The sequence below is a fragment of the Mixophyes fleayi genome, chromosome 12 (genome assembly GCF_038048845.1).
Source record: "Mixophyes fleayi isolate aMixFle1 chromosome 12, aMixFle1.hap1, whole genome shotgun sequence".
Lineage (NCBI taxonomy): Eukaryota > Metazoa > Chordata > Amphibia > Anura > Limnodynastidae > Mixophyes > Mixophyes fleayi.
In genome coordinates this window covers 49,756,672-49,900,850 of record NC_134413.1, presented here as the reverse complement: position 1 = coordinate 49,900,850, position 144,179 = coordinate 49,756,672, and the positions used below count along the sequence as shown (strand labels likewise).

The 144,179-nt window shown below is 45.2% G+C and overlaps 2 protein-coding genes across 12 annotated transcripts in view; both read right to left on the bottom strand.

Moving 5' to 3' along the window:
• Positions 1–22,407, bottom strand: part of BUB1B (BUB1 mitotic checkpoint serine/threonine kinase B) — a 130,924-nt gene extending 108,517 nt beyond the window's left edge. The window contains exons 1-2 of the mRNA XM_075191908.1: positions 22,257–22,407; positions 20,193–20,345 (exon numbers count right to left, since the gene is read on the bottom strand). Of these exons, the coding sequence (XP_075048009.1) occupies positions 20,193–20,332 (140 nt within the window). The 5' untranslated portion in view covers positions 20,333–20,345; positions 22,257–22,407. The remainder of the gene's footprint in view (positions 1–20,192; positions 20,346–22,256) is intronic.
• Positions 22,408–59,137: 36,730 nt separating this feature from the next.
• LOC142109128 (embryonic protein UVS.2-like) lies at positions 59,138–136,657 on the bottom strand. Of its 11 annotated transcripts, none has more exons than XM_075193184.1 (13): positions 136,530–136,657; positions 135,286–135,585; positions 134,581–134,640; positions 78,697–78,724; positions 74,499–74,558; positions 71,220–71,351; positions 71,010–71,127; positions 69,520–69,698; positions 69,328–69,409; positions 69,062–69,189; positions 63,923–64,038; positions 60,017–60,242; positions 59,138–59,403 (listed from the first exon to the last, which is right to left on the bottom strand). In XM_075193184.1, exons 4-13 carry the CDS (start codon positions 78,707–78,709, stop codon positions 59,399–59,401), a joined length of 1,059 nt encoding a protein of 352 aa, XP_075049285.1. In that variant the 5' UTR covers positions 78,710–78,724; positions 134,581–134,640; positions 135,286–135,585; positions 136,530–136,657; the 3' UTR covers positions 59,138–59,398. The 11 variants fall into 11 exon arrangements, with proteins under 11 accessions (XP_075049285.1, XP_075049277.1, XP_075049279.1 ...); XM_075193176.1 differs by having other exon boundaries at positions 134,549–134,640; positions 135,316–135,585; XM_075193178.1 differs by having other exon boundaries at positions 134,567–134,640; positions 135,316–135,585.
• Between the last annotated feature and the right edge of the window lie 7,522 nt (positions 136,658–144,179).

Genomic DNA, 144,179 nt, shown 5'->3' with positions numbered 1-144,179 from the left:
CCTCCCTGGGTGAACTCATCAGCTCCTTCGGCTTCAGCTACCACCTTTACGCTGACGACACTCAACTATACCTCTCCTCTCCTGATCTCTCTCCCTCCCTCCTCTCTAGGGTGTCCGCCTGCCTCTCTGCCATCTCCTCCTGGATGTCCTCTCGATTCCTCAAACTTAACCTTGCCAAAACTGAGCTCAAAGTTTTTCCTCCCTCTCATACCCCATCCCCTTCTGACCTCTCCATCACTGTCGACAACACCTCTATCTCCCCTGTCCCCCAACTTCGCTGCCTTGGTGTCATCCTCGACTCCTCTCTCTCTCCTTTGGCCCCCACATCCTCTCTCTTGCTAAATCCTGCCGCTTCCAGCTGCGCAACATCGCTCGCATCCGGCCCTTCCTCTCCCAAGATGCCACCAAATGCCTTATCCACTCTCTGATCATCTCCCGCCTGGACTACTGCAACCTCCTCCTCACTGGCCTCCCCCACTCTCATCTCGATCCCCTTCGATCCGTCCTTAACGCTGCAGCTAGGCTTATTTTCCTCTCTCGCCGCTCCTCTTTTGTCTCCCCCCTCTACCTAGCCCTTCACTGGCTCCCATTCCCCTTCAGAATCCTCTTTAAGCTCCTCACACTCACCTACAAGGCCCTCGCCAACTCCACTGCGCCCTACATCTCCACCCTCCTCTCTATTCATGCTCCATCCCGCCCTCTCCGTTCTGCCTCTGACCGTCGCCTCTCTTCCCCCCTTATAACCTCCTCCCACGCGCGTATCCAAGACTTCGCCCGCGCTGCCCCCCTCCACTGGAACAAGCTCCCTCCCTCCATCAGAACTTCCCCTAATCTATCCAGCTTCAAACGGGCCCTAAAAACCCACCTTTTTCTTAAAGCCTTTCTGTCTCCCACTTAACTTCCTACCTTATCTTCTGCCTCTATCCCCCTACTCTCCCTCTCTCCCCTGCGTCTGTCTGTCTGTCCACCCCTCCCCTTAGATTGTACGCTCCTCTGAGCAGGGCCATCTCTCCTCCTGTTTCCACCACTTCTAACTCTGCTCTCCAGCTACTTAGCCCTCCTCCTCAAAGGTCCTCCACCCCACATCCACTTTCGCTCCCTCCTCCCCCCTGGGGGTCTCCCTGTCTTCCACGCCCCCCTTCTTGGGCCCCGTCATTTTCGGATCCTCCCTCCCCCTTCCCCGCCCTCTCTAGCTGTGCATTGAGCGTACTGAGTTGCTGTGTTTACTGTACTGTGCTGTCTCCCATTGTATTGTGATTTTGTTTGTCTCTGTACGGCGCTGCGGATGCCTTGTAGCGCCTTATAAATAAATATTAATTAATAATAAAAACCGCCACTAAGTTTCTGATAAAGAAAATGAGGAAGAGCCATACACACTCTCGCCCCAGATCCCCTACGAGATGGGACATCCAAGAGAACAGCCTGCATTGAGCTAACAACTCAATCCACTCAATGATATACAAAGGATCACCATATACACTGATGCAACAGCTTAAGCCACTCAGAGATATCTAAGGGAGCACTGATACAGTGCTTAAACCATTCAGAGATAAACAAGGAAGCACTCATTTCATGAGCAAACAGCTTAACTAACTCAGCGATATCTGAGGGAGCACTCATATAGAGAGATAACAATGTAAGCAGACATATATACCAGACAGAGCCACGGAAGCTGCACGCTGAAAGAAGAAGGACGTAGACCCCATAGAAGCCAGCTGGTAAAGAAAACTCTTTAAAAGATTCCTGAGTGGGACGTGTGAAATTCTAGAAATTTACACCATCGAATATAATTTCTAGCCCAAAGAAAACAGCTGAGAAAGAATCTCTACCGCTGAATTGAAGGTAGCAACTATAACCTTGTAAGGATTCTCTAGCCGAAAAGGTTAGCCATCCGACGCCACAGCGTCAAACCAGATGAAAACAAAAAGAGCCGAACTACGAGATGAGGCCGCTCTGAAAACGGGAAAAGAGGGACGACAACACAAGTCCCCTAAAACGTACGGCGGACCACCAGACTAGCTGGAATGCGCCCCCTCCTAGAAAATCTTGAACTCCCACGAGTAAATAGGAGCTGTGAATCACCTCCTAAGTTATAGGGAGACCCGACTTGGCTATGGACAAATCCACCTGAGGGTCATTAGATTGAGAGCCGATAGAGAAAACAGGTTAACCTGTGAAAATAAACCCAATGACCTAACCAGGAGAGTACAAAGGTATTACCCTGAGGTGACCCACTCTACCTGTTAAAGGATTGATTGCTAAGGCATTCGGCCCTCAATAACAATAATAATAATAAGTTGGTCTAGCTTGGCCCATAGGATGGCACAAGGAACACCCCTCCGACCATACACAGGTCGACCCCTATCCTGCATTAGGATACGGGAATTGCATGAGTGCTACAAATATGCAACAGCACTGCATTCTGAGACCGAATCTCTACAGGTTTTCTGACCCTCTGTAAAAGAAGAACAACTGACTCACTAATAAAAACAATGTGACTAAGCACCACCCGAAAGGTAAATTAGTGAATTAAGGCAAAGGGGTGCTATGCACGTCCAAAGCCCTAAAATCAGCCTTCCTTGATAAGAATCTCCCTGTTGAGACATGGGAGATGTTACGGACAAGGAGAGCCAAAGATACAAGTAGAAACTTCGTATTCTATTTTGCAAAACAGAAACTCCTGATACTGAAAGGAAATTCTGCAATTTGGAACTGTGTAGAAAAGAGATGAGCGTGTTCTTCGGTAGTAAGCTACTGAAAACCCCGAACTAGAAGATAAGGCATAAGCCAACGCTTATAACGTGGTAGAATAAACGAAGAGCTGGGTAGGCTCAAAGTGATCACCTGTGAACCCAATATTGCAACCCTGCTTCTTGCTGAGAGGCTGCAAATATAATGTTCTGGCTGAAAACGTCTAGCTGAAAGCTAAGCGTTGGATGTAATAAATAACTTCCACCTTCGGGGAATGTCCACAAATCAAAGGATGTTTACCCGATTTCCACAGCACATAAACTATAACCACCCCTGTAAGGCTAAATCTGACTCGGAATGTGGCACCCTGACCTCAAATCAACAGAGAGGATCAACGGATGGAACACGTAAACATCATGGCCTGGTGTCGCTGACATAAAACAAAGAAAGCACATCTACCGCCAGAAGCCTTTGGATACTCATTTGTAATAGTACAAATTGAGAGTTCCGATATTGGAACAAAGTGCTGTAAGCATGTGGCTAACTATAGGTATCATAGCTGAATAGCTGTATGCCTACCAGCTATGATGCTGTTGGCTGAATACAAACCACCCCATTAACCCTTAATGAGAATAAAGGCTAGAGCACTTCTGTCCAAGAGCCGCTAGATAAAACCCGTTACCAGCCCCTGCTCTGCGTAGGAGGACTTCTTTGTCTGCTCCCGCTGGGGACAGCAGAACAAGAGAACAGAGGAGACACCGGATTGTCACCAACAGGGACCTCTCTTGTATTGACTCTGGAGAGTTATGGGAGGTGAAAAACATAGCCAGTCTAATACTGTCTACCTGGTCTTTGACAAAAGACAGACACCGAGTCTAAGATATGAGGAGAAACATTTTTCCCAACTAGGGTGTCACCAAGGCTTAGGTTGAAAATTGAAAACCAAGGATAGACTAAGTCTTGCAAATGCGAAAACTGGGTACAGTTTAAGCTGGGATTATACACCTCGTAAGTGTAATCAGCAAGAACATTCCTCTTGATAGTAAAACAAGATGGAAATAGACATCCTCTGGTGAGGAATGAACAACATTCTTATTCTGACTGTGGCAACAGTGAAAGATAAAATCCTCTCCATCTGTGGAAGTTGGTGAACAACAGCATCTCTGTGAAGATGGTTTTATACCTGAACAGCGTAATGCCGCTTCTGTGTTAGCGGACAGATATAAGCTGTGTGGGTGCTTAACCAGCACAGTATAAACATGTGTAGAAGCATGAAAAAGGGTATACTCATGTACCATTTCAAACTTAAAAATCACCTTAATGTGTTCGGCCACCAGAAGCGACAGTGATTTAGACCAGACCTGTTTCTGCAAAACAGCTGACACCGAAATGGGAGCACCCTGTTTGTAGACCCTAGCCCCGCAGTCTGTGCCGAGGCATTCGGGCTAAGCTGTGGAAAAGATAATTTAAAAATTACATTTCGCACATATATAATGTCACTCCTATTTCCCAGTTGATCCATTAGAAAACATCAGGAAATGGTAGGCAAAGTAACAGGTTATAACATTGTCTAACAATTAAATTGAAGACGCATATATATATATATATATATATATATACACACACAACAGCAAGAAAAAAGACACAGAATAAATCTGTTCTATCTTTTAAACAGGTAATATATATGTGTGCTATTAGGGTTTACGCACACATATACACAATGCAATACAGACCAACCCGCCTACCACGGGATAACACTGTATATTATTTTTGTGCCACATAAATAATGCAGAGAATATAAAACAGCTTGCTTATTACCCCTAAGATAATTCCTCAGACATAACGCATATTTGGAAAACTGTATAAAAGTTAACCACAATACTAGGGAATACAGGCTATACGTAGCAAAAGGGATTGTGTATATACACGGAACTCCCTTTACCAGACTTATGGAAAAAGTCCATCCACAGTCACCATATGGAATATTATACAGATATGTATTCCCATATTAATGTACATCTGCCCAAAAAGCAAAATATGTCACAGGAGGATAGGAAACTACCATATTGTCTAATAGGTAATCCTATAATATATACATCAGTCATAGGGTCCTGAAATAAAGGTCCTGACTGTGTGACAAACAGGCTGACAATCGTTTAAAAACAGAATTAAAAACGATACTACATTACCCAGTGATGAGAGGCAGAAGTCTGGAACAGCATGCACTTGATGTGTGTGCGCTCCGGATCCAAGATGGCCGCCGTTCGCGCCATTAGGGAGAGAGAGAGAGGTAGGTGTACTCCCCTCTCCTAACATGTCCGCCTCTGCTCACCGCCGCTCAGTATATATATATATATATATATATATATATATATATATATATATATATATATATATATATATATATATATATATATATATATATATATATATATATATACACACAAACGAGAAAAAGAAGCGCCAAAACATAGTGTGATATTGCCAAGTTGGAGCAGTGATCAGATTGATTATCAAATTATCCTCGTACCAGATAAATAATAAAATTTCGCTTATCTGAGACAGTATCCCTCTGCGATCTCCATTCATCCTTTTGATAAAGTCTAACAGACGAAACGCGTCAAGGATCTTTTCTGAGGTGCACTCGTTTTTCGGATTCACCAGCTGAGGACGCATTGTCACTTGCCTGAAAAGGGCTGAGGAATCATATCCCCTGTCGGTATATTGATGTCAAGGAGCCAGGATTACCGGTGTTTGGCGAGATCATAACTGGACTGTGGATGATTCTAGTGCACAGATAAGCTTGAATTGATTTTATATAATGTACGGGCAATGAATTTGCTGTTTATGGATACAATTTTATGAATTAAATGATGTTTCACTTTTGTTAAAACGCACTACTCTATTGTTTGCTATTTTCTATCTGAGTTTTAGTCTGGAATACCCTAATCTGCATAAAAAGGATCTGGAGTTCGCAGAGGGATACTGTCTCAGATAAGCGAAATTTTATTATTTATCTGGTACGAGGATAATTTGATAATCAATCTGATCACTACTCCAACTTGGCAATATCACACTATGTTTTGGCGCTTCTTTTTTCTGCAAGCTGATGTATCAAAGGGAAGCAGCCTAATGTATGTGATTTTAAATATTTTGAGCACAGGTTTTTAAACACGTGATCATTGGTGTTTGCACTGAGCGCCGTTGTCTTTTCCACATTTTTTTTAAAAATATATATATATATATATATATATATATATATATATATATATATATATATATATATATATATATATATATATATATATATATTATATGGCTGCAGCTGCTGGAAGTGAGAACCGCCGCTCTGCCATGCCCAGGGTGCGTGCGGTCTCACTGACTTCATCGCCTCTACAGAGCGCGATGCTTGTCCTTCTCCCCCGCTGCTGCTCGTTGTCTAGGGGCGGAGAAGGGGGGGGGGGGAGGCTGCCGGCAAGTCTGCGGGCGGGGAGGAGAGGCAGAGACACCCTCACTCCCGCCCGCCTGTTTAAACGTGGGCGCGGCCGTCTATAAGGCCGTTAACAAACATATGCGCCCCATATAAAGCTGCCTTTAAAGGCATACTTTAAAATAAACAATGGCCCATTTGCTCATTTTTTTCTAGGGGTAGACTGCCGGCAGAGGTGCAAGGGAAGCGTGCTGCTTACCTGCGCTGGAACTCAGGAGTGAAGAAATCCCGGGGACTTTCACTCCTCTGGGTCTTTTCAGTCCAACGCTGCACCTGAAAAAGGAATAAAAATAAAAACAGGAAAACCTACTGCTAAACTAAGTACAGGCAGGAGCCTATACAGAAGTGACCTTTCTCCAGAAGGCACTTACAACAACAGAGGAGGGGCATAGTGGGGGAGGAGTCAGGGGAACAAACAAGTTTATAAGTGCCTAACTCCAGTCCCACCTACTATACCCAAGGTAACGCAGTGTCCCCCAGTGGTAGGACAGAGAAATCCTATTTTCTCTGCTCTTATTGGGGGACACTGCAACACACCGGGGACATTCCAAAGCTGCCCTTTAAGGGGGACTGCTCTGAAAAGGCTGCACGCAAAACCTTGCAGGTCAATCTGATAGTGGAAGTTATCCAACTAGCAAAAGACAGCCTAGAGGCCGGCCATCATTTATGCGCATCATACAGCACAAACAAATCAGAAGTTTTGCGTATTCCTTCAATACAGTCCACATAGTATCAAACAGCCCGGACCACATCCAACAGTAGCAACGACGGATCTGAAACCCACAAACATGGGTTTCAGATACCCCTGGGTTCAAGTCGGGGAGAACCAATCACACCCCGGGCGCACATATCTACCTGGACGGGGCACTACGTCCGGATTCTACCGAACCCGCCCATCCTCTGGGCTATACGGAAAGCAACCACAGGGCAAGTCACAGGGGGCGGTACCTGAACCGAGACCAATAGCCAATTCACCCGAGCCAGTGTCAAATTGTCTTCATCCAAAATAAAAAATATGATATTTGTAAATTGTAGCACAACCTACTTTTGGTTGGTACTAAAATTATTTGTCTGGTCTGTTGGACGACCAGAGTTTTCAGAGATTGAAAATGAGCGCAAGCTTTTTCTTTTGTAAATAAACAATGATATAATTTTATTCTTAAAATAATTCCTTCAGCAAAAGAAACTTTATTACTTTAACACCGGATACAGGAAGAGTGGTACGGCACGCCTTGTGAGTTACAAGTGTATCCACCTTATGGTACCTGTCCCCATTGGGCAATCTCATCCAGCGGAAGGGAAAAGAGGCTAGAAAACCTATGTGGTACAATCAATTTTCTGTCTGGTTGTTTCGATGCTGAATGTCACGATTACCGGTTATAATCATAAGCTTGTAGAACAGGTGAAAGAGGTCTTCGCCTTTAGCAGTCGCTTTTCCCAGGTCCTTGTGACTGTCAATCACAAATGTAAGTAAACCATTGGTCGCTATGAGTTTATAAACCTCTAACCCGTAACAGACAAGTATTTCCCATGACTAAGCCGATAGGGCGAAACGTACGTCGGGTAGCGTGACGTGTTGACGTCACAGACCCGGAACTAGGGAGCCGGTCGGCAGGATTTTCCTGCGGTCGTGCCGTGAACTAAGCTCATTATACTCAATAGGTTCATTCTAATATGCTATAAATCCGTCTAGAGAATAGGGACTATAGGCTATGTGCCGGTTAAACTCTGGCGAATTGTATAGGTAGTTCCGCACAGTATGTGTGTTAATCAGACCCTCCGAAGTCATTGCTTATTACTAACGAAGATCATATACTACTTACCATGTGACAGGGAACTTTTTAGATCAATAGCTATTCCGTTCCAAATTTACATTCTAATTTTGTTTTGACCCTCTTTTTGGCAGAACAATAAAGTATCTGCTTAATAAATTGATAACACATATAAGGGCAATTATATCCTAACTGGAATTTTACACTCTGTTCCACTGACAATAAACCTATCTTTCTTCCTTACTCATTTAAGGATGTAGCAATAAAATATGAATGAACGTTATATATGCACATGTACTGATATCTAGACCTGTAGGAATTGATAATCATCCCCAATTGATACAATAGTATCCACATATACTGTAAGAAATATTTCAATAAGATAAAATGTATGAGCCAATTTGGTCTCACGGTGTAGGATTCTGATAATCAATTAATCAGAAGAGGGTAGCGAGACGTGTTTACGTCACAGACCCGGGACTAGGGATTTGGTCATTCCTTTTGGAGGAATAGGGACGATAGGCTGCGTGCCGGTTATACTCCGGCGAATCTAATAGGTAGTTCCGCATGGTATATATATTACCCCGATCAAGATGGAATTTTCCATCTACATTGAATTTGCTGTAGAGGGATAAGGCTAGCAGCATCTTTTGCTCCAACGGTTTAAACAGCAAGGACATCTTTTCCGTATTACAGTAATTTACAGTTGGTATTCCCTTACATTCAGATTGCAAATCCAGTGTTCACTATTGATGGAGATTATACACTGCGGACACACATTATGTGACAGGGGATTTTCTGGATTTTCTAGAGCAATAGCTATTTAGTCACCAGTTATATTTTAATTCTGTTTTGATTCTTTGTATGACAGAATAATAAAGTATCTGTTTGATGAACTGATAACACACAATAGGGTTATTATACCCCAACTGGAGACTATTTGACAACTTTAATCTGGCACTCTGTCTCACTGATAATAAGCCTATCTCTTCTCTCTATCCAAAGAAGGATGTAGCAATAAAATATGAATGAACGCTATATATGCACATACACTGATATTTAGATTCGTGGGGAGTTGACAGTTATCCCTAACTGATATAATATTTGCATAATTTGGAAAGGAGTATTCCATCGAAATTAAATCTATGAGCTAATCTGGGTTTACGGTGCATTATTCTGACAATTAATAAATTAGAAGAAATCAATTACTATTGACTCAGTTATTTCTCTAGTCAATAAATTAAGTAATTGATTAAATAAATGACATTATGACCGGCTCCTTTTAGGGGTCTATTTTATTTATTTTTGCGCACTATTTTCTAATCTTTTTGCACTTCTATATTCTTTTTTTTTTTGAAAAGATATTTTATTGAGTTTTTCCAAACAGACAAAAAGGGAAACAGGCAATACAGGTGACAGATAGCTGCAACAAAGTTTCCACGAAATATAAACAGTATATTATTAATGATATGAAGAAGCAAAAGTAGATTTAGAGAGGAGAGAAGGGAGGGGAAAGAGAGAAGAAAGAATAGGGGTGAGAGGGACGGGGGGAATCACTAGCCAAAGCAAGGAAAAGTGAAATGAGGAGAAGGTGGAGAACCATGACACGGTTTAGGAATGATAGTAGGGGCTTGAGGGCCTTAAAATGCGAGAGGGGAGGAGGCTCCGTAATACTCAGTCCAAGGACTCCAGACCTTGTTAAATTGAACGGGGGTATGGCGGAGAATGCTAGTCATATACTCCATATGGTAGACCTGCCATGTGCGGTTAATAACCGATGGCAGAGAGGGAGGGCTCGGATTTTTCCAAAATAGAGCAATTTGGCATCTAGCAGCACTGAGTATATGTGTGATGAGTTTCTGAGTTGGTTTTGATATCTTGGGAATAGAGCGCGGAAGTAAGGAATACGACAGAGATGGCGGAAGGGAGATCTGAGTGATATCAAAAATTAACCGATGGACCGACTTCCAGAAAGGAAGTAGTTTTGGACAGTGCCACCATATGTGAGACAGGGTACCTTCCCGACCGCATTGGCGCCAGCATAGCGATGAGGAGTCTGGGTATATCATATGAAGACGGTGAGGGACCAGATACCAGCGGTAAAAGATCTTGTGACTGTTTTCGCTGATCTTGATGCAAATAGAGGTCTTAGAGAGATTCAGGCGAATCTTAACCCATTCTCCGGGAGAGAGTGACTCCCCCATGTCCTCCTCCCACTTGAGCTCATGAGAATCTTTAGGGGGGCAATTATATTTTACCATGAGGCGGTAGAATGTGGAAATCAGGCCCTGAGAAGAGGAGCGAAGGCTGCAGAAAGAGACCAAGGGAGAAGTTAGATGTATATCCGCGACTGTACACCGGATAGAGTTATAGAAATGCCGAAGTTGTAGGTATTGAAAGAAGCAGGACGAAGGGATACGAAATCGCGTTTGAATATCGGTGAAAGATGGAAAGATTGGCAATGGCCTGATGTCGGAGAGGAAGTTGATGCCACAACGCGTCCAGTGAGAAAATTGAATAGGGCGGAGTCCAGGGGGAAAGGCGGGGTTGTTCCAGAGAGGCGTCATGCGCCATGAGTTGGGAGCTAAATTATATGAGGAGACTGTGTGGGTCCAAGAGGTCAGTGAGAATGCTAATGGAGGGGGGAGACGTGAGGAAGGAGGCCGATGTTGGGGTTTAAGCCAAAGAAGCGAGGAGGGCGAGATAGTGTCTGAGAGAGCGGATTCAATGTCGACCCAAACTCGCTGTCCTGGAGGAGAGTGAAGAAGAACACACTGGGTGAGGTGAGTAGCGCGATAATATTTGAGAAAGTGAGGAACGCCCAGGCCCCCATCTTGAATAGATTTGTGGAGAATCTGCATGCGAATTCTAGGCTTCCTAGCAGACCAAATAAATTTGGTGGCCATTTGTTGAAGGAGCTTAAAGGAGTTAGCAGGGATTTTGAGGGGTAAGGTCTGAAACAGGTATAGAAGTCGAGGGAGGATGTTCATTTTAAGGGAATTTATTCTGCCAGTCCAGGAGATAATGAGTTTATCCCACTTTAAAAGGTCAGCCTTAATGGCCGAGAATAAAGAGGGGAAGTTTGCCGCGTACAATTGATCATAGAGTCTAGTAAGATAGATCCCGAGATATTTTAATTTGTGGGGTTGCCATCTAAAATCAAAGCTGGATTTAAGGGTTGATAGAAGAGTAGAGGGGATGTTAAGGTCCAGGATTTCTGATTTGGAGGCATTGATTTTATAATTGGAAAGAGTGCCAAAGAGAGTAATGTCCTTGAGTAGGTTTGGAAGAGATATGATAGGGTTTGTGATTGACAAAAGAATATCGTCCGCATATAGAGATATTTTATGTTCGGAGGGACCCACACGAACACCGGAGATGTCAGGATTAATACGGATTTTACGAGCGAGAGGTTCAATCATAAGTGCGAAGATAAGTGGGGATAATGGGCACCCTTGACGCGTACCATTTCGGATTTCAAAGGGAGAGGACTGAAAGCCATTAGCCAGGACGGAAGCGGTCGGGTTAAAGTACAGGGAGGCAACGCCCCGAAGGAAGGGGCCCTTCAGGCCCATGACCTCGAGGGTCCGCTGCATATAAGGCCAGGCCACCCTATCAAAAGCCTTCTCCGCATCTAAAGCTATAAGTAGGGTGGGGATTTTGCGTGAGTTGGAGACGTAGGTCAGATCAATTGCTCGCCGGGTGTTATCCGATGCCTGGCGGCCCGGAATAAAACCGACCTGATCGGGATGAACGAGAGAGGTGATGACTGAGTTCAGGCGATTAGCGAGGAGTTTTGCAAATAATTTGAGGTCAACATTGAGCAGGGAAATAGGTCTATAATTTCCGCAGAGTTGAGGGTCGCGTCCAGGCTTGGGTATAACCACAATGTCTGCCCGAGTTGTAGCCTGATCAAACTTAGAGCCGAGGAGTATGGCGTTGAAGAGCTCGAGAATCATGGGCATAAGGAAGTTGGAAAAACTTTTATAGTACACGGCCGTGAAGCCGTCGGGGCCGGGGGCTGAAGAGTTTTTGAGTTCTTTGATGGTTTGGGCAATTTCATCGGCAGTAAACGGTTTGTTAAGGAAATCAGATTGTGATGTGGTAAGTGAGGGCAGGGCAATTGAGGATAAAAAGTCATTAATTTTAGAGTGTAAGGATACCGGGTCAGAAATTTGAGAGGGGAGGTTATAGAGAGAAGTGTAAAAATCTCTAAAGGTGTCGGCTATTTGTTTGGGATCATAGGTGAGAACTCCGGATTGGTTCTTGATAGAGTCAATACGGTTGCGGGTGCGCTTATCTCGTAGCTTCTGGGCTAAGAGTCTGTCCGCCCTATCTCCTCTCTCGTAGAACTTCTGATGGAGCCAACCAAGAGTTTTGGCCGCCTTTTTGGAGAGAATTTGTTGTAACTGCCCACGAAGAGCACTCAGCTTGAGTCGGGTCTTACGTTTCGGAAAGCGCTCATGTAGTGCCGTTAGAGCTGCGATTTGTGATTCGAGATCCGCGATGCGAGAGAGTTCAGCTTTGCGGCGTGAGGCGGAAAGCCCAATAAGTGTGCCGCGTATGGAGGCTTTGTGTGCTTCCCAGAGAATGGAAGGCGAAATATCTGGTGAGGAGTTCAGAGAGATAAATTCCTTAATGGATTCGGAAATGGAAGAGATCTGATCGGGTTTTAGAAGTAGGGAGTCATCCAATCGCCATTTTGGGGGAGAAGAGCGCGGACGGGGGAAGGCAATTTCGAGCAGGACCAGAGCATGGTCCGACCAGCTAACCGGAAGGATGTCGGAATCAATAAGTTGCTGGGTGGTAAGGCGATCTATAAGAATGAGGTCAATGCGAGTGTGGATGTTGTGTGGAGCTGAATAGTGAGTGTATTGTCTGCCAGAGGGGTGAGCGAGGCGCCAAGCATCGTAGAAGTCATAAGATTTGAGTAGGGATACCAGAGTTTTAGATTCTCGGTGAGCGGAGGAATAGGAGGAGGAGATAGAGGAGCGGTCCATCCCGGGGACCAGGGTGGAATTGAAGTCGCCACCTACAATTATTTGACCTTGAGATATGGAGCCAAGTTGTTCAAAAAATGCGGGAAAAAAGGCACCCTGCCCCACACTAGGAGCGTATAGGGACACTAATGTGAGCTTGGCGCGACCTAGAGATCCAACCAGAATTAGATATCTGCCTAGAGGGTCAGAGTATTGAGATTCCAGTGAGAAAGGAGTGTTGCGATGTATGAGGATGGCCGTACCTCTTTGTTTACAATCAGAGGATGCATAGTAAGTATGAGGGTATGTCTTGCATGTCAATTGAGGGTGGGGGATCTTGAAGTGTGTTTCCTGTAAGAAAACGAGATCTGCCTTAAGACGTTTAAAGTGCTGAAGGGCCATTGTGCGTTTGGTGGGAGAATTGAGGCCATTAGTATTGAGGGAGATAATTTTGAGGGTCATGGCGGGTCTGGGGGCTTGGAGCGAGTGAGAGGGCTAGTGAATAGGGACAGGAAGGGGATAGAAAAGGAAAGGAGGGAGACCAATTTCCCCGAAGGGAAGCCAGTCCGGATTTGAAACGAGAGGCACAACATAGGTACCGGAAAAGGGGGGCAAGGCATGGACAGCCAAAAATGAACGGAAAAATCGACCGCTAAGAGGTCGTGGGAGCGGGATAGCAGGTCAAATAAGGAGTAGTGAGACTACCCAATGAGAGACAATGAAACATTTTACAAGTAAACCAAACACAAGTAAAATAACAAAAAACTGAGTAATTCTATATTCTTTTAACAAATTTGCCTAGTCTGATATCCGATATTTGCCCAATTTTTAATCACAATTATTAATAAAGTTGATTTTATTGAAATTTAAAAAACTTTTCATGGACAGGAGTGCCCCACATACTACTTTTTTCAGTTGATGTCTACCATCAATTGAATCTTTCTATACGCCTTTCCCAGGTATTCAGATGCCTCCAGGTCTTATGCTCTGTGTAGTACAAGCTTATGGTTTAAACCGTAGTGCGGCAATGAAATGGCATCACAAGGCAAACGAAGTCAGGGACAGGCCGAGGTCAAAGCGCAAGAGCAGGCAGCAAAGTGAGGTCCAGGAAAAAAAAAAAAAAAAAAAAAGAGTCAGGTCCGGCAGAAAGAAAGAAAGTCAGAGTCACAGGCAAAAGTCAGGGTCACCAGCAGAAAAATCATAGTTCAATAAACAAGCCAAAGGTCATACACAAAAAAGTCAATTCAGGAGTACAGGAACACAGAACAGCAGGTCAGCAACCAGGAAACTGAACGCTATAACCGGCAGGGAGGCTAAGCCCTCCCTGCCTTAAATACTGATAATGACCAATCAGGAGCAAGCTCCATAAACAGAGACTGAACCTAGGCAGTGGTATGTCTAAATTGCGCATGCGCCTGAGCAACAGCTTGCCGGGTCGCAGCGCCAACTACACGGGACGCGGGAGGGGCTGGAGAAGCGTCCAACCGTTGCCCTGGCAACGGCCGGGTAGAGGCGGAAGAGATGTCCCGGTCACGATGACGTCAGAGACGAGGGGAAGTGAGAAGCGAGCCGTGGTGGCTCGTAGGGAAGCCGCGGCTCGTGACACTGAATCAATGAGATTTGTCAGCTCTTTAGAAGGAGGGAAGCAGACTCCACACCTATTCTGCCTCTTTCCCACTAGACCTCTGAATCAGAGACCACTAAGAGAGGATGAGTAGACATACCTTTTACGGAAAATTCGTTCTCGTGGCCTCAAGAAATGTATTTAATTTTTCAAGGTTCTGTACAATGAAGTAAACCAAGAAACTTCCACCTGAATTTGACACTGGGAGGACAGAAGAACCCTCCTCTGCAACCTTTGAAGATGTAAGGGCAACAGTCTTAGCAGGCTGCACTGAAACATTTTGAACCAGAGTGATAATCGCATCCACTGTGGGTATCTTGGCAGGATGGGCAAGCAACTGAAATAGTGCCACCACCTACTGTCCCAATGCAGTTACCTACATGGAATCCCCAATCTGAGGGGTGCCCTCGTGCACACCGGCCCTAGCCATCTGCATCACAGTCCACACAAACTCACCCTGGATCCTACTATCCACTGGGTAGTTTGGTTTATACCTTTGTCAGACATGTTTCACAATATTTATGATGCAACAGAAATAGGTAACTTGCAACTCTACATCAATAGTCATCACCATTTATTTATATAGCGCCACTAATTCCGCAGAGCTGTACAGAGAACTCACTCACATCAGTCCCTGCCCCATTGGGGCCTACAGTCTAAATTACCCAACACACACAGACTAGTGGCAATTTGTTAGTAGCCAGTTAACCTACCAGTATGTTCTTTTGAGTGTGGGAGGAAACCCACACAAACACAGGGAGAACATACAAACTCCGCACAGATATGGCATTGGTCAGGAGTTGAACTTATGACCCCAGTGCTGGAAGGCAGAAGTGCTAACCACTTTGCGACTGAGCAGCACAGTGGTTGTTAGACTTATATATATATATATATATATATATATGTAAATGCCTATACTTGGCTATATATAGTGTTTATAGAAATATCCATACATATTATCACACACCGGGTCACAGATTCTACTGTTGGATCCCTTGCTCTCCGACAGTCTCTGGCATGTAGCGCCGCAATTCCCGATCGCCGCCATCTTGAAATCAGATCTGCGCATGCGCAGACCTGTGTTTTGAAGCATTCAATCCACTCTCATTGGTAGATGCCCCCCCAGTGGCCACAGTGTTTAAAACTCCCTTTTCATTCATTCAATTGTCAATTCTTTGTTGTCTCATCCTGAATAGACATGTTTCTTCTGGCTCTCTGCAATCCTACTGCTACCAGTTGCAGTATCCCGATCCCTTGCAGGCAGCTTCCCTGGACCTCAGCATCTACCAGCCACAGACTATTGCACCTTGTACTCTGGTTATTGTACTTCCAGGCATTACCAGAACTATTGTGTACTCTGCATTACAACATTACCAACTTATATTCTTTCCTTTGTTGTTTCTCCACTGGGTTTCACTTAGCACCAACTACAAGAGCCGCGACCTGCAACACATAAACAGCTAAGCCCATATCCCCTTGCGGGGCTCACTGCTGAAAACCTTTTGTGTCATTAGACTCCATGCCTCCCAGTAGGTGGCACCAAACTTGGTAAACTCGCAAAAGGATTCTCTGACCTTTGAAGTGTGGCATCTCCTAACTCTACAGAGATAAGCCCAGAGCTGTACTCCCAAACACAATTTTGTGATTACAGGTATTCCTCACTTAACGACCGACCTATTTAGCGACCATTCGGACTTACGACCCGTTGTTACGTCCGGCTCCGACGCTCAGCAATAGGGGAAATTAATGACCTGTGCCCTTGCGACGGGAAGTAACCACGCCCTTAGTACCCGCATAGTTTCTTTCTGAGCTGAAGAAGACAAGACAAGACGCACCTGATACCCTTGCAGTCTCCATTGTGCGGTAAGTTAGCTCTACAGTACTTGAAACTTGTACAGTATTTTCATCATTCAACTAAGCTGCTGAAACTATTTTAAAATGAAAAGAATTTTTATTATTTTATTAACCAGATACATAGGACACTATTTATACGAGTGCCCCACATCCCCATTATGTGGGTCCCCCAAACAAGACTTGCAATAATTTGCCATACATGTCCTCGCTATTGAAGCATGTGTATGTGCATGTGTAAGTTAGCTCTCATTCACACTCAATTAGTACATACAACATACAGCTGTACATACAGTATTTGGTTTCTAAATTTGAACCCTTGTGTGCACCCATAGATAAAAAATGTCCAAAAAAAGAAAGGCTATTGACCTTGAGATGAAAATGAAGATTATTAAAGACTATGAAGCTGGTAAAAAAGTGAAAGTGATAGCAGAAGATTTGGAGCTGGCACATTCGACCATTTCAACAATTCTGAAGGACAAAGATAGAGTGAAAGAGGCAGTGAAAGCCTCAACGGGATTTAAAGCCATCATAACAAGGCAGCGGAAAGGCCTCATTCATGAAATGGAGAAGTTACTGGCAATCTGGTTTGACGACCAGCTACAAAAAAGAATGCCGATGAGCCTTTTCATAATTCAAGCTAAGGCACGCAGTATCTTTGATACTTTGAAGGAGCGTGAAGGAGAGGAGGAATCAATAGAAACATTTATGGCAAGCCATGGATGGTTTCAACGGTTTTGTCGAAGATTCAATTTGCATAATCGTAGTACCTGTGGTGAGGCAGCAAGCGCTGACTTTGAAGCAGCTAAAAAATTTGTTCACGAATTTGATGAAATCATTGAGAAAGGTGGCTACTGTATGGAACAGATATTTAATGTGGATGAGACCGGACTTTTTTGGAAAAAAATGCCGGAAAGGTCTTACATTCACAAGGAAGCAAAGACAATGCCCGGTTTCAAGGCTTTTAAAGATAGGATCACCCTGTTGTTGGGAGGAAATATCGCCGGGTTCAAGTTAAAGCCTTTCCTCATCTATCGCTCAGAGAACCCACGTGCATTTAAGCAGATTAATAAGCACACATTGCCCGTTTACTACCGTTCAAATAAGAAGGCATGGATGACACAAGCTTTGTTTGAGGATTGGTTCCTCAACTGCTTCATACCCCAAGTCAAGCAATATTGTCAGGGGAAGGGAGTTGTCTTTAAAATTATGCTCCTCCTTGATAATGCCCCAGGCCATGCACACCCGGATGTAAAGGTGGTGTATCTGCCTAAAAACACAACTGCCATTCTTCAGCCAATGGATCAGGGGGCTATAGCCACGTTCAAAGCGCACTATTTGCGCACAACTTTTTCCAAAGCTGTAGCAGAAACTGAAAGTAATGAGGTAACCCTTCGAGATTTTTGGAAGTCGTACAATATTTATCACTGCATACAGAATGTTGATTCATCTTGGAAGGAAGTGTCAGAAAAATGTATGCAAGGCATATGGAAAAAATGCCTAAAAAGATTTGCAAATAATTTTGAAGTATTTGATGTAGACACACAGGTCGATGTCATAAATCAAACATCTGTGCAACTAGCTAGCAATCTTAATTTAGAGGTTGAAGTAGAAGATATTGAAGAACTAGTGGAATATGTTGAGGGAGAGCTGAGCAACGAAGACTTAATGGAGTTGGAAGCTCAGCAACACTTGGAAAATGATGACGAAGAGGAAACAATGGAAGAAGTACAAAAGAAGTTCACTTTAAAAAAGTTAGCTGGTGTGTTTTCAAAAGTGAATGCGGCTATGTTACAACTAGAGGCTATGGACCCAAATGTGGAACGGTTCATGAAAGTGGAGCGGAAAATAAATAATGTTTTACTATGCTATCGTGAAATTTATGAAGAAAAGAAAAAAATTACTAAACAAACAACACTAAAAGAATACTTCCCGAAACCTACACCTAGGACCTCCCCTCATACATCTACAGGTCCTTAGATATCCTTGCTGTGATCTCCCTGGGCCCTCTTTGTTATACAGTACTGTATTGTAATTGTTGCTGTTTGTACAGCTTTACTGTACCAATGTTTCTTTTATGTTATGCAGTTATGCAAAGTAAAGCAAACTTCAAAATACAATTTTCTTTTGTCCATTTCTTTATTCAGAATCAATATAAATGATTACAATACATGTAGGTGTATATTACAGTACTGTACTCACTTAGCGACCAATTCGCTTAACGACCTAGTCGTTGGAACGGAACTCGGTCGTTAAGTGAGGAATACCTGTATAATAAATAAAAAAAAATTATATATATATATATATATATTATATATACACAGAATATTGTTCACAATAAAAATGGATCTCAACAGTAAGACTATCTATGAGAAGGCATTAATAAAAGTATGTAAATAATCTACAGAGATCTATTTGTACAGATATGTGCAAGACAAAATTGATGTAAGGTACTCATCCCTACAGAGCCATGTCTAGGGCAGAGTACCCACAGATAGAAAGCAGGCTGTCATTCACACACAGTATACTGTGATCAGTAGCAGTGTCTGAGGTAAAACTGCTCAGAAGGTTCTTCGACTGTCACTTCTCCTGAACTGGCTCCAAGGAACATATCAATTTGTGAAGGGGAGCAGTCCTATATGAAAATGACATGCTGCTCCTCAGTTTTTAACTACTATATATGTGTAATAGTACTTCTATCTGTCAAGTAAAAATGATGCGTTATTTTGAAGGAAAACAGACAGGCCATAAACAATCACACCACAGAGATAATAGTAGAATCACTTTAGCTTTGACCCTGGCTAATACCTTAAAACAGTATGGAAACTAATCTTTGAATATTAAAATTAATGTCTCAGAATAATTTAACTGAACACTCATGTAAAATACTGACTTTGGAGCCTTCTATAATAAAACGCTAAACTGTGGTTCAAGAGAAAATACATACACATATATACACACGCACACACATACATACATACATACATACATACATATACACACCCCGTTTTCTCTCTATTACAACAAGGAAGTTCGTTAACTAGTTATTTCCCAGTGGGGTACTTCACTGCCAAGGACCAAAGGCCTGTATGAGGATGAAGAGGGAAGGAGCCAGCCACTGTAACTTAATAGCTGATGTCCCCGTCTTCTGTGAGGTGAGCAGTAAACTGTGTGTGTCATTTAGGCGCAAAAATTTCCCGCTCTGGGGAAAACTAACCTTGGGGGGGGGGGGGCGCCTCTCTGCTCTCACTCCCCGCACTGTGCGTTCTCACTTTTCTAGCCGGCGACATCGGTGCTCCGTTTAGTTCTGTGGGTGAAAGTGCTGCTTACAGTACTGAAAACAGCCCAACTCCTTGGGCACTTAAACACTGAGGAGCTTCTGTCAATTACATTAACAGTTTAATTAACTATTTAAGTGCCAACTCCATGGTAGCAGTGTCCCCCAGATTGGATGAAGAAATAAGAATTTCTAACAATCGAACACAAGTGTTTCTACTTTGCATTCTTTCTTATTATATAAGAGACATTAGCTGAAGACCTGTAGATAAAGCATCCTGAACAAATAATGCATTTTTAAGTGTTTAACATATCTATTACCAGAAGAGTTGTAACCAGGGAAGCTGCACAGCAACAACATCATGCAATCAGTCTTAAGCAGGTTAGTGACCTAGGAATCCCTAGAAACTTCCTTGACCAACAAACTGAAGGATTACAGACAGACTAGTCCTGATGTAGAAGATGTGGCATGACTAGTTAGGTCTGAGTGATTTGGCAATTATACTCACTGCTTCTTTTGCTGGATAGCATTATGATTAGTAGCTTCTTGCTGGGAGAGAACCTCCTGAAGAGTAGACATAGCTCTCCCTTGTCGCAGAGGTTGAACATTTTCCTTGCTCAATTCCCATTCATCGCCAGCCTGTGCCATTGCTGTCTACCTGCTGGACACAGACAAAAATAAGTGACTAGCATAGGGTACACATTAGTAACAAGGTAAATGAAATAAAGAATACATAATAGATTGGTTATACTCAACAGATATAAAAAGAAAGCTAAGACCTCATACAATGGGAGCCAAACTGACCCATCCCTGATACCCCACTCCCCATACAGACTAATCCTACACTTTTTGAACACGGCAAACAGTCTTATTGCAGCCCAATGGAAACATGTCTCCCCGTCCTCTATGTCTACTACCATACAAAACATCTGGTCCACTATTCGACTAGAGTATCACGGCCACCCTACACAATACTCCCTCCACCTTTTAAACAGTGGGGAATCTTGTGGACAAACTTTTATAATGCACACTACTTCCTAATCTCATGGGACTGCTATTTCATTTTGTACCTCAACTCCTTAGCGACTTTCCTTTTCTACGCCAACCTTCCATCCCACTCCCTCTTCTAAAACATGTCTGAAATCCTTCTATATATGAGCAGTTTACTTTTCTCCACGGTTTCCCCTTTCTACCCTTTCTTTTGAATATGTTCCCTCCTTTCCCCACCATATTCCAGCATAGGAATATACATTGTTTATAAACATACTTGTAGTAGTATATTTTGCAAATTTGTCTATCTGTACTCATCTGTTCGTTCGTTATCCCTTTGCCTATAAAATGCAATAAAACAGATATGCTCAAAAAAAGAAAAAGAAACTTGCATCTCATTATAATCAATGCTTGTCAGGGGAATGCTGGCAAATTTTAGCAAGACTCAACTCAACAGCCTATTATACAACTTTAACATTGCCACCCCTGCAATACCACAGGTAAACACTGGATATTACCGGAGGACAGAGCGTGCCACCCCGGTAAATTAATGGGTCGACCAGGTTCATACAGAACCCGGGTATGCCCAGGTCTCCATGGCAATGTCACGAGAGGAGCTTTGATTGGCTCCTCTTCTGATTTAGGTTTTTTCTTTGTGTTCAATAGCTTTCGGTGAGACCCAGGTTGAAAACCCAGGATCCCAGCATTCAGACTGGAGGTGACCAGGGAATAGCCCTTCAAAAGACCCAGGTCTAATTCCCAGGTCAGCGACCCAGAAATTAGCAGGGGACCTGATCACACTCAGCCTCGACCCGGGTCAGCAGGACTTGCCTCAGCAATATCCCAGGTTTGAGGTAGTGTGAACAGGGGTACTAAGAACAATTTAAATAAATAAAAAATGCTGGTGAGCCAGTGTTCCTGTCCAAGGTAGCTCATTATGGGACAAAGCCCCAGGGGCAGATGCCTCCCTGTCCCCAACCCAGGCTGTCCCTGACACTTGTACCATCGTTAAGATTAAAATCATTTTGCCTTTATTTACTCATTGCAGAAATGTATATTTTTACCATAATTGTTTTGCTTTTTTAGGATTGCAATGCACACACTAATAAACTGAAATAAATAGAAACAGCTTAAAAACATATCAAGAAACCAGACAACAAAAATAGTAAAAATGTAAACCCAGAGAGAACATGTGATAATGTCAGGCCTTTGTCAAAATGACATATCAACTTTACCCCCAGACAATTAAAAAATAAATACACCCTACTTTAATTTTATCGACTGTACGAATAAACAAAGCCACTCCCTCGTTATATAGAGTTGGTACTTAACTACAGTGCTACTCTCGTCTTTGTGCTGTTGGGGAACTACAAGTCCCAACATGCGCTCCACAACTGAACAACCATAGGCCCGCAGCAGCTCGTGTAACCCACTCCATCTTCAGACTGTGACCGGCAATACCGCCTATTTTAAACTATTGACCGTTCAACGTTTGCACAATTCTATATATAATATGGACACCACCCTTTTGCCGCAAAATATTTTACACGTAGCTGGCAGCCATGGGCCAAATACCACTCACCTCCCGGTCAGCTATTTCCGCCAGATCAGGGAGCTTCAGCTACACAGAGCACATTCAAACTGAAACAACTGCCTGCAGATTGGTCCACTGCGTCTTCTGTCACGTACAACCAATGCCGCTGGAGTCTCCACTTACACTCTGCGTTCATTCGCTGAAACACATCACGGGATTAATCACTGAAGGCTCACGGGGGATGTAGTTTTTTTTCATATTTTTTGTTTTACCTACTGGAGCACGCGAGTAGCAGTTATTGACGTGACATTTGAAAAAAAAAAAAAAAAAAAAAGTCAAATCAGTTTTCCCAATTTGGTTTAATTACTCATGTTATTGTTAAAGCTTGTGATAGGCATACTGATACAGTTTGGGATCCACATGGTGCAGCCCTCTAACCTTAGAAGTGGGTTATATTACCCTGTCTCTCAGTAATATGTTAAAAAATACTACATTTAATCAAAAAAGAACATACTTGGACAACTTCGGGAGATGGGGAAGGGTGTACTGGCGGCGGTGCCCAGCTGAGCGAATAATTTGGCCCCACCCCTAAACATCAATCACATTTTCTGACCAATTGCAGCAGGCCACGATGATGCACGATTCACATCCTAAGTCCTGCCCTTGGCCACTTTACTACTTAGGTGATTAGGAACCGGGAGGTTAACTTGCTCTCCCGTGAGTCTGGGAGAACTCCCAGAAATTCAGAAGACACCTATCTGTAATAACATATCAGCAGGCATTCTAAACAAGTGTTACAAGCACTTAACAAACAAAAAACAATAAAGGAGTAAGAAGTGGCGTATCCAGCAATCCCCCACCCAGGCAGGGGCGGATCTAGACTTTTCTTTTAGGGGGGGCGGTTTATGGATTAATCCTGGCCCCTCCCCCTCTCCAGACCCGACTCCTCCCCCTCTTAAGTCCCGACCCCTACCCCTCTCCAGTCCCGTCTCCAGTATGCCCTACAGCACTTTGTGTATCACAAGTGAATGTATTTTAGGATACAAATCGGTCAGGTTTGTTCTTTGTTTTATTTTAAGTAAAACACTATATAGCTATAAAATCACAACAATGGGCCTGATTCATTAAGGATCTTAACTCAAGAAACTTCTTATTTCAGTCTCCTGGACAAAACCATGTACAATGCAAGGGGTGCAAATTAGTATTCTGTTTTGCACATAAGTTAAATACTGACTGTTTTTTCATGTAGCACACAAATATCAACTTTAAATTTCAGTGTACAAATAAGGGGAAAGTATGCATACTTGAGTGGTAGATAGAGAACGTGAAGGTAGTTTACAAAGCACAAAATGGCAGCTCCATAGCACAAATCCATCTTTGGATCCACTGTGTACCATGATTTGCACCAACTGCATCTATATTTCTGCCAGGGCATATAGGTTTGTTTAGCAAATTGGGCACATTTTTGGAGGAGCAAAATGTATCACACGCAGAGAAGAGGAGTTGAGTGGAGTAGGTATTACAAATGAAGTACAGAAGTGGTGCATGAGAAATGGAAATGAAGCAAAAGAGGAACTTGAAAATTCTAGCACTAGAACTTCGCACCTCTGTGAAATGCTCTGTCCCTTCTCAAAATTTGTTTTGAGCAAATTTGATCGCTATTTAACTCATCTCTAATATTTTGTAGACATGCGCAGCCTTATTTTAATGTGCTAATTTGTTGTAATTTTTTAAAGTTCTCACAGCATAACAACGTCATGTTTTGTAGTAGTAGGTTCTTCTCTGCAACAGGATCTCTGGTATCTCTGGTATTACACAAGTGTTTTCCTAACATAAGAGTGCTGTGTTCAGTAGTTTAATACAATGTAAAATGCAGTTTGCTTCTGATACAAGAGCACTTCTCAGGTCTACGTTCACACTGACCTAAAAACCGGGTATATTGCCGGTACGAGCCCTGACGATCCAGGTCGTGGCTCAGTGTAATCGGGGGTGCCTGCATCTACCCGGCTCTGATGACCCGGGAATTAGTCCTGGGACTTTTGCAGGGTTATTCCCAGGTTCCTTCTGGGTAGACGCCAGTTTGAACGATGCAGTACGGGGTTTTGAACCTGGGTCTCACAGAAAGGAGCCGATTTAAATGACCTCATCTTGGTCACCCAATCAAAGCTCCTCTTGTGATGAGTCACACTTATTCCCAGGTTCAGTATGAATGGGGTCCACCCGGGAATTTCCAGGGTCAAAGGGGCAGTGTGAACAGGATCTGATGAGCTAGGATGCTCTGTGACACGGCAATATCCTGGGTTCAAAAACCGGGGATATTGCCGGGGCGGCAGTGTAAACATGGCCGGATTAACCCTAGGGCTAACTGGGCTACAGTCCAGGGGCCTCGGGCATCCAGGGGGCCCTTGAAAGTGCTCAGCAGCAGTATTGATCGGTTGGGGGGCGCCCCTGGCGCGATCAGTGCTGCTGAGCACTTTCACTGCGGTCCTTCCCCGGCGCGCTGTAGTCTCCTCTCACGAGATCTCCTCAGTAAAGAGCGTGCAGCGCGCCGGAGAAGGAGGTAAGTGCCAGGGGGGCTCGGCTCGAATCATGGGGGGCCCTCATGGGGGAATGGAGGCCCCCTTAGCCCAGGGGCCTCCATTCCCTTAATCCGACCCTGAGTGTGAATGTGGTATTACTGAGAGAACTGAAGTGTTCCAGTATGAGGACTCTGAGAACAGGTAGTTTGCATATAACTTCCTGACAGTATTGCAGTTTATACAAAAGCACAAAGATGGAGGACCGAAGTACTGACTTTCAGTTAGTACTGCAGTGGAAGTACCCTGCGTCTGTCTCCTGTGAAAATAAGTGTGCGCCAAATGTGTATACTGCCACCTTGTAATGCACATCTTCCCCAATACCACTGAAACCAGTGATGGGCAATAGACGGTGTGACAAGATGGACCGCCTATGCCACCTTGTCTGTTGTTGCTGGGAACCGGCTGGGCTTACTTTGCCACCGTTTCCTTTCGTTATCCCAAATGCGTCTTCTTGCTGCAGTAGGAGGGGCTTACATATGCTGCCACCACTGGACTCCTTTACCGGCATCCAGAACCGGGTTTGTTTTGGATAACTGATGCTGCGAGTGTACCCCATTACTGGTGTACATGGGCTGGTACTCCTGACCTATTCCTATAGATCAGGGTTGCTGTGGGTGGATCCCCCCTGGCCTATCACACTGGCCAGATCTGCTGCTTAGCGGGCAGAGCGGTGGTGCTGGGAAGCTGAGTCCAAACCTCAGACAGCCGGGCACGGATTACATTTTGGGTGTAAGCTGTAGGTCACAGGATAGAGAAGTTTCCAAGCAGGTCTTTGAAGCAAGTGGTGTTTATTTGCTCCCACAAGTGGTGTTTATTTGCTCCCACTGGTTGAGGGTACCAGGTCAGATGGAAGAAGAAGAACAATTTTCAATACAAGACAGTGCTTTTTATACAGATTTGAACACAGCCTCACAGGGTAAGCCAGCCCCCTGAGGTCTGAGCTATTTTTGAATCAGGATGCAATTTGTTTACCCAAGCATGGATTTACATGCAATGCAAAGCTAACAATATTTACACTTATCTGTGATATTCTAAAACTTGCTGTGATTTCCTGCATCTTGTTTTAGATGCAGGAAATCTAGTAGCATGTCTAATTATACCTTTCTGTGCCTTCAGGTGTGGAACCCTCACACACCAAAAGGTCTAATTAACATGAGATTAACATGGGTCCTTTCTTAAGACAGTCGCAGAATACACATTCCCCCAAAAAGTTACAAAACCCCAATCAAGTCATTTCCCCACATCACATCACATAAGACTTACTCCACAAAGGCTTATTGTATCAAATATATACCATCAGAAATAATGCATTTCCTCTCGCAAAGTTAAAACGAACAAATTTCTTCCCCTGGTATCAGAAATAAAGATATCTCCTTTACCAACAAACACACAATATCAAAAATAAGTGCATTTGCAATTATATAAATAAGTGCCCTGCGCTATTTCCTTTAAATAAATTTATACCATAAGTTACTTATAAGTGATCCAGTCACAGACGGCCTTCCGAGTTATCCCCTGTCCCCCCTTTTTATTTTTTTAATTCTTTATTTTGAATGGTCAGTCAACAAAAGGTATATACAATACGAAGTCAGAAGTTTATAATGTATACATGGAAGGACATTAACATTGTAATGGCGTCTAAAGAAAACGTCTTTCGACAACTTGAAAGAAATATTGACCATATTTTAATTTTTTTTGCTTTTGTATAAATGTAAGAGACAATGGAAAAAGTAGAATGGGGGGGGGAGGGGTGAAGGAAAATTAGAAGGGTAAGGGAAGGGAGGACCACAAAGATTGATGCATGAGTATAATCGGAAAGAAGGTAAAAATATGAATGTTAGAGGATTAGGAGATGGCGGGACAGGAGCAGAGTCCTGCCCGCCGCACATGGGTCACAACGTGGTCATTAGAGGCCAGAGGGGAACGAGTGTTCTGCGAACTGCCAAGGAGCCCACACTTGGTTGAAAGCGTAACCTCTATCGTGCAAGTAGTAAGTAATTTCTTCCATGGCTGCCACGTGCCAAATTTGCTTTTTAAGGGCAGAGAGAGATGGAGCGGAGCTAGGTTTCCAATTAAGGGCTATAAGGGATTTAGCGGCTGTAAGGATATGTGCAGTCAGTTTTCTAGAAAATTTATCAAGGTCTGGAGGAGTATAACAAAGGAGGAAAATCCGAGGGTCTTTCGCCACAGGAGCCTCAAATAGAGTGCTGATAAAGCCATGGATCGCGTCCCAGAAGGGAGTGATAACTGGACAAGTCCACCAGATGTGTAACATTGATCCCCTGTGGCCACAACCCCGCCAACAGTCAGGGGACGAGGAGGGGAACATTTTATGAAGTCGGGTGGGGGTGTAGTACCAGCGATAATAGATTTTATAGGATGTTTCTTTTAGTTTAGTTCAGAGGTGGGCAAACCAGTCCTCAAGGGCCATCAACAGTTCATGTTTTTAGGATTTCTTTAATCATGCACAGCTGAGTTAATCTATTTGGCTGTGTCAGTAATTATCCCAGCTGTTTCTACATGTTTTTAGGATTTCTGTCTGTAGAAACAGCTGGGATAATTACTGACCCAGCCAAATAGATTAACTCAGCTGTGCATAATTAAAGAAAACCTGAAAACATGAACTGTTGATGGCCCTTGAGAACTGGTTTGCCCACCTCTGGTTTAGTTGATATGGAGCTTTTAGCTATCCCCAGGGCTAGATTTACTAAGCTGCGGGTTTGAAAAAGTGGGGATGTTGCCTATAGCAACCAATCAGATTCTAGCTTTCATTTATTTAGTACATTCTACAAAATGACAGCTAAAATCTGATTGGTTGCTATAGGCAACATCTCCACTTTTTCAAACCCGCAGCTTAGTAAATCTAGCCCCCAGTCTCATGTCCTCCCAAGCCTCCTCATCCGGGATGGGACGGGGGACCTAGATCCCTTTCCCAGTCAGCTTCATGTGAGAGCTGCGGATGAATAGAGGATTCAAGAAAGATATTATAAAGTTGTGATATCATACCCTTATCCATGGGGTGAAATTTGCAAAGGTTTTCGAACGGGGTAAGGGGACGTAGTAAGTATTTGGGTGGTAGGGATCGTAAAAAGTGGGTGATTTGGAAGAACTCGAAAGGGTTAAGCATTCGAGTGGGGGGGCGAGGTTGGATTTCTGCTAGTGGGAGCCACTGGCCTTGTTTCGAGAAATCTGATGGGAATTTGAGGCCAGCTTGAGTCCAAAGGCGGTGTCTCACCTTGGAGAGGCCAGGAGGAAATATAGGATTAAATCAAATGGGAGTCAGGGGGGAGAGGGCAGATGTGAGCTTCAATTTAAAGGAGTGAGAATCCTAAATCTTGATGTCAAATTTAGTGGTAGGAAGTAATTTGGATGGAGGGGGACGGTGTATAGGGGATAGACCCCATAGTGAGGTGGAATCAGGGAGGGCTATGTATGCCGCCTCTAGATCAAGCCACGAGGTGGAACCCGAGGGGGCATATGATGCAACAATTTGTGAGAAATGGGAAGCCAGATAATATAACTTAATATCGGGTAGTCCCCTGCTGCCACTAGAGATGGGTTTTTTGAGAATATTGAGCGAGACCCTTGGAGGCCTGTGGTTCCAAATAAAACGTGTCAAAGCTTTCTGGATATTGGATAGGAAGATGGCAGGGACCGCAACTGGTAGAGTTTGGAAGAGATATAACCATTTGGATATGATATTCATTTTAACTGCTATGATCCTGCCCAGCCATGAGATGATGAGACGGTTCCAGGATGCCAAATCAGATTGTAATTTGGAAAATAAAGGTGGGAAGTTTTCCTGATAAAGGAGGTCGTAACGGGAAGTAAGATAGACTCCCAAATATTTTATTTTCCTGGTCTGCCATTTGAATTTGAAAGAAGACCGTAACATTTTGGCCTCCCGAGGGGGGACATGAACCAGCATGGCCTCTGATTTTGTGTAATTTATTTTGTAACTCGATATCACACTGTAGGTCTGGAGAATCTTATAGAGGTTGGGGAGGGAAATGGCCGGCTGAGAGAGAAATAGCAGGACATCGTCCGCAAAAAGTGAAACTTTAGAGTTGATGTCCCCCACCTGCACACCCCAAACACTAGGATTAGATCGAATTTGGGAGGCCAATGGTTCAATTACTAGAGCGAAAATGAGGGGAGAGAGAGGGCAACCTTGTCTCGTACCGTTTTGGATGGATATCGAATTTGAAGGTGTGCCGTTGATCAGGGCTTTGGCCGAGGGCGAGGAATACAGTGCCAGGACGCCAGTGAGAAAATCACCAGTGAAGCCAAAGGCCTCGAGAGCTGCTCTCATAAAACCCCAGGAGATCCTATCGAATGCTTTTTCAGCATCCAAAGAGGGAAGAATAGTGGGGGATCTCCTGGTGTTTGCAATATGGATGACATCAATGGCTCTCCTAGGGGTAAATGTATCAAAGTGCGAGTTTACCAGCGTGTTAAAATCGCGGCAAATCGCGGGTTTACCCGCGATTTTAGTAAAAAAAACCTGAAATGTACAAAGCTGCGATTTTGACACTGATCTTCAAAATCGCTGGTCATCTCTGGCGATTTGCTGCGATGTAAACACTCCCGAGACTAACTAACTCTCCTGTGTTTGGCAAACTCTCCTGTGTTGTAGCAGTGATTTGTAAACACATCACTGTTACACTGACCTGTCATACAGCTGGGATTCCCTAGGAGGGAGTGGGGTCCGCCGAAAAAAACGAGCGCCCCCCCCCCCCCCCGCCTAGAAAGAAACAGCCCAGTGCTGATAGCACTAGGGCTCCTGGGCTGTGGGTAGTAGGGTAATAACAGCGAAAAAAGAGTAAAAATAATAAACAGACGCCATTTTGTTTTGTGGAACTACAAGTGCCAGCCAGCCAGGTTGCCCAAAATAGTGTGGGCATGCTGCTGCTTGTATAACTACAAGCACCAGCATACCCACGGCAGCCAGGGCATGTTGGCACTTGGAGAACCACAAGTGCCAACATGCCCTGACATCCCTGGCTTGCTGGGACCTGTAGTTCCACAAAAAAAAATGTTAAATAAAAATGTTAAATAAACCACAACACCCTGATCATTACCACATACATTTAATAAAAATAAAAAACCCACAATAAACACAGTAACCACCCTCATGTACACCATAAACATTTATTAAAAATAATACTACCCCAATGGCCTGGACGCCATCTGAGAAAGTTGGAGTTTCTCCGAGCTCCGTTCCATATCCCCTATTAAAGAGCTATCTGGGGTCCATACGGCATTACACCACAGCTGAGCCCTCCAGGCGCGAATTTGGCTCCCTGGACCAGCATAATACAGGCTCCGGACAAGGTTTCCCGCTTACTTCTGGCCAGACAGGCTGTCTTTTGGGACCGACCCGCGCCCGCATCGCGCTTCTGATATTGGACTGCATTAAGAAGTACCTGAGCCTAAGTTAGGTGAGGGAAGTGCTGCAGACCTGTCAGCCGGCTAGCCGCGCCAGTCGCAACCCCGGGTGAGCGGCAATAAATTATTAACATCTGAGAGGTGCTGGGACACTCATTCCGCGGCTGCACCTAAAGCGCTGAATCGGGGAACTTACCAGGAGGACTAGTCCCCTGCTGGGAGTCTCTCTGCTTGGCATGATTTGAGACTTTGATCCGGGGCACGCTGAACCGGAAGTCGTGGGGCGCCATTGCAGGCTTCACTTCCGGTTTGGAGTCTGAAGCAGGGCATCCTGGGAGCAACTTGGAGGCTGATTGACAGCGGAGACCAGTGAAACGACTGCAGCGGGAGATCGGGTCTCACATGGGAACTGTGGCCAGAATTGACTGATCATCTTGCCAGCGCTGTACATCAGGTCAGTCTGGGGCTTTCTGAGAGGGGTCTGAATACAGCTTGACTCCAAGAAACCCCACAGTTGAGAAGCTTGCTGATTGCCTGTATAGTTCTATACAAAACTGGGGGTAAAATTATCCTCCTCAGCCTCCATCAACTACCTGCTGCAGATCCCGACCAGCTAAAATCATCTGCTTTATTCAATTATATCAACACGTGGTCCAACTGAAACAGAGTATTAATTTCTTCAATGCCCTCCTGGCCTAATCACCTCCTGAGCAGCTCAAGAATATACACAGAGCCTGAAGCACAGAACTACAACTGGCCACCCCCTCCTCCTCCACACCTTCCAGTCCTTTGGCCTCTCCGGCCCTGTCCTGTCCTGGTTCACCTCTTACCTTTCTGACTGTTCCTTCTCCGTCACCACCTCTGGGTCTCTCTCCCCCCGTCCACCCTTCCAGTCGGGGTCCCTCAGGGCTCTGTTTTAGGACCCTTACTCTTCTCTCTATACACCTCTTCCCTGGGTGAACTCATCAGCTCCTACGGCCTCAATTACCACCTCTACGCTGATGACACTCAACTTTACCTCTCCTCTCCTGATCTCTCTCCCTCCCTCCTCTCTAGGGTGTCTGCCTGCCTCTCTGCCATCTCCTCCTGGATGTCCTCTCGATTCCTCAAACTTAACCTCGCCAAAACTGAACTCATAGTCTTTCCTCCCCCTCACACCTCCCCCCTTCTGACCTCTCTATCACTGTCGAGAACACCTCTATTCCCCCTGTCCCAAAACTTCGCTGCCTCGGTGTCATCCTCGACTCCTCTCTCACCTTTGGCCCCCACATTCTCTCTCTTGCTAAATCCTGCCGCTTCCAGCTGCGCAACATCGCTCGCATCCGGCCCTTCCTCTCCCAAGATGCCACTAAATGTCTTATTCACTCTCTGATCATCTCCCGCTTGAACTACTGCAACCTCCTCTTTACTGGCCTCCCCCACTCTCATCTCGCTCCCCTTCGATCTGTACTTAACGCAGCCGGTAGGCTCATCTTCCTTTCTCGCTGCTCCTCTTCTGTTTCTCACCTCTACAAATCCCTTCACTGGCTCCCCTTCCCCTACAGAATCCTGTTCAAGCTCCTTATTATTATTATTATTATTATTAATTTTTATTTATAGGGCGCCACAAAGTATCCGTAGCGCCATACAAGGACAAACAATGGCACAGTACAAGGTGAAACAGCACAGTACAAGTAACAGTAAGCACTATAACTCTGGGGGCTCAGGCACAGCATGAAAGAGAGGGAGGGAGGGGAAAAGTGAGTACAGGCAGGTAACTATGGCCCAAGAGGGTGGGCACGAATGACAGGTTGAGAGTCACTGAGGGGAGCGGAGAGAAGCGAGAGGAGACAGAGGGCAGAGGGACTGAGAGGAGGTGAGCTGAGTAGCAGGAGAGCGCAGTTAAAAGTGATGGAAACAGAAGGTAGGAGAGCCCTGCTCAAAGGAGCGAACAATCTAAAGGGAGGGGAAGACAGACAGACACATGGATGAGACGGAGAGACGGGAGGAAGGTGGAGAAGGGAAGAAGGGATGAGAAAGAGAGGTAGCCGACCGGTGGGAGTTTAGGCATGAGACTGGAAGGCTTTAAGGAAAAGGTGGGTTTTTAATGTTCGTTTGAAAGAGGACAGATTAGGGGAAGTTCTGAAGGAGCGGGGGAGCTTGTTCCAATGGAGGGGAGCGGCGCGGGAGAAGTCTTGGATACGTGCGTGAGAGGAGGTAATCAGAGGGGAAGAGAGGCGACGATCGTTGGATGATCGCAGTGAGCGGGAGGGAGTGTGAATAGAGATAAGGTTAGAGATGTAGGGAGCAGTGGAGTTGGCGAGGGCCTTGTAAGTCAGAGTGAGGAGCTTGAAAAGGATTCTGTAGGGGAAGGGGAGCCAGTGAAGGGCTTGGTAGAGTGGGGAAACAGAGGTGGAACGGCGAGAGAGGAAAATAAGCCTAGCAGCGGCGTTAAGTACAGATCTAAGGGGAGCGAGATGAGAGAGGGGGAGGCTGATAAGGAGAAGGTTGCAGTAGTCCAAGCGGGAGATAATCAGAGAGTGGACGAGAGATTTGGTGGCATCCTGGGAGAGGAATGGCCGAATGCGGGCAATGTTGCGAAGCTGGAAACGGCAGGATTTGGCGAGAGAGTGAATGTGAGGGGCAAAGGAGAGAGAGGAGTCGAGGATGACACCTAGGCAGCGGAGTTGGGGAACAGGGGAGATAGATGAGTTGTCAACAGTGATGGAGAGGTCAGAGGGGAAGGAGGTATGAGAGAGAGGAAAGACAATGAGTTCAGTTTTAGCAAGATTGAGTTTAAGAAATCTAGAGGACATCCAGGAGGAGATGGCAGAGAGGCATGCGGATACCCTGGAAAGAAGGGAGGGAGAGAGATCAGGAGAGGAAAGATAGAGTTGAGTGTCATCAGCATAAAGGTGGTACTTGAGGCCGAAGGAGCTGATGAGTGCACCCAGAGAAGAGGTGTATAGTGAGAATAGTAAGGGTCCAAGGACAGAGCCCTGAGGGACCCCGACTGGAAGGTAGGAAGAAGGGGAGAGAGAATCAGAGGTGGAAACAGAGAAGGAACGGTCGGCAAGGTAAGAGGTGAACCAGGAGAGGACGGTACCGGAGAGGCCAATGGACTGAAGGGTGTGAAGCAGGAGGGGGTGGTCAACGGTGTCAAAGGCCGCTGAGAGGTCGAGGAGAATCAGGAGGGAGTAGTGGCCCATGGCTTTAGCCGAGAGGAGATCGTTCGTAACTTGAGCCAGGGCAGTTTCAGTGGAATGGAGGGAGCGGAAGCCTGATTGGAGAGGGTCAAGGAGGGAGTGTTCAGAGAGGTAGGTGGAGAGACGGTTGCAGACAAGTCTCTCGAGTATTTTGGAGGCAAATGGGAGAAGGGAAATGGGGCGGTAATTAGAGAGTGAGGTGGGGTCAAGATTGGGTTTCTTGAGAATGGGTGAGACGAGAGCATGTTTAAAGGCGGAGGGGAAGATGCCGGTGGAGAGGGACAGATTAAAGAGGTGAGCGAGGTGGGAGCAGGTGGAGGTGGAAAGGGAGCGAAGAAGGTGAGAAGGGATGGGGTCCTGGGGGCAGGTAGAAGGGGGGGAAGAAGAAATGAGAGAGTGGACTTCCTCACCCGAGGTGGGGCGGAAGGAGAGAAGGAGTTGGTGGCTGGGGGGAGAGAGGGGGAGAGTGGAGGGGGGAGGAAGGGGCGAGAGGGGGGGTGGCGGAAGAGTGGGTGGAGGAGGAGATTTCAAGTCTGATGGCCGCGATTTTAGAGGAGAAAAAGGAGGTGAAGTCAGTGGCAGATAAGGAGGAAGGGAGGGGGGAGGTGGGGGAGACAGGAGAGTGTTAAAGGTAGCGAAGAGGCGGCGGTAGTTGGAGGACTGGGAGGAGATGAGGGATTTAAAGAAGGATTGCTTAGCGAGCGAGAGGGCAGAGCTGTAGGAGGAGAGGATAAACTTGAAGTGGAGGAAATCAGCCAGGGAGCGAGATTTTCTCCAGTGAAGTTCGGCAGTACGAGAGCATTTTTGGAGGAAACGGGTAAGTTTGGAGTGCCAGGGTTGGGGATTGGAGCAGCGAAGGTGGATGGGCTGGGCAGGGGCAACTGCATCAAGGGCGGAGGAGAGGGTTTGGTTATAGAGGGAGGCCGTCTGATTAGGGCAGGACAGGGTGGAAATGGGAGAGAGGAGAGTTTCGAGAGAAGAGGATAGAATAGCAGGATCAAGGGTGTCGAGATCGCGCCTGGACCGGGTGGATTAGGGTGGGGGGAGGGGTGCAGGAGTAGAGGAGAGAGAGAATGAGAGGCGATGGTGGTCCGAGAGTGGAAAGGGGGAGATAGAGAAGTCGGACAGACTGCAACGGTGGGAGAAGACAAGGTCAAGGGAGTGACCAAGGCAGTGGGTAGAAGAGGAGGTCCATTGGGAGAGGCCAAGGGAGGAAGAAAGGGCAAGGAGTTTGACAGAAGCAGGGTCGGTGGGGTTGTCAATAGGGATATTGAAGTCGCCAAGGATAATGGAGGGGATGTCAGAGGAGAGGTGGTGTGGGAGCCAGGCAGCAAAGTTGTCAAGGAAAAGGGAGGAGGGCCCAGGGGGGCGGTATATGACAGAGACGCGGAGATGGATGGGGTAGAAGAGACGGATAGAGTGGACTTCAAAAGAGGAGAAGGAGAGGGAGGGTTCAGGAGGAATGAGTCTGAAAGTACAGGTGGAGGATAGGAGAATGCCCACTCCTCCGCCTGGGCGGTCTCCAGGTCTGGCGGAGTGGGTGAAGGAGAGGCCGCCATAGGAGAGAGCGGCAGGGGAAGCAGTGTCGGAATCGGTGAGCCAGGTTTCGGTAATGGCAAGAAGGTTAAGAGAGTTAGATAAGAAGAGGTCATGGATAGAGGGGAGTTTGTTGCGGACGGATCTAGCATTCCAGAGGGCACAGGAGAAAGGGAGGGAGGGGAGAGGGGAGATGGGGATAAGGTTGGCAAGGTTAGCGGTGCGCGGGGGAGTGCGGGGACAGGAGCATGAAGTTGGGCGAGGTGAGAGTATGGGTATGGCAAGTGAACAGGGAGGCATGGTGAGGTGAGGGAGGGGTGGGGGAGAAGTGGAAGAAGTAGGGGGGGACCAAAGAATCGTCTGAAGCAGAGGGGTGGGAAAGGAGGACAGGGGGAGTCCTTACTCTTACATACAAGGCCCTCGCCAACTACACTGCACCCTACATCTCCACCCTCCTCTCTATTCATGCTCCATCCCGCCCTCTCCGTTCTGCCAATGACCGTCGCCTCTCTTCCCCCCTGATCACCTCCTCCCACGCGCGTATCCAAGACTTCGCCCGTGCTGCCCCCCTCCACTGGAACAAGCTCCCTCCCTCCATCAGAACTTCCCCTAATCTGTCCAGTTTCAAACGGGCTTTAAAAACCCACCTTTTTCTTAAAGCCTTCTAGTCTCCCACTTAACTTCCTACCTTTTCTTCTGCCTCTTCCTCCCCCCTTATCCTTATCCTCCGTTCCTCCATCTCTCCCCCGTGTCTCTCTGTCTGTCTACCCCATCCCTTAGATTGTACGCTCCTTTAAGCAGGGTATTCTCTCCTCCTGTCTTCACCACTGTTAACTCTGCTCTCCAGCTATTTAGCCCTCCTCCTTGAGGACCCTCTTTTCCGTGTCCCCTCTCGCTCCCTCCTCTCCCCTTGGGGGTTTCTCTGTCATCCATGCCTTCCCTCTTGGACTCCGTCGTTGGCGGACCTTCCCCTCTCCCCTCCTCCGCCCCTTTAGCTGTGCTTTGAGCTCACTGAGTTACTGTGATTATTGTTTACTGTACTGTGCTGTCTCACCTCGTATTGTAATTTCGTTTGTCCCTGTACGGCGCTACGGACACCTAGTGGCGCCCTATAAATAAAAATTAATAATAATAAATACAACTGAAGCTCTGTTTTGATTCTTTCAAGCAGTTCAAAAGCTGAAAGTGAGACTCTGCTGCCACCCTGTGGCATTTCTGTGTCACTACACCTGTAACGTAAAATTAAACTCTCCCCTTTGAGACTACAGTTTGTATGTGCTCCCAAATACATTGACTGACCAGTTGTATCCTCCGAGTGCCCTCTTGGAGTCAATCCCCGTACGAGCAAAACGCTCTCTACCATTACTCTTGCCCGTCACCGGTCGATCATTATTTGAAACCAACCCTTCAAGTGCCTTGATTCGTCTGTACATCATTATACCCACGGCTAGTATGTAAAATTTACTATGCTGCCCGATCCTGGGTAGGACCCCTCTCAACTGAACCGAGTTCGGTGTGCACCCCCCTTTCCATCTCCCCTCTCCCTCTCTTTACCTGACCCTGTTCTTGTAATCCCATCCAGCGGCCAGATCGGCTCGCCTGAGTGCACCATGGCCTCCAAACCAAAGAAAGTGACAGCAGGAACCTCTGCAAATTTCTTTGGATCAAAAGAGAAGCCCTCCTCTCCACAAGCTGATCACCAGGGTGCGTCGGGCTCCTCATCGTCTGAAGTTGAGCTCGACTGTCACACGCCAGGTTCCCGCTGTGTCCCCCCGGGACCCGGCGTGCGCTTCCAGTGTTCTCCTGCCCCGTTCCACGACAAACTTCCTTACCTGATCAGAGGCGGCAGTCCTGTCTCCTCCAGCGCTGTCTTCCCCTGTCTTCCGGTGGTCGGCAGATCTGCGCATGCGCATACTGGAAGCAGCTCCTGTGATTTCTGCTATTCTCCAAGCTTCCAAGCTGCGATCTCTCCGGGAAAACCTCCTCTAAGTGGCTACGCTGCTGAAGTTACCGGTAAAGCACTTCCAAGTGGTGACACTATTGTATTTCTGCAAACCACTCCCAAGTGGCAGCACTGCCGAACATCCCGGCTAATCACCACTATCGAGTGGCAAGACTACTTTCTACCTGATTCTACGCTCCTTCTGTTGTGGTTCGCTGGGAACTTCCCTAGGGGACCACGACCTGCAAGTGGAAGCCACAAAGCCCATATTCCCTTGCGGGAATCACTGGTGAACACCTTTCACTTGTTAGACTCCGTGCCCCTAGCTGAAGTCATGCCAATCTCGGCTAAACTACCAGGATCCATTTAAGCCCTCTCTGGTAACGTGACATCGACCCTCAGATACAAGCGGTAATGGCCAGTCTCTTGGAGGGGGTGAAAACTACTTTCTATCAGGAAATGACAAAAGTGGTCAGCGAGCTCAGAACAGAGCTGAACGAGCTGGGAAACAGGACAGACGCTCTAGAACCAAAAACTGACATCTGCCGATCCAACTCTGCAACTGACAAGGAACTTTCCCGCCTCCGTGACAAGGTTGAAATCTTGAAAGAGAAGCAAGAGGATTCTGAGAACCGTTCTTGCCGCAATAATGTCCGTATCAGAAATGTGCCTGAGGAAATTGGTAACACAGATCTTCAAGCCTTCCTCATGGCCCTCTTTCTTCACCTCTTCCCGGACATCTCCGAGGCTGACTGTCTTTTGGATCAGGCTCACGTGCCCTGAGAGCCAAACCCTCAAATGGCCAACCTCCTCGGGACATCATCATACGTCTACATTATTTCCGGACTAGAGATCGTATTCTTACCACTACCAGGGACCGACCAGTGATTACATTTCGGGACATGGACATCCAGCTATTTCAGGACCTGGCTCCTTCCATGATACAAAAATGGAGGGATCTTCAGCCAGTCACTAGGATACTTCGACAGCACAACTTCCGCTACCGTTGGTGCTTCCCTTTCCAACTCCAAGTATTTGCTGACAATTCCTCCAATCATCATCATCATCATCATCATTTATTTATATAGCGCCACTAATTCCGCAGCACTGTACAAAGAACTCACTCACATCAGTCCCTGCCCCATTGGGGCTTACAGTCTAAATTCCTTAATATAGACACACACTCACACACAGACAGACAGAGAGGGAGACAGACAGACTTCGTCAAATCGCTGGAACAGGGTCAGAGCCTCCTGGATAAACTGGGTATTCTCCCCAAGCCGTCAGTCCTTCAGGCCACCCCTTCCCAGACCCAGCGCCCGGCGCTCCCTCAGCCTGATTGGTCCCGGTCTTCGAGACTACGTCCTCGGGAAGCAGATCCTCCCTGATTTGTTTATTTTTGCTCGATTGGTTCTATCTGTGTCCGTTTTTGTTATCTTTCTATTTTGACTCTCCCCCTTTTTTTTAGGTGGACTCTCATCGTCAGTTGGTATCTGTTACCACCCTACACTCTCAAGTATTTTACATAATATGTTCTATTTGTTTTTCTTGTTCATACCATTAGCTCTCTTGCTGGCCACTAGACCACTCAAGCTTTTTCTTATTATATAATACTTAGTTTATTTGCACTAAGGTCCTATTCCAGCCATAGGAAGAGAGAGCAATTTGCCTTTCCCGTGCCCCTTCCCCCCTCCTTTCCTCCCTAATTCCTCTTTCCTACCCTCCCTACCTTCCCCTCCCCCTCCTCACCTTCCTACCCTGCCCCCCCCCCTTTTTTTTTCTTCCTTAAACTGTTATAAATATTTGCTGTACAAGTTGTATTTACTTTGCACACCGTTCCACGGTTTGATTTAGAATTTTTCAATTAACATACTCTATTTGTAGGTCTCCCGAGGTTCTGGCGGCTGTTGATGCCGTGCGAGCCTAGGGACCACCCCCCCGCGTACCCTTTGACATTGTTAATCTCACTGCGCTTTAGCTTTTAGTAATGTCTTTGAATCCGTTTAGGATTCCTTTTACTCAGGGTTTTCGCCCAATTGGGCTTCTTCTTTTTCTATCTCCTTTCTCTTCCTTTCGTGACTTTGATCCACTCTCTTACTGGTTCTTCAAGCTTCTGTTCCACCCACAAACTAACAGGTTTTATTCCCTATCTAACTGTTTAGACCTATTTCCAGACTCTGGCTCCCCGCTGCTGCCATGGCTTTGAAGATTTTTTCCGTCAACTTGAATGGCCTCAACTCTCCTCGTAAACGTACAATCCTTTTGGCTGCCTGTAGGAGAGAAAATGCAGACATTGTTCTTCTTCAGGAGATTCATCTCACAGGAGCCCGCACACGGCTTCAGGGTAAGCAATTCTCCCAGACCTTCTTTGCCTCAGCAGACTGCAAGAAACGGGGCATTGCTGTTTTAATCCACAGTAAAGTCCCTTTTCTTCATTCCAAGACCCATGCAGATCCAGAAGGCCACTTTCTGGTGGTGAGCGGTACTCTCCGGTCTGCTCCCGTCACACTGGTCTCAGTTTATGCCCCGAATCAGAGGAAAAAGCCTTTCTTTACAAAGCTCTTTAAGCAAATTGAGTGATTGGTGCAGGGCCATGTTATCATGGGAGGTTAATGTTACTCTGGACCCGGCTCTCGACAGGTCTCCCCCCTCCTCTCCCCGGCGGGGTCTTTCCTCCTCCCCTGAATCCTCCAGCTTGTCCACACTCCTTATACACCACCGTTTGTACGACTCCTGGAGACTGTAATGCAGACGCCAAGGATTATACTCACTTCTCAGCACTGCATCAACTATACATGCACTTTGACATGCTACACATTTCACACTCACTCACTTATCATGTGACGTGGGCAGACATTACCCCCCTCTCCTGGACAGACCATTCGGGTGTTTCCCTCATACTAGATCTCCTTAAACCACCCCCCCCAGTGCAGTAGATGGCGCCTAGACGACGCGCTTTTACTTAATAGATCTATCTGCCTAGACATTAAGACCTCCATTACTAATTACTTCCAAGAAAACTCAACCCCTAAAGTTGCCCCCGGAATTGTTTGGGAGGCTCACAAGGCTACCATTCGAGGCCAATTAATTAGTCAATCAGCTGCAGCTAGAAAGAAAGCAGCCAAGGAAATTTCATCCTTGGAAAGTGGGTTAGCTTCCCTCCTTACTTAGCATCAAACTCACCATGACCCGGCCCTACTTCCCAAGATTGCGTCACTGAAGGGTCAACTAAATACCCTCCTCTCCCATAGAGCAGCTGTCACGATGCAGAAACTCTAACAGCGTTTTTTTGATAAAGCGGATAAAGCTGATTCTGTATTAGCTAGAAGCTCCGGAAAAAAATAGCCTTGCAACATATTGATAAAATCCGTCAGTCTCTTTCTGGAGATGTAACTTATGACCCAACGGGGATAGTTAGAGAATTTAGGGACTTCTACTCTTCTCTTTATAATCTGGAAGCTCCCCCCCTCGTCAGGACCCGCTGCCTCCTACCCTGTCTGATTACCTTTTATCCACATCCATCCCTAAAATTACTACCACACAACAATCTTCCTTGAATGAAGATATTACTCTACCGGAGGTATTGGCGGCAGTCAAGTCTCTGAAATCCTCCTCAGCTCCTGGTCCGGGTGGCCTAACTCCCCAGTACTATAAGAAGTTTGCTGAGGTCCTTGGTCCTCATTTGTAAAATATTTCAACGAGGTCCTTGGGGGGGGGCTCCCTTCGACTTGGCCACCACCAGGGCTAACATTATTGTAATTCCTAAACCGGGAAAAGACCACTCTCTTTGCGCTAGTTATAGGCCCATTTCATTACTAAATGTTGACCTGAAAATATTTGCAGAAATCCTGGCCTCTAGGTTGAACCCACTTCTCCCAGCCCTCATCCATCCTGACCAGGTGGGCTTTATTCCAGGGCGCCAAGCTCCTGATAATACTAGAAGGATTATCGACTTAATTCACACAATAAACAATGATAATCTTCCCTCTCTCGTCATGGCGCTCGACGCCGAAAAGGCGTTCGATCGCATCTCCTGGTCATTTATGGAGGGTGTGCTTCGAGCAATGGGATTCACAGATAAATTCCTGGCAGGTATTCTAGCCCTCTACCGGTCTCCGTCAGCTACTGTTTCCGCTAATGGTCTGACCTCAATGCCCTTTTTGATCACGAACGGCACTCGTCAGGGATGCCCCCTCTCCCCACTGATATTTGCTCTTGTCATTGAGCCATTGGCCGCTAGAATTCGAAACAATCATGAGATATCTGGCATACAGGTGGGCCCTTCTACCCACAAGATTGCCCTGTACGCGGACGATGTCCTGCTCACTATTACTAACCCCAAATTGTCGGTTCCCCCTCTCCTAGATGAGCTAGACGTCTATGGCTATTTCTCGGGCTACAAGATTATTCCAGATAAGACGGAGGTTCTAGATTTTAATATATCAGTTACAGACAAGCTATTATTAGAACGCTCCTTCCCTTTTCAATGGGGTCGCCACAAAATTAAATATTTGGGTGTTTTCATCACAAAGCACTATCGACATCTTTTTCAAGCCAATTTTCCTCACCTACTCGATCAAGTTAAAACAGACCTTACATCGTGGTCACAGCTCTACATCTCCTGGATTGGACGCATTAATGCCGTCAAAATGAATATCCTCCCCAGACTGCTCTACTTCTTTCAGACTCTTCCCATCCGCATCCCGCCATATGTTTTTAAATTCCTGCAATTCCATGTCTCCAAATTTGTCTGGTCGGGCAGATGACCCCGAGTCCGACTTAAGGTTCTTCAGAGGTCCCCGCAGGGGGGAGGTCTGGGGATTCCTGATTTTCGAAGATATTACCTCTCCGCCCAACTCGCTCAGTGTGTCCTATGGTCCGGTCCGACGGAAGCCAGGGTATGGTCTAAAATTGAGGCAGAGGGTCTGGGATTGCTTTCTTTTTTCCTCTCTCCTATGGGTCTCAAGGCCTCGTCGCCCTAAAAGATTGTTATCTCACCCAATAGTTTCACACACACTATCTATCTGAGACTCAACATCCCAAAAATTTGCCTTGTCTCCTCATCCCTCTCCGGTTGTTCCGCTATTCAACTCTCCGGAATTTCCTCCCGGACTGCATCATAGCTCATTCCAGCCATGGTACTCGCGGGGAGTCATTTACCTCAATCATTTATCCACCTCCGTAACTTTTCCTCAGTTTTCTGAAATTCAATCACATATCCACATCTCCTCAAAGCTTTTATCAGTTTTTGCAACTTCGCCATTTCCATAGTGTTGCTAAAGATCGCCTTCTAGCCCGACCTCTCTTCACCTTTGAAGCCCTCTGTCTACGCCAATCCTCAACTAAAGGTCTAATATCAACGCTTTACCACAAACTTGCTTCCTCTTCTCCTTCTCTTAGACCCACCCATGAACTCACCTGGGAAAGAGACCTTGGTGAAGAGCTACTGGAAGAGGAATGGTCTGAAATTTATGAGAACGCCGCCTCTAGTTCCATCTGCGTAAGAATTAAAGAGAACGTATATAAGGTGCTATATCGATGGTACTATGTGCCGTTGCGTCTTCGCAAAATCCTTCCTGATTCATCTGATTGGTGCTGGCGAGGGTGCTCCCATGAAGGCACATTTCTCCACACATGGTGGTTGTGTCCAAAATTGAAAGGCTTCTGGATCCAGATAAGAGGTCTGATTAATTCAATTCTCCAGGTGGATATTCCCCATGAGCCCAAATTTTTTCTTCTCCCTTTGGGGGCTCCCACGGCAACCTGACACCAGAATAAACTGATCAGGCATATTGTTTCGGCAGCTACCTGCCAAATAGCGGCAGACTGGTGCTCGCAATCCCCTTCTGCCATGCAGTCCATAATCAACAGAATTTGGCAGACTGAACGGATGAAATACATGACCAGTATTATCCGGAATTCCTCTAGAGGCTTCTCCAAGGTTCGGGACCCATGGTTATCCTTCTTCCAGGCGTGCCCACCCTTTACTTAACTCAGCTTCAAAACCTCATATCTCTCTTGGTTCTTTTTCCAACTAACAATTGATCTAGTCACTTCTTCCCTTCTCTCCTCTTCTCTCTCATTTCTCTCTTCTTTCTTCCTCTATGTATTCTCTTTCTTTCTTCCTCTTTCTATAAAAACCTTAGGTCATCTGTTACTACTAAAATTGTTTGATTGATTGACTTAGTGCCTTCACATGTTCTATGCTGGTTGTTGATATTGTTACTTCCTGACTACTTTTGTTATCAGTATGCACTTTGTCATTCATTCTCTGTTGTTATCATGACCTTGCAAAATAAAACTTACAAAAAAATAAAAAATAAGAACACCCAAAATACTCACCGATGAAGTCTTCTTTGTGGTCCATACGGTCCTTGCTTGCCCCAGTCCCAGATTAATTATGTCTTCCAATTGTCTGGCTTGCCCCAGTCCAAGATTAATTATACCTTCCAAAAGTTTATGCTTGTCCAATCTCTTCTGCACTTCGCCCAGGAGGGGCCCCTTGTTGCTAGAAGTCTTCTTTGCTTCGGCCAGGAGGTGCTGTCTAACAATGTGTGTATTCAGACACATTTCAGCAGTGCAAATTTGGAGTATCTGTGTGGGCCAGAAATGGAACATTGCATGGCTGAACCAATGATCAATGTAGGTGATGTATTGTATATCACAAATCGCTTACAATGTAAATACACACTGAAAAGGGTGGATAGGGGTTTATCTGCTGTCCCAAAGTTGGTTTACACGTAATGTGGATACGTGCTTCCAGAAATGCTCCACTAGCGTCTGACACAAACGCCTTTACAATGGTTGTTAGTGTGGGTTTTGTGGTTGCCATTTGGGTGTGGAGCCACTTGTAAACAAAGTGCCAATTGCAGCAGAAGTCTATTTGGGCCCTGTTTGCCAAAGGCCAAAAGCTTGGTAGTATTTGAGGTAACTCCTCTAACATTTAAAGGACATTTTTATACATACAATATTTCACAATGAAGATGTTGGTGTACACATACCATGTTGACATTCAAGTTCAGAAAAGACTACAAAGTGGCTAGTAAACAAGCAACCACACATACAAACCTCCTAACTAACCATAATGGCTCTTAGTTTAAATCCACTCCAGAGAGTGGGTTTGTAGCCTATAGTGTGTCTGTGGCAAAGGACAAAAGAACCACAGATTGAAACAATATATTGTACAAGTAGACATGTTCCACAATGGTTACCAAAGCACAAAGTATGGATTGCTGGGTATGCAGAGAGGAATCACTGCACTATAGTAATCAGAAAATACTTCCCGAGGACAGATTGGTGACACATTTGCAGGCTAAGATTTATTTATTACATAGATGATTCCAAACTTGCAACCAAAAACATAGCCAAGAAGTCAGTGGTCTGTGTGTGGCAAAGTTCCTTGGATGAAGAGCTGACAATCTGACGAAAGTGAAGAAATACATAAGTAGGCTTGGAGCAATGGAGAAATACTTCAACATGTAGGGAAACACGATTTGCACCACTCCAAAATTGACGCCAATGTGCCCTGTTAAATGTGAAACAAACATTTACTAAGCCAATATTAAGTCACAACTAACTTGCATTTATGTACCTAGTTGATGCCTTGGTGAACTAGAAGGTGGCCACTTTATTGAAATGCTCCAAAGGTCTTGTAAGGTTCTACACAGTATTCTCTAACACTGGCTTGTGTGTTTGAGGTATATCTTGGTTTTAGAGTGTTCTATTGAACAGGGAAGAAACCCCAAACCCATAAGTAACATACATAGCACATGGCCATACCTTGACTTTGAAGACCCACACATTTAATGGTTACAAACGTCATTATTGTATGCAGAACACACACTTGTCAGTTACATTTGAATGTGGAAAACACTATAGATACTTACATTTGTCAACAGCTTTCACCATGGCAACATCCACCAACTCCAATGGAAAGTGCTATGACACTGAGGCCAGCACAATCGGCCTGATGGTAAAACAGCCTTTATATATAAAAGAAACACAAAGTGTCTCAAATGTGCACTTCTCACCCCTGTATGTGCTGCACAATAACATATTATCCTCACATGTCTGACTGACCAGTGTTAGGCTACAATTTCTATACAAAGATTTTGCAGTTTGACACTAGGGGACATTTACATACTACCCCATTCTAGCATTTAGTTAAATAGCTAATACAACAAGCAAATTTGCTACGTTTGGACTGTGCAAACAGTACTATACATTTCAATGCAAGGACGTTGATGTAGGCACATTAGCCAGTAGATGAAATCAAACACATTAAGGTGCATTTCACAAAAGTCACTGATGTTAAACTTTGAGGCATTTAACGAGACATCCAACACACATTTTTAAACTAACTTACAGGTTGTCATTAATTTTAGCATTAGGACACATGTAAGACATTTCACCAGGCCATGTATATTTCTATCCACATTTGGACTGGACATACATGAGTGAATCATATTTGGAGTAAGCTTGGTCATTATTACAGCAGAGAGCTTTGTGGTTACAATTTAAACATTCAAAAAAACACATTTACCTCACAGGTATCTCTCAACAACATACTGCCTGAAGTTGGAGCCACGCACTGCTTCACGAGGGGGGTCTTCAAGATCTTCCTCCTCCTCCACCCCAGCAACCTTGTCCATGACCCCTAGAGCCCCACTCCTGATGGCAATATTACACACAGAGCGATGATCTTACAGGCCTTCCTCGCCTCATACATGAGGCCACCACCAGACCGGTCAAGGCGTCGAATTTGCGCCTTAAGGACTCCAAACGCCCTTTCAATGACCGATCTGGTGGCACATTGAGCAAAGTTATAGGCCTCCTCCTTCTGTGTGTGTGTGGATTCAAGATGGGAGTGAGGAGCCAAGGGCAGGAGGGAAACGCATTGTCTCCTATGTAGGATGAGAGGAAAGACATAAGAAACAAACATTGATACAATTTTATAGTAATAATAGACCTGCTTCAATATAAAAATAAAAAAACAATATGAGTCAGATCTTTATTCTATGCTAAATAGTAAGGGTAATGAGTCACAATACTGTATAATTACCAACCTTTGAAAACAAACAATGTCTAAGAATGGCCGCACTCCCGATTTTACTATGACACTTTTCACAAGACGCATCACCTTAACTGTTAGGTCAGTTTGATTAATAGCCCTACATTATCATTATTTAACAAAAATTAGTCTAATTTTCTATAAGTACTGTATAGTTGGGCCAACTATAAATACAAGGCACATGCACTATATAATACATTGTGTAACAGTAACATCTCATTTACAATATTATATTTACACAAACTATCTTTGTAAATCATTATGACTAACAAATTGAACTTGACAGCTCCAATATATTCTAATAATTACCAAGAAGCCACGCATCTCCATGTGGCCTGACACCCCCTTTCCTCTGTTGCAATCTAGGCCACAACTCTGATTAACGAAAGGCATAGGAGTCATGGGCAGGGCCGCCGAGAGGGGGGGGGAGCGGGTACATTTTACCCGGGCCCGGCCATGCCAGGGGGCCCGGGCCGGGCCCTTGCTGCTATTTTTTGTCATTTTTTTTTTTAATTTTATTTTTTTGTATTTTGCGTATTTTTATTTTTTTAAAAAAAAAATTCCCGCGGGGTAGGGGGAGGGGGGGGGGGCGTTGGTGGGGGGAGCTATAAGAAATAAAAAAAAAAAAAAAAAAATCAATACTCACGTGACCGCGGCGCCGCGTCCCTCCTCTCCTGTCTTCTCCATTCACACTGACTGTCGGGCGTGACGTCATCAAGTCACGCCCGGCAGTCAGTCAGTGAGGAGCGCCGCAGCCTGACAAGACCAAAGAAGAAGAAAGAAGAGAAGACAGAAGAGAAGAGAAGAAAAGAAAGAAGCTGACAAAAGGTAAGGAAAGAAACTGAGAGGCACAGAGGAGGAAAAGAGAGGCACAGAGGAGGAAAAGAGAGGCACAGAGGAGGAAAAGAGGGGCACAGAGGAGGAAAAGAGGGGCACAGAGGAGGAAAAGAGGGGCACAGAGGAGGAAAAGAGAGGCACAGAGGAGGAAAAGAGGGGCAGAGAGGCACAGAGGAGGAAAAGAGGGGCAGAGAGGCACAGAGGAGGAAAAGAGGGGCAGAGAGGCACAGAGGAGGAAAAGAGGGGCAGAGAGGCACAGAGGAGGAAAACAGGGGCAGAGAGGCACAGAGGAGGAAAACAGCGGCAGAGAGGCACAGAGTTATAAAAAAAAGGGGCAAAGAGGCACAGAGTGAATAAAAAGGGGGGAAAGCAGCATGGAGGGCGCAGTGTAGTTGTGATGGGGCTTGTTGCAATGTAGTGTGTGTGCGGTAGGTGGTGGCTAATTAATGGGCGCTATTTTGTTTGTAGGGTGATGGTGAGGCAATTTAATAGTGGGGATTATTAATTTAAGATGGGGTGATTTGGGGCCTATTGAATGTGGAGGTGAGTTTGGGGAGGATGAGGTCTATTTATTAAATGTGACTATGAATTATTTAATGGCAGTGATGGTTGCGGGAAATAGGTATTGCTAGGCTGTTTGCATGACGGGAAATAGGTTTATTTATTACATGTGAATTCTATTATTTTAATGTTGGGGCTGGAGGAAGGCCTAATTATTAATCGTGGGTGCTATTGATTTAACGCTGCGTCTGACTGAAATTTTCTAAATGTAGCCATTTTTTTCCCAAATAGGTCCTTCTACATTCCAAGATCCAGGCAAGCCACAACTAAAGAAACCAGCAGCCTCGGGTGGAGAAAGTGAGAAGAACAGGTAGGACAGAGCAGCATAGTGTGTGAAATGTTGTGATTCTAGTAGGGACAATGCCAATGTTTGGTGAGCCCAGTGGGCGCAGGCCAAGACTGAACTGTTTGTGTACACACTGCATTCTTTGTATACTACACTGTGGTGCTGGATGTCTTAAAAGTCAGGAGTGCTTGGACATATGTGACGCTGTGGTGAATTCAGGACCTAGTGATTTTGATGTGCTAGCTATGCGCCCAACGGTGCATTGCCACGGCCCCAAATGTATGACCACATTCCCGAAAATTTTTGCACCGTCGTTAGGCTAGCCACGCCCCAATGGCGCATTGACACGCCCCTGAATGTATGACCAAACCCGCGTCGTGTTTTTTGCGCCGCCGTTAGGCGTCGCAAAAATTTTTTAGGGCTTACTCAACTATGGGGGGGCCCCATGAGTTTGTTGTACCCGGGCCCTGAATTCCTCTTGGCAGCCCTGGTCATGGGTACTGGGTACTTTGGTTAAAAAAGCAAAAATTAGGTGACACATTTCCACCTTGCTTTTTCTAACTTTGCCACAAATGATGCATCCAATACTTACAATATAGTGCAATTTCTTCCTCAAGCTTTTTGTTGCAAAGAACAATGCATAATTATGGATTTTGACATATGAGAATATGCATTTTTAAAGAGAAACAGCCCTATAGAATGAACAAACAAACCTCACCATATATAAACACCACCAAAGTGCATGCAAACATGATACTTACCATAGGCAAATCACCTTGTGCAAATCACAGTAGTTACTTAAAAAAAAAAATAATGTGTAATTGTGCTATATAAAATAGAGTGTTATGCAAACAGTGTATAATATATTTAGTTTAAATATTGAAAGAAAAAAAAAAAATTAAAAACAACCAAACACCAGGATAAATACTGCATGACCCTTATTAGTGCCAAACCAAATACATTTTTATATGTTATTAAATGTGGCCACTCTATACTTGCCACACACACAGAGGCAAATTTTTACATATCTCTGCTCAATCAGCTAAATCCCAACTGAGTTCAAAAATCTGTGGGGGAGGGTCAGCAGGTAACCAGGGCCGCCAAAAAGGGGGGGGGAGCGGGTACTAATTACCCGGGCCCGGGCATGTCAGGGGGCCCGGCCCGGGCCCTCGCGCCAACGGTTTTTTTTTTTTATTGTTTTTTTTTCAAAACTACATTTTTTTTGTTGCTTTTTTTTTTCGTTGGTGGGGAGAGCAGGGTAGTAAAAAAATAAATATTCAAACTCACGTGATCGCGGCGCTGGCGTCCCTCCTCTCTGCTGCTCTGTGCTCCATTGCTCCAGACTGACTGAATGCCGGGTGTGACGTCATCATGTCACGCCCAGCATTCAGTCAGTCTGGAGCAATGGAGCACAGAGCAGCAGAGAAGACCAAGGGGGGACCTGTCATAGAGGGATTAAAAAATGAGAGGGGCCTGTCATAGAGGGGTTAAAAAACGAGGGGGGCCTGTCATAGAGGGGTTAAAAAACGAGGGGGGCCTGTCATAGAGGGGTTAAAAACGAGGGGGGGGCCTGTCAGAAGGGTTAAAAAACGAGGGGGGGCCTCTCATAGAGGGGTTAAAAAATGAGGGGGGCCTGTCATAGAGGGGTTAAAAAACAAGGGGGGGCCTGTCATAGAGGGGTTAAAAAACGAGGGTGGGGCCTGTCAGAGGGGTTAAAAAATGAGGGGGGACCTGTCATAGAGGGATTAAAAAATGAGGGGGGCCTGTCATAGAGGGGTTAAAAAACGAGGGGGGGCCTGTCATAGAGGGGTTAAAAAACGAGGGGGGCCTGTCATAGAGGGGTTAAAAAACTAGGGGGGCCTGTCATAGAGGGGTTAAAAAACGAGGTGGAGCCTGTCATAGAGGGGTTAGAAAATGAGGGGGGCCCTGTCATAGAAGGGTTAAAAAACAAGGGGGGGCCTGTCATAAAGGGGTTAAAAAACGAGGGTGGGGCCTGTCAGAGGGGTTAAAAAATGAGGGGGGACCTGTCATAGAGGGATTAAAAAATGAGGGGGGCCTGTCATAGAGGGGTTAAAAAACGAGGGGGGGCCTGTCATAGAGGGGTTTAAAAACGAGGGGGGCCTGTCATAGAGGGGTTAAAAAACTAGGGGGGCCTGTCATAGAGGGGTTAAAAAACGAGGTGGAGCCTGTCATAGAGGGGTTAGAAAATGAGGGGGGCCCTGTCATAGAGGGGTGAAAAAAAAGAGGGGGGGCCTGTCATAGAGGGGTTATAAAACGAGGGGGGCCTTTCATAGAGGGGTTAAAAAACAAGGGGGGCCTGTCATAGTGGGGTTAAAAAACAGGGGGGCAGCATGGCACAGTGGGGTTAAAAAACAGGGGGGCAGCATGGCACAGTGGGGTTAAAAAACAGGGGGCAGCATGGCACAGTGGGGTTAAAAACGGGGGGCAGCATGGCACAGTGGGGTTAAAAAGGGGGGAGGCATGGCACAGTGGGATTGAAAAAGGGGGGGGGAGCAGCATAGTATAGTGTGATGAAGGGGAGCCAGGTGAAGGGGGCAAAAGCAGCATGGAGGGCGCAGTGTGATCATAAGGCATGGAGATAATGAAGGGGCACAATATTGTAATATTGGAGCTGGAGGAAGGCCTAATTATTAATCGTGGGTGGTATTGATTTAACGCCAGGGTTGTTTGGAATTATCTAAATGTAGCCATTTTTCCCAAATAGGGCCCCCAGCATTCCAGGATCCAGACAAGCCGCAACTAAAGAAACATGCAGCCACAGGTGGTGAAAGTGAGAAGAACAGGTAGGAGAGAGCAGGACAATATGTGATTTTTTTTTAGCATACTCCACTATAAGGGGGGCCCCATGAATTTGTTGTACCGGGGCCCTGAATTCCTCTTGGCAGCCCTGCAGGTAACAAATCAAGCCAGGAACAGGGATAAAAATTAGTCTATTCAGTACATTCTAGAGGTCTTTATGCAGTCCCTCATCAAAGTATACACAATTCAGGAAAGAGTCATACTACAAAAGTAAACAAACACTTTACAACTAAAATTAAATTAAAAACCTCTAACACAGTATATTGACCCCTTTCAGCATATTTGCCAACTTTTCTTTGTTGGCTCCAGGGAGATCCCGGGGGAGGTGGGAGTGCGGGGGAGTGGCTTGATGAATCGCATCATTTTGGCCCCACCCCCTAAACGATTGTCACAATTTTGGCCAATTACAGCAGGGGAGCGCTAAGATGACGCGATATTTGTATCCTTAAGCCCTGCCCACCGTAACATATCTATTGCGGGGGCGAGAACCGGGAGATTGCCCTGCTCTCCCGGGAGGTCTCCCAGAAATGTGGGAGTCTCTCGAACATTCCAGGAGAATAGGCAACTATGCTTTAAAGAGCTAAAGAATCTCTAGAGACTGAAGTGTCGTTTACATTTCTGTCTCCATTACTGAAGTCATGTTGTCTTACCTGTCAGTCTTTGATTAAATCTTGGTCTCCATGAAAATGGCCACCTCCATAGGCATCAATACATGGACATAGGACACACTTTCTGAACTGTGTCATCAGGCCACAGATGGCGAAGCCAACCACGTCTTGTACTGGCTCAGCATCAGGGAGAATGCCAGACTCTTCAGGGAGTGAGGGAGATCATCCCCTTTTCAGGGAGTCTCCCTGACATTCAGGGAGAGTTGGCAAGTATGCCTTTCAGCAGCAAGTGAATTTACATCATATGCTGTCACGATTTGCATTCTGCAGCTGCTGTCTGCAGTGACTCTATTGGATTTGTTATGCATTCTACTTGTAGTACCACTGCCCACCATAGGGGCCACTGTGCTACTTTGATTATTTTCCTTGATCACTGGGAGTGGTTTCAGCTGCATGAGGCCTATTTAAACCTGACTGCTTCAAACGGTCTGGGCCAGATCATCAGGTCACTCCTGTGAGCATTCCCTGTGCTCAGCTTCTGTCTACACTGCTTGCTGAAATCTACTACTGCTGTTATCTGTGTACTGGACTTCCACATCAACAACCATTATACCTGGTACTTCTAGTTCCACGCTGCTTGCTGAAATCTACTACTGCTGTTATCTGTGTACTGGACTTCCACATCAACAACCATTATACCTGGTACTTCTAGTTCCACGCTGCTTGCTGGAATCTACTACTGCTGTTATCTGTGTACTGGACTTCCACATCAACAACCATTGTACTTGTAGTTCCACGCTGTATGCTGAAGCTACCTGTTGCTTCTCATCTGTATACTGAACTGCAATCAAGTTACCTTGTCATCTGTGTGTCTTAATATAGTCATTATAACCACTTACACTCTCTCCGTGGTCATACCTGGAAAATCCTGACAAATGCTTTGATAAATTATTAAACATACTGAAAGTTGAGACAGGTACAGCAGTAAATGGCTTGAGACAGCATTTGTCCATCTGCAGTCTACTCACCCAGACCAGAGAAAGTCCCAACAGCACAGAATTTCCTCCAAGGCATTTTTAACTACCACTGTGATTATAGAATTATATGCCGGTGAGTACGCCAGACGTCATTACGAGCACACAGGTGCGTTCCGAGTGACTGAGTGTGTTTGGTTAGAAAAGCTATCTGGCATGTTTGCAAAGTGTATTCAATGTATGGTAAGTGTATTTTGTATTGATTATTCACATATTTGACAAATGAGTTTAGCTGTTTGTGTTGTTCTAAGATCATGGTTTAATGAGTGTACATTTGAAAGGTATGCAAGAGAACATATTTTCCATTTGTTGTAGGCGATAGTGTGGTGGTTAGGTATTCCACCCATCAATGCTAAGGTCTGAAGTACGAGGCCACAAGACAACCTTTAGTACAAAGTGGTATTAGAGGCTTCAGTAAGTTTCCACACAAAGAATAAAAGTATAGTTACATACGCGATTGCTCATAATTTGGCCTAAAATTCGCATTTGTGATCATTCATTGTTTCTTTTTTAGTTTTTACAGCTCTGCAGGTTTTGTAAAACAGTCATTTGTGTGTGTGTGTGTGTGATGCAATCAAGTACATGTTGATAATAATAACTGCCAAATCAAACAATATACAGGAACAAGCCACAGAAGCAGCTGAACCTAATAAGTTGATTGCAAACACTTTTAGTATTCATCCACTAATGAGAGTGGTGTAATTTCCAAAATATGCCCCAAACCCCTTTGACCCGAAAGTGTCCTAAATGGTCAATGAAATGTTTTACCCAGATTTAAAATGTGTTTTGTTTTTTTTCTACATTACACTGTGCATATCCCAAGGAGTGCCATCTCTAATCATTTATTGTGAACTGATTGCCATTATCCCTACCTATCAATCCCAAAACTGGGCCATAGCTAAGGTTGCTGGTCTGTAATTCATTCTATGCTATTGACATTGTTTTGAGATCACTTGCTAATTGGTGTAGTGGTTAGAGAATGCACCTTTGTAAACTCAAAACCTGAGTTCAAATTCTTCCCAACACTCTTGTGTGTGTGTGGACTCACTAATTTTCCTACTTTGTATCTATGTATTAATATCTAAAGTGTCTGTATTGTAAAAGTTAGCAAGCTCTATTTTCTGCCACTTCTGACGATAAAAGTGACAATGTAGCAGTATAAATCTGAGTTGTGTTATTTTGCAATTTCGTTTACATACAATAGGAAAGATGTGTAGATCCAAGCCCCATTTAACATTGAGTATAAATGTCAGATTTTGTGGTTTAGGCCAAAGTTTCTAAGACATATACTATGCTAGAACTCCATGTAGAAGTGAGAAAGTCCTTATTCAGGATACGCGAATGTTTTCATTCCCCATCCATTCTGGCAGCCGGAATGAATGGGGAATGCACTCAGCACTCCATTCCGGCAGCCGGAATGAATGGGGAATGCACTCAGCACTCCATTCCAGCAGCCAGAATGAATGAGGAATGCACTCAGCACTCCATTCCGGCAGCCGGAATGAATGAGGAATGCACTCAGCACTCCATTCAGGCAGCCGAAATAAATGGGGAATGCACTCTGCACTCCATTGCAGGACTAAAATGCACTCTGCACTCCATTCCGGCAGCCGGACTGAATGGGGAATACACACAGCACTCTATTACAGGAGCCGGAATGAATGGGGAATGCACTCAGCACTCCAATCCGGCAGCCGGAATGAATGGGGAATGCACTCAGCACTCCATTCCGGGACTAAAATGCACTCTGCACTCCATTCCGGCAGCCGAAATGAATGAGGAATGCACTCTGCACTATATATATATATATATATATATATATATATATATATATATATATATATATATACACACAAATAAATGTAATTTTTTAAAAAATAAATAAATAAATAAAAAATTTCTGTATTGGTAGTGGTTTTTATAAGCAAAGTATGTTTTTAAAAGGCATTTAATAGTTGTTTTAGCTAGCTGTTTTGGACTTAAACATGACCCAGATAAAAATAAAAAAAACAACAATAAATAAATTGGCACAAGATTATGGGAATGATATAAGGGACCAACTGCACGGGATCTGCAGCCCCGTAAATAGAAAATATATAACAAACAAGTTGCAGTAAGACTTCAAATCATAAAAAACACTGGTGCCGTAATGTGGATAAAAATAATAATTTATTAAAACAGATACATAAACATTTATATTAATCGATATATGTAAATCAATATATGTTTACACCATCTCTTACAAGGATATTGACAATATATAGGTGCACCTATGTTAATATCATATAGAACTTAAATAGCATCCTCAGAGACCTATCTGGATGGTGTAGACTTCATCAGGCTCATTAACCTTTCTTGCCAGAAAAAATTGTTATAGTGTAGCTCAAAAGCATAACAGTTCCTTGTGAAATTCAGTGTAATAAACACTATGAAATGATGAGGATAAGAAATCGCTTCTAGTCCCGAACATCTAACTCAGTGTCTCATCCAGTACTGACTCAAAGACAGATGGTATTATAACAGTCACTGGTGCTCCTGAGCACCTAGGATAGACGATGTATTTGTCCAATATTCTTTTTTGGGACAAAAGTGATTCCAAAGTTCAATTTGAAATATCACGCATGATAGTGATGCCGGTAATAATAATATGGAGGTATGGTACGGCGGTATATATGTTCTTCGGGTAATAGGAACAGTTAAATAATATTCCTTACCAGTTCCCTGGAATATGAGCAGTCACCCGCTCATCGTTCCCACCGTCCTTGTGTGCACCTCGATACGTGGTGCTAATGCAATAAGCTTCCTCCCGAAATAGATAGCTGGTAAGATGGTTCCGGTGCGTGGTTGGTAACAAGCCCAGAAAAGGATGCTATAAAAGTACTTGCCACTTCCATAATTATTAAAAATGCAGATAAGGGAGGAGGAGTGGTGATCCAAGACCTGATTGATTATCAAAGAGAGGCTTATAGGCAATTAAATAATCGTGAATTTTATCTTAAACTTGATAACAATCCCAGTGAGAGGTATAAATTAGAGCTTAAAGATCTTCTAACTACGGCTTCCAGTGAGGGAGTTATCTCAAAAGACGAGTTTAATTTTCTGAGCATTATGCATCCAGAAACACCGGTGTATTACCATCTACCAAAAATACATAAAAATTTACACTTCCCCCCCCCGGACGCCTGATTATCTCGGGAATAGGATCACTTACTGCCAATCTATCAAGCTATGTGGATTTTTACTTGCAACCTTTGGTAGTGCAATTGAAGTCCTATATTAGAGATTCTACATATCTTTTGAGTCTCCTCCATAGCATTACTTGGAATGAGAATTTGGCCTTCCTTACGCTGGACGTAGAGTCCTTGTATACAAACATCCCACATACCAAAGGGGTGGAGGTGATCAAAAAGGTACTGGCTAAAAGGGGAGAACTATCTACTGAACAGCAAAAGTTTTTGATTGACTCTATAACGTTTATTTTGTCACATAATCACTTTTTATTTGAAGGTAATCACTATCTACAAGTTATGGGGACGGCCATGGGGACGCGCTTCGCCCCCCTCTACACCAACCTATACGTGGGTGACTTTGAAGAGTCCCACGTGTGGGCTGGTGAGTTCGGGGCGGACCTCGTCCTCTATGGCCGTTATATCGCTGATTTATTTTTTATTTGGAAAGGGGGTGCATCACGAGCATGGGCTTTTTTATTGACTATTTAAATCAGAATGACTTAAATTTGAAATTTACCTATAAGTACCATGCAACAAGGATGGAGTTTTTAGATTTGGCCCTCAAGGTTAATAATGCAGGATATCCACTTCTACATTCTTTAAACAAGTAGATTGTAATAATTATTTACACTATTCGAGTGCTCACCACACTAAATGGAAGAATAACATACCCAAGCGTCAGTTTATACGTCTACGACGTAATTGTTCAGATGAATCAATCTTTCTCCAACAGGCTAGAGATTTGTCAAAAAATTGTTTAGAACGTGGCTATCCATCATCTTTAATTAATCAAGCTCTTACAGAGGTGACTAAATTGGAAAGAACATCTTTGTTGATTTCCAATAAAGATAAGATAGACCCATATAATGGGAATGTTGGTTGTCCTCAGAAAAAGAAAAGTCAATATATAACAGAGGGAAAGAAGAACCATAGTACGAGGATGGAATGGGCATTTATTTCAAAATATAATAAAGCATCTTATAAGGTACAACAAATTATCTGTTCGAATTATCCCATTCTTAAACAAGATCCTTTACTAAAAACACTTTTACCCAAAGATCCAACAGTAGTCTTCAAAAAGGCCAATAATTTGAGAAATATACTGGCTCCCAGTTTCTTGAAACCACAGAATTGTTTATCTCAAAAGATCTGTAAGAAAGATAATGCCACACTATCTGGTGGGACTATTCTGGACTGGATTCCATCCGCTCCGGATGGCTCATTCAGATGTGGAGGACAACGATGCATTACATGCAAATATATATGTAATAGAGTTCTCTCAGTAGAATCCAATGAGGAAGCCAAAAAATGTAACATACGAGGATTTATTAATTGCAACTCGACTTTTGTCATTTACCTATTGAGATGTAGTTGTAATCTGTATTACCTAGGACGTACAACGAGAAAACTAAAAATAAGGTTCAATGAACATAGAAGAAATATATTGAAAGGCATTAAGACACATAGTGTATCAAGACACTTCCTGGAAAAGCATGATTGTAATCCTGAGTGTTTATCCATTATAGGGTTAGAGTTTATTAAACCAACAACAAGAGGACAAGATTGGTTCAAAGCCCTATGTAAGCAGGAAGCTTACTGGATATATCTCCTAAACACACTATCCTCGATGGGTGTTAATGAAATTCTGTTCTGTTAGTTTCAATTCCAACCGAAATCTGTACCGAAATTCTTGCTTCTGGTTTTGTTCTGTTTTGTGTTTATTAAATGATAAGTAATGGGATTCTTCCTTTTGTTTATTTGAATATGTTACTACTTATATCGTTTTTCATTAATGATACTATAGGTTTTTGAATCATAAAAATGGATGTTTCATCTTCTATATCATTTATAGATATCTCATATGGGAAGATAACTTGATATGTAATAATTATGGAGATGAATTAGTAGCTTAACACTACAGTCTTCTATTTAGCTCTATTTGTCCTGTCATATGTATGTTGGGGAATTCAATATATTTATTTATTATTAATTATAAAAATAAATAAAAAATAAATAAATTATAAAAATAATTAATTATAAAAAAAAAATATTAATTATAAAAATAAATAAAAATATTTGAATTTTTACAATAAGGATGAGATATCTTTAAGAGTCCTTTATCTGTATATGGCGTACTGAGCCATATTTTCTATTATGGGGATTGTAGTTTACTCATTCTCTCAGCGCTAGTTAGTGTCTATAATCGCTACAAAGAACAAGTGACACATAAGGTCCAAAAACTTACAAGATGTTGGTTTTAGGTATATATATTTAGAAATCTTTATTACGCTGATGAAATTTACTATAGTCTAATGTGGTTTTCCTATTTGTTTCACTGGTTCCTGTAATATGGATTGATTGTTCAATCAATAACAGGTGTATGTGGTCTTAATTGGTGTGCTAGAACCATATATATCACTACTCGAAAGACACTTGAAAATTATCACTGAGGAAGTTGCTTGTTGCAATGAAACGCGTAAGATGTGATTTTGGGTTTTAGTGCCACTTTTTGATTTTATGCGCTATCACAGGTCCATTTATCCCGCTACAATCATTTGTTTTTACTATTCAATACCTTTCTTAAGAAACGTGTTAACAACACGATTGCTGTAAGAGATATCTACCACACTTTGTGAAGTTCACAACATCGGTAACCTTCTATATGTAAGAGGATTCTTTTACCAACCACGCACCGGAACCATCTTACCGGCTATCTATTTTGGGAGGAAGCTTATTGCATTAGCACCACGTATCGAGGTGCACACAAGGACGGTGGGAACGATGACCGGGTGACTGTTCATATTCCAGGGAACTGGTAAGAAATATTATTTAACTGTTCCTATTACCCGAAGAACATATATACCGCCGTACCATACCTCCATATTATTATTACCGGCATCACTATCATGCGTGATATTTCAAATTGAACTTTGGAATCACTTTTGTCCCAAAAGAGAATATTGGACAAATACATCGTCTATCCTAGGTGCTCAGGAGCACCAGTGACTGTTATAATACCATCTGTCTTTGATTCAGTACTGGATGAGACACTGAGTTAGGTGTTCGGGGCTAGAAGCGATTTCTTATCCTCATCATTTCATAGTGTTTATTACACTGAGCTATTGAGCTACACTATAACAATTTTTTCTGGCAAGAAAGGTTTATGAGCCTGATGAAGTCTACACCATCCAGATAGGTCTCTGAGAATGCTATTTAAGTTCTATATGATATTAACATAGGTGCACCTATATATTGTCAATCCTTGTAAGAAATGGTGAAAACATATCGATTTACATATATCGATTAAAATAAATGTTTATGTATCTGTTAAAACTTTTAATAAATTATTATTTTTATCCACATTACGGCACCAGTGTTTTTTATATTTTTTTATGATTTGAAGTCTTACTGCAACTTGTTTGTTAAACATGACCAAGAGCTTCCTTAACTTTTAGCAAGGATTTGAGGCATGAGTGACGTCAGTTTCTCTTAACTGCACAGAGGGAACGCCTACTGTACTTAAGTTAAAATCCATAACGCCTACTTTACTCAAGTGATCTCTCATCTCTGCCCAGTTCGCGCCCACTCTCCTCCCATTCCCACCCCTTTCTACTCAAGTGGTCAACCACCATCGCAACACCATTGCAAATGTATTTGCGATGGAGTTTGCTTTTGAGTTGCCTTTGAGTGCCGGATCTGCTCTGTTTGAGCAGCGTATGTGGTGGTTTACGCTGCTCAAGTCCCGTTTTCGCGCATGCGCAGAGACGACTACCGGATTATCCGCATACGGGTGCGTTTACGTACCTTGATGAATCGGGCCCCTAATGTTATAAAAAATTATCTCACACAACTATACAATAAAACCATTTTATTACACATACAGTATATTGTCCTTATGCTTACTAAAATATGTATTCAAATCCATAGTAAGAGAGAGATACAAATATATTTTGCTATTAAAGTAACAGCAATATTTTATATATTGTTTTTATATTGTTCTTCTTTGTGGTTCTCAACTGCAGTCCGCTGGGGAGAAATAGACACATTTGCTTCCCCATATATAGAAAGGTAATTACTGCAATATGACATTGCCCTGATGTGTAATATTCCTCAATTATACTGTAGAGAAAGAGAATGAAATAGGAGTTAGAAAACAAAATGATCACACATATGTACATTCTTGTATCTGCATAATGTTTAATAACCATATATAGAAGACACATTACTGTATACAACAGTTACCAAGTGTATGAGGATAAGGAACAGTACAAGGGCAGGGAACAGTAGAGGGACTGGTATGGGCAACTTGCATCTGAAGCACTTGTTCATCTACACTGACAGGCACTGGTATAATAAATGAACTGTGTGTCAGATGTATGCAATTATACATAAAGAAAAGGACCAGCAGACATAAAAGGGATTTTTATTAAAAAGCGACTTGGCTGTGACCCTATGGAGTTTTAAAAGGGTCTCAATACAATTGATGGGTGTTGGCAACATCTGTCATCTGTTGGCTTGCAGTACCCCTGGTTACAAAAAAGATTTCATGTTACCTTGTGACATATCTCTAATTAGTTTACTTGTGAATTTCATATTCTATTTAATTGCAAAAAATACTCCATAGTTCATGGCACCCCAGTCAATGCAAAAAAACTCCATATGTAGAATATTCAGTAGGAATACAAAGTGGAACACCATAACATTTAATCATTTTAAAAACTGAATACAGTACCTGAGCTATACGTAGCTTTAAAGCCGACCCCTGTAACACTGCTGTCACTGACAAACTCAACCAGCATCTGGTTAGTGGAAGAAACTATGCTAGGTATCAGTTTAGTCCCACATGTTTTGTCCAGCAACACAGGAGATGTCTTACTGGGACCATCATAAATCTTGATGTAGTCAGATACACAATTAGGTGAGGACTGGATATCAAAGCCATTAAAATTCAGGGTGACCTAAAATTAAACATTAATATCACATTATATTAGTTTCAGAAATAAAATCATGTGTAAGTTAATTTATACTTTTAACAAGGAGAATTGCATCTTTACATTAAGCAGCAGCAACCCAATCAAATGCCACAATTGTGCATAATGCTCCATCCCTTTCACATTTCTCATGCATATGATACAATGCTCAGGAAGTTCAGCCCAGAAGAAGTTGAGCCCTTCAATGATTTACAAACCAAAATAAATTTTCAGAATAATCAGAAGCTGGCTGTGCTGGGGAAGCATCTGTCCCCTGGGCCGCTCCCATAGTGGGCTAGGACACCATTAAAAGTACAGACTTGTGGCACTACAAGTGCTCATGTGCATGCTGACACTTGTAGTGCCACAAGCCTGTACTTTTAATGGTGACCCCATCAGGAAATTTGAAGTGTTGACATATCATAAAAATATACATATTGCCCCACTGCTGATGAAATAGTAAGACACTGTTGTAAAAACAAACAACAAAACCTTACATTTATTCTATAATAACATTTGGGCCACTAATTTATTATTAAAATAAATTGTCCCCCGTAAGAAAATTCAGAATCATTTTTGCCCCTCTACAACAAAATAGATGGTTTATCTAAACTTCCATTGTGCCTCCTGTTATATTATCATTGTCCTGCAGTGTAACAGTGATGTGTTTGCTAATCTCGCCTATAGAAAGCAGCATGTTGTATCTGGTGATTTTAAATTCAAACTCAGGCGAGTTTCATACATTTAGTGATTTGTATAGCTAGACTGGGAAAACATGGGGACCGCGATTTGTAGCGATTTTGAAAACGGCGATTTTGAAAGAAACAATTCTCTGGCGATTTTACATCAAAAAGTTGGTTAATTATACTGGCCCCCAAAAAATCACTGGAAATTCAAAATCGCAGCTTGATACATTTACCCACTAGAGTTATACAACTCTACTTCTCTATCTAAATCTATCCCTATATATAATTATTGTTGGCTTCTTGTAATCTTCTAGCAACTAGCAGAAAGTGTATTCCTGTAGTGGACATTCAGGGGATAAAATATATTAAAAGCATGTATTTTTTTGATGTACATTTAAATCAAAATCAAACCAACTTCTTGGTACGTAGGAAAATATTTCAAAACATGTAAGTGAATGTGCATGTGAAAATATTGTGGAATACACACTATAAATACTGTTGGTATTTTCTTGTATGTAATCTGTATTATTTATAGTAATCCTTATTGATTTCTTATGTTTTTGTTTAGATTACTGAGATCACAATCCAAATTCACTATAGTGCTTTTGTGGAGACAGTTTATATTGAATATATTTTTATTTGGTTAATATCTGTCCATTTGTCTCCTCAGAGATAGTGCATTCCAGTGTTAATATATATTAATTATTAGTTATCAAATTAATCCAAATATGGAACAAACCTCTATTACAATGGTCATCAAGATTACGATACTGTGTATTTGCCACTATACCTGCTATTTTATTTCCAGCTATGAAAGTCCAAATAATTGATATATATCCTCTTTTAATTATATGTGTATCTGGGCATGTAACATACTTAGTAAGTGAAATAAACAGGTGTATTTTCACTTATATTACATAAATCTCAGATTATCTGCCCCTGGCCTCAGTTAATGTATTACAGACCTTAATATTAGGCATCATTTAAATATTCAAATTCCTATTCACATGGAAATGGTATGACAAAGATCATTATTTTACTCGTAATTTAAGCCTGTATATAAACCTAGGGGTATATTTACTAAACTGCGGGTTGGAAAAAGTAGAGATGTTGCCTATAGCAACCAATCAGATTTTAGATTTTATTTATTTAGTACATTCTACAAAATGACAGCTAGAATGTGACTGGTTGCTATAGGAAACATCTCCACTTTTTCAAACCCGCAGTTTAGTAAATATACCCCCTAGACTAATATCAGTACATTTTTTTATTTTATTTCACAATATTTTCACATGCACATTCACTTATCACATACTTGGTATGTAGGTGAAAGCATTAAAAACAAGAAAATGGTTTGATTTTTATTTTAATCAGTAAAATACATGTTTTCAAAATATTTCAGCCCCAAGTGCCTCCTATAGTAATACACTTTATTTTGGTTGCTAGATGATTATTCTTATTCAGGGAAGCACCACCAATAGGTCATATTAAGAGTCGGTGGTTTATGACATGCTACTTAATAGGTGAAGGCCGACAATTTGTAAGAAATATATCTGGTGCGGACGCAAACTCTATAGCTTCTTGTCATTTTGTGATAAAAGTCATTCGCATGCGTCTGTATGCAGGTTACAATGTATCTTACACTTACGAATTCCGAAAAGGGGAAGGGAAAGTACGAGCAAACATAGGCCGAGTACAGTAAGTAAGGCATATTCACACAACTGATACTGAAGTAAATCTAGACATAGATGCATACACACCAGTCAGGGCACATATCTCTTGTGGGTGCTTGGGGGGCTGGTTCAAGGAGGTGCAATGATGATAATTACCAACAGCGCTAATTTGACTGGATTGCAAATTTAACTTTATATCTGTTAGTACTAACGTCATGAATGTGGCTGCTATATCATATAAAGTTGCAGCAGTATATTTGCATTACTTAAATTATATTGCAGTTTGGATTGTGGAAGAAAGAAGATTCACATTTTACTCCTAATGGGGAAAACAATAGATATTTGTACTTAATTGAACTGCTTTGTACTTGTATTTTTGGGAGTGGTGGGGTTTTCCAGCTCAGACAAACCCGACACAGTAGAGAGCGACAAAAATATACCAATCACAACACCGGTCATGTACAAATTGCGACTTACCAGGTTAATAACAAGTGGTGTTTGCGGCAGCTTGAATTCCCTCCCACTGTAAAAACCGACCTTGCAAAAGCTGGATGCTACCAAATCACGTCATTTGTAATGTTCCGAATGCAAACTGCGGTTTTAAAGCATGTGGGTCCAGCCAAGCTTCCGCAAACACCACGTGTCATTAACTGGTAAGTCGCAATTTGTACATGACCGGTGTTGTTGTCATCGGTGTATTTTCGCCGCTATCTACTGTGTCGGGTTTGTCTGAGCCGGGAAAATTACTACCACTGGTATTTTCAGGTAATTGAAAATTTCAAATTTATTAATAGCTGTCAAGATACCGTTCTCTGTTGTGTATATGGCCTATTGTTATATTGAGAACATATAGAATAATGTGATTTTTGAATTTGCTATTAAGTCTGACAAGACACATCCCTATGCTTTCTCTAGGTTATTGTGCGGGTAAATTTGTTACTCCTGATGTATACTTGGCGTTAATGCTAGTGATGTACAGCTGGATGCATCTTGAGATAAGACTGAATAAATATAACATGTGTGTGTCCTTTTCTGCAAATAGTCAGGGCACAAAGGCATTGAAATCTAAGTATGCCACTGTGCATGTGCAGTGCCATATTACACATATATACATATTAGCTGGCGATTGGATCTTGTGTAGCTCTATCTTGACAGATCAAAATCCAACTCAATGCAGTGGGAATTGAGCCGAATGTTATTCAGGTGTATTTGATGCAATGCCCCCAAAAGTGACAGAACTAATTTGAGAAATAATATCTTCTTCCTGTGTTTTCGGTTTGTCATCTGTTCCATGCATTCGTTACTGTACCTGTCCAGATGGTGTTCTGATCAACCAAACACAGCTGACATCATTGGGATAGGCTGAGGGATAGTTGGCTGAGTTCACAATTCCATTTATATTGTTAAGCAAATTAGCACATACATCTAAGAAGGGAGAAAGTGATTTATATCAATGACGGTAGATTTGGTGAAGTATGTTCAGTTATTGTATAATTATGATATGCTATATATGTGACAGATACCTTTACCTACACTCTATGATCCTCATTTAGACTTAGGAAGAAATCCTGCTAAAGGGTACAAACTTACACCTGGATAAATCATATTGCTTTGCAAGGGGTGCAAGTTCAAGTTGTTTTCAATGCAGGGAAAATCCAGTCTTCTTGTTAGTATATTGGAAATGCCACTTTAGCTCAAGTAAGCATGTGTCATTGTACACCTGCCTCATTAAATTAAGGTATGCTTCTCTCCTGACCTGATTGAACCTTTGCAGTTTAAAAGTCCCTCCAGTTCTATGCAGCTTTGTTATTGATAAAGTTTAATTCTGGACTCTCGACTGCTGTACAGTCTCCTCTCTGGGATTCTTCAGTTTACTGATTTCAGCTTTAACTATGGCTTTTTATTCCAGGGCTAACGGCATACAAAGACTTCTGACTCTGTACCTTGACAAACAGCATTACTATCCAACTCAGCATTCCGGCATCCTGCTTACTGTGATCTCTCTCTGTAAGTAAACCATTTTGAACATTGAACAGCCTATTAGTCAATGTTAAGCTAGCTAGGAAGATAATATTTCTATATTGTTCTGCCTGCTGATTATGACACTGAGGGGCTCTGGGCTTGTCTCAGTCGTGCTTGGAGTTTTGCTGTCTCCAATTAGATCAGGTCAGGAAGATTGGATATTCTCCGTTACAGAGATTGCATCTTTTGAATACTGTGTCTGCTTCTACAAGTTTGTGCCTTAATTATTCGGTGTGAAGCACTCTAGACTGCCAATGTCTCTATTATTATTATTGTTGTTTATTTGTAAGGCACCACAAGATCTCTGCAGCGCCGTACAAACAGTAGACTATACAGGGTGAAACAGTACAGGAGATGAGGGGTTAAGTGGATGGTTGGTAGGCTTTGAGGAACAGGTGAGTTTTAAATGCCCATTTGAAGGAGCAAAGATAAGGAGAGAGATGGATGGAGCGAGGGAGGACATTCCAGTGAAGGGGGCCGGCACAAGAGATGTCTTGGATTCTGGAGTGGGAAGAAGTGATTAGAGTGGAGGAGAGGTGACGGTTATTGGCCGAGCGCAAGGAGCAGGCAGGAGTGTGAATGGTGAGGAGGTTAGAGATGTAGGGGGCAGTAGACTGGGAGAGAGCTTTGTAAGTTGTGGTAAGGAGTTTGAAAGGATTCTGTAGGGGTCTGTCAGGCTTCTAACAACAAACGCCTCTTTAACACATTTAACTCTCTTCTGAATCCTCCTGCCCCAAATCCTCCAACTAATATCAGTGCACAGGATCTTGCTTCCTATTTCAAGGACAAAATAGATAAGATCAGGCTTGAAATGGTATCTCCCTTGACAAGCAATCTGCTCAATTCCTTTGTAGCACCCTCTGACACTCTCTCTTCATTTGATCCCACAAATGAAGAGGAAGTTTCTACTCTCTTCTCATCTTCCTACTCTACCTCCTGTCCTCTTGATCCCATTCCCTCACAAATGGGTATGTCCCTGTCTCCTGTGCTCATTCCCCCTCTAACTAAAATCTGTCATCTATCTCTTTCTACTGGTATTTTTCCATCTATATTCAAGCATGCAGTGATTACTCCCATTTTAAAAAAACAGAATTCTGACCCTAACTCTCTCATAAATTACCGCCCATCTCCCAGCTCCCATGCCCCTCCAAGCTTCTCGAGAGAATTGCCTACACACGCTTTACACACTTTCTTACAGCAAACAACTTATTGGATCCTCTTCAGTCAGGCTTTCGCTCTCAACACTCCACAGAGACTGCGCTGACCAAAGTTGTCAATGATTTGATCACAGCAAAAATAATAACTAATACTCTCTTCTAATTATCCTGGATCTCTCTGCTGCATTTGACACTGTTGACCACTCTCTCCTCATACAAACGCTGCAATACCTAGGTCTTGAAGGCACTGTCCTATCCTGGTTCTCATCCTACCTATCTAATCGCTCTTTCAGTGTTAATTTCTCTGGATCCACCTCTGCTCCGCTTCCTTTATTAGTTGGAGTTCCACAAGGCTCAGTCCTAGGTCCTCTGCTATTCTCTATCTACACCACTTCTCTTGGAAAACTAATAAGCTAGTTTGGATTTCAGTATCATCTCTATGCGGATGATACACAAATTTATCTATCCTCTCCTGATCTTTCACCATCTGTGTTGTCTCGCGTTACTGACTGTCTTTCTGCCATTTCATCTTGGATGTCTTCTCGCCAACTCAAACTCAATCTTTCAAAAACTGAGTTAATAATATTCCCACCCAAGAACAGAAGCTTCCTGCCTGACATTTCTATTTCTGTTGATAACATGACCATAAATCCCACCCCGCAAGCTCGTTGCCTAGGTGTAATCCTTGATTCACAACTGTCGTTTATTCCCCACATCAACTCTATATCTAAATCATGTTACATACACTTAAAGAACATTTCCAGAATACGCACATATCTGACACAAGACACAGCAAAAACATTAATTCATGCACTCATCATCTCCCGCATCGACTATTGCAATTCCCTCCTTACTGGTCTTCCCAAAGTCAGACTTTAACCCCTACAATCTATTTTGCACGCAGCGGCTAAACTGATTTTCCTTACAAACCGTTATTCCTCTGCTGAGCCACTCTGTCAGTCTCTACATTGGCTGCCTGTATTTCAACGAATCCAATATAAAATTCTTCTACTAACATACAAGGCCATCAACAAAATTGCACCGACATACATTTCCTCACTTGTCTCGAAATATCTCCCTACTCGACACCTCCGTTCTGCACAAGATCTACGTCTCTCCTCCACTATCATCACATCCTCCCATTCTCGGTTACAGGATTTTTTCCGGGCTGCACCCACGTTGTGGAATTCCCTCCCACGCACAATAAGACTTTCCTCTAGTCTTCAAACCTTCAAGCGTTCACTGAAAACCCACCTCTTCAGACAAGGTTATGAGATTCCTCAACCATCATCTTAATTTCCCTAGATTACCCTATTGCCATCCTCTACACTGCTAACGCAAGACAACAACCTTCTGACCAACATTGCAACACACACAGCCCACTCAGTACTTTTACCTTTGCAGTCTGGCTGGTCCATTGTGCAATATGATGTAGCACATGCCCCTGTGTTTCTAACTCCCATTGTCCTATAGACTGTAAGCTTTTGAGCAGGGTTCTCTTACCTCTCTGACTGTATGTATTACCCAGTATTGTCTTATTAATGTTTGTTCCCAATTGTAAAGCGCTACGGAATTTGCTGGCGCTATATAAATAAATGTTGATGATGATGATGATAAAGGGGAGCCAGTGTAAGGCAAGGCAAGGCAGAGAGGGGAGGCAGAGGAAGAGCGGCGTGAGAGAAAGATGAGTCTTGCAGCCGCACTGAGTACAGAGCAGAGGGGGTCGAGATGGCAGAGAGGCAGTCAGACACATGAGAGAGAAGGGTGGAAGAGAGATCAGGAGAAGTTGAAGGTCGTCAGCATAAAGGTGATACTGAAGACCGAAGGAGGAGATGAGAGCACCAAGGGAGGAAGTATAGAGCAAAAAGAGTAGGGAGCCGAGAACAGAGCCCTGAGGGACTCCTACAGGGAGAGAGGGGAGGGGGGGGAGGAAGAACCAGACGTGGAGACAGAGAAGGAGCGGTTGGCGAGGTATGAGCAGAACTAGGCGTGGACAGAACCAGAGAGGCCGAGAGAGAGAAGAGTTTGCAGAAGGAGGGGATGGTCCACGGTGTCAAAGGCCGCGGAGGAGGATGAGTAGGGAGACGTGACCCCTGGATTTGGCTGATAGGAGATCATTAGTAACTTTGGCCAGGGCAGTTTTGGTGGAGTAGAGGGGGCAGTAACTGGATTGGAGAGGGTCGAAGAGGGAATTGTCCAAGAGATGTCTGGTGAGGCGGCTGCAGACAATTCGTTCAAGTAATTTGGAGGCATAGGGAGAAGTGAAATAGGGTGATAATTGGCGAGAGAGGTGGGTCGAGAATGGGTTTTTTGAGGATAGAAGAGATAAGAGCGTGTTTAAATGAGGAGGGTACTACACCAGAGGAGAGTGATAACTTAAAAAGGTGTGCGAGGTAGGAGCAGGCAGTGGGAGAGAGAGATCGAAGGAGGTGGGAGGAGATGGGATCAAGAGGACAGGTAGAGGGTGGAGAGGAAAGAATAAGGGAGCGAACTTCTTCACCCGATGTAGGGCAGAAGGAGCAGCAGAGTTGTTTGTTGGAGGGAGGTGAAGCGATAAGGGTGGCGTGAGAAGGATGGGAGGAGGAGATGTTCAATCTGATGGCCTCAATTGTGGAAGAGAAAAAAGTGGTTAAGCCAGCAGCAGAGAGGGAAAGTGGGACAGGGGCAGAGGGAGTTGAAGCGGGGATTAGAGGACTGAGAAAAAATGAGGGACTGAAAGAAGGTTTGTTTAGCAAGGCAGAGGGCAGAGCAGAATGAGGAGAGGATAAATTTAAAGTGAAGGAAGTCAGCCAGGGAATGAGATTTCCGCCAGCGGCGTTCAGCAGTGTGGGAGCACTTTTGGAAGAAGCGGGTGAGTTTGGAGTGCCAGGGTTGGGGAATAAGGCGGCGCCTGCGGACAGAAGAGGCCGGGCGACAGCATCCAGGACAGTAGTGAGGGAGTGGTTGTAGAGAGAGGACGTCTAATCAGGGCAGGCCAGGGAGGGAAGAGGTGAAAGGAGAGTATCAAGAGAGGAGGCGAAAGAGGGTCGATAGCATCAAGGTTGCGCCTGGTGAGGGTAGCTTTAGGCGGGGGGGGGGGGCAGGGGAGGAGGACAGATCCTTGAATTACCTAACACTTCTTTGGCATACAGCACTAATATACTGGCCGGCTATAACTTTCCACTGCAATTTAGAGATGTTATAGAAAGCTTGTCCTTCCTCCTTTTACAGCACAACATCGTTTTACCAAGGTGCAAGCTAAATTTACACCAAACTCTATTTACACTTACTGCACTGATAAAGCCGGTTAATTTTAGAAATGTCCAAGATGCTCAGTCCATCCCTTTGTCCAATGGGCACGGTTGGATCAGGTTTGGGTACCATAGTAGGCTGGTTTGTAGTGTTAGTGTATGCATACCTGTAAGACAGACAAAACACAACAGTAAATTCCAGAATAATACAAGGGAATTTTTCAACATCAATATGTTTTAATCACTTTCTAGCACCATCATCTATGATTTAATAAAAATGTGCGCAGAATAGAGTATTAACTTACTTGTCATAATGCATCACTGAGCCATAGTCATACTCCAGACCCAGGTTATTGGTGTTTTCTTCGGCAAAATTTACCACGTTACCTGTAACAGTAAAATGTCCAATTACTATGCCCCATATTTGAATGAAACCACAAATTTTTCTTTCTGTAGCCAAAAAATAATATTTATGTAAATTGCTTTGTGCACCATACCTGGTGAGATATACTGGTACATGATATTGACATATTTATTGCGGTCACTCCTCTTATGCTCATGGTGAAATCCCAGGGCATGATTTAATTCATGTTGTATAATCCCTCTGTGCATGCAACCCGAAATACTTAGTCCAACCATCTGACTTCCACCTAATTGTCCGACTATTGACATACAGCTGGAAACATTAAGGAAGAGAGTGTGTGTTGGTTACAGCTTACTTCTCCACTAACAGAAATACATAGTAATTAGCTGGACAAAATTTTTTAGAACCGTTTCAAAATTATGGTAATGTAATAATCACTGCTTGTGAATATTAAGTTTTAAAATATGCTGCTTAGTTTGTTTCATAGCAAAATGCAAAAGGAGTGGCAGATGCCTGGCTCGCCTGCCAGAAAACAACTAATGAATAATTTAAAAAGATAAAATGTTGCCCAACTATTTCCAAAACGAATGTAGTCCATGTACAGGTTCCACTAAACATAACAGTGAGGTTTGTAGACTTTTAGGGGCATATTCAATTGTCAGAGTTACTCGGAAAAGTAACGCGGCTTGCGCACTATTACCGTTATTACGGTAATAGTGAGCGTAATTACCATTATTACGGTACCTTTAATGCCGGCTTTCAGCTCGCAGCTCAGGGAGCTGAGAGCTGAAATCTGGCTTAGAATTAACGTAATAACAGTAATAGTTTTAACGCCGAGTTACTTTTGCAGGTAACACAGACAATTGAATATGCCCCTTAATGGAAGGATATGCATACTGTTTGTTTCCCGGTTATTTATCTTATATTTGTAAACACATATATTTTTATTTGTTTGTTTTGCACTTGAGTATAGATGAGCAAATCTCCCATGGTTTTCTTTTTCCTGCCATTCGGTGTGACAATTTATTATTGTTGGCTGATAATGCTTCTGCCTTACAATTTCCCCACCAGCTGCTACAATTGTTATTCCACTACCTACTTGTATCAAGTCTTCCCCACATCTAAAATGCTAGCCCATTTGGGCAGGGCCTTCTTTATCTTCTGTTTTATGTCTTTGTAATTTGTTTGTGTCATTATTCTCTCAATGTACAGCACTGTGTAATATGTCAGTGTTTATAATAATGATAAAGGGCCTGATTCATTTAGGAAAGTTAAGCAAAAATTTGAGTAAGTTTTCTTACTTAAGTTTTCTGGACAAAACCATGTTGCAATGCAAGGGGTGCAAATTAGTTTATTACTTTGCAAATAAGGAAAATACTGCCTGTTTTTTCATGTAGCATGCAAATACTTGATAGCTTATTTGTACACTGAAATTTAAAGTTGATCTAGGACATGCCCTACCCCAAATATAAATCTGCCATCACATTTTAAATTTACCTCCCCCTCCAATGCAACATGGTTTTGCCTTACTTATTCACTTTTGCTTAACTTTCCTTGATGAATCAGGCCCAATATTATTTCACAACCATTCCTTTTTTATATAGACAGAATGGAAGAACCTACCCATGTGAGGAGACAATGTTGAGGAAATCCTTTTCTGTTGTCCGAGGTATAAACCTCACACAGGTCAATGTCTCAAACTCCTGCATAGAAGTTCTAATCAAGTTGCGATGCCAGTCACCTGTGGAGAAAGAATGTTGAGCATTTATTAATAAATTAGAACAATAGCTGGCCATGACTACATTAGTAAACAATAAAGAAGAGAAAACTCACTATAAACAGAGGATAAGGTGTATGGAACAGAAACGGTCCCATGAGATTTAGGCCACAGGCAACTTGAACAGCTGGTGGCACTGCGCCCAGTCTTTATAAGCATGTCTCCTTGATCTACTGTCATGTTGAGACCTGCATTAATTAGAAAAATGGACATGGATCATTCATATCTTAATGTACGATAAGTAAAATTCATGTCAGATTATTAACTTAATCCTATGTGATATTGTCACAACATAGGACTGAAATTTTCATGGGGAGCAAAAGGCTAAGGACTACTATAAAGGAACTTGATCCACTCTTGATGAAGGACCCCTACCAGCAACCGGACTGGACTAGTGATGCAGGTGATGGAACCATTGACAACTCGGTTACCATCTACTGTGGTAAGAACCAAAGGCTACGGCAACGGATGAAGGGGTATACCAAGCTTCGATACTAGAGTGGCAGAAATGAAGTTCCCTGCGGATCCAGAATCCACAAAGACGGAGCATTCCAGAGAAGTATCCGAGGTCTTGAGGGTCACTGGCATCAGGAAGTTGGTATCTTTGAGGGAATAGGGAGAATGGAAACTGGATCCTAGGACAACCTCCCTACTATTGCCTAGGAGGTAGAGTTTCCCGGCTTCTTAGGAAAAGGTAATAACAGATGACCAGCCTCTCCACAATAAAGACAGAGGCGATTCCTAATCCGGCGTTCTCTATCATCCCGAGATAAATGAGAGCGGCCAATCTGCATGGGTTCTTCAACCAGAGGAGCCGGAGACTGGAAAGGAAGAGCCAACCGAGTGAAGTGGCGACTTTGGTCTCTCTCCTGGGGACGTTCTTGTTGGCGAATGTCCACCTTGACGCTGAGTGAGACCAGCTCGTCCAGTTTAGTAGGAAGATCCTGGGAAGCGAGAGCATCCTTGATTGGATCGGACAACCCCTGCCAAAAAGTAGCTGTCAAGGCTTCATCATTCCATCCCAGCTCGGAGGCGAAGGTGCAGAATTGTACAGCATACTGACCAACCGAGAGGGACCCTTGACGAAGAGCAAGGAGGCTGGAGGCGGCAGAGGACACTCGGCCGGGCTCATTGAACACCTTCCAGAAATTTTTTAATGAATACAGTGGCGTTATACAGAGATGCATCATTCCGCTCCCAGACAGGGCCTGTCTGGTGAGAAGGGATATAATATAAGCTACCTTGGCCCTTTCAGAAGAGAAATTCTCCGGTGCAAGCTGAAATTGAATAGAGAAATTGATTGAGAAAGCCGCGACACCCCTTAGGGTTACCATCAAACTTCTCTGGAGTAGGTATACGTAGATTCCTGGATGTAGTGGTACTTGCACTCGAAGGAAGTGCGACCGGAGGAGATGGCTGGGTGGATTCAAGGCATCCAGGCGGGAGATCACCCCTTGAATACACTGCAGGAGTTGAGCTTGGTGGGATTCTTGTCGCTCCACGCGCTGACCCAAATGGAGGAGAAGATCACTAGCAAAGGGTTCCCCAGAGCCGTCCGTCATGGCCAGAGTAAACTGTCAGGCCCGAATAGAGAGGAACACTAACCGGTATTGGCGCTACTGAGCAGATAGATGGACTTTGCTGCACAGGGTACGCAGGTTGCGGTCCTATTAGTCAGTTACCGGTGTAGTGAAGAGGAGTCAGACGGTCCGGGTCAAGCCAATCGGTATGCGAGGTACAGAGGGAGAATCCAGAAGAAATGTCAAACAAGCCAAGGTCGCAGGAACACGGGGGGTCACACAGAATAGTGAATGGTCAGCAAGCCGGGTCACAACAGGAAGGCAGAGACTGGAGAATGGTCGAGAAAGCCGGATCAAAACACGGAGCACAAACACAGTGGGAGCTAGAGGCAGGAACCTGTTACTCTGGCACCCTAATGGCGCCAGAGCCAGGTTTAAATAGATGCAGGAGGCAGATGATAGGTTCCGTGAACCAGGCACAGGAAGTGCCGAGGAAAGCGTCCCGTTGCCTAGCAATGGGAAGGGCCACTGCGCATGCGCCCGACAGGGCTGAAGGGCGCGGCTATCCTGTTGCCCGGCAACCGTCCGGGCAGAACAGCGGTGACAGGCGTCTGTGTCCGCTGAGTGGAAGTATGGCGGGGACGGCGCCTGACAGCTTGGAGTCCCTTTTTCTTGCATTTGGTATCCTGTTTTACGACAGTTGCAACAGTGACTGTAGATACACAACGACTCCCAATCCTATGTTAATGTTTGTCAGTGTTTCAGGGATTGGCCAAAAATATATTTATCCATTATTAAATAGATATTATTAATAATATTAACTACCAATTAGTACAATAGTTGTTAGAAAGATAAATTCAATTGTTCATCATAAAAATTTACATTTTTCATAGTCATTGACCTAATTTTTATTCAGATTTTGTTGACAGCCTAATCTCATTTGATTGGGGGTATTTTTAAATCTATAGTCACTGCCTCACTGGTTATGGTATGTGCTATAAATTTAAATTGCTATATCTCATGTTTGTTACTGGATGCACCACACGAAATTCAGGGTAAAAGTAAAGTAGATAATTGTTCATCATCAATACAGGTTGTTTATTAAATGTTTATGAATGGAACACATAGAGGTTTTTAAATAAACAAATCAATCAATCTGTACTAAGTCTATGCTAATGCAATCTATATTAAAAAAACATTTGGTAGTTATACTAAGACAATCTATCATTTAAAACAGTTTCACAAGTTTAGAACACATACCATGACTTCAGAAAGTAGCATGAAGGCTTTAGTGTAGAAGTTCATAGGGAGGCAAAACACAGTCTTTGCCCACCCAACGGAAATCATGGGGGGAGGGGTCAACTGCCCCCTCTGCCCCCCTGGTTCCTACACCCCTGATTATACCTATCTTCTAATCCATTAAAATATGTTTTTAGGTCAATAATACACATTTCGTTACCTTATAAGAATTATTGTATTTAAACCACACATGCATGTACAATGTAGGAATCATTTTAACTAAGCAACTGAAAATACTATTGTTATAGACTTAGGGAGGAATTCAATTAGCTGCAAGGTGCCGCCTGACATCGCCTCAATGTCTGACTGCACACATTGCCTGCCAATAAGGTAACAGATTTCCATCCCTTTTCTCCTCACACCTCTATAGGACATGAGGAAAATGAGCAGAGATTTGAGAAAAAATATTGAGGCAACGTGTCTCAGCGGACTCTTCGCAGCTAACTGAATTCCCCCTTAGACTTCTTAGCTTAACTCTTTTGTATTGTATCTTAGCATTTAGTAGAATGTTAATACCTTTGTTGGCTTCAATAATCCTGCTGAAAGTACCTTTAGGTTCTCCTGCATCTGTATCTGCTGTAAATACAAATGTACATACAATGTAATAAACGTGTATACTACATTTATGTGGATAGTCTCCTGAGCAGGGACATAACATTGCCTGTCTCCACAGCAGTATTTGAGTGGGACCTAGGGGTAAATGTATCATAGTGCGGGTTGTACAAGTCGTCGGAAATTGGCGAGATGACAGCTTAAATTTAAAGCGGCGCTGCCTTGTAAAGGGAGGTTTCCCTTTACAAGGCAGCGCCGCTTTAAATTTAAGCTCTCATCTCGCCGATTTCCAGCGACTTGTACAACCCGCACTATGATACATTTACCCCCTAGTGTTGTCTCTATAACATTCTGTCCGCACCCCCTCGCACTGAAAAGAGGAGATTGGTGGCCTCATCTTAGCATACTCACAAAAGGCCTCTGCTCTGCTCTTTTGAGATATACAATGTAATCAGTGGCAGAGCTACCATTAGTGCAGCAGGTGCAGTGCACCAGGGCCCATGGAGATAATGGGGAACTAGTGAGCTGTGGGCCCTGGTTCCCTCCTCCCCGCTTCCCTGCACCTGGGCCCACATCTCGCTAGTTTTGCCTCTGAATGTGGTAACCATGTATACTACATTTATCTGAATAGTCTCCTGAGTTCAGTTGTTGGCGTTTACTAAAGGAATTCCTTAAAATTTCAGTTATCGTTTTTGTTGATGTTTAATTTGCTATAAATTACGTCCATAAGACCAGATAAATGTGTTATATGACCAGACTCTCAGATGTCGCAGTTTGTCCAGATAAAAAAAATCTAGTTGTATCTGGATCAAAGGCATTATTTGGAATAGGTTCCTGCTTCTGTTTTGTATTTTGAAATTCAAAAGTAAGTGTGAGATTGATGAGACTGCTAAAAAGACAGCATTGTTCCCACCACAAATACGCCCTTTGAAAACATCATAAATGACACATAAAAAGATTTACAGTATTAATCAACTTTTATACCCTTGCTACATATTTTAAAATTACTTTTTTGAACCAATTAAAGAAAATAAAACCATACAGACCAGGGATCAGCAACCTTTCTCTATCAGTGTGTCACTCACCGGACCGTGAGTGCCTCTTCCCGGACATTTAGGAACCGTGGCCGTCCTCCATCCTGAGGGACTGCGCATGCGCAGCCCTTTCTAAACCTTCAGTGTATGTTCCTTTAACTTAATTGGCAGATCAGGCAACCTCCCTATATTAAGCACCTGTGGTCAACACCACGTTGCCTGATCTTGGAGTCTCATTCCCCATGAGTCTCTGAAGGTGTTCCTGTGTTTCCTCGTTTATTCAGCCCAGCTGATTCCTGTGGTTTCCAAACCACTTCTACCTCTGTGGTTTCCAAACCACTTCTACTACTGTGGTTCCCATACCACTTCTACCATCTACTGTATCATCGTGACTGTGAGCTGATTCCTATCCGCTGCCTCCGTGCACTACAGTCTTCTACCACTTCAACTCTACCATGTATCATTGGGACTGTTAGCTGATTCCTATCCGCTGCCTCCGTGCACTACAGGCTTCAACCTGCAACTCGTCTGTGTTTCATCATCGTGACTGTTTGGCTGATTCCTATCCGCTGCCTCCGTGCACTACAGTCTTCAACCTGCAACTCGTCTGTGTTTCATCATCGTGACTGCTAGCTGATTCCTATCCGCTACCTCCGTGCACTACAGTCTTCAACCTGCAACCCGTCTGTGTTTCATCGTGACTGTTTAGCTGATTCCTATCCGCTGCCTCTGTGCGCTTCAGTCTTCAGCCCTTGTCAACTCTCCCGTGTTTTCCTTGAGTCTGCTGCCACTATTGCTACCCGCTACTCTCCGTGATCAACTGTTCCAGTTCAACTCTGCTCCGGTGTCCCATCGTTACTGCACCTGCTGGTTGCTATTGGCTACCTCCGTGTTCCCGCAGAGACCCGCTGCTGTTACTTCTCAGCGCTACTCATCCATCTACTGCTGATCCGCTCTCCACGCCTTCCTGTGTTCCCTGCTGGTCTACCTACCTGTGCGCTGCACCTGCTAGACCACCGCTTCACCCATCCAGGGACTTTGCATCCTGCCGGCCTCCTGCCGTTCAGGTATCTCTGCACTCCTGTCTGACTGCCTTCTCCTGAACCACGGTATGCATACTTTCCATTGACTGTGCTGTGTATTGCATACCTTGCTGGACTGTGTTGGTTCTCCTCTGGAGTGTACTATCCGCTGAGTCTATTGCCATCATTGACTGTGTTATCTCATGCTGGATTACTTCAAGAGACTTTCTATGTTGGCAGTGTTGTTCAGTCATTTATACATTTATATTGTGCATATTACTGTGGATCAAAGTCAAGGTGCCCGTGTATATATTGTGTTGCAGTCTCTCCCCGTGCACCTCCTCACATATATATTCAGCGGTACAACTTGCTAGTGGCAGACCACTGACCCCTGTTTACAGTTTCACCTGTTCCAGTATCCTCTCACATAGCAGTGGTACAACTTGCTAACGCAGACCACTGACTCCCCGGATACCTCCACTTGGATTCCATTCCTTCACTCAGACAGCGGTACAACTTGCTATCCGCAGACCGCTGACTCTCATCACCTCCTCGTTTCTGTTGGACATTCCTCCTCACTATAGCAGTGGTACAACTTGCTACCGCAGACCACTGACTACCTTCACGTGTCCTTTGTCCATACAGTTCCTCGTGTATTACTACCTCCATATTGCCAGTGCTGCTAGTCATAGACTTTCCTGAGCATCTCATCATCTGCTATTTCCTGTTCCGTGATCACCCTGCTACCAGAGTACCATATTACCACCTATACTGCTCTGGTAAGCCTATCACCTGGTGATCCCTGGGTAAAGACTCCTAGTGCCCGTGACACAGTGTGTCAGCAAAAATCTTTTCAAGCCCAGGTGTGCCAATTGTACATGTACACTATCTATCTATACACATATATATATATATATATATATATATATATATATATATATATATATATACACACACACACATATATACAAAGAGAGAGGTCAAAGTGTGCTTGACCACTGCGTGTATGTGTGTGTATATATATATATGTATATATACAGCACACTTCGACTTCTCTCTCTCTCATTGATATCATTATAATATTAACGGCAGTGGAATCAACAAATATACTTCTTGATAACCCTCATAAGTTGTGCCCCCAGTACATGTTACCCTGACATCTGTAATAGTTCATGGATTCCCTTCTCATTTCAAGCTGGCAACAGTGTTGCTGATGCCCCTCTCTCATTAACTTTACTGCTGATCTACGAAACAGTTGTGTTGGATTAGCATTGCTGGCCTGCTACAGTCATCAGTGGGCCTGCTGAATCAGAGGGTATTCCCAAATCAAGGTAAGATGTATTCAATATTATTGTATTACTTATTAAGCATGAAACATATTTAGTACTTCTGAGTATAACCACTGGAATGCATTTGCGACTTCTGGGTGCTGTTATCACGATCTCATTGAACATAGCACTGATAGTCCCTGAGGACTAGAAATCCACATCTGCACTGAGTAACTGCAGAATCCCGTTGCCTCTCCACATACATACTAAGTAAGTGGAAGAAGAAAAGTAAGTGTGTGTTACCTGAATTTCACTGTTTCATAAATGTGATTCTGACCCCCAATGCTCTTGTTTTCAAGCTTTCCTTATTTGTTGACCATATTATGAAATCTGGTATTGCTACAGCTGCACGAAGATCTAAATGTTAGATGCTAGCCAACATGAAACTATAGGATACCACATTTGTTGAAGATGTAAGTGAAACACAAAATGCATATGGATATACATGTTCACTAGCACAAAAGATGGTGTTTGAGCATATCTGTAGCAGATGCTGCAATATTCAGCAAACATCTAGACTAGTTAGCATATAGAAACAGTAAACATTTAGGAGAAAATACACAATATAAGTGAATAAGTAAAAGATATTCAAAGCAAATAGACCAGAGAGAGAGAGAGAGAGATTGAACATGAGGAAGAAGAGTGTAAGGCGTAAATAACTTAATTGAAGCAAAGAGGTGACATAATAAGAATTAACAGAACAAAGATGATGGTGAAAGGGACAAGACAGGGAAAATGAAAGATATTGAAATGAAAGGTAAAAAAAAATGCAGCTTACCAAAGCCATTCATTTCACGTAGGGAACGCTAAAAGATAAATAAATTTTGGTTTCAATTAAAGTAGCCCACTGGTCTCATCTGGAGTTTTTATATTTTTGAAGACGCTACATGAAGTGGCAGAATTCTTGAGGAAAAAGATGAGAAGCTCTCACCTTATGGTCCCTAGACTCTTTACCATCCATCATCTAAATGCAGTCTATCACTGTCCTCCTCAACCCTTAATTGCAATGGAAAGTGCATTGAGACACATCACTGCTGTAACCGAGGTACGTGACGAGTGAAGGGAGAGAAAGAAAAGTTCCACTGCCACTAAGTCCACTCATTACATAGTGAATGCAAGAGGAAGCGTATGGTGATATGTCACCCCATACATTATACTGCATAAAAGTACCGTTGGAGGGTAGAATGCCTTATATTAATGCAATTACCACATACTCTAAGCTAAAAAACCCCAAAAAAAACCAACAAAATAGTATTTTCATATACAAAATCTGAATATAGAACCTCATACCCCAAACCTCCCTCAGCATCAGGTAACATTGCGTTATTTATGGTCAGTCAGTATCTCACCTGTAATGATGGGACCAAAGGTAGACTTGTCACTGAGCCCATAACACAAAGCAGAAGAAAAAAGGAGAACATTTTATCCATCTTGTTCATATATTGCTCTTTGTTTTTCTATGTATTTTCGATGTGATTTGTTATGTAGAATCTCTCTAGCTGTATGGTAACCTCAGTCTCAGGATCATCTTTTATATTAGTGCTGGAGAAAATCTAACCAACCACAAGGCAGATTAGTTGATTTTAGGAATGACCAGAAGGGATGCCTGGGGTCAATGCATGGCTGTTACAAGCGTGTAATCATATTGACGTGTGACCACAGGATGAGATTTTGCAGATCATATATTGTCACTTTAAGTTTTATAAATTATTCACTTTATAAACTTGATAAAAAAAATAGTGGTTTCTCACTAAAATGCTTAACCTTTTGATTTTACTTTGGCAAACAATGAAATTTGTAGAAACTTCAACTGTGGTGAAACATTTTGCTTATCTTTATCTTGGTACTCGGACGTCTTATACATGTCACACAGTGTGATAGCTTTACAGAAGTGTGACTATTATCTATGACAACTTTAAATTAGAGAATAGTAATTAAAAGATCATGATAACTGGATTATACGTGCCATATTATGACACATGAACAACTACATTGTGATGTGGGTTATTTTGGTTGTAGCAACTAAAAATTAAATAAAAAGACTTACTATACCACGTTTTACTGTATTATATGGAGCATAGCTGGGTAACAAAATATTGTATAATTACTGTTATTGCTATTAGTATTATTATGACCGAAACATCACAAGCAGATTGTAAAAATGAAAACAGGCCTAAAATGTTAGCAAACATTACATAGGAATCGATTTGGCTGTTAAAATGTAGTATTCTCATGTATATTATAAGACATTCTTTGGCACTTAAATCCAATGATTAGAAAATATATAAAGAAAAATAATGAATTTGTTTCTGTATCAGGCTTCATAGTTCATTTTGAAAAATTGCCTTGAGAGAAGGACCTATGTTCCCAGGTTGTGCTAAAGACATTAATATAACATGGACAAAAACATGTATCTCATATTTTGGCATTCAATTTGACAAATGGGTGGGGTACGATTTTACGATACTGATAATTCGGACACAGATTCTACCTCTAAAACAATTCTGATTCCAAGAATGCCTATAAGATGGAAATGCAGACTTACAATAAAAAAGACAGTGTACATCACCGACATGCCTCCTATATATTACGATTGCACTTAATGCCAGCATTTGCAATTGACGTCAGTGAGATTTCTTTATTTAAAGCGGCAATGCCAGGACCGGCCGTGTGTATTTATCCAAATTGTAATTCTAATTCTAACCCTAACCCTAAGCCTAAACCTAGCCTTTAAATTAGATGATAAAGGCGTCGGGTCCTGGCATTGCCGCTTTAAACCCAGATCTCTCACTGGCGGCATGATAAGTGACGTAAATTGCAACTGCCAGCATTGAGTGTAATCGGAATATATAGGAGGCATGTGGATGATGTACACTCTTATTTATGGTAAATCTGGATTTCCATCTTATAGGTATTCTTGAAATCGGAATTGTTTTGTAGGTATACACTGTGTCGGAATTATAAGTATCACTAACATGACTACCACTGTTGCCAAACAATATTAGTCCACTATATGCACTTAATATTACCAAGACAATCAATAGGATTGAGATGGAAGTTAGTGTTTTGAGATGACTGTGCTAGTCCTAAGGGGGTAGGGCAGATTTGCTCAAAATGATCATATTTCCAAAACCTCTTTATCCACTTTAGATACCACCCTTGATCTCAAAACATAAAGATAGCATACATATTGATTCAATATTTCAGATTTTTATTTGGAGTAATAAAAAAATTGACATAGGCCTAATTAAACTTCAACAATCAAAAATGCATGGTGGGATACATTTCCCCAACTTTGCTTTATATAGCCAAGCGGCACAGCTGTGTTGTTTATGGGCTTGGATTTAAAATACTGAAATATTTACCAACATTACACTTGACAGAAATGTTATACTAGGAATTAATTTACTTGATTTTTTTGCATTTATATTATCGGGAAATACCGGAACACATATAGAGAAATCCACTCCAAGGGGTAAATTAATTCTACAAGCGTCAGTATGTTCATGTGTATGCTGGCACTTGTAGTTCTACAAACGCCAGCATATCCCAGAGTTTAAGGCTGCCAGGGCTTGCTGAGGCCAGTACTGCCACATAATAAAATACTATTCTTGTTTTTTTTGTACATTTTTGGATGTTGTGAAGAGCTCCAATGCTGTTATCACAAGGCTGTTTTTTTTCTGAGAGATGCATTGTGGGCGCAGTTCCCTTAGAGAATTACACGCTCTCATGAACATACTCTGGACACAGGGTCTGCTTTCCCAATAGTGGGACCAGTCTAACCTGTCAGGCTGGTGATGGTTGTGGCTTTTGTAGGGACACCCCACCCTGTTTGTCCTACCTGAATAGCTGGAAACAGCTAGACAGTAAGCACTGGTGCTCATTTCACCTTTGTGTATTTATTTTCTATTCCTTTAATAATCATTTACAAAGCAAGTGATTATAAATAGGTTGATGATGAAAATGATCAGCTTATCGAGCATTCGGCCACAACAATATATGATTAAAACGTATCTTAATGCAGCCACATTCTAACACACTGTCTTGAGTATCTTAACATACATGAAGCTCAAATCACCCAAGTAAGAGTAAATTTTGATACCAGCATTTTAGGAGTACATCGGGCAGTCAATTATTCTTAACTCTAAATGAGGCCCTGGTTCTCTTAACTTACATTTATAGTAATAATGTAATAGTAATAATCTGAACTTAGAATTCACCACAGGCAAAAGGAAAGATAGAACCTTAAATTTGAAAATTATAAATCACAAACAACACAATTCACAGATGTCACGATTCACAGCAGGGAATATGGTTCCTGGGTTTGTCATGCAGAAATACAGATACAGGTAGTGGGACTCAGAGAGCAGAGATCTTGTAAATAGTCACACTGAACAGCCGGACTGAGATGTTGGAAAGGATGGTAAAGTCTGTGAGCTGATATCCAGTCACACATGCAGAAATACAGGAACAGGTGTGAGCTGAGAACTGTAGATTAGATACACAGGTGCAGCTTGTCACAGTTCAATGAAGGAATACAGCTAAGGAGCCACAAATATAGTGAAAACATACAATGTTTATTTGCTGAAGAGTACAAACCAGAAGGTGTAATAATGAGCTTGCAGGGAAATGCAGAAGTAAATACCAGGTTCACAGATGATGCAGGTAAGCAGGAGGTATGGAGAGATCCCAAGCAGCAAGTAACCCAGACGAACAGCAGAAAGGAAATAACAACAATAACCAGCAATGTTTGCTGGGAGTGACAGGTATAAGAAGGGCCACACCCAGGTGCAAGGGATAATTAATGAGCAGGGCAACCCCTAGTACAAACAAGGAGCACAATAGCAGCACCTCTGGTAAATAGAGGTACTGCCACAGTATAACAATAATAAAGTCCAAAAGGCAGGAGCTACCAGGCAAAGCAGCATGCAATGCCTAGGGCTTGCAGGCAGATCCTGACAATACCCCCCCCCCACCCCCCTCCAGGAGGGATTCCAGACCCCCGATTACCAAAAATGTCTAAATTCATCGGAATCATAGTCCACAATGGGGGTCCGGCAGAAAAGTCCTTGTCCACGGGCAGGAAGGCGAAAGAAGTCATGCCAGAACGAAGCACTGTAGAACCTCCTCTCTTCTTACGTCCTCCCCTTTTACGGGATTTTCTCGGAATGGGAGCCTGAGCCAACTGGGAGGAGCACAAAGGTAACTCTAGGATTGTAGTGCTGGGTAGTGTTACTGAAAGCACAGGTGACCCACAAGATGGCACTGCAGGTGTTGGTGAAAACTTGTTGATCACTGCCTTAACAAATAGTTGTAAGTCAGATAGGAAGGGGTGATCAGTCTCAACCAAATGGTTTGCCCATTCCATGGCCTCTCCTCTAAAGTTTGCCAACAAAAACAAAACCTGCTTCTTTGGGTCACTGACCAGGCCAGGAACTGAGGGGAAATAAAAAGCACAAAACCTCAGTAGAGCACTATATTAAGAAAGGTGCCCCTCAAAGGTAGGTGATGGAACTGTAGACCCTCGGCAAGAGGCGGCTTGGGCTGGGCAAACTTGGAGGCAGACCCGGACTGGGCGGCAGACTTGGCAGCAGGCCCGGACTGGGCGGCAGACTTGGAGGGGACAGCACTGACCGGCAACTCGGGCTGAACCGCATGGACCGGTAACTCGGGCTGAACCGCATGGACCGCCAATGTTTCTGGAGCGGACTGGAGGGACAGGGCCCCCTCTGGAGCAGGCTTTAAGGGCAGCGCCCCCTCTGGAGCAGGCTGCAGCTCAGGAACAGAGACAGCGGCAGGCGACTCGGAACTGGAGACAGCGGCTGGCGACTCGGAGCTGGAGACAGCGGCTGGCGACTCGGAGCTGGAGACAGCGGCTGGCGACTCGGAGCTGGAGACAGCGGCTGGCGACTCGGAGCTGGAGACAGCGGCTGGCGACTCGGAGCTGGAGACAGCGGCTGGCGACTCGGAGCTGGAGACAGCGGCTGGCGACTCGGAGCTGGAGACAGCGGCTGGCGACTCGGAGCTGGAGACAGCGGCTGGCGACTCGGAGCTGGAGACAGCGGCTGGCGACTCGGAGCTGGAGACAGCGGCAGGCGACTCGGAGCTGGAGACAGCGGCAGGCGACTCGGAACTGGAGACAGCGGCAGGCGACTCGGAACTGGAGACAGCGGCAGGCGACTCGGACCTGGAGACAGCGGCAGGAGACTCGGACCTGGAGACAGCGGCAGGAGACTCGGACCTGGAGACAGCGGCAGGAGACTCATGACCTGGAGACAGCGGCAGGAGACTCATGACCAGGCAGCATGGTAGCAGGATACTAAGGACCAGGCAGCACAGTGGCAGGAGACTCGGGTGCAGAGGCTGCGGCAGGAGACTCAGGACCGGACACTGTGGCAGGAGACTCAGGACCGGACACTGTGGCAGGAGACTCAGGAGCGGACACTGTGGCAGGAGACTCAGGAGCGGACACAGTGGCAGGAGACTCAGGAGCGGACACAGTGGCAGGAGACTCAGGAGCGGACACAGTGGCAGGAGACTCAGGAATGGACACAGTGGCAGGAGACTCAGGACCAGACACAGCGACAGGAGACTCAGGACTGAACACAATGGCAGGAGACTCAGGACCGAACACAGTGGCAGGAGACTCTGAGCTGAAGACAGATGATGGCACCTCGGGACACGAGGCAGAGGCCGGGACCTCGGGACACGAGGCAGGAGCTGCCACCTCAGGATTGGTAACTGGGGTTTGCAGGCTGGGCCTCACCCCAGGGAGCAAAAGAGATTGTAATGTGGCAATGGGAAGTGAAGCGTACACAAATCCAGGATGCGGAGAGGAAACAACAGAAGATGGTAGTGTAAACTGACGTGGTCTGCGGAGAGGACAGTCCTGTAAGAAGTGTACATTACCGGCACAGTAGAGACACAATTTGTTAGCCATTCTGCGCACTCGCTCCTCTTTGGTCAGATGGGGGCGTGGACCACCTGTGAACTGGGAATTTGTTACACCATAGTTCTTAGTAACCTGCCAATTTGTAGAAGCGCAATTAAGAGGTGCTGTTTGTACAGATTCCACAGCAGAGAAGGTTGGGTGAAATAAATCAGCTGCTTCTGCATTAGGAGAGACAGAATCTGACAGTCTCCTGAGTGGGTCCACAAGTAGAGCAGAAAATTTAGCAAGCTGAGAATGTAGCAAGATTATGTCCATTTGTAAAGTCTGTAGCAGTGGCAATTCCAAGATTGGTAAAACAGACATGTTGCAAAAAACAAATGAAAATTAATTGCAGAAAAAGTCCCAGAATACAAATCTTTCATACGACCCCTAGACTGTTTTTTGTAGGCTGGTTATACTGTCACGGTTCAATGCAGAAATACAGCTAAGGAGCCACAAATATGGAGAAAACATACACTGTTTATTTGCTGAAGAGTGCAAACCAGAAGGTGTATTAATGAGCTTGCAGGGAAATGCAGAAGTAAATACCAGGTTCACAGATGATACAGGTAAGCAGGAGGTATGGAGAGATCCCAAGCAGCAAGTAACCCAGAAGCACAACAGAAAAGAAGTAACAGCGTGTATTATTATTATTTATTTGTTGGGCGCCACAGGGTTTTTGCCCAACCAATAATTATATTTGTATTATATTATGCAGTGCCTTACATAATACGAACAGTAGACCATACAGGGTAAAACATTACAGAACAATAAACACTAAGTACCAATGCTTCGGAAACTCCGGGCAGACATATGGAGTGAGGGCGGAGCAGAAGAGTCAGTATGAAGACAGGAGGGGAGAGGGGCCCTGCTCATGCGAGCTTACATCCTAAGGGAGGGTGGACAAAACAGGCACGAAGGGAGGCAGTAATGCAAGGGAGAAAAGGGACCAGGGGAAAAGGGACCAAGGGAGAAAAGGGACCATGTAACAAAAATAACCAGCAATGTATGCTGGGAGTGACAGGTATAAGAAGGGCCACACCCAGGTGCAAGGGATAATTAATGTGCAGTTTAACCCCTAGTACAAACAAGGAGCACAATAGCAGCACCTCTGGTAAATAGAGGTACTGCCACAATATAACAATAATAAAGTCCAAAAGGCAGGAGCTGCCAGGCAAAGCAGCATGCAATGCATAGGGCTTGCAGGCAGATCCTGACAGAGCTGAGCTGAACTGCTGGAGAGAATGGTAACTCTGTGAGTTGATATCCAGGAATAAGCAAAGCTGAGTTGAGGTGCTGGAAATGATGGTAACTCATAGTTGATATCCAGCAATGAGCAGGGCTCAGTCAGTCATGCAGAGATGCAGGAGCAGGTAAGCTGGAGCCAGGGAGCCTTCACACACTCAGGGTAGACATACAAAGAACAAGCAACTGGGTGTTGGCCCAGGTGTCTTAAATAGTGAGGTGATGACAGGCTGGACGAATGGGAGCAGAAAGGAGGAGTTCTATCTGACAGGACGGGTCTGCGCATGTGCAGACCCGGAATCAAGATGGCCACCACCATTGGACGGAAACAGCGCCCGGCGCAGGCAGGGATCCCAACATCTGGCAGGTGAGAATATCGGACCCCTTGTGTTGGGGCGATATGTGATAGTACCCCCCCCCCCCATTTTAAAGGTGGCCGCTGGACGCCTAGGAGAGTTCTTCTTAAGAGTTTTAGAGTGGAATTCCCGTAAAAGAGCCGGAGCATGGATATCTGGAGCATCGACCCATGACCGTTCTTCCGGGCCAAAGCCTTTCCAATCCACTAGGTATTTAATCTTGTTCTGAGACCTTTTTGCATCCAGAATCTGGGTGATCTCGAACTCTTCCTCTTGTAGAAGCTTAGGTGGAGGAAGCAATGGAGAAACAGAAGAGAATCTGTTGATGATGAGTGGTTTTAGAAGAGAGGCATGAAATGTATTGAAGATACGGAGAGAAGTAGGAAGTTGTAGCTTGAAGCAGACAGGGTTAATAACTCGTAGGACTTTGTAAGGACCGATGAAACGTGGAGCAAATTTCATGGATGGTACTTTGAGACGGATGTTCCGGGTAGAGAGCCATACCCTGTCTCCCACTTTGATTGCAGGAACTGCCCGTTGTCTCTAATCTGCAAATCGTTTAACGCTCAGGCGTTCTCCTGAGCGAGGTAACAACTTGGGACCAGATGGAGGAGAAATCGCGCTGGAGGATGTCCACAGCAGGAACTTGGGTGGAAGGGAGGGCTGAGAATTTGGGTAGAGAGGGGTGTAACCCATAGACAATGAAGAACAGAGTTGCAGATGTAGACTCGTGAAACAGATTGTTGTGGGCGAACTCAGCCCAGGGTAGGAGTTCAGACCAGTTATCCTGATTGGCAGGGGAAAAAATTCTGAGAAAGGTCTCAAGGTCTTGATTCACTCTCTCTGTCTGGTCATTAGATTGCGGGTGATATGCTGAGGAGAGATTTAATTGAATCTTGAGGGCCTTGCATAATGCGCGCCAGAACATGGGAGACAAATTGGACTCCGCGGTCCGATATGATTTCTAGAGGGAATCCATGCAGCCGGAAGATTTCCTTTATAAAATGCTGTGCCAGAACTGGAGAAGAAGGCAAACTAACTAAGGGAACGAAATGTACCATCTTAGGTAGGCGGTCTACAATAACCCAGATAGTATTGAAGCCCTGACTGGGTGGAAGATCTGATACAAAATTCGGTCTAGTTGCAAAGGGTAGAGGCACTAGAGGGCCAGTAGGAAGTTGATGAGAGGATTTGTGTTAAGCGCAAATGGTACAGGCAGCCACAAAATCGTTTACATCGGAGCGAAGGGTAGGCCACCAATAGTCTTGTGAGATGATCTCCATTGATTTGAGGAAGCCTGTGTGACCGGAAAAGCGGGATGGAATGCATGGAACCAGTGTAGAAGCTTCTTCCGGAGATGGAGGAATAAAAGTCTTGCCTGGAGGTGGAACAGGACTAGAGGACAAGGTTGATGAAAGTAGAAACTTGGGATCCAAGATGGGATGTTCCGGAACTTGGTCAGAATTCTGAGTGGAAAAAATTCTTGAAAGAGCATCTGCCTTTTTATTAATACAGCCAGGTTTGTTAGTCACATGAAGATCAAAACAAGAAAAGAATAGTGACCAGCGAGCATGGCATGGATTAAGGCACTGGGCTGTTTGCAAGTATAAGAGGTTCTTATGGTCCGTGAAGATGGTAACAGGAAACCGAGCTCCCTCCAGCAGGTAGCGCCACTCAGAGAGTCTTTTCATGGCAAGTAACTCCTTGTCCCCGATGGTGTAGTTGCAGTCTGCAGGAAGAAATTTGCGAGAATAGAAAGGGCAAGGCAGGAATTTATTGGAGTTGGGTTTTCGGGAGAGTACAGCTCCAATGCCCTCTGCAGAGACGTCAACCTCAAGGAAAAAAAGTAGAGAGTCATCCGGTTGTCTGAGGATAGGAGCTGAGGAGAAAGCCCCTTTGAGAAGGGTAAAGGCCTCTATAGCCTGCGAGGACCAAACCTTGGAATTGGCTCCTTTGTGGGTGAGAGCTATAATTGGAGCGATAATGGTAGAATATCCTTGGATAAATTGTCTATAATAATTGGCAAAACCTATGAAACGCTGGATAGCCTTGAGGCCAGATGGTAGTGGCCAATCTAGGATGGCACGAATCTTCTCGGGATCTATCTGTAGCCCGGTGCCGGAAACAATGTAACCCAGGAATGGCATAGACAGGGCCTCAAAAGAACATTTCTCCAGTTTGCAAAAGAGGTGATTCTTGTGGAGTCTGGATAGAACTTCAGAGACATGTAGACGGTGGGAGTCGAGATCTTTAGAAAAAATCAAGATGTCATCGAGATATACTACTATGCAGGAGTAGAGCAAATCTCTGAAGATTTCTTGACATAACTTTGGAAAACAGCGGGAGCATTACATAGTCTGAAAGGCATGACTCATAATGGCCGTCCCGAGTGTTAAAGGCGGTCTTCCATTTATCGCCTGCTCGGATCCTGATGAGATTGTAATCCCCTCGCAAGTCCACTTTAGTGAAAATCTTGACACCTTTAATCGTATCAAACAGTTCTGTGATTAGGGTGATAGGATAGCGATTCTTTACAGTGATGTAATTCAAAGATACGGTAGGCAATGACCACCGAGAGACCAAGGAATGAGAAATTAAGTTTCCAGCTGCTCCGGAGTCCAATGAGTTAAACTTGATAGAAGCAGACTGTACGGAAACAGGAATGGAGCAGGAACCAGAAATAGGGGAGGATTTAGATGTCCCCAACCTGACCTCCCGAGAGCAGATTAGGGTTTGGCGTTTCCCAACTTCTTTGGACATGAATTGAGGTAATGCCCGGATTCTGCGCAATAGATGCAAAGGTTGCTCCTTCATCTTCTCTCGCGTACCTCAGGGACCAAACGAGTTCTCACTAGTTGCATTGGCTCATCAGGAACAGTAGGGGTTTGAAAACGGGGAGCCAGCCTAAAAGTAGAGCGACGGGAATGATCTTTCTCAGCTGCCCAGAACACCTTTCACCCGATCGGAAAGTCCCTGCCAGAAGGCCACCACTAGAGCCTCATTGTTCCACTGGAGCTCTGAAGAGAGTGTTTGGAACTCAATCACGTATTGGGCCACAGAATGGGTCCCTTTGCAGAGTCTCAGAATTCTAGTGGCTGCAGAGGCAACACATCCAGGCTCATCAAAAATCCTCCGAAATAAAGATAAGAAGGCAGGGCAGTCCCTAAGAAGTAAATCGTTTCTCTCCCACAAGGGTGAAGCCCAGGCGAAGGCTGGTCCCGTCAGTAGTGAAATGATGTAAGCGACTTTCGTCCTGCCAGTAGGGAAATTCTGAGGTTGGAGTTCGAACAGGATCAGACATTGATTCAAAAATCCACGACAGGTTTTAGGGTCGCCGTCAAACTTGGAAGGTGAGGGAAGTCTAAGCGTAGAGGGAGACGCAGGAGAGTCCTGCTGGGCAATAGACTCAACTGGAGGTGGCGGAGGAACTGGAGGACGTGCAGCCTGAAGGTTATCAAGGCGAGCGGACAGGGTCTGAAGTCACTGTAGTACTTGGAGTTGTGTATTTTCATGTTGCTCCACTCTTCCAACCAAATGCTGGAGGATATCCTTTGCTGTTCTCCAGAAACATCCGTCATGTCTTTGTTTTTTTTGGTTCTGGTTTCGTTTTTCAAATATATATATATATATATATATATATATATATATATATATATATATATATATATATATATATATATATATATATATATATATATATATATATATAAAAGCCTAGTGGCGTGTGTTAGTCTGTGTGTGTGTGTGTGTGAAAAAAAAAAAAAACCAAGCTGCAGCGCCACCTGCTGGGCGGAGTTATACACTGACCTACTAAATTCTTAGTGTGTGTGGGGAAAAAAAACTCAGAAAGGGCTGAAATTTGGTATACTAAGATGTTTTTAATTTGTTAATTGTTAAAAGTGTTTATAAAGATTTTAAAAAAATATATATATATTTCTTGAAGGAGAAGTGACAGTTGGGAGTGGTTGGTGGTTGCCGGGGATGACAGTGGGGAGTGGTTGATGGTTGCCGGGGGTGACAGAGCGAGATGAGTGTGATACTCAGGACCGCTGTGAGAGATCCCTGTGTCTGGATAGACATCTGGATAGATGTGGCGATAAAGATGAAGGATGAGGTGATGGAGAAAAATGATGAGGTGGTGACATATGGACAAAACCACGTTAAAAAAGGGCGCTTGCGTCGGGAAGTAATGCTCTTCCCCTGAACAGGCCTGGGCTATGGCCCAAATGCATGACAAGAACCTTTTTAACACCTTAAGTAGCTTGATTTGACTAAGATGCATGAGGTTCATGCAAGGGTTAACTTGTATATATGTATATATATATATATATATACACACACACACACACACTTTAGGGCCTGTTCTTACTGGCACGATTCATGACAGGGAATATGGTTCCTGGGTTTGTCATGCAGAAATACAGGTAAAGGTAGGGGTACTCAGTAAGCAGAGATCTTGTAAATAGTCACACTGAACAGCAGGGCTGAAAAGCTGGAAAGGATTGTAGGCTCTGTGAGCTGAAATCCAGGCCTGAGTAGAGCTGAGACAGATATGCAGAAATACAGGAAATGGTAGGAGAGCTCTGTGGGCAGAGATCTGTAGGTTAGACACATTGAACAGCAGAGATGAGATGCTGGAAAGGATGGTAAAGTCTGTGAGCTGATATCCAGGAATAAGCAGAGCTGACTCAGACATGCAGAAATACAGGAACAGGTAAGGGAGCTCTGTGAGCTGAGAACTGTAGATTAGACACACAGGTGCAGCCAGGGCCGGACTGGGACTGAAAATCAGCCCTGGCATTTAAAGTACACAGGCCCACCTCCGATCCAGCAGGAAAAAAAATATGTGCCGCCGAACAGGGCGTGACCTCATTGTGTGGCCAACATGGGGCATTGATGCATACATTATAATAATACATTACATTTATCACGCCCTCCCAGCCACATCACACCATCCCCCCAGGGACATTATGACACCCTCAGCCCACTGTACTTATCTGTGCTTCTGGTGCTGCTGACATCCATAAGGGTGGGAACTTCCAGTAAAGTGAGCAAAGAAACTCTTTGTCTCACGAGATTACCAAATCTTGTGATACTTAGAGCTCCTCAGCTTGCTCTGCAGTCTGTGTCCTGTCCAGGAACTGGGAGCAGCTATCAGTTCCTTTCCCCTAACCCGAGGTGGATTAAGGCTCAAGGTATTTAAGACAGCAGGGCCCCTAACATGGTTATTATTTTAGATTATTTTAAAACACAGGCACTACTGTTAGAAGCACACAGCTCTGCCTTCACAAGCAGTACATTGTGAAGCAGGACATATCTCCCAACTGTCCTTGCAGTCGGACTAAATCCTGACTAAGTGAGCAGTCACCTAAATTCAGGACTGCCCCATCAGATTCTGACAGTTGGCAGACTGTCCTACTCACTCCTACCTGTCTTGGTCACTTTCACCACTTGTCCTGCTCTCTGTCTGTCCTCTCAGACTGTCCTGCTCTCTCCTACCTGTCTTGGTCACTTTCACCACTTGTAGCAGCTGGTTTCTTTAGCTCAGTTCCTTCTTGTCTAGATCCTGGAATATTGGATGCCCTATTTTGAAAAAAAAATGGGTACATGAGATTTAGAAAACTCCAACCAGCCCCGGTGTTAAAACAATAGCACTCACGTTTTATAATTAGGCCTCCCTCCAGTCTCCACAATAATAATATTCACATTTAATAAGTAGACCTATTTCCCTCCAACCAGCCCGAACATTAAATTAACAGTATACCCATTTACTCAAAACATATTTCCCTCCCTCCAAACAGTCCCAGCAATAAATTAAATAGCATTAAAGTTTAATAAATATAGCCATTTTCCACAACCATCCCCAGCAATAAATAAATTATATTTACATTTAATAAATAGCCCTCCTCCCCAAAATCAGCCCCATATTCAATTGATAGCCCTAAACCACCCCAGCATTTAATTAAAGGTTCCTTCACCTCAACTTAAATAACTAGCCCCCGCCTACACTCCACCATTAAATAGCCTACCTCCCACACTATATTAAGATCCTACCTTCCCTCACATATTATATTAAAATATTGCACGCGCGCACACGCGCTATATTTAAAATACTGCGCACGCTATATGAACATGGCTAAACACACACGCACACTATAGCAACATGGGGCCACACAGAACAACTATTAGCCACACTATTAGCCAGTAGTCAGTCCGGCCCTGGGTGCAGCTGCGCTGAAGTGCTGGAGAGGATGGTAACTCTGTGAATGGATATCCAGGAATGAGCAGAGCTGAGTCACACATGCAGAAATACAGGAACAGGTAAGGGAGCTCTTTGAACTGAGAACTGTAGATTAGACACACAGGTGCAGCTGAGCTGAAGTGCTGGAGAGGATGGTAACTCTGTGAGTTGATATCCAGGAATAAGCAGAGCTGAGTTCAGGTGCTGGAAATGATGGTAACTCTGTGAGTTGATATCCAGGAATGAGCAGGGCCTAGTCAGTCATGCAAAGATACAGGAACAGTTAAGCTGGAGCCAGGGAGTCAAGTTTTCACACAGTCAGGCAAGACAAACAAAGAACAGCCACCTGGGTGTTGGCCCAGGTGTCTTAAATAGTGAGGTGATGACAGGCTGGATGAATGGGAGCAGAGAGGAGGAGTTATATCTCACAAGACGGGTCTGTGCATGTGCAGACCCGGAATAAAGATGGCAGCCGCCATCGGACGGACGCGGCGGGGATCCCTGTGAGAATACCGGGTTTAACGTAACCTGAGCCGCACAGCTGGCCTACCCGGTACCCATCCAAGGTTCAAAATCACCCAGGCAAATATCCGAAATAACATAAATAACTTTATTTAACAAAATGGTAGCACAAAACAGCAACAACAGATGTAAATAATAATAACTTGCAACAAATATCACTACAGTGTGGGTATAGGGTGTAATAAAAACACCTCACCAGTATCCTTGTTACTTTCAGGGACTGCTGCCTCTCTCCTTTAGGACTACCAGCAAACGTAGTGGCCCTAAGTAACTGTCACTCCGCTTTCAGCGGACACGCAGCTCCCTAAGACCGGGAGAGGTAGATCAGCGCACGGCAGTACTCCAGGGACCAATTGTCCCCTTTCCCGGCAGGGGCAGGATATACCGCAATGCCAGCCTGACCTCAGCTCACTTTGTAGTGAATGCCAATTTGCTCTCCTCTCTAGGTGTCTTTTAAGCCCAGAAATGACCTCATCAGCAATTCCAGGACCGGCCTGATTGGTCCTCTTTGTGTGTTTACCTTTTCACAGGTAAACATACAGACAATGAGGTAGCAGATTAGTCACTCCTGATTTAATTAGGAGCAGGTATTGTTATGTGACAGCAGAGTTTGCGTAAACAGAAAAGATTACACTCCAGACACACTTACATTTGAATCCACAATGCCATCCTCTGTAATTAAACATAGAGCTCGGTCTGTGGACCCTTTTCCTATGCTAGCACACACAGATCAAAGCTAAAGGAAGACAGGAGACCCCCTGGTGTGAAGTACATTCATACAGGACTGGTGGACAATAAACCTTTTGCCTAGACTGAAACAATGGACTAGTCTGCATGCTAATGATACATGCTGGCAGTTATATTAACTACTTTAAAAATAGATTATACACAAGCTTAAATATGACTTACAAACATGGGGGAACCAGAGGGCTAGAAAAAGTATATGTTTTATAGTCCGCAGTCACCTCCTTTCCCCACAATCCCCAAATTTGGCAGGTGAGAGTATCGGACCCTTTGTGTTGGGGCGATACGTGATAACAGAAAGACCTCACAAGCTATTAAACTGTAACAAGTACAACCGTGGAAATAGCAATCTTCATTAAAAACTGGTTCGACAAAAGGAACTATACTAGCCAGGAATCATACATACATCTGGGAACTAGCTTAAAAAATGAATTAATTGGTCACAAATACAACCCTAAATTAGTCAACAAAACATACGATAATATTTCAATTAAAACAGAGCACCTTATTTATTTCTATTTATCAATAAATGCAACAAGTCTTCCTAAGCATATGAAAAACATCATCAAAAACACTGGCTTAAGGAAGATGTCAACATTATCTATGCCAAGGCACTTACATTTCTATCCACAACTGAGAGCACAAAGCAATATGTGCCAAGGAAAATAAACCAATTTCAATTTCCAGTGTGGTACCTGCATGGGCTGCAAAAATCAACAAGCTAGAAACACTAAACATACAAGAGAACTAATCTTCAACACCACCAAAGAGGCACTAAAACAAAAACTCATGGCGCCCAGAAGGAGCTATATACATGTTAGAATGCACACATGGCCTATTTTATGAAGGATGCACCATAAGAGAACTAAAGACCAGAGAAAAACTAGAACATCCCCACGATGACGTCGCCTGCCGCCTCCGGGGGTGGGGTTGCAATATGGAACGTTGGATGCGCTACATTTACCTTGGAGAAGCGGCTTTTACTTCCGTATTGAGGGGAAAATATAATGTTGTCGGCAGAAACTGCATCATTCGGCTGTAAAAGTTAGTTCTCCAGGGGTAAATGTACTTAGTCCCCCTGAGGGCAAGGTGCATAGTGCAGTTGAATTGCCAGGTTCTTTGACTTCTTTGACTTGGAGGAAGCAGGTGGAAGGGAGAGAAGGTAAGAACACATTTGGCCACATAGAAATTCAAGTTAAAGTGCTTATCAATTATTTTTCTGAGCGAGGACTCTATCTTGGGATATTTATCTAAAAATGTGTTTCTGCATCAAACAAATCTTCATTCTTTTAGTGTTTACTACATTACTGTCATCCATTTTCACTTTCAGGAGTGTTAAAAAGCATCTAAAATTAATTTCACCCTGGCCATTCTCTTGGTTTTCCATACCAGCATGCCTAATTTCCCACTTCAACCTCTGACAACACATAATACAGATCTCCTAATGCTCACAAGACAAACATGCAAGTAAATTCTAGAGAGGTGGCAACTTTTTATCTAAAATATCAAAAGGCTAGAGGAATCTGTCCAATGCAAATAGTTATAAATACAGTGATTTCAATCTACATTCTAGAAAAATAAAATAAAATCATGCAAAAACATCTATTTCTTCTGTTCCGTTGTGTTCTTTATTCCACTATAAACACACCAAAAATAATTACCGGGTGGTTCAGTTTTTTAAGTAGTCAAAATGACGTAAGATGTATTTAGACTCCTTCACCATCACATTGTGCCCCTTCATCATATCACTGCGCCCCCTTCACCATATCACTCTGTATTCCCTTTGCCATCTCGGACCGTGTCCCCCTCTTCGCCATCTCACACTCTGTCCCCCCTTCAGTATCTCTCACTCTGCCCCCCACTTCAGCATCTCTCACTCTGCCCCCCACTTCAGCATCTCGCTCTGTGCACCTCCTTCAGCGTCTTTCTGTCCACCTCCTTCAACGTCTTTCTGTCCACCTCCTTCAGCATCTCTCTCTGCCCCCCTCCTTAAGCGCCTCTCTCTGCCTCCCTCATTCAGAATCTCTCTCTGTCCCCCTCCTTCAGCATCTTTGTCCCCCTCCGTCAGCATCTCTCTGTCCACCTCCTTCAGCGTCGCTGTCCACCTCCTTCAGCAACTCTCTGTCCACCTCCTTCAACATCTCTCTCTGCCCCCCTCCTTCAGAGCCTCTCTCTGCCCCCCTCCTTCAGCGCCTCTCTGCCCCCCTCCTTCAGCCTCTCTCTCTGCCCCCTCCTTCAGCCTCTCTCTCTGTCCACCTCCTTCAGCATCTCTCTCTGCCCCCCTCCTTCAGCGCTGCTCTCTGCCCCCCTCCTTCAGCGTCTCTCTCTGCCCCCCTCCTTCAGCATCTCTCTCTGTCCCCCTCCTTCAGCGTCTCTCTCTGTCCACCTCCTTCAGCATCTCTGTCCACCTCCTTCAGCGTCTCTCTCTGTACCCCTCCTTCAGCATCTTTCTCTGCCCCCCCTTCAGCGTCTCTGTCCACCTCCTTCAGCATCTCTCTCTGTCCCCCTCCTTCAGCGTCTCTCTCTGTCCACCTCCTTCAGCATCTCTCTGTCAACCTCCTTCAGCGTCTCTCTGTCCACCTCCTTCAGCATCTCTGTCCCCCTCCTTCAGCATCTCTCTGTCCCCCTCCTTCAGCGTCTCTCTGTCCACCTCCTTCAGCATCTCTCTGTCCCCCTCCTTCAGCATCTCTGTCCACCTCCTTCAGCATCTCTCTCTGTGCATCTCCTTCAGCATCTCCCTGCCCCCCTCCTTCAGCGCCTCTCTCTGCCCCCCTCCTTCAGCACCTCTCTCTGCCCCCCTCCTTCAGCGTCTCTCTCTGCCCCCCTCCTTCAGCCTCTCTCTCTGCCCCCTCCTTCAGCATCTCTCTCTGTCCCCCTCCATCATCTCTCTCTGCCCCCCTCCTTCAGCGCTTCTCTCTGCCCCCCTCCTTAAGCACCTCTCTGCCCCCCCCTTCAGCATCTCTCTCTGCCCCTCCTCCTTCAGCATCTCTCTCTGTCCACCTCCTTCAGCATCTCTCTCTGTCCACCTCCTTCAGCATCTCTCTCTGTCCACCTCCTTCAGCATCTCTCTCTGCTCCCCTCCTTCAGCGCTGCTCTCTGCCCCCCTCCTTCAGCGTCTCTATGCCCCCCTCCTTCAGCCTCTCTCTCTGCCCCCTCCTTCAGCATCTCTCTCTGCCCCTCCTCCTTCAGCATCTCTCTCTGTCCACCTCCTTCAGCATCTCTCTCTGCCCCCCTCCTTCAGCGCTGCTCTCTGCCCCCCTCCTTCAGCGCTGCTCTCTGCCCCCCTCCTTAAGCGCCTCTCTGCCCCCCCCTTCAGCATCTCTCTCTGCCCCTCCTCCTTCAGCATCTCTCTCTGTCCACCTTCTTCAGCATCTCTCTCTGTCCACCTCCTTCAGCATCTCTCTCTGTCCCCCTCCTTTAGCGTCTCTCTGTCCACCTCCTTCAGCGTCTCTCTCTCTCTGTCCCCCTCCTTCAGCATCTCTGTCCACATCCTTCAGCGTCTCTCTCTGTACCCCTCCTTCAGCATCTTTCTCTGCCCTCCCTTCAGCGTCTCTGTCCACCTCCTTCAGCATCTCTCTCTGTCCCCCTCCTTCAGCGTCTCTCTCTGTCCACCTCCTTCAGCGTCTCTCTGTCCACCTCCTTCAGCGTCTCTCTGTCCCCCTCCTTCAGCATCTCTGTCCACCTCCTTCAGCGTCTCTCTCTGTACCCCTCCTTCAGCATCTTTGTCTGCCCCCCCTTCAGCGTCTCTGTACCCCTCCTTCAGCATATTTCTCTGCCCCCCCTTCAGCGTCTCTGTCCACCTCCTTCAGCATCTCTCTCTGTCCACCTCCTTCAGCATCTCTCTCTGTCCCCCTCCTTCAGCGTCTCTCTCTGTCCACCTCCTTCAGCATCTCTCTGTCCACCTCTTTCAGCGTCTCTCTCTCTCTGTCCCCCTCCTTCAGCATCTCTGTCCACCTCCTTCAGCGTCTCTCTCTGTACCCCTTCTTCAGCATCTTTCTCTGCCCCCCCTTCAGCGTCTCTGTCCACATCCTTCAGCATCTCTCTCTGTCCCCCTCCTTCAGCGTCTCTCTCTGTCCACCTCCTTCAGCATCTCTCTGTTAACCTCCTTCAGCGTCTCTCTGTCCACCTCCTTCAGCATCTCTCTGTCCCCCTCATTCAGCATCTCTCTGTCCCCCTCCTTCAGCGTCTCTCTGTCCACCTCCTTCAGCATCTCTGTCCACCTCCTTCAGCATCTCTCTCTGTGCATCTCCTTCAGCATCTCCCTGCCCCCCTCCTTCAGCGCCTCTCTCTGCCCCCCTCCTTCAGCACCTCTCTCTGCCCCCCTCCTTCAGCGTCTCTCTCTGCCCCCTCCTTCAGCCTCTCTCTCTGCCCCCTCCTTCAGCATCTCTCTCTGTCCCCCTCCATCATCTCTCTCTGCCCCCCTCCTTCAGCGCCTCTCTCTGCCCCCCTCCTTAAGCATCTCTCTGCCCCCCCTTCAGCATCTCTCTGCCCCCCCCCTTCAGCATCTCTCTCTGCCCCTCCTCCTTCAGCATTTCTCTCTGTCCACCTCCTTCAGCATCTCTCTCTGCTCCCCTCCTTCAGCGCTGCTCTCTGCCCCCCTCCTTCAGCGTCTCTCTGCCCCTCCTCCTTCAGCATCTCTCTCTGTCCACCTCCTTCAGCATCTCTCTCTGCCCCCCTCCTTCAGCGCTGCTCTCTGCCCCCCTCCTTCAGCGTCTCTCTCTGCCCCCCCTCCTTCAGCATCTCTCTCTGTCCCCCTCCTTCAGCATTTCTCTCTGCCCCCTCCTTCAGCGCCTCTCTGCCCCCCCTTCAGCATCTCTCTCTGCCCCTCCTCCTTCAGCATCTCTCTCTGCCCCTCCTCCTTCAGCATCTCTCTCTGTCCACCTCCTTCAGCATCTCTCTCTGCCCCCCTCCTTCAGCGCCTCTCTCTGCCCCCCTCCTTAAGCACCTCTCTGCCCCCCCTTCAGCATCTCTCTCTGCCCCTCCTCCTTCAGCATCTCTCTCTGTCCCCCTCCTTCAGCATTTCTCTCTGCCCCTCCTCCTTCAGCATCTCTCTCTGTCCACCTCCTTCAGCATCTCTCTCTGCCCCCCTCCTTCAGCGCTGCTCTCTGCCCCCCTCCTTCAGCGTCTCTCTCTGCCCCCCTCCTTCAGCATCTCTCTCTGTCCCCCTCCTTCAGCATTTCTCTCTGTCCCCCTCCTTCAGCATTTCTCTCTGCCCCCCTCCTTCAGCGCCTCTCTGCCCCCATCCTTAAGCGCCTCTCTGCCCCCCCTTCAGCATCTCTCTCTGCCCCTCCTCCTTCAGCATCTCTCTCTGTCCACCTTCTTCAGCATCTCTCTCTGTCCACCTCCTTCAGAGCCTCTCTCTGCACCCCTCCTTCAGCGTCTCTCTGTCCACCTCCTTCAGCGTCTCTCTCTCTGTCCCCCTCCTTCAGCATCTCTGTCCACATCCTTCAGCGTCTCTCTCTGTACCCCTCCTTCAGCATCTTTCTCTGCCCCCCCTTCAGCGTCTCTGTCCACCTCCTTCAGCATCTCTCTCTGTTCCCCTCCTTCAGCGTCTCTCTCTGTCCACCTCCTTCAGCGTCTCTCTGTCCACCTCCTTCAGCGTCTCTCTGTCCACCTCCTTCAGCGTCTCTGTCCACCTCCTTCAGCATCTCTCTGTCCCCCTCCTTCAGCATCTCTGTCCCCCTCCTTCAGCGTCTCTCTGTCCACCTCCTTCAGCATCTCTCTGTCCCCCTCCTTCAGCATCTCTGTCCACCTCCTTCAACATCTCTCTGTCCCCCTCCTTCAGCATCTCTGTCCACCTCCTTCAGCATCTCTCTCTGTGCATCTCCTTCAGCATCTCCCTGCCCCTCTCCTTTAGCGCCTCTCTCTGCCCCCCTCCTTCAGCACCTCTCTCTGTCCCCCTCCTTCAGCGTCTCTCTCTGCCCCCTCCTTCAGCCTCTCTCTCTGCCCCCTCCTTCAGCCTCTCTCTCTGTCCCCCTCCATCATCTCTCTCTGCCCCCCTCCTTCAGCGCCTCTCTCTGCCCCCCTCCTTAAGCATCTCTCTGCCCCCCCCTTCAGCATCTCTCTCTGCCCCTCCTCCTTCAGCATCTCTCTCTGTCCACCTCCTTCAGCATCTCTCTCTGCTCCCCTCCTTCAGCGCTGCTCTCTGCCCCCCTCCTTCAGCATCTCTCTGCCCCTCTCCTTCAGCCTCTCTCTCTGCCCCCTCCTTCAGCATTTCTCTCTGCCCCTCCTCTTTCAGCATCTCTCTCTGTCCACCTCCTTCAGCATCTCTTTCTGCCCCCCTCCTTCAGCGCTGCTCTCTGCCCCTCTCCTTCAGCGTCTCTCTCTGCCCCCCTCCTTCAGCATCTCTCTCTGTCCCCCTCCTTCAGCATTTCTCTCTGCCCCCCTCCTTCAGCGCCTCTCTGCCCCCATCCTTAAGCGCCTCTCTGCTCCCCCTTCAGCATATCTCTCTGCCCCTCCTCCTTCAGCATCTCTCTCTGTCCACCTTCTTCAGCATCTCTCTCTGTCCACCTCCTTCAGAGCCTCTCTCTGCACCCCTCCTTCAGCGTCTCTCTGTCCACCTCCTTCAGCGTCTCTCTCTCTCTGTCCCCCTCCTTCAGCATCTCTGTCCACATCCTTCAGCGTCTCTCTCTGTACCCCTCCTTCAGCATCTTTCTCTGCCCCCCCTTCAGCGTCACTGTCCACCTCCTTCAGCATCTCTCTCTGTCCCCCTCCTTCAGCGTCTCTCTCTGTCCACCTCCTTCAGCGTCTCTCTCTGTCCACCTCCTTCAGCGTCTCTCTCTGTCCACCTCCTTCAGCGTCTCTCTCTGTCCACCTCCTTCAGCGTCTCTCTGTCCACCTCCTTTAGCGTCTCTGTGTCCCCCTCCTTCAGCATCTCTCTGTCCCCCTCCTTCAGCATCTCTCTGTCCCCCTCCTTCAGCATCTCTCTGTCCCCCTCCTTCAGCATCTCTGTCCACCTCCTTCAACATCTCTCTGTCCCCCTCCTTCAGCATCTCTGTCCACCTCCTTCAGCATCTCTCTCTGTGCATCTCCTTCAGCATATCCCTGCCCCCCTCCTTCAGCGCCTCTCTCTGCCCCCCTCCTTCAGCGCCTCTCTCTGCCCCCCTCCTTCAGCACCTCTCTCTGCCCCCCTCCTTCAGCGTCTCTCTCTGCCCCCTCCTTCAACCTCTCTCTGCCCCCTCCTTCAGCATCTCTCTGTCCCCCTCCATCGTCTCTCTCTGCCCCCCTCCTTCAGCGCCTCTCTCTGCCCCCCTCCTTAAGCATCTCTCTGCCCCCCCCTTCAGCATCTCTCTCTGCCCCCCCCTTCAGCATCTCTCTCTGCCCCTCCTCCTTCAGCATCTCTCTCTGTCCACCTCCTTCAGCATCTCTCTCTGCTCCCCTCCTTCAGCGCTGCTCTCTGCCCCCCTCCTTCAGCCTCTCTCTCTGCCCCCTCCTTCAGCATCTCTCTCTGCCCCTCCTCCTTCAGCATCTCTCTCTGTCCACCTCCTTCAGCATCTCTCTCTGCCCCTCTCCTTCAGCGCTGCTCTCTGCGCCCCTCCTTCAGCGTCTCTCTCTGCCCCCCTTCTTCAGCATCTCTCTCTGTCCCCCTCCTTCAGCATTTCTCTCTGCCCCCCTCCTTCAGCGCCTCTCTGCCCCCCCCTTCAGCATCTCTCTCTGCCTTCCTCCTTCAGCATCTCTCTCTGCCCCTCCTCCTTCAGCATCTCTCTCTGTCCACCTCCTCCAGCATCTCTCTCTGCCCCCCTCCTTCAGCGCCTCTCTCTGCCCCCTCCTTAAGCACCTCTCTGCACCCCCCTTCAGCATCTCTCTCTGTCCACCTCCTTCAGCGCTGCTCTCTGCCCCCCTCCTTCAGCGCTGCTCTCTGCCCCCCTCCTTCAGCGTCTCTCTCTGCCCCCCTCCTTCAGCATCTCTCTCTGTCCCCTCCTTCAGCATTTCTCTCTGTCCCCCTCCTTCAGCGCCTCTCTGCCCCCCTCCTTAAGCGCCTCTCTGCCCCCCCCTTCAGCATCATCTCTCTCTGCCCTCCTCCTTCAGCATCTCTCTCTGTCCACCTTCTTCAGCATCTCTCTCTGCCCCCCTCCTTCAGCATCTCTGTCTGCCCCCCTCCTTCAGCATCTCTGTCTGCCCCCCTCCTTCAGCGCTGCTCTCTGCCCCCCTCCTTCAGCGTCTCTCTGCCCCCCTCCTTCAGCCTCTCTCTCTGCCCCCCTCCTTCAGCGCCTCTCTCTGCCACCCTCCTTAAGCGCCTCTCTGCCCCTCCTCCTTCAGCATCACTCTCTTTCCCCCTCCTTCAGCGTCTCTGTCCACCTCCTTCAGCGTCTCTCTCTGTCCCCCTCCTTCAGCATCTTTCTCTGTCCCCTTCCTTCAGCGTCTCTCTGTCCACCTCCTTCAGCATCTCTCTCTGCCCCCCTCCTTCAGCATCTCTCTTTGTCCCCCTCCTTCAGCATCTCTCTGTCCACCTCCTTCAGCGTTTCTCTGTCCACCTCCTTCAGCATCTCTCTCTGTCCCCCTCCTTCAGCGCCTCTCTACTTCAGTATCTCTCTCTGTCCCCCTCCTTCAGCATCTCTCTGTCCCCCTCCTTCAGCATCTCTCTGTCCACCTCCTTCAGTGTCTCTGTCCATCTCCTTCAGCGTCTCTCTCTGCCCCCCTCCTTCAGCGTCTCTCTCTGTCCCCCTCCTTCAGCATCTCTCTCTGTCCCCCTCCTTCAGCATCTCTCTCTGCCCTCCTCCTTCAGCGCCTCTCTCTGTCCCCCTCCTTCAGCATCTCTCTCTGCCCCCTCCTTCAGCGCCTCTCTGCCCCCCTTCAGCATCTCTCTCTGCCCATCCTCCTTCAGCATCTCTCTGTTCACCTCCTTCAGCATCTCTCTGTCCCCCTCCTTCAGCATCTCTGTCCACCTCCTTCAGCATCTCTCTCTGTGCATCTCCTTAGGAATCTCTCTGCCCCCCTCCTTCAGCGCCTCTCTCTGCCCCCCTCCTTCAGCACCTCTCTCTGCCCCCCTCCTTCAGCGTCTCTCTCTGCCCTCCTCCTTCAGCCTCTCTGCCCCCTCCTTCAGCATCTCTCTCTGTCCCCCACCATCATCTCTCTCTGCCCCCTCCTTCAGCGCCTCTCTCTGCCCCCCTCCTTAAGCGCCTCTCTGCCCCCCTTCAGCATCTCTATGCCCCTCCTCCTTCAGCATCTCTCTCTGTCCACCTCCTTCAGCATCTCTCTCTGCCCCCCTCCTTCAGCGCTGCTCTCTGCCCCCCTCCTTCAGCGTCTCTCTGCCCCCCTCCTTCAGCCTCTCTCTCTGCCCCCTCCATTAGCATCTCTCTCTGCCCCTCCTCTTCAGCATCTCTCTCTGTCCACCTCCTTCAGCATCTCTCTCTGCCCCCCTCCTTCAGCGCTGCTCTCTGCCCCCCTCCTTCAGCGTCTCTCTCTGCCCCCCTCCTTCAGCATCTCTCTCTGTCCCCCTCCTTCAGCATTTCTCTCTGCCCCCCTCCTTAAGCGCCTCTCTGCCCCCCCTTCAGCATCTCTCTCTGCCCCTCCTCCTTCAACATCTCTCTCTGTCCACCTTCTTCAGCATCTTTCTCTGTCCACCTCCTTCAGAGCCTCTCTCTGCACCCCTCCTTCAGCGTCTCTCTGTCCACCTCCTTCAGCGTCTCTCTCTCTCTGTCCCCCTCCTTCAGCATCTCTGTCCACATCCTTCAGCGTCTCTCTCTGTACCCCTCCTTCAGCATCTTTCTCTGCCCCCCCTTCAGCGTCTCTGTCCACCTCCTTCAGCATCTCTCTCTGTCCCCCTCCTTCAGCGTCTCTCTCTGTCCACCTCCTTCAGCGTCTCTCTGTCCACCTCCTTCAGCGTCTCTCTGTCCACCTCCTTCAGCATCTCTCTGTCCCCCTCCTTCAGCATCTCTCTGTTCCCCTCCTTCAGCGTCTCTCTATCCACCTCCTTCAGCATCTCTCTGTCCCCCTCCTTCAGCATCTCTGTCCACCTCCTTCAACATCTCTCTTTGTGCGTCTCCTTCAGCATCTCTCTGCCCCCCTCCTTCAGCGCCTCTCTCTGCCCCCCTCCTTCAGCGCCTTTCTCTGCCCCCCTTCTTCAGCGTCTCTCTCTGCCCCCCTCCTTCAGCCTCTCTCTCTGCCCCCCTCCTTCAGCCTCTCTCTCTGCCCCCTCCTTCAGCATCTCTCTCTGTCCCCTCCATCATCTCTCTCTGCCCCGCTCCTTCAGCGCCTCTCTGCCCCCTCCTTAAGCACCTCTCTGCCCCCCCTTCAGCATCTCTCTCTGCCCCTCCTCCTTCAGCATCTCTCTCTGTCCACCTCCTTCAGCATCTCTCTCTGCCCCCCTCCTTCAGCGCTGCTCTCTGCCCCCCACCTTCAGCGTCTCTCTGCCCCCCTCCTTCAGCCTCTCTCTCTGCCCCCTCCATTAGCATCTCTCTCTGCCCCTCCTCTTCAGCATCTCTCTCTGTCCACCTCCTTCAGCATCTCTCTCTGCCCCCCTCCTTCAGCGCTGCTCTCTGCCCCCCTCCTTCAGCGTCTCTCTCTGTCCCCCTCCTTCAGCGTCTCTCTCTGTCCCCCTCCTTCAGCATCTCTCTCTGCCCCCTCCTTCAGCGCCTCTCTGCCCCCCTCCTTCAGCGCCTCTCTCTGCCACCCTCTTTAAGCGCCTCTCTGCCCCTCCTCCTTCAGCATCACTCTCTTTCCCCCTCCTTCAGCGTCTCTGTCCCCCTCCTTCAGCATCTTTCTCTGTCCCCTTCCTTCAGCGTCTCTCTGTCCACCTCCTTCAGCATCTCTCTCTGCCCCCCTCCTTCAGCATCTCTCTCTGTCCCCCTCCTTCAGCCTCTCTCTGTCCACCTCCTTCAGCGTTTCTCTGTCCACCTCCTTCAGCATCTCTCTCTGTCCCCCTCCTTCAGCGCCTCTCTCCTTCAGTATCTCTCTCTGTCCCCCTCCTTCAGCATCTCTCTGTCCCCTCTCCTTCAGCATCCCTCTGTCCCCTCTCCTTCAGCATCCCTCTGTCCACCTCCTTCAGTGTCTCTGTCCATCTCCTTCAGCGTCTCTCTCTGCCCCCCTCCTTCAGCGTCTCTCTCTGTCCCCCTCCTTCAGCATCTCTCTCTGTCCCCCTCCTTTAGCATCTCTCTCTGCCCCCCTCCTTCAGCGCCTCTCTGTCCCCCTCCTTCAGCATCTCTCTCTGCCCCCTCCTTCAGCGCCTCTCTGCCCCCCCTTCAGCATCTCTCTCTGCCCATCCTCCTTCAGCATCTCTCTTTCCACCTCCTTCAGCATCTCTCTGTCCCCTCCTTCAGCAACTCTGTCCACCTCCTTCAGCATCTCTCTCTGTGCATCTCCTTCAGCATCTCTCTGCCCCCCTCCTTCAGCGCCTCTCTCTGCCCCCCTCCTTCAGCGCCTTTCTCTGCCCCCCTTCTTCAGCGTCTCTCTCTGCCCCCCTCCTTCAGCCTCTCTCTCTGCCCCCTCCTTCAGCATCTCTCTCTGTCCCCCTCCATCATCTCTCTCTGCCCCCCTCCTTCAGCGCCTCTCTCTGCCCCCCTCCTTCAGCGCCTCTCTCTGCCCCCCTCCTTAAGCGCCTCTCTGCCCCCCCTTCAGCATCTCTCTGCCCCTCCTCCTTCAGCATCTCTCTCTGTCCACCTCCTTCAGCATCTCTCTCTGCCCCCTTCCTTCAGCGCTGCTCTGACCCCCTCCTTCAGCGTCTCTCTGCCCCCCTCCTTCAGCCTCTCTCTGCCCCCTCCATTAGCATCTCTCTCTGCCCCTCCTCTTCAGCATCTCTCTCTGTCCACCTCCTTCAGCATCTCTCTCTGCCCCCCTCCTTCAGCGCTGCTCTCTGCCCCCTCCTTCAGCGTCTCTCTCTGCCCCCTCCTTCAGCGTCTCTCTCTGCCCCCCTCCTTCAGCATCTCTCTCTGCCCGCTCCTTCAGCATCTCTCTCTGCCCCCTTCTTCAGCGCCTCTCTGCCCCCCTTCTTCAGCGCCTCTCTGCCCCTCCTCCTTCAGCATCACTCTTTCCCCCTCCTTCAGCGTCTCTGTCCACCTCCTTCAGCGTCTCTCTCTCTGTCCCCCTCCTTCAGCATCTTTCTCTGTCCCCCTCCTTCAGCATCTTTCTCTGTCCCCTTCCTTCAGCGTCTCTCTGTCCACCTCCTTCAGCATCTCTCTCTGCCCCCCTCCTTCAGCATCTCTCTCTGTCCCCCTCCTTCAGCATCTCTCTGTCCACCTCCTTCAGCGTTTCTCTGTCCACCTCCTTCAGCATCTCTCTCTGTCCCCCTCCTTCAGCGCCTCTCTCCTTCAGTATCTCTCTCTGTCCCCCTCCTTCAGCATCTCTCTGTCCCCCTCCTTCAGCATCCCTCTGTCCACCTCCTTCAGTGTCTCTGTCCATCTCCTTCAGCGTCTCTCTCTGCCCCCCTCCTTCAGCGTCTCTCTCTGTCCCCCTCCTTTAGCATCTCTCTCTGTCCCCCTCCTTTAGCATCTCTCTCTGCCCCCCTCCTTCAGCGCCTCTCTGTCCCCCTCCTTCAGCATCTCTCTCTGCCCCCTCCTTCAGCGCCTCTCTGCCCCCCCTTCAGCATCTCTCTCTGCCCATCCTCCTTCAGCATCTCTCTTTCCACCTCCTTCAGCATCTCTCTGTCCCTCTCCTTCAGCAACTCTGTCCACCTCCTTCAGCATCTCTCTCTGTGCATCTCCTTCAGCATCTCTCTGCCCCCCTCCTTCAGCGCCTCTCTCTGCCCCCCTCCTTCAGCGCCTTTCTCTGCCCCCCTTCTTCAGCGTCTCTCTCTGCCTCCCTCCTTCAGCCTCTCTCTCTGCCTCCCTCCTTCAGCCTCTCTCTCTGCCCCCTCCTTCAGCATCTCTCTCTGTCCCCCTCCATCATCTCTCTCTGCCCCCCTCCTTCAGCGCCTCTCTCTGCCCCCCTCCTTAAGCGCCTCTCTGCCCCCCCTTCAGCATCTCTCTGCCCCTCCTCCTTCAGCATCTCTCTCTGCCCCCTTCCTTCAGCGCTGCTCTGACCCCCTCCTTCAGCGTCTCTCTGCCCCCCTCCTTCAGCCTCTCTCTGCCCCCTCCATTAGCATCTCTCTCTGCCCCTCCTCTTCAGCATCTCTCTCTGTCCACCTCCTTCAGCATCTCTCTCTGCCCCCCTCCTTCAGCGCTGCTCTCTGCCCCCTCCTTCAGCGTCTCTCTCTGCCCCCCTCCTTCAGCATCTCTCTCTGACCCCCTCCTTCAGCATCTCTCTCTGCCCCCTCCTTCAGCGCCTCTCTGCCCCCCTCCTTCAGCGCCTCTCTGCCCCTCCTCCTTCAGCATCACTCTTTCCCCCTCCTTCAGCGTCTCTGTCCACCTCCTTCAGCGTCTCTCTCTCTGTCCCCCTCCTTCAGCATCTTTCTCTGTCCCCCTCCTTCAGCATCTTTCTCTGTCCCCTTCCTTCAGCGTCTCTCTGTCCACCTCCTTCAGCATCTCTCTCTGCCCCCCTCCTTCAGCATCTCTCTCTGTCCCCCTCCTTCAGCATCTCTCTGTCCACCTCCTTCAGCGTTTCTCTGTCCACCTCCTTCAGCATCTCTCTCTGTCCCCCTCCTTCAGCGCCTCTCTCCTTCAGCATCTCTCTCTGCCCCCCTCCTTCAGCATCTCTCTGTCCCCCTCCTTCAGCATCTCTCTGTCCACCTCCTTCAGTGTCTCTGTCCATCTCCTTCAGCGTCTCTCTCTGCCCCCCTCCTTCAGCGTCTCTCTCTGTCCCCCTTCTTTAGCATCTCTCTCTGCCCCCCTCCTTCAGCGCCTCTCTGTCCCCCTCCTTCAGCATCTCTCTCTGCCCCCTCCTTCAGCGCCTCTCTGCCCCCCCTTCAGCATCTCTCTCTGCCCCTCCTCCTTCAGCATCTCTCTGTCCACCTCCTTCAGCATCTCTCTCTGTCCCCCTCCTTCAGCATCTCTCTCTGCCCCCTCCTTCAGCGCCTCTCTCTGCCCCCCTCCTTAAGCGCCTCTCTGCCCCCTTCAGCATCTCTCTCTGCCCCTCCTGCTTCAGGATCTCTCTCTGTCCACCTCCTTCAGCATCTCTCTCTGTCCCCCTCCTTCAGCGTCTCTCTGTCCACCTCCTTCAGCGTCTCTCTCTGTCCCCCTCCTTCAGCATCTCTCTGCCCCCCCTTCAGCGTCTTTGTCCACCTCCTTCAGCATCTCTCTCTGTCCCCCTCCTTCAGCATCTCTTTCTGCCCCCCTCCTTCAGCGTCTCTCTGTCCCCCTCCTTCAGCATCTCTCTCTGTCCCCCTCCTTCAGCGTCTCTCTCTGTCCCCCTCCTTCAGCGTCTCTCTCTGTCCCCCTCCTTCAGCGTCTCTGTCCCCCTCCTTCAGCATCTCTCTCTGTCCCCTCCTTCAGCATCTCTCTCTGCCCCCCCTTCAGCATCTCTCACTGCCCCTCCCCCTTCAGCATCTCTTACCTGCTGGTAGTAGCGCTCCTACGCAAGGAGGCGCGGAGTCTATCCACGCCCCAGGTCTTCACCAGGGAACTCCGCAAGGAGATAAGGACTTAGCTGCTGAGATGTGTCGGTCGCGGTTCTCCCAGGTAGCCACCAGCGAGGTTACGTGAACAAACGTAGTGAACAGTCCGAGGTCAAATCCGTGCAGGTAACGAGGTACAGAAGGATGAGGCAGAAGGGTAGTCAGGAAGCCGAGAGTCAGAACCAGGATAAAGTAACAGGAACCAGGGAGAATCCAAAGAATCGTCAAACAGGCAAAGGTCAACCCGGAGAAAGCAGGCAGGAGATATATATATATATATATATATATATGTATAACAGGGGAGCCTAGAGACAGGTTGAGAGACTAGATACTCTGGCACCCTAGTGATGCCAGAGTCTAGTTTAAATAGAGGTGCCACCCCTGTCATTGGTGGAGTGGAGCTCGGCGGTCAGCTGATCTGACCGCCGACAGGAACTGCTGGCAAGCGTCTCCGTTGCCTAGCAACGAGACGCGATGTTCGGGCGCATGCGCCTGAGACTCCTGTGGGGCCGGAAGTGACGTCCCGTTGCCTAGCAACGGGACGAGCGGGGATCAAGAAGGCGTCCGTCCTGGCACCAGGTAAGAGTGCGGGACGGCGCCTGACAATACCCCCCCCTCTCTCCGTCGAAGAGGTGCATGCCTCGAGGATAGCTTCTTGATGAACTTGGCCAGGAGACGAGGGGCATGAAGATCCTCCTTAAATACCCACGACCGTTCCTCGGGTCCGAAACCCTTCCAGTGAACCAGGTACTGGGGACGCCCATGGATGTTACGAGTATCCAGAATGTGGCTGATCTCATACTCGTCACCGGTGGTAGTAACAAGAGGTTGAGGAGAAGAGGTCTTGCGGGAGAATCTGTTGAGCACCAAAGGTTTTAGTAGAGAGACATGGAAGGAATTGTGGATTCTCAGAGAGAGGGGAAGGAGTAATTTGTAAGTTACAGGATTTATGACTTGTGTAACTGGAAATGGCCCAATGAATCGTGGAGCAAATTTCATCGAGGGTACCCGAAGTCTAAGGTTCCGTGTAGAGAGCCATACTTTGTCACCAATATGGATAATGGGAGCAACTCTACGGTGGCGATCGGCCGTTAGTTTATATCGTTGAGTTGCTTTCAACAAATTTTCCTTAGTAGATGTCCAGATGTGGGCCAGATCTCGAACCAGAGAATGAGCTGCAGGAACCGAAGGTGCTGAGGAATGGGAGAAATCAGGAAGGATGGGATGAGCACCAAAGACAATAAAAAAGGGAGAGGAATCCATGGAGTCATGTATATGATTGTTGTGTGTGAACTCTGCCCATGGGAGCAAATTATACCAGTCGTCTTGATTGCCGGAGGAGAAGCAGCGGATGAACATCTCAAGATCCTGATTGACCCGTTCTGTCTGGCCATTCGTCTGGGGGTGATAACCTGAGGAAAACTTTAGGTTAATTCCAAGATCCTTGCAGAATGCCCTCCAGAATCGAGATATGAATTGTACCCCACGATCAGATATAATCTCTTGAGGACAGCCATGGAGCCGGAACACCTCTTTAATGAAGACTTGAGCCAGTTTAGGGGCAGAAGGCAGACCTTTAAGAGGGACAAAATGGGCCATTTTCGAAAATCTATCGACGATCACCCAAATCGTATTGAACCCTTCACTGGGCGGGAGATCGGTAATAAAATCCATGGAAATACTAGTCCAGGGACGATCAGGTACTGGTAAAGGCAGGAGCAGCCCAGAGGGATGGAATCTAGGTATTTTGTTTTGGGCACATGTAACACAAGACTTAATGAACTCTTTGAGATCCAATCGAAGAGTAGGCCACCAGTAGCTTCGGGAAAGGAGAGAACAAGATTTCTTGAACCCGGCGTGGCCAGCAAACTTAGTAGCATGAGCCTAGCGGAGGGCTTTTAAACGAAGATGGGGTTCCAGATAGGAGCGACCAACTGGAGGAGTCTTGGCCCTGGTTAGGGCGACAATACTAGAAGGCTCCAGGATGTGAGGAGGTTCAGCAGCAGGAGCGTCATCCGATTCATTAATGGACCGGGAAAGAGCATCTGCCCCAGAATTTTGAGCACCAGAGCGAAAGGTAAGTTTAAAATCAAATCGGGCAAAGAACGAAGACCATCTAGCCTGGCGAGGATTTAGACAGCGTGCCTCTCGGAGAAAGGTTAGATTTTTGTGGTCCGTAAAGACTGTCACCAGGTGTCTTGCCCCCTCAAGAAGGTGACGCCATTCCTCAAATGCAAGTTTAATGGCCAGTAATTCTTGATCGCCGATTCCATAGTTGCGTTCAGCAGAGGAAAATTTCTTAGAAAAGAACCCACAAGTCCGAAAAGTCCCAGAGAGGGATCTTTGTGAGAGGACAGCTCCTACTCCGACAGCAGATGCATCCACCTCTAGAAAAAACGGTCTCTCTTGATCCGGTTGGGATAGAACAGGAGCTGATAGAAAGGCCTCTTTCAGAGAGGTGAAAGCAGAAACGGCCTCCGGAGGCCAAACCTTTGGGTTAGCAGATCGTCTAGTGAGAGTCGTTATGGGTGCAATCAACGTAGAGAATTTATTAATGAATTGTCTATAATAGTTAGAAAATCCAATGAAGCGTTGAATAGCTTTCAAACTCAGAGGTTGAGGCCAATTGGTGATAGCGGAAACCTTCTCTGGGTCCACCTTCAAACCAGAACCTGAGACGATATACCCCAAGAATGGTATCTGAGGAACTTCAAAGATACATTTCTCCAGTTTACAGAAGAGTCTGTTTTGCCGTAAACGAAGTAGGACCTCTGGGACGTGAGACAGATGAGTGGTGATATCAGAAGAAAAGATTAGTATGTCATCCAAGTAAACTACTACTGAGTTATAGAGGAGATCCCTGAAGATTTCGTTGACAAACGATTGGAAAACAGCGGGAGCATTGCATAATCCGAAGGGCATGACGAGGTACTCGTAATGTTCGTCGCGAGTACAAAAGGCAGTCTTCCACTCGTCGCCCTCACGTATCCGGATCAAATTGTAAGCACCCCGTAAATCGAGTTTAGAAAATATCTTGGAACCACTAATTCGGTCAAACAGTTCGGAAATGAGGGGTAGCGGGTATCTGTTTTTGACAGTGATGGCATTAAGCTGTCGATAATCGATACAGGGACGTAAGGTACCGTCCTTCTTTTTCACAAAGAAAAAACCCGCCCCCGCAGGAGAGGTAGATCTTCTGATGAATCCACGTTGCAGGTTCTCTGAGATATACAGAGACATGGCCTGATCCTCAGGAAGAGAAAGAGGGTAGATTCTGCCCTTGGGAATGGGCCTCCCCAGTTGTAACTCAATAGGACAGTCCCATGGACGGTGAGGAGGTAGAAGCTCAGAAGCTGCCTTGGAGAACACATTCGAAAACGATAAATAAGGAGCGGGAACCTCTAGATGAGGAGAGTGCGCCAGGTAAGTTGTGGAGGAAATGCATAACTTCTTGGGTCTGACCCAACTTAAACATCTTTTGTGACATTGGGGACCCCAGGAACTGACCTGAGCTAAACTCCAATCAAATTGGGGGGCATGTAATCTAAGCCATGGCAGACCTAGAATGACTGAATTGATGGATTGGGGCAAAACCAAAAATTCGATCAGTTCAGAATGCAGAACCCCTACCGTTAGCCGGACTGATGCAGTAACCTTGGAGATGGAGCCATTGGAGACACGGTTTCCATCCACGGCAGTTAGGAATAGCGGCTGAGGCAAGTCCAGAATCGTAATTTGGAGTTGTGATGCCAAGGTGGCGGAGATGAAATTTCCGGCAGCGCCGGAATCCACAAAGGCAGAGGTCAGAAAAGGGCCACTAGGAGAGTCCAACGTGATGGTCATTAGGAAGTCTGGATTGGAGGTGGAGAAGGGAGTGGAAAATCTTACTCCTAGAACGGCCTCCCTGTCACCGACTAGGATGGTGCGTTTCCCGGCCGTTTAGGACAGGACAGCAACTGATGTCTGGATTCTCCACAGTAGAGACAGAGATTCTGCCTGAGCCTTTTCTCCCTCTCCTCAGGAGATAGCCGGGAGCGCCCAATTTGCATGGGTTCATCAGGAACAGCTGGTGTAGGGTTCTGGAACCAAGGGGCTAAGCGAGGGAAAAAACGTCTGGGAGAGGATCTCTCTCTTTCTTGAGTGCGTTCCCGAAAGCGGAGATCCACCCTATTACATAAGGATATGAGAGAGTCCAGATCCGCTGGGAGTTCACGGGACACCAATTCATCTTTGATACGATCCGTAAGACCCTGCCAGAAGGTTGCCGTGAGTGCCTCATCATTCCAGTTAAGCTCAGAAGCGAGGGTGCGGAACTGTACCGCGTATTGGCCCACCGTCAGAGAGCCTTGCCGTAAGGAGAGAAGGCTGGAGGCTGCTGAAGATACTCGCCCTGGCTCATCAAAGATCTTGCGAAAGGCTGTGATGAAGGAGGAGACATTCAGAAGAAGAGGGTCATCTCGTTCCCACAGTGGCGAAGCCCAGGCCAGGGCTTGTCCAGAAAGCAGTGACATGATGAAGGCCACCTTGGAACGCTCAGTAGAAAAGGCTCCTGCGTTGCATTCAAAGTGTATGGAGCACTGATTAAGAAATCCTCTGCATCTAGTAGGATCCCCATCGAATTTCTCTGGTGTGGGCAGCCGTAGCGAGGAGGACGCCCCAGGAGAAGGAGCGAGGACCGGAGAAATGGCTTGAGGGGGAGTGGCAACAGCAGACTGGGAGGCAGCTAGCGAAGTCTGCATGGAGTCCAGTCGGGTAGCTATACCCTGGATACACTGGAGAAGCCTGGTGTCACTCACCGGACTGTGAGTGCTTCTTCCCGGACATTTAGGAACCGTGGCCGTCCTCCATCCTGAGGGACTGCGCATGCGCAGCCCTTTCTAAACCTCCAGTGTATGTTCCTTTAACTTAATTGGCAGATCAGGCAACCTCCCTATATTAAGCACCTGTGGTCAACACCACGTTGCCTGATCTTGGAGTCTCATTCCCCATGAGTCTCTGAAGGTGTTCCTGTGTTTCCTCGTTTATTCAGCCCAGCTGATTCCTGTGGTTTCCAAACCACTTCTACCTCAGTGGTTTCCAAACCACTTCTACTACTGTGGTTCCCATACCACAGCTACCCTTCTGTGTATCATCGTGACTGTGAGCTGATTCCTATCCGCTGCCTCCGTGCACTACAGTCTTCTAACCACTTCAACTCTACCATGTATTATTGGGACTGTTAGCTGATGCCTATCCGCTGCCTCCGTGCACTACAGTCTTTCATTCACATCCACTCACCTGTTCATGATTGTGACTGCTAGCTGATTCCTATCCGCTGCCTCCGTGCACTACAGTCTTCAACCTGCAACTCGTCTGTGTTTCATCATCGTGACTGCTAGCTGATTCCTATCCGCTGCCTCCGTGCACTACAGTCTTCAACCTGCAACTCGTCTGTGTTTCATCATCGTGACTGTTAGCTGATTCCTATCCGCTGCCTCCGTGCACTACAGTCTTCAACCTGCAACCCGTCTGTGTTTCATCGTGACTGTTTGGCTGATTCCTATCCGCTGCCTCTGTGCGCTTCAGTCTTCAGTCCTTGTCTACTCTCCCGTGTTTCCTTGAGTCTGCTGCCACTATTGCTACCCGCTACTCTCCGTGATCAACAGTTCCAGTTCAACTCTGCTCTCCCGTGTCCCATCGTTACTGCACCTGCTGGTTGCTATTGGCTACCTCCGTGTTCCCGCAGAGACCCGCTGCTGCTACTCCTCAGCGCTACTCATCCATCTACTGCTGATCCGCTCTCCACGCTTTCCTGTGTTCCCTGCTGGTCTACCTACCTGTGCGCTGCACCTACTAGATCACCGCTTCACCCATCCAGGGACTTTGCATCCTGCCGGCCTCCTGCCGTTCAGGTATCTCTGCACTCCTGTCTGACTGCCTTCTCCTGAACCACGGTATGCATACTTCTCATTGACTGTGCTGTGTATTGAATACCTTGCTGGACTGTGTTGGTTCTCCTCTGGAGTTTGCTATCCGCTGAGTCTATTGCCATCATTGACTGTGTTATCTCGTGCTGGATTACTTCAAGAGACTTTCTATATTGGCAGTGTTGTTCAGTCATATATACATTTATATTGTGCATATTACTGTGGATCAAAGTCAAGGTGCCCGTGTATATATTGTGTTGCAGTCTCTCCCCGTGCACCTCCTCACATATATATTCAGTGGTACAACTTGCTAGTGGCAGACCACTGACCCCTGTTTACAGTTTCACCTGTTCCAGTATCCTCTCACATAGCAGTGGTACAACTTGCTACGCAGACCACTGACTCCCCGGATACCTCCACTTGGATTCCATTCCTTCACTCAGACAGCGGTACAACTTGCTATCCGCAGACCGCTGACTCTCATCACCTCCTCGTTTCTGTTGGACATTCCTCCTCACTATAGCAGTGGTACAACTTGCTACCGCAGACCACTGACTACCTTCACGTGTCCTTTGTCCATACAGTTCCTCGTGTATTACTACCTCCATATTGCCAGTGCTGCTAGTCATAGACTTTCCTGAGCATCTCATCATCTGCTATTTCCTGTTCCGTGATCACCCTGCTACCAGAGTACCATATTACCACCTATACTGCTCTGGTAAGCCTATCACCTGGTGATCCCTGGGTAAAGACTCCTAGTGCCCGTGACAGTAAGATCAGGCCATGACAGACCCAGATACGGAACCTACCGCTAAAGAGATGCTGCAGCATCTGGTCAGCCGTGTGGAGCAACAGGATGCTCGCCAACAGCTGTTACTTCAATGTTACCAATCATTAACCTCCCAAGGAACATCTGGACAGACTGTTACAGCTAATATTGAAGCTCCTGTGCTTTCCTCCGTTTCCCCAGTGCCATCCCAGGTGTCTACAGTTCCTACGCTTCACCTGCCTACTCTGTCAAAATATGACGGGGACCCCAAAACTTGTAGAGGTTTCCTTAACCAATGTTCAGTCCATTTTGAACTCCAACCTCAAAATATTTCTACCCATCGTTCCAGAGTGGCCTATCTTATCTCATTGTTTTCTGGACAAGCCCTGGCTTGGGCCTCCCCTCTGTGGGAGAGAAACAATCCAATTCTACAAGATAGTGCCAAATTCATTTCCACGTTCCGAAGTGTGTTCGATGAACCAGGTCGTGTGACCTCCGCTGCTTCCAGCATTCTTCGTTTGCGACAAGGCTCCCATACAGTAGGACAGTATGTCATTCAATTTAGGATCTTAGCCTCTGAACTTCAGTGGAACACTGAAGCATTAGTTGCCGCCTTCTGGCAGGGGCTCTCCGATAAAATTAAGGATGCACTGACTACCCAAGAGCTTCCTTCGTCACTAGAAGATTTGATCTCTCTTTGCCATCGTGTAGATATGAGATTTCGTGAAAGAGAGTCTGAGAAAACAACGGCTGTCAAAGCACCTCTTCGTTCAAACCCTCAATTTCGTCCAGCTCCATCCTCTGCGATTCCCATGGAGATAGGACGTTCCAAATTATCTTCAGAGGAGAGGAAACGAAGAGTAAAGAATAGACTCTGTATCTATTGTGCTGATTCCACGCATATGCTCAGCTCTTGCCCTAAGAGATCGGGAAATGCCAGGCCCTAACTAGTTCTGGAGAGGTGAAGTTAGGGTCCCTGGAGTCCTCTCCATTGTCTATGAAATCTAAAGTCTGCGCTTTTGATGTTACGATTTCCTTTGCTACCAAATCCTTTGAGTCACAGGCATTGATTGATTCCGGAGCAGCAGGAAATTTAATTTCTAAATCACTAGTGAATCAATGGTCCCTACCAGTGATCACTTTAAAAACACCCATTACTGTGACGGCTATAGATGGATCACGTCTCATCAATGGTCTCATCACCCAGAGTACGTCTCCAGTAACCCTTCAGATTGGTGTACTACACCATGAAGAAATTTCGTTTTTAATTCTTCCAGTTACGACAAGTCCGATTGTCTTAGGCCTTCCATGGCTTCAGTGTCACTCTCCCCAGATTGACTGGCGCACCCCTCAAGTTACGTCTTGGGGGTCTGAATGTCACCATCGTTGTCTTTCTCAAGTTATTCCTCTTAAAGTACAGCAATCTTCCATCTCATCTTCCTCCCCGGGACTCCCTCCTCAGTATGCTTCATTTGCCGATGTGTTTGATAAAGCTCAGTCTGAACGTCTTCCTCCTCATCGTTCTTGGGATTGTCCGATCGACCTTCTACCTGGCAAGACTCCTCCCAGGGGTCGGGTCTATCCTCTCTCGTTACCTGAAACTCAAGCCACATCTGAGTACATACAGGAGAATCTCCAGCGTGGGTTCATTCGACCTTCCACCTCTCCCGCTGGAGCTGGGTTCTTCTTCGTCAAAAAGAAGGATGGATCATTACGCCCTTGTATAGATTTTCGTGGACTCAACGCCATTACTATCAAGAATCGGTATCCCATTCCGCTGATCACTGAGCTATTTGATCGCATCAAGGGAGCTCGGATATTTACTAAGTTGGATCTTCGTGGTGCCTACAATTTAATTAGAATCCGTTCCGGTGACGAATGGAAGACCGCGTTTAACACCAGAGATGGGCATTACGAATATTTAGTAATGCCCTTCGGGCTGTGTAATGCCCCCGCTGTTTTCCAGGGTTTCATCAATGAGATCTTTCGGGACTTATTATATGTATGTGTCGTTGTCTACCTGGACGACATATTGATCTTCTCACAGGACCTGCCTTCTCATCACCAACATGTGGCAGAGGTCCTCTCCAGACTACGGAAAAACTCATTGTTCTGTAAATTGGAAAAATGTTCATTCGAGTTACCCCAGATTCCATTCTTGGGGTATATAGTTTCCGGAGTTGGCCTGAAGATGGATCCAGACAAAGTAAATGCTGTACTACATTGGCCTCAGCCAACTACTCTTCGTGCCATCCAGCGTTTTTTAGGTTTTGCCAATTACTATAGACGCTTCATTCAAGACTTTTCATCCATTGCATCTCCTATTGTGGCTCTAACTCGGAAAGGGGCTAATACTAAGCAATGGTCATCTGAGGCTCTCCAAGCCTTTCAAAATCTCAAAGAGTCCTTCTCGTCTGCTCCCATTCTTCGACAGCCTGATGTGACACTCCCCTTCTTCCTAGAAGTAGATGCCTCTAATGTGGGCTTAGGAGCCTATCTCTCCCAACGCTCGGAGCAACAAAAATTACATCCTTGTGCCTTCTACTCTCGGGGTCTTCTGCCCGCAGAGAAAAATTATACTATCGGGGACAAGGAGTTGCTGGCCATCAAAGCTGCATTAGAGGAATGGAGATACTTGTTGGAAGGAGCTCGCCATCCGGTGACGATCTTCACGGATCATAAGAACTTGTCATATTTGCAATCTGCCCAATGCTTGAACCCTCGTCAAGCAAGATGGTCTCTTTTCTTTTCCCGTTTTGAATTAATTATAACCTTCAAACCAGCCGCTAAGAACAAGAAAGCTGACGCTCTATCTCGAGCTTTTGTGACGTCCTCTGATGTAGAAGAGGTTCCCAACCATGCTATTCTAGACCCCAAATGTATTTCTCTGGCTGCTTCATCCACCAAAATGCTACCATTTGGGAAGACCCTCGTGCCTCCTACTCTGAGGAGGAAAATCCTTTCGTGGTTCCATGCCTCTCGTTTTTCTGGACACGCCGGTGAACACAAGACCTTTGAGATTATCTCTCGAAGTTAGTTACTGGTGGCCTTCAATGAGGAGAGACGTCAAAGAGTTTATTGCTTCCTGTGATTTATGTTCTCAATTCAAATCCTCCCGCAGAACTCCAGCAGGGTTGCTGCGACCACTACCCATTCCGTCCAAGCCTTGGACCCATATTAGTATGGATTTCGTTACTGATTTGCCACCAAGTAAGAATCACAATACTATTTGGGTAGTGGTAGACAGATTTTCGAAGATGGCCCATTTCGTCCCTCTGTCCGGTTTACCTTCCTCGTCTACTCTGGCTGAACATTTCATTAAAGAAATCTTTCGCATCCATGGATGTCCGTCTGAGATTGTGTCAGATAGAGGAGTACAATTCGTTTCCAGATTCTGGCGGGCCCTTTGTAAAACCTTGGGCATACGATTAGCACTCTCATCTTCTTACCATCCGCAATCTAACGGACAAACGGAACGAGTCAATCAAGATCTTGAGACCTTTATTAGGATGTTCTCTTCAGCCAACCAAGACAACTGGGTAGAATTGCTCCCTTGGGCTGAATTCGCCCATAACAACATGTACCATGAGTCATCATCCAAAACTCCATTCTTTGTGGTCTACGGTCACCATCCGTCTTTTCCGGAATTTCCTGCCCTCCCGCCCACCCAAGTTCCTGCTGTGGAGACTGCTTGTCAGACCTTCAAAAATATCTGGTCTCAGGTCAAAACCTGTTTAAAGAAGACATCTAACAAATATAAGTCTTTCGCAGATAAGAAGAGGCGGGCTATTCCACCACTAAAAATTGGAGATCGTGTCTGGTTATCTACCAAAAATATTCGTTTGAAGGTTCCATCTATGAAATTCGCCCCTTGTTTTATTGGTCCATATAGGATCATTCAAGTTATCAATCCAGTATGTGTTAAACTTCTTCTTCCTAAGAATCTTCGGATTTCCAATGCCTTCCATGTGTCCTTGCTCAAACCTCTCATCATCAACCGTTTCTCGACTCCTCCCTCAGCACCGCAGCCAGTTCAAGTTCATCAGGAGGAGGATTTCGAGATTACTGAGGTATTGGACGCAAAAATTTCGCGAGGAGTCCTCCGTTTCCTCGTTCATTGGAAGGGCTTTGGTCCTGAAGAGCGTTCATGGATCAAAGCTGAAGATCTTAATGCTCCTGCCCTTCTGAAGAAGTTTTATTCCAAAAATCCGGACAAGCCCAGTTCCAGGCGTTCTGTGCCCACCTTTAAAAGGGGGGGTACTGTCACTCACCGGACTGTGAGTGCTTCTTCCCGGACATTTAGGAACCGTGGCCGTCCTCCATCCTGAGGGACTGCGCATGCGCAGCCCTTTCTAAACCTCCAGTGTATGTTCCTTTAACTTAATTGGCAGATCAGGCAACCTCCCTATATTAAGCACCTGTGGTCAACACCACGTTGCCTGATCTTGGAGTCTCATTCCCCATGAGTCTCTGAAGGTGTTCCTGTGTTTCCTCGTTTATTCAGCCCAGCTGATTCCTGTGGTTTCCAAACCACTTCTACCTCAGTGGTTTCCAAACCACTTCTACTACTGTGGTTCCCATACCACAGCTACCCTTCTGTGTATCATCGTGACTGTGAGCTGATTCCTATCCGCTGCCTCCGTGCACTACAGTCTTCTAACCACTTCAACTCTACCATGTATTATTGGGACTGTTAGCTGATGCCTATCCGCTGCCTCCGTGCACTACAGTCTTTCATTCACATCCACTCACCTGTTCATGATTGTGACTGCTAGCTGATTCCTATCCGCTGCCTCCGTGCACTACAGTCTTCAACCTGCAACTCGTCTGTGTTTCATCATCGTGACTGTTAGCTGATTCCTATCCGCTGCCTCCGTGCACTACAGTCTTCAACCTGCAACCCGTCTGTGTTTCATCGTGACTGTTTGGCTGATTCCTATCCGCTGCCTCTGTGCGCTTCAGTCTTCAGTCCTTGTCTACTCTCCCGTGTTTCCTTGAGTCTGCTGCCACTATTGCTACCCGCTACTCTCCGTGATCAACAGTTCCAGTTCAACTCTGCTCTCCCGTGTCCCATCGTTACTGCACCTGCTGGTTGCTATTGGCTACCTCCGTGTTCCCGCAGAGACCCGCTGCTGCTACTCCTCAGCGCTACTCATCCATCTACTGCTGATCCGCTCTCCACGCTTTCCTGTGTTCCCTGCTGGTCTACCTACCTGTGCGCTGCACCTACTAGATCACCGCTTCACCCATCCAGGGACTTTGCATCCTGCCGGCCTCCTGCCGTTCAGGTATCTCTGCACTCCTGTCTGACTGCCTTCTCCTGAACCACGGTATGCATACTTCTCATTGACTGTGCTGTGTATTGAATACCTTGCTGGACTGTGTTGGTTCTCCTCTGGAGTTTGCTATCCGCTGAGTCTATTGCCATCATTGACTGTGTTATCTCGTGCTGGATTACTTCAAGAGACTTTCTATATTGGCAGTGTTGTTCAGTCATATATACATTTATATTGTGCATATTACTGTGGATCAAAGTCAAGGTGCCCGTGTATATATTGTGTTGCAGTCTCTCCCCGTGCACCTCCTCACATATATATTCAGTGGTACAACTTGCTAGTGGCAGACCACTGACCCCTGTTTACAGTTTCACCTGTTCCAGTATCCTCTCACATAGCAGTGGTACAACTTGCTACGCAGACCACTGACTCCCCGGATACCTCCACTTGGATTCCATTCCTTCACTCAGACAGCGGTACAACTTGCTATCCGCAGACCGCTGACTCTCATCACCTCCTCGTTTCTGTTGGACATTCCTCCTCACTATAGCAGTGGTACAACTTGCTACCGCAGACCACTGACTACCTTCACGTGTCCTTTGTCCATACAGTTCCTCGTGTATTACTACCTCCATATTGCCAGTGCTGCTAGTCATAGACTTTCCTGAGCATCTCATCATCTGCTATTTCCTGTTCCGTGATCACCCTGCTACCAGAGTACCATATTACCACCTATACTGCTCTGGTAAGCCTATCACCTGGTGATCCCTGGGTAAAGACTCCTAGTGCCCGTGACACCTGGCTTGCTCGGCGTCCTGTTGTTCAACCTTTTGGGCCAAATGCAGTAAGAGGTCCCGGGCTGAAGGTTCATTTTGGCCGTCCGTGGTCATGGCCAGAGTATTCCGTCACAAACAAAGTAATTGGAAGGTCTTACCTGCTGGTAGTAGCGCTCCTACGCAAGGAGGCGCGGAGTCTATCCACGCCCCAGGTCTTCACCAGGGAACCCCGCAAGGAGTTATGGACTTAGCTGCTGAGACGTGTCGGTCGCGGTTCTCCCAGGTAGCCACCAGCGAGGTCACGTGAACAAACGTAGTGAACAGTCCGAGGTCAAATCCGTGCAGGTAACGAGGTACAGAAGGATGAGGCAGAAGAGTAGTCAGGAAGCCGAGAGTCAGAACCAGGATAAAGTAACAGGAACCAGGGAGAATCCAAAGAATCGTCAAACAGGCAAAGGTCAACCCGGAGAAAGCAGGCAGGAGATATATATATATATATATATATATATATATATATATATATATATATATATATATATATATATATATATATATATATATATATATGTATAACAGGGGAGCCTAGAGACAGGTTGAGAGACTAGATACTCTGGCACCCTAGTGATGCCAGAGTCTAGTTTAAATAGAGGTGCCACCCCTGTCATTGGTGGAGTGGAGCTCGGCGGTCAGCTGATCTGACCGCCGACAGGAACTGCTGGCAAGCGTCTCCGTTGCCTAGCAACGAGACGCGATGTTCGGGCGCATGCGCCTGAGACTCCTGTGGGGCCGGAAGTGACGTCCCGTTGCCTAGCAACGGGACGAGCGGGGATCAAGAAGGCGTCCGTCCTGGCACCAGGTAAGAGTGCGGGACGGCGCCTGACAATACCCCCCCCCTCTCTCCGTCGAAGAGGTGCATGCCTCGAGGATAGCTTCTTGATGAACTTGGCCAGGAGACGAGGGGCATGAAGATCCTCCTTAAATACCCACGACCGTTCCTCAGGTCCGAAACCCTTCCAGTGAACCAGGTACTGGGGACGCCCATGGATGTTACGAGTATCCAGAATGTGGCTGATCTCATACTCGTCACCGGTGGTAGTAACAAGAGGTTGAGGAGAAGAGGTCTTGCGGGAGAATCTGTTGAGCACCAAAGGTTTTAGTAGAGAGACATGGAAGGAATTGTGGATTCTCAGAGAGAGGGGAAGGAGTAATTTGTAAGTTACAGGATTTATGACTTGTGTAACTGGAAATGGCCCAATGAATCGTGGAGCAAATTTCATCGAGGGTACCCGAAGTCTAAGGTTCCGTGTAGAGAGCCATACTTTGTCACCAATATGGATAATGGGAGCAACTCTACGGTGGCGATCGGCCGTTAGTTTATATCGTTGAGTTGCTTTCAACAAATTTTCCTTAGTAGATGTCCAGATGTGGGCCAGATCTCGAACCAGAGAATGAGCTGCAGGAACCGAAGGTGCTGAGGAATGGGAGAAATCAGGAAGGATGGGATGAGCACCAAAGACAATAAAAAAGGGAGAGGAATCCATGGAGTCATGTATATGATTGTTGTGTGTGAACTCTGCCCATGGGAGCAAATTATACCAGTCGTCTTGATTGCCGGAGGAGAAGCAGCGGATGAACATCTCAAGATCCTGATTGACCCGTTCTGTCTGGCCATTCGTCTGGGGGTGATAACCTGAGAAAAACTTTAGGTTAATTCCAAGATCCTTGCAGAATGCCCTCCAGAATCGAGATATGAATTGTACCCCACGATCAGATATAATCTCTTGAGGACAGCCATGGAGCCGGAACACCTCTTTAATGAAGACTTGAGCCAGTTTAGGGGCAGAAGGCAGACCTTTAAGAGGGACAAAATGGGCCATTTTCGAAAATCTATCGACGATCACCCAAATCGTATTGAACCCTTCACTGGGCGGGAGATCGGTAATAAAATCCATGGAAATACTAGTCCAGGGACGATCAGGTACTGGTAAAGGCAGGAGCAGCCCAGAGGGATGGAATCTAGGTATTTTGTTTTGGGCACATGTAACACAAGACTTAATGAACTCTTTGAGATCCAATCGAAGAGTAGGCCACCAGTAGCTTCGGGAAAGGAGAGAACAAGATTTCTTGAACCCGGCGTGGCCAGCAAACTTAGTAGCATGAGCCCAGCGGAGGGCTTTTAAACAAAGATGGGGTTCCAGATAGGAGCGACCAACTGGAGGAGTCTTGGCCCTGGTTAGGGCGACAATACTAGAAGGCTCCAGGATGTGAGGAGGTTCAGCAGCAGGAGCGTCATCCGATTCATTAATGGACCGGGAAAGAGCATCTGCCCCAGAATTTTGAGCACCAGAGCGAAAGGTAAGTTTAAAATCAAATCGGGCAAAGAACGAAGACCATCTAGCCTGGCGAGGATTTAGACAGCGTGCCTCTCGGAGAAAGGTTAGATTTTTGTGGTCCGTAAAGACTGTCACCAGGTGTCTTGCCCCCTCAAGAAGGTGACGCCATTCCTCAAATGCAAGTTTAATGGCCAGTAATTCTTGATCGCCGATTCCATAGTTGCGTTCAGCAGAGGAAAATTTCTTAGAAAAGAACCCACAAGTCCGAAAAGTCCCAGAGAGGGATCTTTGTGAGAGGACAGCTCCTACTCCGACAGCAGATGCATCCACCTCTAGAAAAAACGGTCTCTCTTGATCCGGTTGGGATAGAACAGGAGCTGATAGAAAGGCTTCTTTCAGAGAGGTGAAAGCAGAAACGGCCTCCGGAGGCCAAACCTTTGGGTTAGCAGATCGTCTAGTGAGAGTCGTTATGGGTGCAATCAACGTAGAGAATTTATTAATGAATTGTCTATAATAGTTAGAAAATCCAATGAAGCGTTGAATAGCTTTCAAACTCAGAGGTTGAGGCCAATTGGTGATAGCGGAAACCTTCTCTGGGTCCACCTTCAAACCAGAACCTGAGACGATATACCCCAAGAATGGTATCTGAGGAACTTCAAAGATACATTTCTCCAGTTTACAGAAGAGTCTGTTTTGCCGTAAACGAAGTAGGACCTCTGGGACGTGAGACAGATGAGTGGTGATATCAGAAGAAAAGATTAGTATGTCATCCAAGTAAACTACTACTGAGTTATAGAGGAGATCCCTGAAGATTTCGTTGACAAACGATTGGAAAACAGCGGGAGCATTGCATAATCCGAAGGGCATGACGAGGTACTCGTAATGTTCGTCGCGAGTAAAAAAGGCAGTCTTCCACTCGTCGCCCTCACGTATCCGGATCAAATTGTAAGCACCCCGTAAATCGAGTTTAGAAAATATCTTGGAACCACTAATTCGGTCAAACAGTTCGGAAATGAGGGGTAGCGGGTATCTGTTTTTGACAGTGATGGCATTAAGCTGTCGATAATCGATACAGGGACGTAAGGTACCGTCCTTTTTCACAAAGAAAAAACCCGCCCCCGCAGGAGAGGTAGATCTTCTGATGAATCCACGTTGCAGGTTCTCTGAGATATACAGAGACATGGCCTGATCCTCAGGAAGAGAAAGAGGGTAGATTCTGCCCTTGGGAATGGGCCTCCCCAGTTGTAACTCAATAGGACAGTCCCATGGACGGTGAGGAGGTAGAAGCTCAGAAGCTGCCTTGGAGAACACATTCGAAAACGATAAATAAGGAGCGGGAACCTCTAGATGAGGAGAGTGCGCCAGGTAAGTTGTGGAGGAAATGCATAACTTCTTGGGTCTGACCCAACTTAAACATCTTTTGTGACATTGGGGACCCCAGGAACTGACCTGAGCTAAACTCCAATCAAATTGGGGGGCATGTAATCTAAGCCATGGCAGACCTAGGATGACTGAATTGATGGATTGGGGCAAAACCAAAAATTCGATCAGTTCAGAATGCAGAACCCCTACCGTTAGCCGGACTGATGCAGTAACCTTGGAGATGGAGCCATTGGAGACACGGTTTCCATCCACGGCAGTTAGGAATAGCGGCTGAGGCAAGTCCAGAATCGTAATTTGGAGTTGTGATGCCAAGGTGGCGGAGATGAAATTTCCGGCAGCGCCGGTATCCACAAAGGCAGAGGTCAGAAAAGGGCCACTAGGAGAGTCCAACGTGATGGTCATTAGGAAGTCTGGATTGGAGGTGGAGAAGGGAGTGGAAAATCTTACTCCTAGAACGGCCTCCCTGTCACCGACTAGGATGGTGCGTTTCCCGGCCGTTTAGGACAGGACAGCAACTGATGTCCGGATTCTCCACAGTAGAGACAGAGATTCTGCCTGAGCCTTTTCTCCCTCTCCTCAGGAGATAGCCGGGAGCGCCCAATTTGCATGGGTTCATCAGGAACAGCTGGTGTAGGGTTCTGGAACCAAGGGGCTAAGCGAGGGAAAAAACGTCTGGGAGAGGATCTCTCTCTTTCTTGAGTGCGTTCCCGAAAGCGGAGATCCACCCTATTACATAAGGATATGAGAGAGTCCAGATCCGCTGGGAGTTCACGGGACACCAATTCATCTTTGATACGATCCGTAAGACCCTGCCAGAAGGTTGCCGTGAGTGCCTCATCATTCCAGTTAAGCTCAGAAGCGAGGGTGCGGAACTGTACCGCGTATTGGCCCACCGTCAGAGAGCCTTGCCGTAAGGAGAGAAGGCTAGAGGCTGCTGAAGATACTCGGCCTGGCTCATCAAAGATCTTGCGAAAGGCTGTGATGAAGGAGGAGACATTCAGAAGAAGAGGGTCATCTCGTTCCCACAGTGGCGAAGCCCAGGCCAGGGCTTGTCCAGAAAGCAGTGACATGATGAAGGCCACCTTGGAACGCTCAGTAGAAAAGGCTCCTGCGTTGCATTCAAAGTGTATGGAGCACTGATTAAGAAATCCTCTGCATCTAGTAGGATCCCCATCGAATTTCTCTGGTGTGGGCAGCCGTAGCGAGGAGGACGCCCCAGGAGAAGGAGCGAGGACCGGAGAAATGGCTTGAGGGGGAGTGGCAACAGCAGACTGGGAGGCAGCTAGCGAAGTCTGCATGGAGTCCAGTCGGGTAGCTATACCCTGGATACACTGGAGAAGCCTGGCTTGCTCGGCGTCCTGTTGTTCAACCTTTTGGGCCAAATGCAGTAAGAGGTCCCGGGCTGAAGGTTCATTTTGGCCGTCCGTGGTCATGGCCAGAGTATTCCGTCACAAACAAAGTAATTGGAAGGTCTTACCTGCTGGTAGTAGCGCTCCTACGCAAGGAGGCGCGGAGTCTATCCACGCCCCAGGTCTTCACCAGGGAACCCCGCAAGGAGTTATGGACTTAGCTGCTGAGACGTGTCGGTCGCGGTTCTCCCAGGTAGCCACCAGCGAGGTCACGTGAACAAACGTAGTGAACAGTCCGAGGTCAAATCCGTGCAGGTAACGAGGTACAGAAGGATGAGGCAGAAGAGTAGTCAGGAAGCCGAGAGTCAGAACCAGGATAAAGTAACAGGAACCAGGGAGAATCCAAAGAATCGTCAAACAGGCAAAGGTCAACCCGGAGAAAGCAGGCAGGAGATATATATATATATATATATATATATATATATATATATATATATATATGTATAACAGGGGAGCCTAGAGACAGGTTGAGAGACTAGATACTCTGGCACCCTAGTGATGCCAGAGTCTAGTTTAAATAGAGGTGCCACCCCTGTCATTGGTGGAGTGGAGCTCGGCGGTCAGCTGATCTGACCGCCGACAGGAACTGCTGGCAAGCGTCTCCGTTGCCTAGCAACGAGACGCGATGTTCGGGCGCATGCGCCTGGGACTCCTGTGGGGCCGGAAGTGACGTCCCGTTGCCTAGCAACGGGACGAGCGGGGATTAAGAAGGTGTCCGTCCCGGCACCAGGTAAGAGTGCGGGACGGCGCCTGACAGAGATCTCCCAGTACACTGCTATAGCCAGCAACAGCTCTGCCAGAAAACAAACTAGCAGACTCAACAACTCGGAGAAAGGGCAGCCACATACCCAATTGATGATTTTTAATGATATCACATTTGAGAACTTATGACAATGTCAGTAAAAGGCAATATTGAATGAAATTAATACATGGAAATTGAAACAAAGGATGAAATGTGGGTAGATATAGGAAATAAACCAGTATCATTTAAAATGTTGTTACTAGCTTTACAGAAAGTGTTCATGGGTTAGTCTACATGGGAGCAGATAACAAGATTAAAATTGTTATTTCTTGTTGGAATGCCAAGAAAATACTACAGTTGCTAAGACTAAGGGCTAGCTTTACTACGCTACGGGTTTGAAAAAGAGGGGATGTTGCCTATAGCAACCAATCAGATTCTAGCTTTCATTTATTTAGTACCTTCTACAAAATGACAGCTAGAATCTAATTGTTAGCTATAGGCAACATCCCCACTTTTTCAAACCCGCAGCTTAGTAAATCTAGCCCTAAATGTGAAATATGTATAATTTGTCTTAAAAATAATGAAGGAAAGATAGTACCTACTAAGGTCAGACAGTTGCCTAATATAACCTTTTCTGAGGCTACAAATTAGTGTATTGATTTTATTTAATTAAGATACGTGTTGGTGGGATGAGGCCTAGTTAACTGCCTCATAGTACAACTTATTGCTAAGAAGATTTTGCCAGAATTTGTATGTAGATGTAGTTCACCCAGAGAGTGGACTAATTGCAGAGAAAAAGTGTTTCAAAGAATGTGTAATATGATGGGAATATATTAAAACTTTATACACTATACCATTCTCAAGCTTCAGAGAAAGTTGAAATAATAAATGGAGTAATTAAATAATAACTAAGCTTACTAAAGAAACAGGAATGGCACTTCTTTAGTTTATCATGGTATTAGAATCACTTCTTAACCTCTTCTTAATCTCTCTCCATATGAACTGTTATTGGACTTCAGCCAAGATACGTTATTAATCCACAGACTTCAAGCTGCATCATGATCTAACTGAGTAATATGCAAACAGTTATCTGAACAATTGCAGAAGCTTCAGAATGTCCAGAACACTTGAACAAAGACATTCAACCAGAAGCAGCTCTTGGGCCTGCACTCAGAAGAGACAACTTACAGACTATTTTATGGTAAGAAATCTCTTACACTCTGGTTCCCTTACAGACTGATGGGATGGTCCTACTAAAGACAAGTTCTATAACGACTGATACTACTTTAAAAGTTGCAAAGAAAGACATTTGGATCCATAATTCCCATTGCAAACAGGTCAAAGACCAAGCTTAAAGGAACCAGAGGACTCACAACTGAATACAGATAAAGAGACTGAGTTATGTTTAAAAGAACTCTTCAATCAAGATGGAAGTGATGATGTATAATCAGCTACAAGGTTATCGACTTATGACGCAAAGTTGTTGCCATTCTAATAGGAACAATGATACTTGAAGCCTCAACACGTTATTTATATATTTTGGAAAGGAATTGAGAAGTTGGTAAGGTGATAGCCCATCTGAAATATTAGATGAGGATGATTTTAAGACCATTTCTGCTTCTTTTCTAAACAGGAAAACCAGGGAATTCAGAAATTGTAAAGGATTACCACCAATTCCAAAATGTATTTGAGAGTATTGTGGTACTCCACCAAAAGAAAGGTGGTTAGTATGGTGATCTAATAATAATGAATATTGCTAGAGAGAATATCCAGTTGACCGATAGCATGGTATGTTAAGGGAAATGTGAGGAGTTACAAATTGTTGGGCGTGTACTAAAACTCTTTCATTGAGTACAAATATGCCAATATTACCATTTCCAGTACCTTATGAAGAATTACACACATTAGTCCTGATATAATATGTCAAAAACAAAAGTGAGATTTTAGTGATTATGGTTGAATTGTTGAAAATATATATAACTTGACTAAATCTCCGATTATAGATTTAGCACCACATATAACTGAATACATTTCTTTTGTTTAATTAAGCAATAAATAAGGTTAAAGTTATAATATCTCAAATAAAGGACAGCAACAAGTATATACATTGCTGCCGTAAAACAATAAGTACTTAAAGTGTAAGAGTTAGCAAGAATAAGTATAATACAGTGGTTATAGTGCCCGAACCATATGAGCCCGAATGTAAAGAACCGTGTACGTTTGATGTAGACAGAGATTTAGAAAATTACTTAAAATGAAAAAGCTAAACTAAAGATAGAACTTCAAACAGATGTAACTAGGTTTGAAAGATATGCCACCAAAGTACTAAAGAGTAAAATACCTACAACATGCACTTTTATTTATTAGTATAATCGACTTTTTAAGCATACACTACTAGAACCAGACTCAGACTAAGAGAAAACGATACTAGATAAAAATGTCACGTGGGTATGATAATCTCAACCATGGTGTTAGAATATTGTGGTTCATTTCTTTTACCAGGAAACTATTATTATGTTATTATATAAACATATACTGAAAATATGCATTTAAAAGGTTATTAATTAATTATGAATTATGCTGTTTAAGAAGAGTGGTTCCTCAGTTTTATACAGTGTTGAACGATGACTTGAAAGAGATAGTATTAATAAAAATAAATTCTACTCATTAATAAGTCAGTAAGACATAAAGTGTGTATAAATATTGATATCATGTTTACTTATGGAAATTATGAAATTATGGATTTATGAAATTAAACGTATGTCAGTAGTTGATAATGTGACTGAAATTTATCATGATAACTTTCATTATGTTGGATTTGAATGACAGGTATTTAAATATGAACTTTTACAACATTAAGTAGTTTTGGACTATTTAACAGCTCAAACAGGAGGATAAAGTTTAATCCTTTTGACTGAACTTGGAGTCCATTGTTTATTACCTAATCAACGACACTTCCGATCCAGAAGATATAATTACACATTATATAAACAACGCCTATAATATGAAGAAGGATTTTGATGACAAAATTATTATAAAGACTTTTTAAAATGATTCATCATGGACATGTTTAAATCCAAGCATATGGTTCTTTGGACTTGAAAAGTGGCTATCAAACCAAATGTATATTTACATGAAATTTATTGTGATAATAATTGTGGCAATATTGTTTCTGTATACTTGTTTAAAGGATAGATTGTATTGTATACAAATATTTGCGAGAGTCAAACCAATCTGAGAACAACAGTGCTGACAGAAATATATACTCCCATTCAATTAAGTATAGTCACATGAAAAAGTACCTTTTTATGTATATATTAAAGGGTGGAAAACTGTTGAAGTAATAATTAACAAAAACCCTATATTATCAATTAGTTCAATAGAATGGACCAATAAACTTGAATTTGTTTCTGTGCCTTTAATAGAACAGAGAAAAACACATATTGCATAACAAGAGACATGTTTTTCATTACTGCACAATTCATGAACAAAACAGATAAGATAATGGTCATATGATTGTATTTAGCAATATCACCAAAATATGTCCAAAAGAAATATTGACACCGTTAAAGGTCAAGCTGACCATCCAAAAGAACATGTTATTTTAATGAAAGAGTGCCAGCAGTGATGTAAGCTGGGAAGGTGTGTTTTGAAGTAAGAAGCAGCTTAATATTCTATAAAAGAATAAGTTAATCAAATATAGGGTGTCAATTGGCATTTGAGACCCTGGGCGTATGTCTGCTTCGTCCAGTATGGCTGTATCTATGTATAATACCTTTTTAATAAATTATAGAATTATATTTTGGAAACCTGCTCATCTCATTTATTATTTAAAGAGACGGAAAGAAAATAACTTTTACAGTGCGTACCTCGCCTAAGGGGTAAATTTATCAAGCTGCAAGTTTCTGGCGGGTTTGAAAAGTGATGCTGTTGCTTATAGCAAGAAGATTCTAGCTATCCTTTTGTAGAATGTACAAAATAAATGATAACTAGAATCTGATTGGTTGCTGTGGAAGCATCGATACCTTCCCTTCGTTTACACAAGTAAAGGTAAATAGCCTTCAGATACTTGAATTACTGAATTTACCACTGCAATGATCCCTAATTTAAAAGCCAGATCTGGAGCAGAGACGATTTCAGCTTTGAAACTGTGGGAACATTGGTGTCTTTTCTCCATTCAGATAAGGAAAGGTCACCAGCAGTAGACCATCTCAATTACTGAATCTATGTAAGATCGAGAATAATTAAAAACTTTTCTACTTTACTTCTCTCAATGCCGTCGACATTGAAAAATAACCTATGATCTGCCCAAAGTCATTATACTTCACATAATTTTAAATGCTTTTTTGAACTATCACTTGGACAAAATCCAGGTACCTAGTAAGGACTCATGTTGCCGTCTAATACCAAAGCATTACATTTATTGTGGATCCACAAATAGTTTTGACTAATTTACACTAGAATATTGTTTTTATACAAAGTGTAGTCCTCGATCACAAATATATTAGTGTTTGCTAAACTGAAGCTCAGTATATGTTTTTTATGAAGTGTTATTTTGTGTGGTGTTATTAAATGTAAAGTTTTAAATATATCTAATGTATTCATCACCTTGCGTATGAGTGATCATTGCTTTGATTTTAATTTCCTTTGAACAGTTCATTTTGTGATGATGGCGCTCTGTGTTATTTGAAAAAGTGAAGATGTTGCCTATAGCAACCAATCAGATTCTAGTTATCATTTATTTAGTACACTCTACAAAATGACAGCTAGAATCTGATTGGTTGCTAAAGGCAACATCTCCACTTTTTCAAATGTGCAGTTTAGTAAATATGTCCCCAAATGTCAAGAGGGTAGTGACTGCCTCTAATCCTTATGTATCAGCACCATTACAGACATAAAACATCTTGATTGACAGAGCAGTAGTAGCTTTTTTTCAACCCCATTTGATAAATTTACTACTTACGGGTATATTTACTAAACTGTGGGTTTGAAAAAGTGGAGATGTTGCTATAGCAACCAATCAGATTCTAGCTGTCATTTTGTAGAATGTACTAAATAAATGACAACTAGAATCTGATTGGTTGCTATAGGCAACATCTCCACTTTTTCAAACCCGCAGTTAGAAAATCTAGTCCTAAGTCTCTACTGCGGGTGCTGGACCCTATTGACTAGAGCCAGCACCTATTAAAAACAAAACAAACAACAGCAAAAAAAAATTACTGAGCCGTTGCCCTCCCCCCAGCCTGGAGAGGGGTAATCAAAGTTCCCTTCTGGATCTACGTCTGCTCCCTGCATGCCCATCAGACCTCCCCATATATATTGTAAATAATATTTGTAGCACAGGGCCACCCAATTTGCAATGTTATCATGGCATCTCCCAGACAGAAAATGCAGATATAGTACTGCTTATGCAAGTCAGTATAATGTACCTGTACCCCTTTTACTTGTTTTTCATGTATATATAAATGTTGTCTAGCTAAAATAAATAAATAAAGGTTTTAAATGCCTCATATCCACATTGTGACAACAAATAACGTGCAACATTTTCGGGATGTACTAAATGGATGATCACAGAAAAGGAAGGCCTATTTGATTGCCTGCAGTTAAAGTTTCTGCCGTTAGATGGCACTAACGTTTTTTTTTCACCCAATGCTTTCATAGAGAAAGAACAACTCGTATTGAAGTAGCTGTATTTAAAATAAAGTAATGTTTAATGCCTACAATATGTTTCATATCTTAAATATACACAATGAGTAAATTACGCTTTAGTATACATATCTGTTGATAAAAAAGTAACATAATAAAATGTAATAATTACAAATAAATGTACATGCATTGATGCTTTCTAGCAAAACAGCTCTATCATTTTTATTTACGTGGGATGAAGGCCTTTTAAGCATAGACATAAACACCTGGACATATGAATATTTTCTATGCATTTCCAGTGGGAAGATGGCTATATCTTTTTATTTACATGGGATGATCACATTTTAAACTTAGATATGTAAACCTAGGACTGTTTTCTATGTGTTTCCAGTGGGAAAATGTCCTGACTAGGAAGGGAGAGAGGATGAGAGAGACTGAGAGTGTGATGTGTGCGGAGAGTGGTAGGAGGAAGAGAAGGGAGAGATATTTTGTTTGTGTATTTATATATATTGTATATAATAAAATAATATATATATATATATATATATATATATATATATATATATATATATATATATATATATATATATATATATATATATATATTGTGACAGTCACTGGAAGGAGGCTAAATGGGAGAGGTATGTGTTCCAGGCCTCCTGCATTGTGTACTTTAAAACACCAGGGAGAATGTAGATGTGTGGGAAAAGCTTCCCCCAGAGTGTTTCCATGCGGTAACAAACCATGGTAAGAGTCCATGGTGTTATGTATGGAGAAAGAGAAGGGTGTGCTCCATACATAAGGCCCAGTCTGGGTCTTCTGGTCTGACAGTCTCTAAACAGACTGATCAAGAGATGCACCTGTGAGAAAAAGCAGCTAGAATATGCAATCATTGTCTCAGACCTGGGGAGGAGGTGAGTTGCCTCCTGAGATACTCTGCTATGGTGAACAATAATATATTGACTGTGTGTTTGGACACAAGGTCCAACACCAGAGAGAGAGGGTCTTGCTAAATGTATTAGCTAGTAGCCAGACGGCTAGGATTTTGTTTATATTTTGTTTGGTTTACAAGCTGGTGAATAAACTGGCTTTGAAACCTCTGGACTTGTGTGGTTTACTGCTGCTGTTCACCAAGGAGATAGTACCTATTCCCCTGATTAAACTACTAAATATATATACACATATACACACAGAGTGCTCGAAGTGTGGCGGTATGTGCCAGTATGACATAACGACACCTCTTGGCCCCACTTCCTTGCAAGCAGCCAAGGCTGGCAGAATGCGTGGTAGGCAAGGCAGGGGGTGCAATGTCTAAGAGGCATTCCGCCTGCCTTCCACCGCTTGACCTCCTGCCCAGTAAATAAATACGTGGTGCTACATCCAGTGGGGGTGGCCTGCACCGTCTCACTGACTGCTGGGCATGACATCTTCATGATAGGACACTGACAGAGAGAAGCCAGAAGACCGAAGTAAAGAAGAAGGGGAAGAGAGGAAAAAAGAAGAACAGAGAAAGGTAATTAAAGAACAGAGGGGGCAACAGTGTGATGGAGGAGGGGCAAAAGTGTAAATTTATTAAACTGCATGTTTAGTGAATTCACACTTTTGCCCTCTTTCCTTTACAAAAACCTTCCACAATTATAACTTAATCCAATAAATATAAAATACAGACTCGGACACATATTAACTTAAAAAATTAGGTCACAGTTTATTTAAAGAAATATTTTGGTGGAGGAGAAAGCATCTGGGGAACAGCTCCCAAACCAAACGAATGGATGGCCGAATGGTCCCTGAATCCACTAACCAAGGATAACCACCCTTACTGTATGGCTGGCACTAAACCTGACGTCAGAGTTACTACACCCCCTCTAGACTCACAATGACAAGTCAAGGGGTCCTCGACACAAAAGGACCAAGAGTCACCTTTACCTCGAAGAGGGCAGTTACCTGCGGCCAATTACCTATAGCGCCTTGTATATCAGTTGCTGATCGCAGTGCTTTTCCACCGAACTGTGCCTGCTCTGTATAAAGGAAAAAAAAACAAGGTTAGTGACAAACAACAAAAACCCTTAAAAAAACAATCCCTAAAAACTAGGTTGGAAGGGAGAGATTTTGTGAAGAAAAACTAAGACTGAGCAACTGACAGAGAGGACTTATATAACATCACCCTAACCACTCCCCCGCAAACTCCCATAGGCTAATTTGAAACTACCACAAAAACGTAACCCTAAATGTTCAGTATATGTGAGCCCAAACGTATTTGTTTATGTGTGTTCGGCTCAAATGCCTTTTTTGTCATAGTGAAAGGGAATAATAGGGATAAGTAAAGATGATAAAGGAGTAAGGGAGGAGCGCGAGAAGCAGGTTGTGAGGTGCAGGGCAGAGCAGGTAGGGAGGGAAAATGGGGATACTTAGAATGAAGATAGGGGCACATAGGAACTGAGAAAGGAAACAGATAATGGAAAGATAAAGAGGAACATGCCCTACCCCAACTATAAATCTGTCCCCACATTTTAATATTACCTATACCTCTAATGCAACTTGGTTTTGCCAAGGTGCAAAGTTATTGCCTTTTTTGCATTACTTCCCTTACTGAATCAGGCCCATACAGTTTGTATATAGTATCTTTATAACATAATTAGATAAGATTCACCAAGTTTATTTACATTTTGTTAATTTGTATTTCGCTAAACCACCTTCACTGCTTGTTGTATCCTCTGGAAATCCATCTGTACTGTTCCCTTTAATAGTCATTCTTGTGTAGACTGTCCAGAGCCACAAAAATAGAGATCTTTTTCTTTTGGAGCCACCGGGGGGGTGATGCATTACACATTCTCCGGAAATATCATTTTTAAAATACTCTTTCAATTATATCAGAAATGTATAGGTTCCTCAAAGCTGATTTACTCCCAGGATCACACAAGGTAATCTGCTTCCAAATAAATATACTGAGACAATGCTTCTTTCTACACATGAATAGAGGGACATGGAGATCATAAACAGGACAGAGCCCTAAAACACTTGACATGATCAAGAGGTAAATAAAGATAAGGATGAAGGGGGACAGGGCTTTTTGATATTCTTTGAACATAGGAGACAGGCCTAAAAAATGTAGGATCCAGAAACATTTTTAAAAATGTTATATTTGTAACAACGGTAACGAAAAAAAGTCACATGCCACCATTGAAAATGAATGTTATATATGAAATTATTATACACAGCATTTTTATTTTTTATACTTTCAATGCCGTAATTCCATAAGGAAAAAAACGCACACATCTAGCTATCTCCTCCCAGTGGAAATACATAGAAAACGGTTCCAGCTGTACATATCTATGCCTAAAATGTAATCATCCCATGTAAATAAAAAAAAGATATAGTAAACTTCCCACTGGAAAGGCATAGAAAACAGTCCCAGGTGAACATACTGCTGAAAATGTCATCATCCCCCATAAATAACAAAACTTTTTTTTTTTAATATAATTTACAAAGAATATATTACTACAGTATATTATTACACACTAAGGAATGCTGTAAATACAGATCAGCCATATTTCTTTATTATAGAATGCCCAATACAGACACAAAAGACTGCTTGTAGAGGGAGAGGGAATCATCCTCATCATCCCTTTGAGTGATCATCCTTTTAGTATAGCCCAACATTTTCCACTCCGTAGGGCGTTTGGACTATGTACATTTTCTTATTATTATTATTATTATTATTTTATAAAAAACACTACTGCAAACTCATATGTTATCTTCTGTAATTGCAAATTCAAGCAGCATATTTAAAAGAACGTCAGTGCGTCCAATTGGAAAGGGAAGTGAGACAGACAGGTCCGAAACAGAGCTGTGATCCAATAAAACAGAATTAAATAGAATTATAAGTGAGCAAAGTTATTATCCATACTTTTTTATTTTTAAACTGGGTTCCATATATCAACCTCTGGCTGTTCTTCTTACTACATTTGCTCTCCCCTGCATGCCAGGCAGCCAGTAACACTAATACTGCCAAACATCACCCGGCTCTGACATAAACAAGCTCCAATCAGCTACTGGATTAGGGGCGTGTTTTGGGAGCTTCACTTTCACTCGCAATGGTAACTGGGAGTTGCAGTCCGATTTCGTAACGATCTGAGGTAGACACCGCAATAGAGACTACATGTCCCAGAGAGCCGCACCCGCGAAACTTCTCATTGGCTGAATGAGCCTAACATTCACACAAATACACCCAAAGGGCGCCATGAATAATGACAACACATTAGGTCAGAGGTTGGCAACCAGCGACTTTACGGTAATTGGAGATATACAAGTCCCATGATGCCTTGCGTCTAGGTGATAGCAGTGGAGAGGTGGTGTACACGTTGGCTAACCTTCCTTTAGATGGGGCAGGTCTTATCGTGTTTGTTAAGTACACTGTTTTACTAGGGCTTAGGAGGATCACCCCAAAGGGAGTTAGAGAACAGCCCTCATAAATTGCAGAGGCCAATAGTTTGCATAGTTGCCAACAGTCCCTAATTTCCAGGGATAATTCCAGGTTTTAGAGATGTGTCCCTGGAAATGTGCTACTTTTCAATATTGACCAGCAGTACATTAAAATATTTTTTTTACTTTTACTGTCTTTTATGTTACACCCCATCTATTCCTTGTTATTTGTCATCACCATTTATGTGTATTACACTTAGAGATGAGCGGGCTCGGATATCTGAAATCCGAGCCCACCCGAACGTTGCCGATCCGAGACAGATACGGGTATACCCACCAATTGCAAAACTGAAACCGAGGCTCTGAGTCATAATCCCGCTGTCGGATCTTGCTATACTCGGATCCTATAAATTCCCCGCTAGTCGCCGCCATCTTCACTCGGGCATTGATCAGGGTAGAGGGAGGTTGTGTTAGGTGGTCCTCTGTCTTGCTATATCTCGTGCTGTGCTGTTCAGTGCTGTGCTGTGCTGTGTTCTGCTCAGTCCAGTGGTGCTGTGTCCTGTGCTCTGTCCTTCTGAGTTCAGTGGTGCTGCTGGGTCCTGTACTGTGTCCTGTTCAGTCCAGTGGTGCTGTGTCCTGTGCTCTGTCCTTCTGAGTTCAGTGCTGCTGCTGGGTCCTGTGCTGTGTCCTGTTCAGTACAGTGGTGCTGTGTCCTGTGCTCTGTCTTTCTAAAGGCATTGCTATTTCCCCATTATTCCCAAATTATAAAAAATGTAAAAAAAAGTTATAAAAAAAATTACAAAAGAAAAAAAAAAAAAATATCCCAAAACAATCCTGCAGTATAAGTCCATTGGTATACTGCTATATTACAAAGTTCACTGATTCTGCAGTATAAGTTCAGTGGTACTGCTATATTACAAAGTTCACTGATTCAGCAGTATAAGTCCAGTGGTACTGATATATTACAAAGTTCACTGACTCAGCAGTATAAGTCCAGTGGTACTGATATATTACAAAGTTCACTGATTCAGCAGTATAAGTCCAGGGTTACTGCTATTACAAAGTTCACTGATTCAGCAGTATAAGTCCAGTGGTACTGATATATTACAAAGTTCACTGATTCAGCATTATAAGTCCAGTGGTACTGATATATCACAAAGTTCACTGATTCAGCAGTATAAGTCCAGTGGTACTGATATATTACAAAGTTCACTGATTCAGCAGTATAAGTCCAGTGGTACTCTCCTGTGCCGCATATCATTTTTAAAGGCTTTGCCGAGTGTGTGTGGCTTAGGGGTACGCTCTCTTGTGCTACATATAATGGAAAACCAAAATTTGGAGGATAAAGTAGGGAAAGATCAAGACCCACTTCCTCCTAATGCTGAAGCTGCTGCCACTAGTCATGACATAGACGATAAAATGCCATCAACGTCGTCTGGCAAGCCCGATGCCCAATCTCCTAGTACAGGGCATGTAAAATCCAAAAAGCCCAAGTTCTCAAAAAATAGCAAAAAGAGAAACTTAAAATCATCTGAGGAAAAACGTAAAGTTGGCAATATGCCATTTACGACACGTAGTGGCAAGGAACGGCTTAGGCCCTGGCCCGTGTTCATGACTAGTGGTCCAGCTTCACCCAAGGATCTAAGCCCTCCCCCCCCCCCCCCCCTACAAAAAATTTAAGAGAGTTATGCTGTCAGCAACAACAACAAAACAGCAAAGAACTCTGCCTTCTAAACAGATGACATCACAAATCCCCAAGGCGAGTCCAAGGGTGTTGGTGGTTGTGAAGCCTGACCTTCCCATCACTGTACGGGAAGAGGTGACTCCATCCAGCATTTGCAGCACGCCCTCTGCATATGCTGGAAGGATCACCCACAGTCCAGTTACAGATTTGGCTAATGAAGGTGTGAATGTTGTACACCGGGAGGAGGATATTGATGTAGCTGGCGCTGAGGAGGATGTTGATGATTATGATGCAGACAGATACCAAATTGCCTTTCTCAATTTCTATTTATATTCTAGATTATATAACGGCTGAATAGTTTTCTATTTTACTCCTAGTGGAGAGGGGATCTGATGCAGACAGATACCAAACAGCCTTTGTCCATTTCTTTGTATATTTGAATTTCTATTTCTACAGTCTATGCAGGCTGCTTTTTTTATATTCAACTACAAGTGTAGTGCGGGGGGGGAGTGGCATAGATAGCCACCAAAGTAACGTGGTCCATTTAATTTCACTTTCTAGCTCCACAATCTGTGCAGCCTGCTTTTTTTATCTTCAAAGTATTTACAAGCCTTGCAATCTAAATTAACTAGAGGTAGTGACGTGCTAGAACTCCACCCTCTATATGCTGCAGAGGATGGAGGAGCATCAAAAGGCCATTCAAGCCTACACAGCCACCTACGACATAGGAAAAAGAGTGGGGATGCGCCTGAGTCAAGCGCACTGGAGAATGATTTCCGTGTTGTGCAAGGTTCTGCAGCCATTTGAACTTGCCACACGAGAAGTAAGTTCCGACACTGCCAGCTTGAGTCAGGTGATTCCCCTGATCAGGCTTTTGCAGAAGCAGCTGGAGAAAGTGAGGGAGGAGCTGGTACACCATTGCGATTCCACCAAGCATGTAGCTCTTGTGGATGAAGCCCTTCGTACGCTTTGCCAGGATCCGAGGGTGGTCAGTCTTTTAAAGTCAGAGGAATACATTCTGCTCGATCCTCGGTTTAAAGCGTATGTTGTGTCTGTTTCCGGCGGACACATGTCTACAGCGGTGCAAAGACCTGCTGATCAGGAGATTGTCATCTGAAGAGGACCGTGACATGCCACCAGCTCCACCTTCATTTTCATCACTGTTTGTGCAGTTCCAAAAAAGAGGAACTGCCATTTCTATTGCTACCTTCTTTCTATATTTAAAAAAAAAAACAACTGCCATTTCTAGTACTACCTTCTTTCTTTCTCTATTTAAAAGAAACTAAATAACTGCCATTTATAGTACTACCTTCATTCTTTCTCTATTTAAAAAAAAATAAATAACTGACATTTATAGTACTACCTTCTTTTTTTCTCTATTTAAAAGAAACTAAATAACTGCCATTTCTAGTACTACCTTCTTTCTTTCTATATTTAAAATAAAAAAAAACCTGCCATTTCTAGTACTACCTTCTTTCTTTCTCTATTTAAAAGAAACTAAATAACTGCCATTTCTAGTACTACCTTCTTTCTTTCTATATTTAAAACAAAAAAAAAACCTGTCATTTCTATTACTACGTTAATTGTTTGTGCAGTCACAAAAAAGAGGAACTGCGCCCTTAACTGCTATGTTGGTTTTAGACGTCCATCCGGTGTCCGCCATCTGTTCCCTGGAATTCAGACCAGTTGAGGGTTTTTTTATTATATTGTGGCCCCGGTATCAAATTGGGTACCGGGGCCACTCCTCTACGCAGTCCAGATACAATTTTTGGTGTAATTAAGACCAGTTGATGCCGGTTTTCTTATTATATTGTGGGGACCACTCCTCTACGCAGTCCAGATACAATTTTTGGTGTAATTAAGACCAGTTGATGCCGGTTTTCTTATTATATTGTGGGGACCACTCCTCTATGCAGTCCAGATACAATTTTTGGTGTAATTAAGACCAGTTGATGCCGGTTTTCTTATTATATTGTGGGGACCACTCCTCTACACAGTCCAGATACAATTTTTGGTGTAATTAAGACCAGTTGATGGTTTTCTTATATTGTGGGGACCACTCCTCTACGCAGTCCAGGTACAATTTTTGGTGTAATTAAGACCAGTTGATGGTTTTCTTATTATATTGTGGGGACCACTCCACTACACAGTCCAGAAAGATACCTCGTTCCAACATTTTGGACTAATAACAATATTGTGAGGTGTTCAGAATACACTGTAAATTAGTGGAAATAATTGTTATTGAATGTTATTGAGGTTAATAATAGCGTAGGAGTGAAAATAAGCCCAAAAACTTGATTTTTTAACTTTTTATGCTTTTTTCAAAAAAAATCCGAATCCAAAACCTTAAATCCGAACCAAAACCTTTCGGCAGGTGTTTTGCGAAACAAATCCGAACCCAAAACCTCAAGCAAATCCAAAACACAAAACACGAGACACCAAAAGTCGCCGGTGCACATCCCTAATTACACTACCAATTCTGCAGCGCTGTACTGATAATTTTTGTGTCCCTCACATCAGTACTTGCCCTATTGGAGCTTACAGTCTATGGACAGAGACACACACACTCACTCTCTCTGGTTAGCAGCCAATTAACCTATTAGTATGTTTTTGGAGTATGGGAGGAAACTGGAGCACCATGCAAACACAGATAAAGCCCTGGGCAGGAATCAAATGCATGCATTGCAAGGCAGAAGTGCTAACCACCGAGCCATGGTTTATAAATGGATATTTATTGAACATAATTTTAAATGCAAAAAAGTATGTTATAATCAAATTGAGAAAACCTGACATGATTAGATGTATCATTTGAAATGTTGTTAATATGTTGGCAACTAAATATCTTGCATATTAGAAAATGTATCTTGCTTCAGGAAATTATATATATATATATATATATTATTTTATTTACCCAGTGTTTTCCAAATCCTTTCCTCAGGGACCCCTAACAGTACATGTTTTCCATATCTCCTGGAGCACAGGTGAATTCATCACTAACACATTTTACATTGTCCACATGTGAAGCTAATTATTTCACTTGTGACCTAGAAAACCTGCACTGTTAGGGCTCCCGGAGGCACAAGTCATAACACGTTTGCTACCAGTCACAGTGAGCTCATCATTGGCTTCCCCAATGTGTTTACCAGTGGTAAAAACATTGAATGGAATATTATCAGTTTGGAATAATGCAACACACGCAAACACTAGTAAAATTTTGTGTGTGTATCATGATATTGGAAGCAATGGGTGATATTTTCAGACCCATTTACATTGCATTTAAATGCTATTGAAACACATCATATGCAAATAAATATTTTTTTTGAATAAGCAAATGCTCGTTACGTTTTTAATGTGATAGTAGGGCAGCTCAGTGGTTGGCACTTCTGCCTCAAGCACTGGGATGAGTTCAATGCCCGATCATTGCATTATCTGTGTGGAGTTTGTATGTTCTGCCCGTATTGGTGTGAGTTTCCTCTGGGTGCTTCAGTTTCTTCCCACACTCCAAAAACATACTAGTAGGTTAATTGGCTGCTATCAAACTGACTCTAGTCTTCTGTGCGTGTGTGTGTTAGGGAATTTTTATTGTAAGCGCCATCAGAGCAAGGACTGATGTGAGTGATTTCTCTACAACGCTCCGGAATTAGTGGCGCTATATTAATAAATGATGATAGTGCTGTACAGGTATTCTTCTTTGTCATTTTAATTTTTACTCACAGTGTAAATCCTCTACTTTCGCTCTGATACTACATTCCTTATGCATGACATAAATTGCTTCTGTGTTTTCTAAGGAACTTGCCTTTTTTTTTGGGCCATGTAGTCTTCCTAGGTTGCATGAGGGTTGTGACCAAAAATTATCAGATGATAATGCAGGTAGCTGCAGCACATTAAGATGATCACAAAGTGCAGTAAGTTAATGGCTGATGTATCTTTTATAATTATTGTTTGTAATTTTCCACACACTGCTGAGCAGCATCGGACAGTGGGCTGTGTAGCTATACAAGGCAGACTTGAAAACAAAAGCTTTGGGTGGGACCCAAGCTGCCCATGAGTAATGTTACAGTTTAGTGGGAAAATATCAGACCTGAGAGGAGAGATTCAATCGTGGCTCAGAGTGGAAATTGTGACAGACACAATGTTACTGTGGCTGAATCACTTATAAATAACTTATTTCTGGCTGGACCACGTTTAAATAACTTATTGTAGATATTTATTTTAATTAGGAGTGCAGTACACCTCTGTATATCATTGCAAATGTACTTTTCTTTTTGTATTGGTGTTTGTTTTGTATGGAAATGTATAGACTTCTGAGACAGTATGTCATGTTTAGGTTTTGAAACTGTCTGGAGACAGGTAATCTTATGTTAATTAGACCTTTTCATCGCTGAGTGACCAAAATGTCTGTTGAGTCTGAAAGGCAGGAGGAGGTAATTATACTTGCTGGTAGACTCCCTATGCAAGTGATCACAGATGATTAGCAATTTTGCAAGTTAAATTGTGTTATCTCCTGCTAGCAGCAATGTAAAAAGGTGTTAAACCCCTCCATATTGAGTTATGCGCAGGCTGCATGAAGCACCTGGATTGGTTAGAGGGGCAGTAGGCTGGATTACATCCTGCCAGGGTATCTGTAAATCTGTATAAAAAGTGGACTGTTTGAACATGTATTTATATTATACCATCTGTACTTTCTGGATTGCATTAGTACTTCAAACTAGTGTGCAACTGTCCTTTCTAGGACTTCCTGAGCTAATTAACATCACTGCTTAAGGAACTTGCTTTGATGCCTACTTACCTGCTGTAATTCCTGTGACCTACAGATTAGACCCATTCTAATCAGTTATCCAGCTGTTCTGAGATTGGGAGCCAGCGTCTCGTACCAACGCTCTGTCCGCTACCCCGCAGCCCTGATCAGTGTGTTAGGTCTGGGGGAACCATCCACAGCAACCCTGATCTGAAACCAAGCGGTCAGGGGAACCAGCAAGGGGGTACGCTAGCATCAAGAGTTACCCAGAAGGACGCGTTTCTAGGTGTCGCTAAGGAGCCTAGTGGTAGCAGCCGCAAAATCCCCTCCTCCTGTGGTTAGAGGGCGCATTTGGGATAAAGAAAAGAAAAGGGGACGGTGGAAAGGCAAGCCCAGCCAGTCACCAGCAACTCACGGACATGGTGGCATAGGAGGCTCATCCTGTCACAGTTGCAATATATGTCAGATGTTCTAGGAAATTCCATAGGTAGTTATTAGCACGGAAAAAGTCTTGACCGCAAAAGTGAGAGGTGTTTGAGTCAGAGAGGAGGTGAGGTGCATTAAGGGGTGTTGTTCAGGGCGTTGTAGATGAGGGTGAGTAATTTGAATTTGATTCTGAGGAAACAAGATCTTGCAGTGGTACTTAGGATGGATTGAATCAAGGACAGATGGGTGAGTGGAATGCCAGATATGAGGAATTTGCAATAGTTGAA

Excerpts from the sequence above, each read along its gene's own strand:
- LOC142109128 (XM_075193176.1), bottom strand. The coding sequence starts at position 135,445 with ATGCATCACCCCCCCGGTGGCTCCAAAAGAAAAAGATCTCTATTTTTG. Across the intron at positions 134,641-135,315 it reads GGATACAACAAGCAGTGAAG|AGCAGGCACAGTTCGGTGGA; the intron begins GTGGTTTAGCGA and ends TCCTTTATACAG. Across the intron at positions 69,190-69,327 it reads TCAGTGATGCATTATGACAA|GTATGCATACACTAACACTA; the intron begins GTAAGTTAATAC and ends TCTGTCTTACAG.